Genomic DNA, 144,179 nt, shown 5'->3' on the forward strand with positions numbered 1-144,179 from the left:
AAGAAAGTAATAGTAGTTTCACCCCATCATGGAATTTTTGCAAAAAGGAATACTTAGGTGACAATAGATCGAATCCAAGCACACCACAAATCATAATCTCTAAAGCTCAACAAGAAGTACCATTCAGGGATAAGAATCAAGAGAGGCCACTAGATATGCGCTACAAATCAATGAGAGGGATCTCACTAGGGACACTCCACTCGTTTGTAGAACACTCTCCAAGCAATTAAATGAGTGCTTCTATCCACCCAGTGCCCGCCCCAACTCTCACACTCATGTGTTTGAAGGGTGATCAATAACACTAAATTGCTCCACTTCACCAAGTTAGTCCATAGGCTTGTATCATCTCTCCACATCAGGTAGCTATACATGCAAACAAATCTTATGACTCATTAAAGGTTGTAATGGGGCTTAGGGTAGTAGGTGTGGCAAATATTTGGGAATATGGTGCTCAAGAAAGTGAAGTATTACTACAACTTTTCATAAAACACCCTACGCAGTATATTGGATTGCAACACAACTATAACCAATTTCTCTTTCATTTCATCTCCTTTCTCCTTTCATATAATCCAAGTAAGGACTTCCAACTTAACGTTTTTCACAATGAGATTTTTTTCTTAAATTTTTTTTACTTTTCCTTGGAAGCCTTACTTGTCTCATTTTTTAAAGTTTTATACTTTAACTTCTAGCTAATGAGGATAGAGGAGAATTAACAATTTGGACTCGAAAATAATAATGCGGGGCACTTTTCTTTTGTTCATGTACATGATTTTTTTTCTCTCTTTTTCTTCAAATTTTCATTCACACCAACAACAAATTTCATCTATCAAGCGTTAACCAACCAAGAATTCCTAAATACTTCACTGCCAATGGTAAAGGCATGTATTTTTGGAAAATGAGGAGCTCATGGTGTGGTTGTCAAAAGCAATAGGCTCAGCTCAGAGTGGTTAACTAGGGGAAATGAATGCAGGGAAGGCTATTTGGTCTTGTGATGTGATTTCCAACGAGAGTCATATTCATTTTTGTTTAGACATTATATAGCTAATGCATCAATGGAGAGAAAGCAGAAGTTCTAGCATCCCTCATGAAGTGGCCATACACACAAGGGAACACAATGTTAATGCACAGAAGCTTACAATTAAGCCTAAACATGCTTGTAGGACATATGGAATGCCACAATTTTGATCCTTATCATAGATCTAAGTACAAATATGCCATGCCCTGGTGATCAATCATTGTTTCGTGCCCATCAACAATGCAAAGTCAAAACACCATTATGATAATATGGGGCACAGGGAAATAACTATCCAACTTGACTTTGATTTTCAGTAAACTTCACACACCACACACACAACGAAAATAAAAACAAAAAACAGAAAAAGAAAAAGAAAAAGAAAAAGAAAAAGAAAAAGAAAGAAAAGACCCACACAAAAGAAAACTTATGCTAATATGAACTACGAAAGCCTTAAACTACCTAAAGAGTGAGAGAAGATATCCTCCCCCAAGCTGAACTTAGCAATGTCCGCATTGCAGCAAGGAGAAGGAAAGGAACACGGGCCTCAGTCGGCCATAGAGTCAGTAGCACCATCAGCAGTCTCATCCATATCCTGAGTACTAGTGCCTGCGCCACTCCCCCCAGCACCACCATATGTGGGGTTTCCAAGTGTACCAACTAGGGTGGGGACCAGCATGAGCTATCGTACCAAGCTTGCAATAGTCATCATACATAGGAAACATAGCTAGACGCTGGTTAGTGTAGATGGTGTCCACACGGCGCTTAATAGCTTGAGTGTTAGCAGCCATATTTAGTTTCATACGCTGTAAAATACTCATCATACCCTTAAAATCAGCAGTAGGGGGATGTGAAGAAGAGGAGGGGATGGAAGGAGCGGGCTCATGCCTACGATAGATTGGAGGAGGCTTATGGACTAGACCAGTTTCAGGGGGGTGCGCCTCATCTCTAATGGGGAGAAGGTAGGTAGGTGGTGCAGCATTCTCGGAGTAGTTATATCCTATGGGTAATTTGACTAAGCAAGGATTAGGGAGGAGTATACATTGTCGATTTACAATCATCCACCTATAGTGCCTACCACTAGGGACAAAGTACCCGGCCGAAAGAAGTGATAAAGGTCAAGGTAAATGGCCCCTGGAACAACATTGTTTCGATTCTCAGCATAACCAAAGTGACAAGCGATGTGGGTGACAAACCCCCCAATAATAATAGGCACAAAGGAGCGAACATTGCCGTCCTCCTCAAAAGTGGGGTAAGTCGTGTAGATTTTATGCAAATGATGCATAAAAGCATAGGTAAGTGCCGAGAGCGCTTAGCTCCTCAGTTCGGGTGGTGTTGGGTTCCCACTTCCCAAAAATCGTGCCTCCAAAAAATTTAAGAAGAAGCGAATACTTGGATTATGAACGGACTCAATTTGCAAGTGTTGGCAATTGGGGGGGTCTAACGCCAGTTAAACCTTGCTAAAGGAGGCCCAACAACATGATGGCAGGTTTATTTTTATCCCCCCCTAACAGTCATGCCAAAAATTGGGCAAATTGTCGAATGGTCAATTTTCGATCCATATTAGCAATCCTAAAGTACATGACGTGATCATATGTGGAATGCTTACGGATGTCTAGGGAACTTAGAAATTCAAGGGTGATATCAGCATAAGTTCCATGGTACAATGTAAAAAATGACTCTATACCAACCCCAACAAACAAGGTTCGGGTGATTTTATAGAGACCAAGAGCATGCAGAGGTCCCGATTAACAAAGCGAGTGGGGGAAATCAGACGGTGTTTTAGTTTTTGAAAGCATACCTTTTGGTCTTCGTCCTTAAAAATGATATGGGGGTATGTAGGATCAACCTCAATTGCGGGAGTGTTAGTCCCACGTGCACCACGTCGGGCCGCCATTGAAAAAGAGGATAAACCTGCAAAATAGAGAGCAATGATGGACAAAGTGAGAACTTCACAAAAACATGAGTAAAATCATCGTATAGGACACCATGAAGTGTAGGAATACAATTTGCAAGGTTAAACTAACAAGAATTATCACAAAATTCAAACCTTGACTCAATAAACCCAAGAAGGAAAAGGAAGAAGTGAGAGAGTGAGGGGGAAAAAAAATATAATTGGGATGGGGAAATTGTGAAGGATGAGTGGAAGATTAAGAATATTGGAGAAAATTGAGAGTGTGGATGGTGAGGATGGATGAAGTTGGGGTTAGGGTTAGGAGAGAGAGAGAGAGAGAGAAAGAGAGAGAGAGAGAGAGAGAGAGTGAGAGGAAGAAGATGAAAGAGTTGTGAGAGTTGGAAAAGGATGAAAAGAAAAGAAAGGAATTTGTGGGTTATATCGAAAAATCGTGTTCGCTGCGTCCCGCACGCCCGGACGAATTTGCCCGACCTGTCCCGGCGGAAATTTCTTCAGACTCTATTTTCGTTTTTGTGAACTCCCAGTTGGATTGCTTGCTGGCTACCCGGGCGGAAATTCTTCACCTGTTTCATTTTTTTGCGAGGGCCATTAAAATTTCACTCATGGGCCCGACAAAGCGGTTTACGCCCGACTTACCCGGGCGGTTCCCAGTAAGTGTGGTTCTTCGATTCGTCGGAGTGTGACCCCTTTACACACATGCCTGCAACAATGTTCCAATACATGAAAAATTCTCACTCCAAAAAGAGTATAAAAAAAATTGAAAATCAAAACTACACTAAAAGGAAGATTCGGGTTGCCTCCTGAACAACGCTAGTTTATAAAGGTATCGCACGACCGTTTACCTCGTTCATTCGTCAAGTAATGATGGTGTGGAGAGGTATAGAACCTCGACTAGACCCATAGGAGCTCCTTCGTGGTAAACTTCAGGCGTTGACCGTTAACTTTGAACACTTCACCTTTCTCATTCATAATCTCTATAGAGCCAAATTTGTTCACTCTAGTAACCGTGAAGGGGCCGGACCATCTAGGCTTAAACTTACTAGGAAAAAGTTTGAGCCTAGAATTGTATAATAAAACCTTGTCGCCCACATTGAACTCCCTTAGTAGGTTCTTTTTCCCATGCCATTTTTTCGTTTTCTCCTTATATACTCGCGCGCTATCATAAGCCAACCATCGAAATTCATCAAGCTCATTGAGTTGTAGAAGTCGTTTCTCCCTTGCAAGCTTTTGATCCATATTAAGCTCTTTGATGGCCCAGAAAGCCTTATATTCTAATTCAACGGGTAGGTGACATGCTTTTCCATACACAAGTTTATAGGGTGAAGTACCAATCGGTGTTTTGAATGCAGTTCTGTAAGCCTAAAAAACTGTGTCATCCAGCTTCGTACTCCAATCCTTCGTAAACCTTGCAACCACCTTCTCAAGAATGGAGTTAACTTCGTGATTGGAAACCTCTACTTGCCCACTTATTTGAGGATGCTAATCTAGTACGATGGTAAACTCCATATTTTTTCAAAAGAGTATCCAAATATCGTTCATGAAAATGGGAGCCTCCATCACTGATTACAGCTCGTGGGACCCCAAACCTTGGGAATATGATTTTTTTGAATAAAGCTATGACTACCTTAGAGTCATTGGTAGGGGATGCCACGACTTCTAGCCACTTAGAGACATAATCGAATGCAACCAAGATGTAACAATTCCCATTGGAAGAGGGGAACGGTCCCATGAAGTCAATACCCTAAACATCAAAATTTTAAACTTCAAGAATACCTGTTTGGGGCATCTCATGCCGTCTCAAAATGTTGTCGGTCCTCTGGCAAGCGTCACATGATATGATAAAAGATTGAGCATCCTTGAACATTATGGGCCAAAAGAAACTCGGCTCATGGAGCTTGGCTACAGTTCATGAAGGACCATGATGACCTCCATAAGGCGAGTTGTGACAGTGGTTCAGGATTCCAGTGACCTCCCACTCGAGAACACATTTGCGAAAAAGACCATATATATGAACATTCACGAAACAAGAAGGGATCATCCCAAAAGTAGAATTTAACATAGTGGAGGAACCTTTTCTTCTGTTGGTAGGACAAATCAGGAGGTAGGATACCGCCTACCAAGTAATTGGCATAGTCTGCAAACTAGAGGTGACTGCATACAAATGATCATCAGGAAAAGAATCATCTATTGGAGTGGAGTTATTAGCATCTTCATGCCGAATCCTGGACAAATGGTCTGCAACTACGTTCTCTGCTCCTTTCTTATCACGAATTTCAATGTCGAACTCTTGGAGTAAGAGAATCCAGCGAATGAGCCTAGGCTTGGCTTCCTTCTTAGAGAGAAGGTACTTCAGAGCTACATGATCAGTATATATAATGACTTTAGAGCCAATCAGATAAGATCTGAATTTCTCTAAAGCATAAACAATAGCCAAAAGTTCCTTTTCTGCGGTAGCATAGTTAACTTGTGCCTCATCCAATGTCTTGCTGGCATAATAGATAGCATGTAAGACCTTATCCTGGCGTTAACCAAGTACGACCCCAACTGCATAATCACTTGTATCACACATTATCTCTAGTGGAATTTCCCAATCAGGACAACGGATAATAGGTGCAGTTATCAAAGCTTTCTTGATCCTGTCAAATGACTCAAGACACTCATCAGTAAAATCAAATGGAGCATCTTTAAGAAGGAGCTCTGTTAGTGGTTTAGCAATTTTTGAAAATTTCTTAATGAATCGGCGATAAAACCCCGGCCAAGGAAAATGCGGACTCCTTTAACATTATTAGGTGGGGGTAATTGCTCAATCACTTGGACTTTAGCACGATCCACTTGGATGCCTTTATCAGAAACAATATGGCCTAAAACAACGCCTTCAGTCACATAAAATGACATTTTTCCCAGTTTTAAGACCAAATTACATTCTTCACATCTTTTCATGTATTTAGTGAGATTAACTAAGCATGCATCAAACACAGAGCCATACACACTAAAATCATCCATAAAGACTTCCATAATAGACTCTATGAACTCAGAAAAGATACTCATCATGCAACGTTGAAAGGTAGTAGGGGCATTACACAAGCCAAAGGGCATTTACGGTATGTAAAAGTGCCATAAGGACAGGTAAAGGTTGTCTTTTCTTGATCATCAGGATGAATGGGAATGGAAAAAATCGGAATACCCATTCAAGTAACAGAAATATTTGTCGCACGCCAACCGTTTAAGCATTTGGTCAATAAAAGGTAGAGGAAAGTGGTCCTTTTTAGTGGCCATATTGAGTCGCCTATAGGCTATACACATACGCCATCCAGTCACGGTTTGAGTGGGAATTAACTCATTCTTTTCATTTTTCACCACAGTCATACCACCCTTTTTCGGTACTACTTGTACACGACTTACCCACTTAGAATCAGCAATAGGATAGATAATACCTGCATCGAGTAGTTTCATCACTTCTTTCTTAACCACTTCTTGCATGTTTGGATTCAGTCTCCTTTGTGGTTGAATGCAAGGCTTATGATCATCCTCGAGGTGTATCCTGTGCATACAAAAATCGGGGCTTATACCCTTCAAGTCATCAATACTGTACCCAATGGCCTTCTTATGAGTTTTCAAAACAGTCAAAAGTTGGGAGATTTGGTCGTTAACAAGTGCAGCACTGACTATTACAGGATTTAACTCATGTTCATCTAAACACACATACTTCAAATGAGAAGGGAGAGGTTTAAGTTCGGATTTCTTTACCTCGGTTTTGCACACAGATTGAACTAACCTCTTTAACTTGTGGCATTCGCTAAGGTCAACCTCTTCACTTGCTAGAGGCTTCTCAATAGTAGCAATCTCATTACTCCAAATACTGCCTTCACCTGAGAAAAAATCAAGAGAAAGTACCACCTCCAAGGGATCTCCAGAGAGAGCTTGAGGCATGTTATCATGGCAAATTACATCAACCACATCAATACTATAACATTTTTCCTCTAGCATAGGACTTTTCAAAGCGGTGCTCAAATTAAAAGTGACTTCATCATCTCCTACCGATAGTGTAAGTTTACAATTTTTCACATCAATTAATGCACCTGTGGTTTGGAGGAAGGGCCTACCCAATATAATCGGAATTTGTGTGTCTTCCTCCATGTCAAGCACAACAAAATCAACGAGAATAAAAAAATTTCCTACCCTAACAGGCACATCTTCTAGAATACCGAGGGGTATTTAACAGATCTGTCAGCCATTTGCAGAGTAATGTTAGTGACTTTTAAACTTCCCATGTTTAATTTCGATGAAACAAATAATGGCATAACACTCACACTAGCACCTAAATCACACAATGCTTTATCAATGAATAGTCTACCAATGTAACAGGGAATAAAGAAACTACCAAGATCTTTTAATTTTGGTGGAGACTTATTTTGTAAAAAGGCACTGCATTCCTCAGTAAATGCAACTGTCTCCACCTCATTAAAAGCCCTTTTCCTAGTCAAGATATCTTTCATGGATTTTGCATAAGCAGACACTTGAGTAATTAGTTCTGTAAAAGGAACGTTACCTAAGATTCTTGACGACTTCCAAAAATTACCAAATTGTTGGTCTAGCTTACTCTTGAGTTGACGATTTGGAAAAGGAAGTTTGATATGAGGAACCCAATAGCATGCTGTTTGGTCTCTTTTGTTTCTCTATGTTCAATCACTTGCTTAGAGTTCTCCTTGTCAGTTTCTGGTTCATCTTGGACCCGTTTCCCATCGTTTTTCACACTCACAGTATCATCAGCAGGCATGAATGGTCCATTATAATAAGAACCACTACGGAGGGTGATGGCGTTTGCCGAATCTGTTGGCTGGATAGATTGTGCTGGTAGAGCACCTTGCTGTAGAGTAGAGTTCGAAGTAGCCAACTATGCTAACTGGTTCACCAACATCTTGTTGTGAGCTAGAATGGACTCAATATTTGCCTTGTCATTTTGTCTGTCTTTTTGACACCGCAACATCATTTCCTCATCTCAACCATCATGGGATCGGTAGGAGGTGCTGGTGAAGATGGATTAAAAGGTGGTCTATAGAAACCAGGGGGTTGCGGAGAAGGTTGTTGGTAATATCTCTTGTTCAATGATTGTGCATGTGGTTGTGGTGCAGGAGGATTTAGAACATTAGTGCTCTTGTATGACAAATTAGGATGATTTCTTAATCCTGGATTGTATATGTTGGAGTATGGGTTGGTCGGGTGATATGACTAGAAGGCATTAACTTGTTCGAGCGAACTCCGACACTCTTGTGACCAATGTCCAACTATACCACAATTTCACAGAAGATCTCAGATGTAGTACATAAAGCAGCAACAGTCGCGGGAGAGGTGAGTTGCATATTGTTGAGCTTATTATTAAAAGCATTAATCTGTGCAGCCAATAGGGATATAGAATCAATCTCATGCTTGCCGCCCTTGTTAGCTAGTCCTCGAGGGTTGCCATATTGAGAGTTATGAATAGTCATTTCCTTGATTAAGTCATGTGCAGCATCAATTTCTAACTTCATGAATCTCCCGTTTGCTGTAGAGTCAAGAATAACCCTCGAGTTGTTCCCCAAACCATTATAAAATCCCTGAACTAGGAACCATTTTTGTAGACCATGATAGAGACATTCTCTCTAGAGGTCCTTGAATCTTTCCCAAGCCTCGTGTAAAGATTCGTCGTTACCTTGGGTGAAATTTGTGATCTGACTATGCAACGTAGCGCTCTTTTCTGGAGGGTAGTACTTCTTGTAGAAAGCTAAAGCCAAGGTATTCCAATCTGTGATCCCAAGAGCGGTGCAGATAATCCCGTTGTACAACATCTTTTCCTTATCCCAAAGTGAAAATGGAAAAAGAATCTCCCGAATTTGATCTTGTGTTACTCCCTACTGCTTAGTAGTAGAACAATATTGACAGAAATCCTGATAATATAGATTAGGGTCTTCATTAGGTCCACCACCAAATTGTTTCCTTTCGATCATATTCAGCAATGTAGGTTTGATCTCAAAATTGACAGCTTCGATTTCGGGGATTTGATTGATTTGGGGAAGCTCAGCCAAGGAAGGCTGGGAAAAGTCAGTAAGTCTCCGAGCCATTTCTGATTCTCTAGGAATAGTAGGAATAGAACGTCTAGAATCAGAGTCAGAATCAGAATCGGAATCCAATGGTCTATCTCCCCCTGAATTATCTTGCAATTGTCTGAAGAAGTTCTTCTGTCTATGGAAGGATCTTTCAATTTCAGGATTAAATGGAAAACCACCCGAACTTAAACTCCTGCGCATGGACGAACTAAAGAACAAACAATTAAGAGGTTGTGTCCCAAAATAAGTGTTCTCTGAAACAAGAATATATAATCTAGACTCTAAAACAATTAAAGAAAATGGAACAAAACCATAGTCCCCGACAACGGCGCCAAATTTTGACAAGCTAAAGTCGTATCGCCAAATCAAAAGTAATCCTAAAGTCCTCTAACAAATAGTATTCAGGGAAGTAGGGTCGAATCCACATGAAAAAACAGTTTTATGTTCCTAATTGTCTTTCAAATCTAGATTATAGGGAACAAGGGTTGTTGGTTATTACGCTAAACTAGACAATAACTAAATCAAGAATATCAATAATAAAAAGCCTACGGTATGGGTTCACCAATGAACAATAATTCCAGGATGAAACACAACAATCAATAATTAATAATGCAGTTAAGCAGGTTAGTTTTTTCACGCGAATCGAAATCAACCATAGAATGATATTAACAAGCTCTCGCAATTTATCAATACCAAAACTAGCTACCTATTGAACCTAGCGTTAATATCAAGTTTATACCTCTCGGCGCATAACCTAATATTGAAATATTATAACAATCAAATCTGGCGAAATTAGACTGAATAGAGATAATACATTCAATAGGAATCAACAAACATCATCAAGTATCAATACTTTATAAACATCCCTTCATAATTGATCATGGATCCCTTGAACCCTAGAAATAGACTACTCAATCTTATTTGAAACAAACATACTCATGAAATAAGTAAAAATGATGAATAAATAATCACGAACTAAACAAGAATAATAAGTGAAGAGAAAGAATACCAATTGTAGAAACAATCTTGTGGAACCCACACTTCTATTGGAAGTTCAATGATTAAAAATGAGAAAAAGTAATACTAGGGTTCTTAGATAAATAAAAAGTGCTTAGAAACTAAAAGTCAAAACTCTAATAATAAAACGTAGTCTTTTTAATTCTAAAAGGATAATTATTTATATCTCCATCAAAAACTAGCGCAACACGCGTTCAAAAATGTCTTAAATGATATCGCCCAACTAACCCGGGCTGATTCCGCCCCGACCGGGCGGTCATTAGGTATTCAATTACTTCGTCGCGCCCGACCGGGTGGATTCCAGCTTCTTCATTTCACGTGTTCTCGTCTCGCCCGACCAATCCTGATGGTTTTCTACCGATCGGGCCCGCAAGAAAAATTTTGTGGCATTTTTCAAGTCTCAGAATTTGGCTAAGTCAAGTCGCCCGACTAACCTGGGCGGATGTTGCCCGGTCGGGCCGTCATCAGCTTTTGACGCCCAAAACCCGATCTTCAAAATATCACAACTTCTACGTTATTTGTCAAAATTAAGCAAATGACCACTCCTTGGAAAGCTCTTGAACCATAGAATCCAACTCATGCAAAGTGATCGTGTTCTGAAAAATACATCATCTCTTGTAGTGGTATAAAAGAATAGGAAATGCACCAAAACATGCTAATTCCTACCATAATCAATCTGAGAGTACAAACACACTAAAAGGAGCACATTAGTACTAACAATGGCTCCGAAGAGCGCAATTAAAACCAATAATTCATGAGGAACGGGGGTAAAAACTCTATATAAAATAGACATATTAACAAGCAGCTTTCAAAGATCAATCTCGCCTCATCTAATCCTTTACAAGTAAATTCTTTTTCTTATGATATTTATGGTGGTACTAACCATGATACTTCTTATTGGGGCGGCGATAAACTCTAGAGGAAATGGTTATCAAGGGAATCAAGGGTATATGAGCAATCAACAAGGGAGTTGGAAACAACCTCAACAAAACTACACCCAAGGCTTCAACCAACCTCAACAAGGATGGAATCAACCTCAACAAGGGTACAACCAAGCTCAAAACCAAGGGTATGCGCAAGGGTATAACCAAAATTATAACCAAGGTGGTTCATCCTCACAAGGGTCCAACATTTACCAAGCTCCGCATCGAAGAGCCAATACCCAAAAACCTCCCTCTGATCCTCCATTTCCCAAACAAAATCCTGAACCCATTCCATCTCCCGATCCAACCTCTCTCCAAATTCTCCAACAACTCCAATGAATGAACCAAATTCTTCAAAATAATGAGCAAAGGAGACTAGAAGATGAGCTCATCACCTTGCCATACCAAGTAACTGCTCTAGTGCAATGTTCCATGTCCAAGAAGCAAAGAGACTCTGGAAGTTTCACCTTGTCGGTGATGATAGGTGACTTGGAGCCTAAAGTAGTGTTTGCCGATTTAGGAGCAAGTGTGAGTTTGATGCCTCTATCCGTGGCTAAGCACCTAAATCTTCCTCTTCATCCTACATGGAAGACTATTCAATTGGTGGATCGAACTGTGAGAGTGCCACATGGTGAGTTGGAGGATGTACCAATACAAATTAGGCATGTTTTGTGCCATGCGATTTTGTAGTAATGGATATGGAGGAAGATCCGTGGACTCCTCTCATTCTTGGGAGGGAAGCTCTTAAGACATTGGGTGTCGTGATAAACTGCAAAAATGATACAATCACGGTCGAGGTAGCCAACCAGAGGGTTGTGTTCGAGTTCTCAAAGACTTTTAAGAAACCCATGATAGAGAAAGTTTGTCGGGTCAATCTAGTAGAGGGTGAGATGGAAGATTTTGAGAAAGTGGTCCACACCGGGGACAAGTTATACGCTTCTATTCACGATGCCTCGAGCTTGTACATAGAAGAGGTGAATGAATTCTCCATGCTTCCTGATAGCACTACCGTTGAGGAGGTAAATGGAGAAACATTTAAGTTTCCTATGACATCCACTGATAAAGAGGAGAGATCTAAGCTTCCTCCCAAGGTAGAGTTCAAACCCCTTACCTCCTCCCCTACTTTCTCTTTGCTTGTCAACTCTGAGGACGGAGTTTGTATTAAGTTTAGGGGAGTTAGCATGTGTTCTCTCTATCTCAAAATTTTCTTTCTCCTTTTTGTAATTACGGTCATATTAATACATCTGTATTAATTAGGTTCATATTAGTGTATTTACATGTTACGTTTTTTTTTAAAAAAAAAAAAAAACTAACAAAAATATTTTTTTTCTGCATTTAGGATACCTTGGTTGCATGCATGATTTGTAGTTAAAAGTGTTCCTAACTTGATTGGAAGATATTAAACTTAACGGTTTTGGAAGCCTTGTTGTGACTTTGAGTGATCCTTGAAAATGATAACTTTTGGTAGAGTCTTTTTGAAATTAGGCAAGTTGGTTGATTGGATTGACTTGCCCCTTGTGCGATGAATCCTGAAGGAGGGCCAAGAACCTCGTCAGACTCATTTGCAACCCTCACCATTGATCACCTAAATTGTGACTTGCATTTTCGCTACCCAAAATTGCATAAGACCGAGCCTATAGAAGAATGATTTAGGACATTTCTTTTTGCTAGAAATAGGAGCTGAAAAGCCAAAAAGCTTTTATACTAGCATAATTATCCGTTTCTCAGCCCATCTGAGCCTTTCTATCCTATTTTTGCTTAACCCTCATAATAAGTCATGGCCAAACTTTTCCCAAAGTGAAGTACATGTCTAGTTTGTGTTGAGTTGAGTTGTTTTGATATTGAGTCTTAGGTTGAAAGTAAGTTAATGTGCGTGTATGATTGCAAAATTTGAAGAAAATTGCGAAAAAAAAAGAAAGGCAAAAGGTATGAAAGAAAGAAAGCTCTTATTGTTTCATTTGAATTTATATTATATTAAAAAGAAAAGAAAGAGTGAGAAAATTGTGAGAAAAATACAAAATATAATCAAAAAGTGAAAATCAATGTTCAAAAAGTGAAAATCAAAGCGAGAATCAAAGTTATGTGTGACGTTTCCATTTGAGTTAGTGTTAGGAATAGCTTGGGGGAGTTTTTACCCGTAGTTTGTACTCCGCTTTACCCTTTTTGCACCACAATCCTAAATTGTCATCCACACCTTTAACCTATCCCCGTTACAACCTTAATAAAGTCCCTTTTGACTTCTAGATTGAACTTGGTCGATTTAGTAGTGGCGGGTGAGATTTTGTGCAAGTCATGATGAGGGTCATTAAAATGTGTTAGATGTGAGCTATTATGGTTGAGCATCCCTAGGGAGGAGTCAAACTCGGGACTTGGAAGTGGAGAGGAGTGAGAAATCACTCTTAGAAAGCCTATATTTCAAGGAGACTCGGTTGATCGATGGATTGGATCTCTTAAATCACTCTTATGCTTCCTAGTCATCTTCCCTCTTGTGTTTGGTTGGTCGCCTAAATCTTGTTATGAACTCATTTAGCTTGCATGTCATGTTTGTAGCTTTGCACATAGAGCATTTAGGCCAGTGTATTGCATGGTTTTTCTTTTTCATCTTTTTCTCCTCTTCTCTTTCTTCTTTCTCATTCTTGATTTACTTGAGGACAAGTAAAATGCTAAGCTTGGGGGATTTTGATAAGTGCGTTTTTAACGCACTTTACGGACTCCTTTTAGCTCTTTTTGATCCTCTTTCTCCCCTTTCTTCCCTCTTTCTTCTCCATTTCTCCTTCTATTTCATGCTTTTGATCATTCTTGATCATAGTGATATTTACTAGATTTTCAGTCATTTTTGACTGAATTTCTGATACATTTGCTTTCACCATGTTTTATATTCTTAATATAGGCGGAAATAACTAAGATGGATGTGAGTTATAGAGTTGGCAAAATGACGACGGGTTTTGATTTTGGGGTAGGAGGGTTTGGTGTGCCCGCACCTGATTTTTGGTGTGCTCGCACCATTCGAATCCGCAAAAAGAAAATTTTCGAGGCATTTAAAAGACGAGAGTAATGTTTTAAGAAAAACTTATGCTTTATTATTCTAGTTCATAGAGAGTTATTCTAGGATTCTAGGATTTATACTAGAGAGAAAAACACTTTAGTTTTTGCTAGATTTGACATTCATTGATCATAGTTTGTGATTCCTACAACATTAAAGGTACTTTTCATTCAATTAATTTGAAGTTTCGGTTTTTATTTCATCTTTTGGTGGTTGTTCTTGCTCTTCATTGTTATTAGTTCTCCATTCTTATAGTCTCTTAATTGTTATTTCTATTAGTTTAATTATCTCTTAATCATATTTAGCCCTAGATTAGTCATAGATTTCATGTTATATTGCTTAGAATCCATGATTAATGAGTAGTTTCTTATCTAGGGTTAGGGTGAAAGTATGGATTAGGGTTTAAAATGTTTTGTTAATGTGATTGTGACGTTCTAAAGAAGTTTATGCATTGATCTTAGTGTTTTGAGACCTTAGGATTGATATTGATCATATTTATGCTTTGGTATTTTCGATTCAAATGTTCTGGAATTGAACTTTGAACTTTTTTATCATCCCCAAGAATCAACTTAATTTCTAGGCCAAGATATTGGGTAGAAATTAAGGGGATCCTTCATTAGGGGTTTTACGAATTCATCGAATCTCTTAATCAATTGACCAAAGACCATTCGAGAGAGGATTTAGTTGATTGATTAAGTGATTATTCTTGAGGACCAATCGAGAGAGGACTCGAGTATTTTAGAGGTAAACTAAACCTTGCACAATCGTCTCTATTGCTTCACAATTGCATTAACAATCATTGTCCATTCTTATTCATACTAGTAACCTTAACTCTAATGTCTTCCTATGTGATATTTAAACTCGTGTTATTTTCTAGTTCTTGTTATTAGCTAGTCATAGTTGTTATCAAATCTTTTCAAACCCCAAATACCCTTCTGTTATTTCACTAGGAACACTACAAGAGGGGGGGTGAATTGTAGTGTGGAACTTATTGCCCAAATAATGCGGAATTTAAAACATAAGCAATAAGGAACTGAAAGTACAAGAGAGATTTTTACGTGGAAACTTCTTGTCTCAATACAAGAAGAAAAACCACGACCTGCTCAGGATTTAAACTCTTCACTATAATAGGAAATCTCCTATGATTGAACCTATTACATACACAAGTTCCACTCGGAACTCCAACTCTCTCACAAACTCCACTCTATACTCTAGACTTAACTTTAAGTTTTTCAAGAGTTCCAACAACTCTTTACAAAAGGTTTACTCAAACCCTTCACCCCTAGATAAACTTCACCCTAAGTCTATGCATACACAAAAAGAACTTACTCAAGTTCCTAACTCGAACTTGATACAAGAATTCACTCAAACCCTTTGCCAAGTTCCCATTACAAGAGTTCACTCAAACCCTTTAACCCCGAACTCAAATACAAATGCTTGATAATTTGGTTTATAACTCTAGTATATGGAAATTGAATAACTGTAAAGGAACATGGCACTCGTAGGAACTTGAAACTCAAAGGAACTTACTCAAACAAGGAATAGAAAATATCATTCTTTTGTAACGTTATTCCTTAAGCCAAACTTATGGAATGACATAAGTCTAACTCTATGGAAAGACACTAGTCAAACACTATGGAATGACACTAGACAGACAATTTAAAACTTAATTGAACTTGTATATTTATAGCAGTCTTTTAGAATGAACGTGGGATTAATCATGTGTTAGTGGTTAAACCATTATCCATGAGTTCCTTACACGGAGGAACACGTTACTCAATCATCCCATGATCTCCATGATCACTGTTAAACGTGGGAGAGAATTAAGTTACTGCTCCTTAATTTTAGCAACCACTTTAAGCATTAATTTGAAAATCTAATTTAGTTAAAAACATTTTAATTATTAAATCTGAAATCAAATCATTTTAATAAAAATATTATCTTTAAATTTCTTCCGTAAAAATCGAATAATATTTTTATTATCTTTTGAAAAATAAAATCTTTTCCTTAAAAAGATTTTCCATAAAATCAGATTTTTCCTTAAATAAAACGGTTACCTATAATCTAGGCATAATTTACTCAACTGCCATTAATGTACCGTTGTAATGTCTCAACCTAAGTCTAGTTCCTTTAATAGTTAGTTCCTTTAACTTAGATTAATAGACTACCACGTCTGTTCCTTTAGAGAGGAACAGACAGACAATTTCTTTAACAACACTCATCATACGTATTATAAATCTAGGCCTTTTATTTTCCAAAAACTGAAAGGATAAAATTAAATTAATTAAAATCAAATTCCTAAAGAAATCGATTTTATTAAACCTAAAACTTATCTTTTATTTTAAAACTAAAACTTATCTTTTATTTTAAAACTAAAACTTATCTTTTATTTTAAAACTAAAACTTATCTTAAAACAACTAATGCACATTATTTATAAATATTTAACCACGTAGAGATTTATTAAGAAATAAACTCTAAATAAATTCTTATAGATTAAGATAATAATATGCCTCAGATCTATTGACTCTTAAATACTTTTGACTCTAAGTTCCACGAGTTCCTTTGACCTTACGAGTTCCTTTAGACCTTGTTCCATTACCTTTCATGTTTCCATATACTTACATGAATCCTAGAAAATAAACTCTCTGCCTTCATGCTCCATGCTGCTCCAACTCAAGAACCGCATGTTAATAGCTCCACCTTTGGAACTTCAGTGTGCTAGTTCCTTTAAGAAACTTCGCACTCATAGTTCCTGCTCAGGAACTTCTTGTTTCAACTCTGAAACGTTATATTGCTGCTCCCACTCAGGAACTGCTCCAGAACTTCATATTCAATGTTCCTCATAGGATGTACCTAGGAACCGCTCTATTTGTGTTCCTTATAGGAACTCTTTTAGGAACTTCACTTGTGGGAAGACCTTCATGATGTGATATATTCAACCTTTGATGACTTGTTTCATGTTAATGTAATATACACATCTCAAACACACATGTTAGTTAGATAATCATCATTTGTTTACAATCATCAAAACACTACATGACTCAACACCTTCAGTTAGGTAGTCTAGACTTGATAGACTTGAATTGATCCCATTTTTCCTGTGGATCGACCCTCGACTTGCCCTTACTATTTTCTTAGTAATTGATTGTTAGGTTTTATAAATATTATTTGAAAATTAATTTTTGGTGCCTTAACGACACACTAAAAACCTCTTATCAGTCATGCACAACTTTTTCAGACACATGGCTGCTCTATGCCACACTGAGCCATGCTCCTGGCACACAACTCTGCGTGAAGCGCAATTTCTTTCTTATCTTTTTTAAAACCTGTACCACGTGTACAATTTCTACTAGGAATGTCGTGTCATCCACGTGACATGTTAGCGTGCGCCTGGCACAACCAGTGCGTGAGGCGCAATGTTGCTTTCCGTATAAATAGGTCTGATTTCCGTATATATTTCAAAACAGATTTTACACACAACTCTTGACTTTTATATTACGAATACCTTACGAACATCTCGACGAACTACAAAAAGCTCCCTACAAAATCTCATACCTTTCAAACACAAACGGATTCAAATCTACATACATATACATTAGGCCTTACGGTTGCTTGTACCGAAGGTTGTCAATCTTGTAGACCCAAGCCACGGTATAATCCTAAAGGTCCTTAAATAAATTAATTATTTTTATATTAAAGTTACTAACTATTTATATCCTGATGTAGATCTTTAATATAAAATCGTTTTATTGTATATTCTAAGCTTTTTTTTTAAAAAAATTCATAGATTACTATATGGTTGCCTGATTGTTCTATACATATTATATGATTGTTCTATATATTATTTTTATCACCCACATGTTATTTATTGCTAATCAAAGACCTAAAGAACTGTTATAATATTAATCAGATTAATTTGGACAACCTGCTAGGTTCCATGTAAATTGATTACATAATAACATATCACTAAAAAATAGTCTTTTTATGTCTCCTGAACATACCTAGACTAATTATTTTTAGGGTGCACAAAATATTATTTGGTTATTCTTTTGCATAAAAATTGATATGAATCAATGTTTAGTAGAGGTCAGCAATGAGCAACATAGTTCCTGACTATGTTTGCACCCTCACCCCATTTCTTTAGTTCATTTTGACCATCTATGGCGTCTAGATGGGGAAATCTACATTGGATAAGTCCCTAATTTGTCTCTACGGTTACCCATATCGAATTAAGCTTATGAGTCTTCCTTTAAAGACTTATTGGCGACTTCAAAAATATTTTAATAAAAATCCTTTACATTGGGGTAGTCAAATCTAATACGCGCTCATCCCGCGCAGGTGAAATAAAAAACGCGCCTTCAGTTAGGTTTATGGCTTTTTACCTGATTAGTTTAATTGGTTTGATGGATTAAAAGATTTTAAATTAGGAATAGCAAATTGGGCGTATGCCCCCTTGCTTGACTATTGCATATGGCTCTTTCTTTTTTTCTTTGTTTTTTGTATTACATTTTTTTTGCGATTGCTTTTACTATTTATACTTTGAATTTATTTTTCACTTTTTATATTATTGCTTGGCATTTATTTTTATGTAACGAGGCTTGCACACAAGTTTTAGTTGTTTAGGGTGTTGGAAGGTTTGAAGGCTATTTTGTTGAGTTTTGATTTGAAGAGTTATTTATTAGTATGAGAATCATTGAGGTGATGGATTAAGGGGTTTTTGGTTGAATGAAGTTGGCTTTGGATGCAATATCTTTTTTAAATGATGGAAGGAAGAGGAAAATAATTCCTCGTCAAAAGTATGTCTATTCTTTTTCATATTCTTTTGTTTTTTTTTATTTAATGAAAGCTCATTAGAGACAATTTATTTTAGTTTCATCATTAAATTAGAAGCATAGATAATGGTGATAGGCTAATGAAAAGAAAAAATGCAATTATATTCATGAAACTAAAAAGGCTATTATAAATGAAACTCCTAGAGTGACATTGTTCGATGGGAAAGGATAAAAATGACTATGAGATGGACTCCTTGACTAGACCTAGAAAAATGAAAATAGATAATTGATCCTTTTGAATCGTTACAACATTGCCAAGGGGTTATTAGTGATACCAACTCTTCTTGTACGAGGTATTACAAGTTTGCCGTCATCGACACGTTTTTTGTAGTCGTTCTTTAGGATCCAACGTTCATATGTCAGATGTTTATTGCCTTGATGACATTTGCAATGTAGGTGCCACCTTTTGGACCTTTTTCTTCAGGTGTCCGGAGTAGGCGCCAATATAGAAGTGATCGCCTCTTTATCATGAAGGTAGTCAAAAGCAATATTATGCTCTAAGTGAAGTCGGAGATTGTGATTGTGCATTGGACGAGCCTTCGAGTGGGCTCACCTTTTTGCTTCCCCGTTAGGCGTACCTAGTTTGTAACCTCACGACCGCTCGTGAACATAAATCAAATGGACCTCACTTATATGGTTCTAAAAATGATTTGGATATTGAGAAATGATTTTGAGATGATGATTTGGAAATGACATGGGCTCTGAAATAATATGAGCTTGACCATGATGGAGAATAGGCCTAACTATATGCATATTGTAGACACAAAATCATGTCTCCCAATTGAGTACCCATGATGAAACATACAGTTGTCCTAATTTGTCCGGTCTAAAGGAAGAGCAATCAAACAAGCAAGCCCAAAAGCATTTCGAAAATATAAAGTCTATTCACGCCCAATTTTAAGGGTTCAGTCAATTATTCCTGATAATTAATTGAATGTTTTAATGTTCTAATATTAATTAATTTTAAAGGATATTTAGAAAATCATATTTTTATTCCTAAACACAACTCATTTCGGCATTTCAAAGGATATATATCTTATCAGAGGATAAAAAAAAGAATCTTAAAATAATCAATAACCGGCCAGAAAAAAACATCAAAATGGTGTGAGGAACTTGAGCGGCTTATAACAATGGCCTCCCAAACAATTTTTTTTTTGGCGACAAGAACAAGCAAAGACAACTAATTGACTATCTTACCTACTCGAGCTGCTATAGCTAGGTCATGGGTTGGACCTATTTCCTGTCTACTTACCTTACGAATTTTGCAAAAACTGAACTTTCTACAAATAGTTTTGATGTTATGAACTAACGTGGAGATTTCAAAGGGCTGATGGTGGTTGGCGATTGCTTGGACAAGTTTTGAACTGTCTGTTAGGATTTGAATACTTCTGATCCCTTTGTTGTACGCTTCGTTAAGCCCTCGATACATCGCGTATGCTTCAGTTTGCATGGGGTTCAGGGCCAAAATCGCTGCATTGCCTTCAAAAGCTTTTATACTATTTATTGAGGTTGACCAACCTATTCCTGCTCTTGGATAGTGCTTCTTGCTTTTCTTCCATGCTCCGTCAACTGAGATGATGCAGTCCTCGCGTCGATTATTATTCGCTGCAAACTCTACCTCCAGATGGAACTTGGTTTCGTTATGAGTTAACTGTAACTGCTTCTCTCTGGTCTTTGCAGCTTTATTCAATTCCTTGAGGAGGGCATCCTTGTGTATCAGGATGGAGACCAGGTTCTCATTCAGATTCCTGAAAACAACGTTATTTCTGTGTAACCAAATAGCCCATACAATGGCTATGAAGTCCTTTGCTCTCTCAGACTTTACACTATCTTCTTTCCAAAATAACTTTAGAAAGGTTTTGATCCATTCCTCTATGGGTGTTGGGGGTACCGAGTATGCTTTAATTCCCAAGTTAGAGCACGGCCACACACGTGCTGAAATGGCGCAATCTCGAAAAAGGTGACTCTCAGTTTCCTTGTACTTCTGGCAGAGATAAAAAATTTCCTAGAATGGAATATTTCTTTTAAGCATATTGGAGTTCGTAGCAATGTCTTTGTTGAGTAGTCTCCAGACAAATAATTTCCATTTGGAGTTGATGTCCATTGACCAAAGCTTATGCCAAAACTTCCTGTTATCCTGTGACGTGTCCAAATTTCCTTTTAGTGTTAAGTAGAAAGAATAAACATCCTTGACTCTGAAATTTCCAGACTTAGTTTCACTCCAATAATATTGATCTTGAAGATCATCCTTCGGAAGGTGGGTTGCTAAGATTCTGACCGCTGTATCGAATGCAAAAAGACTCCAAATAAGAGGGGGATTCCAGGCTTTATGATTTGGTAACATTAAGTCCTTGACTTTATGAACACCTATAACTCCTGGATTGATGCCCTCTTTAAACTGTACAGGATCTCCTCTGAGCCATTTGTCAGTTAGAATATCCGTTTGTGAGCCATCCCCAATTCTCTTTGTGAAGCCTTCGCGACAATCTTGAATTGATCTATAAAGCCCGCGAAATCCCCATAAGACTCTACTTAATTGAGATCTATGTAAAGCAATGTTTACTGGGGAGTCTTTGTACTTAGCGCACATTATTTGTGAAATCAAAGACTGAGTGGAGTTGTGGATCCTTACAGCGTGTTTTGCGAGAAGAGCTTTATTAAAAAGATGGATGTTCCTAATTCCGAGCCCTCCTCCCCCTTTGGGGAGCTCAAGTGTTTTCATGCTTTTCCAATAAATAGGCTTGGTTTCCTAGGCGCCAGCCCATAAAAATCTAGCAAAGATCGAGTTTATCTTCTCTGCTGTTTTTTTAGGGATAAGGAAGATACTAAGTATGTTGAGGCTCAGCATTGCTAGTATACTATTAATGAGGATGACGCGCCCTGCATGAGATAGAGCTAGATGATGCCAACTTCAGACTCTTTTCTCGACTTTCTCAATCAAAGGTTTAAACTTTCTAGTACTTCTACCGTCGATTTCAATATTACACCCCAAGTAGGTCCCCAATTTGTCAGCTAAGGGAGTATCTAAGATACTTCTCATGAAACGCTTGAATCGTGGGGGAGTGTTGGGACTGAACATTATATGAGATTTATTGTAGTTGATCACTTCACCTAAAACACGACTGAAGCAAGATAAAATTTTCCTCACCTCTTCACAAGCGCCTGGCGTAGCCTTGAGGAATATCAAAGAGTCATCTGCAAAGAACAGGTGTGACACTGCCGGACATGATCTAGCTAAACTAATTCCTTGGAACCGACCTTCATTTACACCATGTGTTAGCATTCTAGACAGGATATCCATTACTAAAATGAATAGATAAGAGGAGAGAGGATCTCCCTGTCTAAGCCCGCAGGTAGGTTTGAAGCACTTTGTAGGCTCACCATTGACTAGGATAGAATATGAGACAGTAGTGATGCATTGCATGATCCACTACCGGCATATGGCAGGAATTCCCATAGTATTAAGCAACCATTCAAGAAAGTCCCAGTCAATATTATCGTAAGCTTTGAACATGTCTATTTTGAGCGCTGCAAGATACTGATTACCTTTTTTTCGATGCTTTATTATGTTAATTAACAAGTTCATGAGCAATAAGACAACTGTCCGATAGTAGTCTGCCTGGAACAAAAGCATTCTGATAGGGGGAGACTAGGGTCTTTAAAGCCGGCTTGAGCCTGTTTGTGATTACCTTCGAAATTACTTTATAAATCACGTTGCACAAGCTGATTGGCCTGTATAGACTAGCTTCCTCTGGTCGTTCAGTTTTAGGAATCAGGCAGATATTATTACAGTTCCATTCCTAAAGAATAAACCCTGTGGAGAAGAAGTGAGAAACAGCTTTCCAAATATCTTCGCCTACTATTGACCAGTACTTCTGGTACAATAAGGCATGAATTCCATCCAGGCCGGGAGCTTTAAGACTCCCCATTTGAAATACAGTTTGCTTGACTTCGTCTTTGGAGATTGGATTTATTAACTCCAATTGTTGCTCATGTGTTATTTGAAAAACTAAATGTTGAAGTGTGGAAAGTTCTCCCCAGTAGTCGTTGTCATGATGAGCCTTTTGGTATATGTTAGTAAAGTGATTTAGTAACTCCTTTTGAATATCCTCCTTGTTTGAGAGCCATCCCCCTGTTGGACTCTTGAGCATAAGAATCTCATTACGGTGCCTCTGTCGCTTTGCTTTTTTAAAGAACCATTTTGTATTTGAGTCCTCCCATGCTCTCCATTTACTTTTAGCTCGTTGCTGCCAGTATTTTAGTTGAACATCTAATTTAGCTAGATTTACGCGTTTAACTTCTTCATATATGATTCCCGCATTGTGTTGAGGGAGATTGGCTTGAATTTCACCACAACGATCTAAAAAATCCTCCCAGCGAATATTGTGCAACTCTTTGTAGTTTTTGCACCATTGGAAGAGCTTGTATCTTATCTGGGGACTTTTCAGAGCGACCTTGAACATCGGGGAACCACTGATAGGTAGGTGCCAGTGCTATGATATAATGGTTGTGATTTCCTTAAAATCAAGGCACCAAGCTTCCATTTTGATAGGTGTTTTTTTCTTATTGGTAATTGGTGAAGTGATCAGTAAAATTGGACTATGATCCGATACTAGAATAGGTAGATTTAGGAGTGATGCATCTGGGTATTTGTGGAACTAGTTTTTAGTGGCATACGCTCAATCTAATCTCTCATATATTCGATCTGTTTTCGTATGGTTATTGCACCATGTGTATCTCTGTCCATGAAAATTGACTTCCGATAGCCGCATTTGACTTCTTCATATTGAAAAATCTTCTTTTCCTGGTATGTGATCCCAAACAATTTCGAAATGAATTTTCGATTCACCAATGGCTGAGAACCATCGATTCACAGCACCATTATCTTCAATCTTGCCACACTCCCTTCGCAAATTCACCAAAAAAAACACAAAATATCAAAATCGAAAAGATCAAACCACAATCACCAGCAGTAGCACCGAGTAGGGGAGTGAGGTGGGAGTTGAAAATTATAGGGTTTTCATATTGAAGAAGAGGAGAGGGATAAAAAAAACGAGTTGAAGAAGATGGAGATGACTCTTCTTCTGGTGGTCGGGGCAGCCATGGAAGGGGAGCGACGTGGGAGTAGTCAGGAGAGAGAGAGGGGGGGAGGGGACTGCCGGGGGGGGGGGGTGGGGCTGCGGGGGTTGTGGGGTAGAGTGGATGGGGTGGGGGCTGGATTGGAGCGCCTGGGGGGCTAGTGGGGCATGGGTGGTGGTTTAGGGGTTAGGATTAGGGTTAAGGTTTAGGGATTAGTGGATGGTTAGTGCTAGGGTTAGGAGTTAATAATGGCAAAATTATAAATAACGCAAACAACAAGTTAACGTCTATTAGAAAAAGGGCATTTGGTGAACATTTTCGAAAACTCAGGGGTATATGGTGAATATCTGAAACATTGAGGATATTTGGTTTTAAATCACGGAATACATGAGGATCCGATGCAAACCCTTCCCAACCGGGTAAACATATGTGAAGTGAAGGCTCGAATCACATGCCACTAGAACATCGGTTTAATGTCACCCTTTATATCTTAATAGCAAGGACAATGATCAATAAGAACTGTCCTCTAAATATGCGTCCCATCAAGAGCTCCAATACCACCTACATTAGTTTTCAGAATAAAAAACCTAGCTTAATAAATAAATAAGATTTCGAATTTTTCACCATAAATTTGTCAAATTTCTTTTTGCACCATATACCCTTGCAAGTTTCGAAATTCACCATAAGTGATAAAATAAAAAAGTCGTGGTCCGCTCATGCTAAGGTGACATATTTATAATAATATTTAACTTTTTTTTTCCATTTTGATCTTTATTACACTTATTTTGACGATTTCAAATAAGAAAAATAATGCACTTGTTGAGAAAATGAGGTAGTATATTTTAGCTCGGTTTTAAACTAGTGAAACTAGCACCCTTTAAAATCGGGTTAATCAATCCCATTTCGACTTGTGTGGACCTGGTTCATAGTAAAATTACTATGCATCAGGCTCAGGCACGTGAATTGGGACACACACTTCTATAATATACAAAAACCCACTATATCACAATTAGATACACTAATAAGAGAGAAATACATTATATCACAAACAAATACACTATAACACAAAAAACACTATATCTCTTGCAAAAAAAAAAAAACTATAGCATACATAAACACACTATACTACATACAGATACACTATATGAAAATTGAAAATATTATCCTAATCAACTAAAACAGGTTCGATTGTACAATCAACTACACAGAAACACACTATATCACAAACAGATACACTATGTAAGAAAGAAATACATTAGGTCATAAACAAACACACTATAGCACAAAACAAACACTATCACAAATAAACATACTATAACATAAATAAACACAATATACCACACACAAACACACTATATTGAAACTGACAATATAATCCTAATCTTCTATAACAAATTCAATTGTACAATTAACTATATCACGAAAATTGAAAAACAGAGTAACCACTTGAAGAGAGAGAAAATGAATCAACTCTGAGAGATAAATAGAAAGATAAAGAAATCCGAGAAAAAAGAAAGACAAAATAGTAGAAGTTGCAATTATTACAATCTAAATAATTATATTAGATACACACTAATTGGTGTGTACCACATTCCTAGGAGTTTTTTTTAAATCAACCCTAATTAACAAGATATTGGTTATTTCCCTTGTGAGAAATTACAAAAATCCAAATGCACAAGGACCGTAAACAACAATAGAAAAACAAAACCGTTTGTTTTTTTGTTCCAAAAAGCGTGGTTTCTGAATTCTGATCTGTTTCGCGCTTTATAACCAGCCACTCCCACCTCACCTGACACTCGACACTCTCTCCTCTCGCCACCTAGAAATCACAAAACCGTAAGCTTACGCCATTTCTCTCTCTCCCTCTCTCTCTCTCATACATTTTTGCAGTAAAATCCAGAGAAGAAATGGCGACTTTCAAAGTTTCTCGCATTGCGACCAAGCCTTACGATGGCCAGAAACCAGGAACATCTGGTCTTCGGAAGAAGGTCTCGTCGTTTGCTTTATGCTTTCCCAATTCATCTCTTTTGTGATTTTGATTTCATAGATTTTGGTCAAATCAATGTCGTTCAGTTCTTCATTTACTTTGTTTCATTGGATCTTATATTAGTTGCTTCCGATCAATATCGGATCTGTTTACTTGTAAATCATGTCATACATTTTGCATTTTGAATTCATCTATTCTTTTACTTTTTCGTGTTTCTTCGATGCAGATGATTACATACCACTCTAATAGTTACATGTCTAGAATAACCAATCTGATTTTTCTGACATTATCATATGGTGACATTTGAAGTCTCTGATTGTGTAAATTGCTAGTGACTTAAAATATTTGATTTGGTTTGCGTTATCTTAAATTATGTTAATCTTCATCGAGATCCGTAATGGTGCGATCCACACTTTTCGTGATAGTTAATGTTTTGTTATATGTATACAATGCTCACTATGCTGGCTTTCCTTATCTTAAACTATACTTAAGTTATTTTTGGTAAGAGGTCTTTGTGCGGATAGTTTCAGAACTTTTTTTTTTTCTTATAAAGTATTGATTTTTTATTTATTATGGAGTTCTTTTTTAGTATCAAGTAAATATTTGGTTTCTTTGTAGAATTATTTAAGTTTTCATTGTGAAGTCGAACATGGTAGTCACTTCTCACATATATGATCAAGGGTTTTATGGAAGGACACTCTTTGTTATCAAAGGGACAAGGCCATGTACACCTGGCCCACCTACTTCGCTTAGAGAAGGAACCCTTGCTTATCCTATTTTGAGGCATTGAGGTATTATTGATGTTTGAATAATCAATTAGAGCTTTGAACACCATTTTCATGTTTACTTTAGGCTCGTACTGTTACTGAGTTGGCTGGTGTCTTCCGCAGGATATTCTTCTTATTATTGGTGCTTCACTTGTAATTATGATGCATAACTTCTTACATATCATAGGATTGCCATGATGAAATCTTCATGCGTAAATATTTTGGATTTTTGGTTACTTGATTCATGCATATAGAATCCATATGAGATGAAAATGTCTGGATTAAAGTATACTATAAGTAGTTATTTGTAATTACTGATTTTCTGTCAGAATTTGAGCTCACTCTTTCTTACTGGTTTTCTTTCGGTCCCTTTATCCAGGTCAAAGTGTTTGCACAACCTCATTACTTACAAAATTTTGTCCAAGCTTCATTTAATGCCCTCACAGCAGATAGAATAAAAGGTTGGTTTAGTTATTTTCTTTCAGATGTTGCTTATAACTCGCATGATTTTGCAATTTTTCTTATTTAAACTTAGTTTTCACATGATGATAAACACTTCACATTGCTTACAAACTACCTTAGTGTTTCTCTATCAGTTTGGTGACTCTTTTGTTTGTCAATGACTCGATATCCATGTAGGTAGAGTCACAGTTTTGCCTGCTAAATGTTTAGAGTACTTTCCATTTTGCCAGTTGATTGGTCAATGTATGTGCCTGCAGGTAAAACACTTGTTGTTTCAGGCGATGGACGTTATTACTCTGAAGATGCTATCCAGGTTTGCTTGCCGATCATATTGGCAAACTGACATATATTTATTTTATAATGGTCTAATGCCTTACATATTGCCTCCCCATGTTGCATCTAATATGGAACGCATAAAGTATATGATAAATATATATTACATCATACATGTGCCAATTATCTTCGTATATTTATGTTAGATTCCAAGCTAGATCTTACCTATCTTTGTTGTTTCCTTTCTTCTAACTCATTACCTTCATCCGCGGCACATGTTTGAGGGGGATGGGTGAGGTGGCTTAGAGGTCTTGTGTCGCAAAGACTGTTTTGGAAGGATTAGTAGCTTACTACTTTCACAAGCTATGTTGCATTGAAATGGGGAGATTTAGTGATACAGGGACATAAAATGACAAACCCAAATATGTAGAAAGGGGAACGACAAGGAAAATGCAAAAATCAGTTAATATTTTTCTGGAATTTTATATATATTTATAATTAAAGAATTAAAACGTTATTTTGTGTCTTATATAATTAATATTTCAAAAGTAATATTTAATAAGATTCATTCTATATTACTAATCAACGAAAAGATTAGTAAAATTTAAAACACTTGTTTTTTTTTTCTCTTCCAAAAAACATGAAGACAGGAAAAAGGGAATTAAAGTTTGTCTCCATGGGGCTTGATGTGGGAATGGCAATGAAGCGAGAAGCCTTGATTTCAAAATCTGAAAATAGGTTGGATTATCAAGGATTGGAAAATGATTCCGTTGGCAATTTGGTGCTTCACTTGGAAGGAAAGAAACTGACAGACTTTTGTGGGCTTAGCTTCCTCTCATGAAGGTTTCAAGTTCCCATTTTATGAGTGTTATATGTATAGCTGGAGTAAAGTTTTGCTGACAGAGCGCTACTTGAGTCTCGTTGATTTTGTAGACAAAATGCTCCACTATTGCATGAGGGCATGAGCTTTTGTCATCAACCCTTTTTTTGTAAATGAGCCACCACTATGGCTTATCTCTAATCTAGTTCTATATTACTTCAAAACAAAATGGACAATGTAGAGATCACATATGTCAGAGAGGGTCAACGAGAAGAAACAGGAGAGAGAAGTGGCCATGTGGCATGTGGTTAAGTGAAAGATAAACAGGGGTGAGCAACATTTGGTGATAGACATATTTCTTATCTTCGTCGAGTTTTTGGACTCTATGGGGTTGTTTTGAGTTGACAATAAAGAAACTTAGAAACCTTAAAGACAGTAGCAATATCTCATTTTCCATGCTTTTCTCCTCCTCTAGTATGGCCGGCACACATTCAGACTTATAAGGCAAGCTGCTTGCCTGTGTTTAAAGTTCCTAAATCCACCCAATTAGTGAAGGGGGCATGTCTAAATCCGATATCCCGTCTACAAAATTTCCCATGAACCAGTCCATTTGTCCCCAATCATTCTTCCCACCTTTCAAGGAATCTTCGGGGATGTTTCTCAGACGTAGCCATCCTGTATCCATCCTCGATATGGGAAGTGATACTTCGGAGAATTACCTGAGAGCCTTGAACATCATTGATTTTGCATGTACCTTGTCCTAAATTCTGCAAATTAAATGAATAAAAGAAAAAAAAGCTGCTCCAACTAGTTTTGTCAATAGGAGTTCTCCATTTTGTTTTGTCAAATGATTGCAATTAACTTATCTTTTCCAAAGTACAGTGGTGGGAGGAAATTAGAGTTTAATGGGGGTGTTCAATGGTGGTTATCATCTTTAAGGGGAAGATGATGTTGGCTGTGTTTCTTGTCAAGGGTTGTGGTGAGATCTGTTAGGGACATATATGTACATGTGGATTTATGTAGGCTGAGCAACAATGTGGTTGGGGGGGGGGGGAGAGATAAGAGATCGGGAGGTGAAGAGTGAGAGAGTTGGATGGTCGACATTTTTGTGCGTATGCACATTTTGCCTATCCAACATATAGATATCATTGTTTAATTTGTTACAAGAGCTAGCAAGTCAATTCCTTTGATTGTAAAGAGTTAAGACCATTGAACTTGAAGTCAAAGATCATTAGTTTCAATCTCGTTAACACCTTTTCATAAGATAGTGTGGAAAAGGATATTATCATGCTATCATGGGAATGATGTTGTTCATGTCAAGTTTGTCACTGCCAAGTGGACATTACCACGCAGCGACTAACTATGGAAGGCAACACCTGTATATGTACTATATTTTGATTGTTTTGACTGCTAATTACTTGATGTTTAGGTTTGGAAAGGCTTAATTGTAGTAACTATAGTATCATCGTAATGTCTTGCACTCCATGACAGAGATATCAACTGGGTTCGCATAGGAGTTATCTGCCATGTCAAGTGTTATAACCATTGTTCAACTCTTCAAAGCAGAGGGTTTGTGCCTTTGTGGTAGACAAGTTTTCTATGTGACAATGACTATTGCCCTTTTCCTCCCACTACTTTCACAGACATAAGGAACCACCTTCGGTCAGAGGATAGCCATGTAATCTGTTAGCTGCACTAGTACACTGTAGGCGAAATTCGATTTTATTGCGAGAACAACTTTCAATTATTTTTGCAGCAATGACAAAGTGGCTTTGGCCCAATATATTTTTAAGTGTTGATAAGAATGCGAATATGCCTGAAAAGTGAGGATTTTACTTATTATACTTCCTCAACTTTTTTGTTAATTGATAAAATTCTTCTTTTGTAAGTTTCACGATAATTACCTTAATTTCATTATAGGGAACATTTGCTACCCATGTGTGAACTTTCTCTCTCTTCCTTTCCTATAATCATGTGGTTATAACTTATATGGTCCCATTTTCCAACACTCTTTCCTCTTCCTTGATTTGTGTGGCAAACACATCTGTAATAAGAAAGGGAAGAAGTATACCTCTATAGTTTATTCACCAAGATTACATGGAATTAGCAGTGGTGTAAGGTTTTATTCTACACTTTGATCTTTTCTCAGTTTTTTGAAGTCATTGAATCCAAAGGATGTTTCAAGTATAGATGGATTTCTTTCCTTATGTTTATATAAACATATCACTAGGAATTGAAAATAGTTCTAGCAAACACTTTAATAAGAAGTGTATTCGTATGGGCTTTTGGTGTTTATAATAATGGAAAAATTGATACGATCATAACAAACTATAGCTGGTTTACTTTGAAAGTCTTAAACACTTTATAGATTTAGAACGATCCCACTTTGGGTATCTTCCCAAAACAGTCATCCACCTAGATTGACCTGGTAAATCGGGATAATCCCTAACTCTTTTGTTGGTGGTTAAGTTAGCTAGGCTGAGTCAATAGAGTGTGAGAGGAAGGAATATTTATATAAAAAAGGATTTTATACCAACTAACCTTGTATTTTAGGTACTTTTCTCAAATAACCATAATCCCTAACTTGTAAAACATTATTAAACGTAACGAATTTGAGAATGATGTTACTAACTTAAAAGTCCTATGTAAATACCCCTAGAACCCACATTTTCGTATGAAAATTTCATTTTTGTGACCTATGTTACTCGGTCACGGCAAAATCACCACTGTACCCGTGTCGATACGACACGTATCCGGGTACAAAATCGTACCAGATCCTTCAATTTGCCCTCGGATACGTTTAACCTAGTCTGCCTGACTGCCTCATGCATCACCGAAAAGTAGTTGCCTGAGAAAGTTATGGAGATGGGTGTTAGATGGCTTGTGAGAGGACTAAAGAGTCGGGGTAAGGGGAGAGAAAATGAAGGATAGGTTTAGTCAGGAGAGAGAAAACTAAAAGTTGGGCTTTTTTTCACTTCACGGCCTTTCTATTTTCTCTCTCTCAAGGACTGCCAGGCGCCAGCCCTAGCTTTTGTTTCCTTTTTTCCGTTTCTTTATTCTTTATTGCTCTCTTTATCGTTGTCTGAGCTTATTTAATTTGAATTGGAGCAAAACCCGCAAGCTTTCCCCAACCTTATTTAATATTCTTTTCAATTTGAGTTTATTTTAAATCACACTTTTTCATCTATTCCCTAGACAAGCTTTAATTCCTATTTTTTTTTGGAAAAACATTAGTTTAGAAAAAATTGTAAGATAAAATTTTTCGTAGGATTTTTTGCCGTACCCATGTCCAAAGTTAGGACGGTGTCCCCGCATCCAGAAATTTTGAAAATGACGTACCGAACACTCGGATCCGTACCTGTATTGGATACTCGTACCCGTGTTCATGTAACAGGTGGAGAAAAACATAGAAAATGTTGAAGAAGTGAAAACTCTCATATTTGATGAAATCTTCAAAAGGAAATATGAGCAACAATGGGTATTTATATAAGACTTTAACTTAGTTAAATCTTCCACAAAAATTGTTAATTTCAGTGATGAGTTACTAGTTGGAGGTTACCTAAGGTAGGGTGCAAACGTGCGCAAATTAGATGGTAGACACGAGTCTACCATCTAAATGGTGCGCACCATTCTATACGGCGTCGTTTCACATTATAATACAATAAACAAAACAACATCCTCAATGAACAAAAATGAAGATGAAAGTAGAACAAAAGAACAACACACGAGACTTAATGAACATCTGAATCAGCAATGAACAACAAGAAGAAAAGACGAATATAAGAGGAAATATCTGATGAACAACCCTCAGCCTAATGAACATACAAATAAAACACAATGAACAAAGAAATTTTGCAATAAACAAACTAAGAAACATAAAGATAAAGGTCAACAAAGGAGAATCGTCGAGATCGATGTTCACTGGAAAATAGTTGATGTACATTAGTTTCACATGTTTATTGGAGAACAGTTGATGTACATTAGTTTCACGCGTTTTATGTTTTTTGGGCAACGTTTTGTCCCGTGTCTACCATTCTAATGGTAGACACTAGTCTTTCCAATTGGCAAACGTGGGGGTCATTTGACAAAAAACTTTGAATAGGGTAATGCAATACAAAATCCATAAAAATAAATAATTAAAGGGCCAATAAATCGTGTCATACTCAACGTATCACTTTTAACCCAATGTAGCCAGTCAGTCTTGGTTGACAACCATTTAGGGAAGATATACAGTTGGAAGTTAAGTTGGAAGTTAATCGGAAGGACCTTGTAAAGTAGAGAGAATATAGTTGGGACTGGTAGTATCAGTCTCTTCTATAATAAATTTCTTACAACAAAAAGGATATGGTTCTAGTTTACATTAGGAAGTGTGAGTAGTGTCACACATAAAGTGAAAACTCCAATCCAATCTTTCATTAAGGGGTAAGTCTAAACTAAATATAATGGCCCAAAACTCAAGAATAATATTCTCAAGGCTCTTTCATAGAAAATGATGATTTTCACAAGTGATTCCCTATTATTAACAGTTTAGAAGTCTTGCAAAGCTAAGGAAGCTGACTGAGTATAGTAATATCCTAAAAATATAACTAGTACTTGGTCACCGCAAGTATTTATTAGGCACGAAGATTACATGAAATTTGATAGTATTTTGTAAAATACTCCTAGAATAATCTCTTTCCTGATAGAAATATTTCTATTAGACTCCCAATACGCCAGAAGATGAAAATGTTCCTTAAAACAATCTTCATATGAGCAAGTGCTGTAAATCAAACTTAATAAAAAGGGGACACAGCAAGATTAGCACCAAAAGAGGGAAGATAGATGTTGTATTGCTAACTCAGAGAAAGATTAACAATTACAACCCTCACTTTCGAGAGGTGAGGTCTCTCCAAAAGGGGTAAATCACTCTACTTATTTCCTGCCTTCTAATTACATCCTCTGTGCTATATATAGAGTAATAATAACAGAAATATTCCCCACTACCTTCCTGCTGACACCCCTAACAGAAAATAGCTAGGTGGCAACAATGTGTGAATTTCCTCTCTTGCCCCTTCTTACGTAAGTAATGAGTGGTCTACTGGATTGATTCTCAGCATTACTCGCCCCCCAAAGAGCCACCTTGTCCTCAAGGTGGAAGGAAGGGAATCTAGCATTGAGTAGAGTTAGATCTTCCCAGGTAGCTTCATATGCAGGTAAGTCTTTCCATTTAATGAGCACTTCAGTTAGGAGAGGTGAATGTGCAGGAGTGGATCTGACGTCCAACAAGGCTTCAGGTTCAGCCTCCAGGGTGAGTTCGGCTGTGAGTTGGGGAGGAATAGTGGGGGAAGAAGGTGAGGGTCCAATGGATGGCTTAAGTTGAGATACATGAAACACGGGATGAATTTTGGCCTCTGGTGGAAGGGCTAATTTGTAAGCTACGCGGCCAATTTTTTGGAGGATAGGGAAGGGGCCATAGTAGCGTGGGGACAGCTTTTCATTGAAGGTTTTGGCAAGGGATTTTTGGCGGTAGGGCTGGAGTTTCAAGTAAACATGGTCGCCCACTTCCAGGGACAGTTCACGCCTCTTGCCATCTTCATAAAGCTTCATCCTGATTTGGGAGTGCAGAAGGTGAGCTTTCAGGTCATCTAGAATGGCATCTCGCTCCAATAGTTGCTCCTCCAAAGAAGAGACAGCAGTTTGCCCAGATTGAAATTTAATGAGTGGCGGGGGATCACGACCATACAAGGCTTTGAAGGGAGTGCACTGAGTGGATGTATGATAGCTGGTGTTATATCAAAACTCTGCCCAATGTAACCATTTCGCCCAAGTTTTTGGCTTGTTATGAGAAAAACACCGGAGATAAGACTCCAAGCTTTTGTTAACGACTTCCGTTTGCCCATCTGATTGCGGATGGTAAGCGGTACTGTGATGTAAAGCTGTGCCCTGGAGACGGAAAATTTCTTTCCAAAAGAGGCTGAGAAAGACTTTGTCCCTGTCCGATACGATAGAGGAGGGGGTACCATGAAGCCGAATTATTTCTTTTGCGAAAAGGGCAGCCACCATAGGAGCAGTATAAGGATGTTTGAGACCAATGAAGTGAGCAAATTTAGTGAGTCTATCCACTACGACCAGAATGCAATCATACCCGTGAGACTTGGGCAATCCTTCAACAAAATCCAGACTAATATCTTCCCATACCTGTGAGGGAATGGGGAGAGGTTGGAGAAGGCCTGCTGGGCTGAGAGAAGAAGTTTTACTTTGCTGACAAATGTGACAAGCTTGTACATACTTACTGATGTCTCGTCGCATACCGGGCCAGAACCATTGGCTGGACATGCGTTGGTAAGTCTTAAGCTCACCCGAATGTCCTCCCGGGGGGAATCATGGAACTCATAGAGTAACGATCCGACCAAGGGTGATGACTTAGGTAACACAACCCTTCCTTTATACAATAAGTGCCCCTGCTCCACAGTATATCCCTTAGGATGCGATTCCCCCTGTTGTATGGCTTGAGTGAGGTGAGAGATGAAGGGATCCGCCGCCATCTGAGCATGGATCTTAGGCCATGGAATGTGGCAGGTAGTAACCAAAGCCCCCATTTCAGCAGAGAGGGATTGGCGAGAGAGAGCGTCGGCCACCGTGTTAGTGTTACCCGCCCTATAAATGATATCAAACGTAAACCCCATGAGCTTACTAACCCACCGTTGATACTCCGGTCCTATTTCACGTTGCTCCATCAAAAACTTCAAGCTTTGCTGGTCGGTTTTAATTAAAATTTCCGGCCAAGTAAATAGTGTTTCCATTTGAGAACAGCGAGCACTATAGCCATGAGCTCCTTTTCATAGATGGACTTCAATTTAGCACGAGGGCTAAGAGTTTGGCTAAAGTAGGCAATCGGGTGGCCCTCTTGAGTTAGCACCGCACCCAAGCCAAAACTAGAAGCGTCGGTTTCAAATGTGAACATCTGAGAAAAATCTGGAAGTGTGAGAGTGGGCACTGTTGTCATGGCATTTTTCAGGGCTACAAAGGCCATATCAGCTTCCTCATTCCATGAGAAGCTATCCTTTTTCAGCTGCTGTGTTAAAGGGGCTGCAATCTTAGCATACCCGGCCACAAATTTACGGTAATATCCCGTAAGGCCCAAGAACCCTCGGAGGGACTTAAGGTTAGCAGGTACAGGCCATTGGGTCATGGCCCTGATCTTTTCCTGGTCAACAGAGACCCCTGCAGCAGTGATTATGTGACCCAAATATGCAATCTCATGTTTCCCAAAATCACACTTTTGAGGATTAGCAAAGAGTTGGTATTTGTGGAGTTGGTTTAATGCAAGGGTGAGGTGTTTTATGTGGTGCTCGGGTGAAGGACTATAGATGAGTATATCATCAAAGAATACAAGGATAAATTTTCGTAGAAAAGGTTTGAAGACATCGTTCATGAGGGATTGAAAGGTGGCCGGAGCATTGGTGAGGCCGAAAGGCATCACCAGAAATTCCTAATGACCTTGGTGGGTATGGAAGGCTGTTTTATGTTCATCCCCCTCCTTCATTCGGATTTGATGATATTCGGATTTCAAGTCCAATTTGGTGAAAATAGTGGCTCCTTTGAGTTCATCCAACAATTCATCAATGACAGGTATCGGGTATTTATCCAGAATAGTGGCTTTGTTGAGGGCACGATAATCAACACAGAAACGCCATGAGCCATCTTTCTTTTTCACTAGGAGGACCGGGCTAGAGAAAGGGCTAGAGGAGGGGCGTATAATTCCAGCTTGCAGCATATCCTCAATGAGACGCTCGATCTCATCTTTTTGAATCTGTGGATATCTATATGGACGAACACTAATGGGGTCCGTACCACTTTTGAGGAGAATGGAGTGTTCGTGACTACGCACTGGGGGCAGGCCAGGGGGGAGGGTAAAAACAGATTTGTTAGCTTGTATGATGGGTAAGAGGAAGGAAGGAGCATTGAGTAAAAGGTCTGTTTCGGGTTTTGGGCTGTGTGTAGGAGCGGTTGCTGCTCAATCAGATTAAGTTCCACAAGGAACCCACCACCTTCCTTAATCAAAGTTCTCATCATGGACTTGAGAGAAACTAAGGTTCGACCCAAAGAAGGATCACCCCTGAGAGTGACACATTGATCACCAATTTGGAATTTAAGAACCTGAGTCTTCCAATTCGCTGTCATTGTGCCCAATTTTTCCAACCATTGTATGCCCAGTATAATATCAGAATTGCCCAAATTGAGAGGAAGGTAATTTTCAAAAATATTCATACCTTGCAATTGAAGGGGAACAAACCTGCATTCTCCTTGCCCCTGCACGGCCTCTCCCGTGCCCAACGTTACTCCGAAATTCTGGGTTGGACTTATGGGAAGGGACAGCTTCTTTACCGTAGCAAGTGAGATGAAATTATGTGTTGCACCTGGGTCCACCATTACCACCACATCTTGCCCATTAATCTGCCCCTTCATTTTAAGAGTTTTAGGTGCATCAATCCCCAACACCGAATTGAGAGAAATCTCACTTTGTATGCTCGGTGGAGCTCCTTCTTCCATCACAGAGAGCTCCTGGGCTTCCTCTCCGTCCAAATCTTGAGTGAGGACACTCAATTCGCGTCTCTTACAACGGTGCCCGACATTCCATTTTTCATCACAGCGAAAACAGAGTCCTTTGGCTCGTTTTTCTTGGTATTCTTGCTCGCTCAGCCGGCGAAGTTCGCCCACTGGCTGAGCCACCGAAATTGGGCTATTTCGCGGTGTTAGGGAGGATGAGGTGGAAGATCTGGTTGGGTATGACATAGTGGGGTTGGAGTGCTGCGTGTTGTGGGAAATTTGATGCGTGGTATTTTTCTGGTGGTAGGTAGGTGATGGGATAAAAGAGGACAGGCTTTTTGTGGGGTTTGGGTTGTAAGTGGATTGTGGTGAGTATTGGGTTCGGTTTGGGCCAATCCATCCTTTTTTAGGTTGAGCCCATTTGGATTTCTCCTCAGCCCTTAAGGCTATCTCCATAGCACTTTCCAAGGTTCTAGGGTTTTGTAATCTGACCTCAGCCCTCAAGCTTGGGTCCAGCCCATTAAGGAATTGGCCCTTGGCCACTTCTTCTGGAATATCCCTGAGAGGAGCCATAAGCTGAATAAACTTACGTCGATATTCTCTCACATCCGTCTCCATAAGCTGAATAAACTTACGTCGATATTCTCTCACATCCGTCTCTTGGTGGTTGCTCAGCCATTGTTCGTGCAAACTTCCATTTCCCGTCGGCCTAAAACGCTTCAATATTAGCCCCTTTAATTCCTCCCACCGAAAAATCGGCCGCCGACCATCCTCCCACTGGAACCAAAGCAGAGCATCACCCTCCAATGCGACCACCGCCGCTTCCACCTTCTCATTATCCTCCAAACGGTAAAATTTAAAGTACCTCTCCGCTCTCAAGATCCAACCATCTGGATTTTCCCCATCAAACAGAGGTAGGTCCAGTTTCTTATACCTCCAATTTCCGCGTGGGTTCGCACCTGAGTTTTCTGGTTGACCACCCAGAAACGGTTCTTCTTCATGAGTTCGCCTGAACGTCATGCTCGGAGTTTCAGATGAATCTCTCTGTCTCGGGTTTCGCAACGCAGCCAGCATTTCCTCCTTGAATTTTCGCTGCTCTTCCCTGAACTGGGTCGCGAAATTCTCCTGTTCCTCCCTTGATTGCGTAATTCGCTCGTCCAACCTTTGGGTCAATTCTTCTGAGTTGTTGGTGAACTGAGTCAGCAAGGTTTGCTGGGAATTCATCATCACATCCATGGAAGTTTTCAGGCCAACCATTTCTTCCTCCAAATGCTCCAGTCTCTGTTGGTGGGTAGGTGCCATCTGGGCTGCAACTTACCTTGCTCTGATACCAAGTTTGCTGTAAATCAAACTTAATAAAAAGGGGACACAGCAAGATTAGCACCAAAAGAGGGAAGATAGATGTTGTATTGCTAACTCAGAGAAAGATTAACAATTACAACCCTCACTTTCAAGAGGTGAGGTCTCTCCAAAAGGGGTAAATCACTCTACTTATTTCCTGCCTTCTAATTACATCCTCTGTGCTATATATAGAGTAATAATAACAGAAATATTCCCCACTACCTTCCTGCTGACACCCCTAACAGAAAATAGCTAGGTGGCAACAATGTGTGAATTTCCTCTCTTGCCCCTTCTTACGTAAGTAATGAGTGGTCTACTGGATTGATTCTCAGCAGCAAGCTTCAAAATAATCCTAAAATTTGGTCAAATGATGCATCAAGTCTTCTAGCAAAAATAAAGTTCGACATATCTGATTAGGATTGATTACTTAGGCATCATTAGGGCTTTGTTCCTAACTCTGTTGCCCTGGGATTTAAGTTTGTTCAACCCAAACCTGCTGTAGCTATTAGATAGTTCGTAGCCTGCCTTCTAAACAGTTCTAGAAGCAATGTATGAACAACTCACCTATGACTGTTTTTTCAGTTTTTCCCCATGCTTTTGCTTGTATATCAACACTCTCATCTTTGGTATATGTTGCTTGGAGTAGTTTTACATGGTTAATTATACGTGTAATCGAACTAATTTCCTGATGGACTTGTTCATGTGGAGCTTAGATGTTATGATTTGTATGCCCATCATCTGATTATCTTCATGAATGGCTTTGATTATCATTTCTGAAAACTTGTGTTCTTCTTCTGAAATGTCTTTGTTTGATGTTGCCTCACTCCTGGGAAAAAACACAGATCATTATTAAGATGTCAGCTGCAAATGGAGTCAAACGTGTTTGGGTGGGTCAAAATGGATTGCTTTCCACCCCTGCTGTGTCAGCTGTCATACGTGAAAGAGTTGGGAACGCTGTAAGTTTGACATATTCGACAGTTGTATGCCCTCCTTGTAACAGTTCCTGTTAGGTTAATATTTTTGGGACTTCTGATGATAGGGATCTAAGGCTTCTGGGGCGTTCATATTGACTGCTAGTCATAATCCTGGTGGGCCTAATGAGGTTTGTCTTGTCCTACAGTGGTAGCATAGTTCATCAAAGGTGAATTTATGCCTCAGGACTCAGGATTTCTGTAGTAATTATTGTTTATTTGTTACTCTACCTAATTTCAGGACTTTGGAATAAAGTATAACATGGAAAATGGAGGGCCAGCCCCCGAGGGAGTTACTGACAAGATTTATGAGAATACAACTACCATAAAGGAGTACCTGATTGCTGAAGATTTGCCTAATGTATTGTTACCAACTATGAGAATTACAGCTTGTAGTCTAATATCTTTATATTTTAGCATATGTCAAATTATTCCTATTCTTTTCAGGTTGATATCTCTAAAATAGGCACAACCAGCTTCTCTGGGCCTGACGGAGAATTTGATGTTGAAGTCTTTGATGCAACTGAGACCTATGTAACATTGATGAAGTAAGTTCTAGAAATGGCTTACACAATCCTTGTGCTTTCTATGCCTAATGTTGTGTCTGCTCATGTTATCATTTGTTTTTGTAATCGATATAATTGCAGATCAGGAATCCTGGATCCCATAATATTTGATTTTCTTTAAATATAGTTGCATGTTAAGCTTCTTGCTTCAGTTGATCAGTATTGTGCATGCTTTTGGTGGGATGCCCCCTCTAGGAATTAGGGGAGCTAAAACTAAGACGGTGCTCTAAGTGCTGTCTGAGAACAGTTACATGCGCTGCCTTTCATCTGCCAAATATATCTGTAGGTGAGGGTCTTAAACCTGGCTGCAGTGCATGATTGGTAAATTAGTGAAGATAAGACGGGATTTTAACGAATTCAGGGTACTGGTAGGAATTTAGAACTGTCAACTATGTATGACTTTTGGCATTATATGGTCCCAAGACAAATTGATTTATGCTTATCTTAGAGTTAGGGTATGATTTGGAATATACGTGGATATCAGAGCTGCAATTTCAGAAAAGGATGCCTATTTGCTCATCTCTATATGATGGGGAATTAGAGGATAGGATTTTACCTTCCATTCTTCTGATTATGGTCACCCATCTGTGAGGTTGACGAGTACCCCATTCCCCTGCTCCCCATTTTTTTTTTTTTTTGCATTCTACTCTCTCCGTCCCAAAATATAGTTCCCATTTCTATTTTGGGTGTCCCAAAATATAGTTCCCATTTTCATATTTAGTTCTACATTTTTCCGTAATTTGTCTAGAAAAATCGTGTCCCATTATTTATTTGCTTCTTGAATTTTGTTTTTTTCCTTTGTTTATTCAACCAAAATGTTACAATTAATGTTCTTTCACCAATTATTCTCATTCTCTCTCCTAAAATCATCTTTTCCCATACAACATTTATCTAGATAAACAAAAAATCTTTATTATCCCTTTTAGATTCTACTTGCATAAATTACTGTGCAATGGGAACTATATTTTGGGATGGAGGGAGTACTTTATATATTTGTGTGTATTATGTACACAACTAATCTTGACCTAACATGCGTAATGCTTGGGGTAATAGGAATCTCAGTTCTCAGAAGTTAGGAGTGCCCTCATCTTTCCAAATCATTGGTCCAACATACTATTTTAAGAATTGCAGCATGTCTATGAACATATATGTTTTCATCATTTCAAAAGAAAGAGATTTATATGGTTTGATTTTCTATTTCTTCCTTGTGAATATGATTTTCCTGCAGAAATAGTCTCTGTAATGTTGTGGGATTGGTTAGCAGTAGGGATGGTACTTTATGAAATCTGGCCTCCCTACAGATACATGTATTAGAGGGAAATAGAATCTTACCGCCTTTTAAAGTTAATTCTCTTGCTTCTAAAGGAGATCACTATACAAGAGATGACTGCAGTTATGAGAAAATGGGGATCATGTCAATGTAGATATCTGGAGGTGAAGAATGGACCAGACCGATGAGGTAGTGGTCTGGTTCATTAATGGAGCAGACTGAAACTTGTTAAAATGTAAAACAATTTTCAACCAGACAAAACTACTCTGGAGAAGCTGAAGTGGCTGGTCCAACTGGGGAGCTTGTGCATCTTAATCCTAAAGCATTCGAAGTACAAGTTAACGATTGTCATAATTGCCTAACATGTACCCAGTGACCACCCTAGTCCAAGCTACCATGGTCCATGGTTCTTGTACTGCTGTTGGATAGTGGACAAGTATTTATGTTTCATATTGTGCTATGCTAGTCATGTGTTTTTGTTCAAGAGGGGTCTTCTGGCCTTTTTTGTGCTGTAAATGTATGCTTCCAGAGCTTAAATCCTTGCATTATTGCTCTGAATTAATTAATAGTTAGGCTTCATAAACATAGATTTCAATCTTAGTTGCATGGCCCCTTCTGCTATCAAGAGCTTTCTGTACTCATTAGTATGTGTGGATGAACCATATACTTAATTATTTGGGAAAGTTGTATGTTGAATAATAATGTGTAGCCTTTGTGTTGCATGAACAGGTCAATTTTTGATTTTCAGGCTATTAGAAAGCTGCTTTCATGTCCGAAATTCACATTCTGGTAATAGTACTCGAATGATGTTTAAGCATTATTCTTTAAGCTTCTGCATTAGCTATGCTAATATTTTTTGCTGGGATCCCTCAATCCCCTCCAAAATATCTAGTTATGATGCCCTTCATGGAGTTGCTGGTGTTTATGCTAAACGTATTTTTGTGGAAGAGCTTGGTGCTGAAGAAAGTTCTCTGTTGAATTGTACTCCAAAGGTGAGATGGTGGTTGTGATTTTTGTTTTTATTGAATTATCGTGTCTTGATCAAAGTAAATCCTTTTGCTTACTCTCTTGCTAATTCATAGGAAGATTTTGGTGGAGGGCATCCTGATCCTAATTTGACTTATGCAAAGGAGTTAGTTCAACGCATGGGATTGGGTAAACCAGACACAGAAGGTGAACCACCTGAATTTGGTGCTGCTGCTGACGGTGATGCTGATCGTAATATGATCCTGGGTAAAAGGTAGATGCTACTTCTATGATTGAGGATTTGTCTTGCAAAGAACTTTTAATCTAACTTACTCTATTTCTAGGTTTTTTGTCACCCCATCAGATTCTGTTGCTATCATTGCTGCGAATGCCGTAGAAGCAATTCCATATTTCTCTGGTGGTCTGAAAGGGGTTGCTAGGTATGATTAAGGGTATCTGGCTCTATTTTTGTTTGTGTGTGTGGGTGGGTGTGCGTGCATGTGTGTGTGTGTGTGTACGCTTGCGTGCATTTTTATACATTTTCTTTTGGCACCTTGCTCCAGCTAATTTGGACTCTGTTAATTTGGCCTGTATATATCGCAAATTTGTAGATGGTCTCGTGACCACCAAGAGCATTTTGCTCTCGGTCGAAAACACACAATATACTGAACAAAACGCATGCCATGTTGTAAGAGGGATTTTGTAAAAAAATAAAACATATCCGTTGCCGGCATTTGCGGAGTCCAATACGTTAACAAAGTTTTCTTATCATGGAGGGATTTTCAACTACGAAAACTAATATCCACTATTATATTTCAACATAGCATTATTAACATAGTTTGAAGTTTTGATGGTGAGAATAATTAGTCGTGGAGATATATTTTTGGATAGAAAATAATATGAAAAATAAAGTATGTTCTTCAACATTAAATTATATGTTCTTTTTACGCAGATTGCATGTTCTTTGAACTTAGAGTATAAAGAGTAGACAAGTTTTTAATTTTGGACTATATTTTCCTTTTCCCAAATTTGAATTTAGAGGGATGTTTTTTTTTTAATTTAAACTAGATGTTCATTTACAATATGTTCGTTTCATTACGACCTATGTTCTTTTATAATTGGAGATTTACATGTTGAACCGTGTGTTCTTTATCTTGAGAAGTTGTTGAAAAAAGGTCCATGTTCTTTATATGAATAGTATGTTCTTTCGGGTGCACAATGAGCAATGTGCACTAGTGTATATATCTCATGCTATCATAGTACTCATTATGCTTAAATTCAGTAATATTCATCCACTATATTGGTGATGCATATAATACAGTAACAGTGAATTTTATCATGCTTAAACTTACTAAATGCGTTCTCTCCCCCCCCCCCCCCAAAAAAAAAAAAAAAAGCTCTTCTCTGGCCGATGACATACTAAGCCATGTTATGGAGCTATTGTCTCTGTCGTTTTGACTGTAGTATAACCTCCCTTGCTATGCTTTTGAAATTCTGTCTGTTGAAGTACCTGCATTGGCATTGACTTTCCAGGAGCATGCCTACTTCCGCTGCTTTGGACGTCGTTGCAAAAGCTTTGAATTTGAAGTTCTTTGAGGTAACTATTGCTTCATATTCATAGCTTCTTTAAGTCATTGCTTGAGATTTTTTTTCCCTAGTCGTTCTTTTCCCACTATATAATTCATCTTTGCCTTCAGAAGGAATGTAAACATAATATATTTAACAACAGGTGCCCACTGGCTGGAAATTTTTTGGGAATCTAATGGATGCTGGACAATGTTCAGTATGCGGTGAAGAGAGTTTTGGAACTGGTATGCCTTTATCTTCTGCGTCTGTTGCTCTTTTGTGATGTTGAATGAATTTTTCAGGAATTAGAATAACCACTCTGAGCTTGTTGAACAGGTTCTGATCATGTACGTGAGAAGGATGGAATTTGGGCTGTTTTGGCCTGGCTATCTATTCTAGCTCAGAAGAACAAGGATAACCTCAATGGAGAAAAGCTTGTTAGTGTTGAAGACATTGTTCGTCAGCATTGGGCTACATATGGTCGGCACTATTATACAAGATTTGATTATGAGGTACTCTCTTTATTTCAAATTTTTTCGTCACTGAACTAAATTTTGTAATCCCATTTTATCTTATCACTTAAGTTCGCAATGCGTTATCGATTTAGGATAGCAATGCAATATTATTGTCGATTTTTAACGCCAATACAATACTAACTTGTTCTATATAACTTGTGCATGACCTTAAACAACAATTATATGGATTGGGGGGAGTAAGTTGAAATCATCTTTTGAGCATAGCATAGGAATTTGTTTATATTTTGATCATGGTGTCAAAACAAGGCCGCATCGTATCGTATCGCCCGTTTCGTAAAGGTTTTCAAATCTACCAAACCGATAATAACCGCATTGTAAAGGTGTAAAAAAAACTGCGTCTTAGGCGGGTTCTAGGGATATCTCATGGTCTAAGCCGATATTTGGCAGTACAACGACCGCATCATTCCCGTTCCTGTATCACCGTGATCGTTACCGCGACCGTGACCGAAACTGCATTTCGAACTATGATTTTGATACAATTGAGTTAACTAATACAGCGAGTATTTTCTTCAAGAATGTTGATGCAGGTGGTGCAAAAGAACTTATGGCTCATTTGGTCAATCTGCAATCTGATCTCTCCGAAGTTAACAAGTAAGCCAGTGTTTGCTATATTTCAGCTCATGTTATTGTCAGTATACTTGAGTGATGAACAATTTGATAAATGAATCAAAACTTTCATTGAGAAAGCTTTTATTATCTTAGTATTCTCTCCTATCTGATTGGACTACTTGTTATGGTATGGAGTCTATATTGGAAAGGTATCAATTTTCCTTCCCAATCCTTTTGAAACTCTATCCTACCTCGACCCGGAAGATTCTTAATCCATTCCAGTATTCCACCCTAGACACAAACCATAGCTAGACATAAGAGGAAGATGAGGGTTATATGTTCCGATTAAAGAATCTGCTTAGCTTTCCTAGATCTTCACTCGACTAAGGTTCACTAAGGGTTCTCACTCTAATACTATGGCTTCATTTACCAAAAATTCGAATTAGGAAGGTTTTAGATGATTTAATTTAACTTCACTCACTAAACAATTCACCTAAGCTTAATCTAAACTTCATTCGTTTAAATCAAGGATCTTGTGTTTAGGTTGACTCCCTAAAAACAATAATAATTCTGAATACGTCCAAAATCAATGAAGAATAATTGAATTCAACTTCGTTAACAAAAATCTCTGAAAATTATTATTAATGATAGTCAAACTACATATATATAGCACTAAAAAGAAACCTAATTGTACTAGAACTAGGAAAGATGAAAATCAGCAAACTAATCCTAATCCTACACGTCTAAGATAGATAAACAATTAATTTAAACATATACTAGAATCCTAATGTGCTTAAAGTAAGAAAAACCTATTCCAAGTAGAATAGTAAAAACTTAAAAGTAAAAGACTCCTTATACTACTACAATTCTAATCCAATTAGGAATCCTAATCCACCTAGGATTTGGACTTCTAATTCAACTAGAATTATGAACAAACTTTATACTCCTAACAGAATTAGGAGTTCCAATCTTACTAGAATTAGGATTTCAAGAGTCCTATTCCTAGTAGAATTAAAAACTAGGATTACTTTAAAACCTTCATTTCTAAGAGAGACTAAGCTATTTAAATCCACATCAATCCTTCCCTCTTAGAATTAAACTTGTCCTCAAGTTTCTTCAAAGTAGTCCAAGATATCATCCAAATCAAGCGTACAACAATATAAACCATTAGGATGTGGCGTCGTTCATCACCATCTTCTGTTTCACGAAGTCTTAATCTTTCAAATTGCAATCTATTCCTAGAAAGAACAACATGTAGCACCTTTGGAAAACCACGATCAAGAGCCAAAGTAAAAGAAACATAAACTAAAGGCTCATATTTATGCAAATCAACGCTAAATCTTTATCCATAGAACAAGAAAAAGTTTCAATCTTTTCGTCATCTTGAACAACGAAAACCAAATCTGAAATTTTTTCCTCTATAGTGCAAGAAATATCTTCAAGATAACTATTAAGCTTTTCATCCAAATATTGGTTCGAGACATACATCAAATCCCACTTTGGTTGTAGACGTATGGACAATTCCTCACAAATTTCATCAGTTGCTAACTCATCATAAGAATAGAAACGACAATTCATAGTTGGTTTAATATGATGCAGAAACTGTTCAGTAAGAGTTTGAGATCTAAAACCAAAGCAAACACCTCGAAATTTCATGAAATTTTGTCACAACATATCCCTAGGTGGCTTAAACACTTGACCAAAATTTCATCATAAAATAACTAACCAATTGATTGCAGTTGTTTTAATAACAGTATGTAATCTGCCAAGATAACATAAATATGCGTCGAATGTTTTCGATCTCTGTGACTTCGTTACTAATCGGATTGGGCTGAAATTTGGACTCAATATAGCCTGTATGTTAGCTTTCCAATGAGCCAAGCAAATCACGATTTGGAGACTGCACACGCCTTCACGCACCTTCGCACTAACCCCGTTTGATACCACTTGATATGATTCCTATTTTAAGGAATCTGCTTAGCTTTCCTAGATCTTCACTCGACCAAGGTTCACTAAGGGTTCTAACTCTAATACTATGACTTCACTCACCAAAGATTCGAATTAGGGTTGTTTTTGGATGATTTAATATAGCTTCACTCACTAAACAATTCAACTAAGCTCATTCTAAACTTCACTCGTTTAAATCAAGGATTGTGTATTTAGGTTCACTCCCTAAAACAATAATAATTCTGGAAAATACGTCCAAAATCTATGAAGAATAATTAAATTCAACTTCTTTAACAAAAATCTTTGAAAATTATTATTAATGATAGTCGAACTACACATATATAGAACTAGAAAGAAACCTAATTGTACTAGAACTAAGGAAGATAAAAATAAGCAAACGAATCTTAATCCTACATGCCTAAGATAAAGATAAACAATAAAGATAAACATATACGCGACACCTAATGTGCTTAAAGTAGGAGAAACCTATTCCAAGTAGAATAGTAAAAACTTACAAGCAAAAGACCCTTATACTACTATAATTCTACTCCAATTAGGAATCAATAATACAACTAGGATACTAGAATTATGAACAAACTTTATACTACTAACAGAATTGAGAGTTCTAATCATACTAGAAATAGGATTTCAAGAGTCCTATTCCTACTAGAATTAGGAAAACTATCAATACTCCTAACAGAATTAGGAGCACTTCACAACCCTCATTTCTAAGAGAGACTAAGCTATGGCAGCTCTGACTAATTTGGAGAGACATCACCGGCAATTCTGCAGCTCTAGAGTTTCTTTAGTAAAGAAACAAGGTTGTCAATTTTTGTTTTTGATCTCTATTTGTTTGATTGAGTGAAGGGGTGTTACTTTATTTTTGTTCTCTAATATTCGTCTAGGTAGGCTTTGTTATGGTTGGTCATTGCAAAATGTTGGGTTAGATATCAACAAAAATAATCATCTATAGAATCCATTTTAATGATGTACTAAATAGTAGGAATAAGATATATAATCCATTCTAGTTTTGAATAAAACACGTGTAGGTTAATATCATTATCTCTATTATATAAGGGAAGGGGAAGCACTGGTGTCCTCTTTTGAAATGCCTATTTTACCCCCCTTTCCTTTCTAAATTACAAAAGGAATGTTAAAATCAAAATCGGAACTCAAAAAAAACTACCAAAAATTAATTTATAACACTCACTCACAAATCACTTAAAAGAAGAAACTTTACAATCACCCATACAATTGAGAAAATTACGTTGTAAAAATCACGCAAATTACTCAAATAATTAGGAAACTTTATTAAAACTTAAAATTAACATACAAACTAAAACTAATAACCTAGAACGTCAATACATATAGAAACATTTACAAAAATTTACTTACGAATCACTATTCTCAAGAACCATTCACAATTACATACTCACAAAAGTTACCTATAAACACAAATCTGAGAAAAACATAAGATTTTGACGGTGATATCACACATTCATCCATCGGCAATTTGCGAACTTCCAAAAAGATACATAATTCTTTTAACCTTCAAAATTATTTCACATTAGTTGAAATAAACAATAACAACTTAGTCGACTGTTATGTAGTTAAAAAAATGGAGATGATAACAATGAGTTCAAAAGGGCTTTTATACAATCAGACTTAAATTTAATTCATTTTCAATAAAATAAATTTAGTTTTTTCTTTTAAAAAATGCCAATATTAAAATTTTTGCAAAAAAAAATCCATGTTCAGAAATAATTTTGAAAACAAAACAATATCAAACTTTTTACGAACAACTTTTGCAAAAATCCATTTTCAGAAAAAAAAATACATTAATTTGCGAAAAGTAACATTTTTGTTTTCCAAAAAAAATTCCAATATCAAATTGTGTATGAATAATTTAAAATTTCATTTCAAATATAATTGAAGCTCAAAGTGTTAAAATTTAGAAAAGGACAAAATTTAAAATGATGAAAATTTTAAATATCAATGTGTGAAAACAAAATTTAGAAGTTAGACAAGGAAAAAAAAACTGAATTTAGTTTATACTTTTCGGTTAAAATTTTGGGATCATGGATCAAATTTTACCCTTGCTAATGCCTAAAAAGGGTAAAATTTGTGTTTTAAAAATATGAGGCACGCATTCCGTGCAAAAAATTCTAGTAATGTTATAGGTCATCATCGGTACTATATCATATTCTGTTTTACATTCCAATGCAACTTTAATTACATTTTACTTACTTTCTAATACGCTTTCACATTGGTCAAGCATGTGCTATGCGTTCAAATTGCTCAATGACCTATGTTTTTGACCGGTTTGGACTGTTCGTGATTTACAACTTTGAAAATTAATCATTGTAATAATTTATATTTAATTTAAATATTTTTAGTACATACTTCCAAGTTCTATAATGAACACACTCTATTAACACATTTTATAAGAAATCCATGCGAGCGAGGAGAGAGATATAGGTAGATAAAAAGTAGGACCCATGATATAGGAGAGAGATAGAGAGAAGATATTATCAAATAGGAAATTTTAGAATTAATATGAAACTTCGAAATAAGGGAAACGTTGCAATCAAAAAAGAACTTAAGTATTATATAATATAAACACATTATAAAATTCAATATTGTAGGAAAGATATTAAAATTTAACATTTTAAATAAAAATGTATACATACAGTTTTCTTACATAAATACTGGCTAAAAAAACTTCCATTTTTATTAAGTTATTACTTGCTACCTATGGGGTGGCACACGAATTAAAGAATGAGGAAAATTGATGAAAATGGGAGCAAATGCCCATGTGATCATAACGGTGAAAAAGAGAAACGCGAACAGCTTACACAAGTTGGAAATATTTAAGGTAAAAGTCTCAAAGAGAATTCTAGTAAATGATAAATATTGGAGGAGTTACCATGGCAAGGTAGAAGCCAATAATCCTTTAATGCTTAAAGTGGCATCAAATTATTACGGAGTGAAAACAATACGTAGGTTTTAGACCTTATTTAAGAAAATCTCTGTTTTTCTTTACTTGGAGTAGTGGTTAAGCAAGGATATACATATGCTGTATAACATACGATACTAAGTATCCTACTCTTGTACTATTTTGAGATTTGAGATATTTAGTTATAACACTCTGTGTGCAGCCGGAATAGTTTCAGAACTTTTCTCATTATGATCAGGAACATTTGCATAATCAGATTCTGTCAAAAATAGTACTCTGGAAAGGCATGTCTAGGATGAGGAATGAGTCGGTATGCAGTTCAGGCTACAGAATTCTAGATAAAACTAGTGGGAGACTTCCATGTACACACACTCACTCAAAAGGAGGGTGTGTCTTTTGAACTCCCTCACTGAGCTGCAGTTACCACAAGAGGAATGAGAGAGAAAGCTAAGTGAGATGTATGTTGATAAACCCAAATGGGTGGGTATAACTTTTCAGCTTTCGACTATTTCGAGAGGCTGATTCTCTTCTGAGTACAAAAGACTTGGCTAGTTTTCTGGATGCCTTACTTACTCTACTACCTTGCTATTTATAGAACTATTACAATCAAAAGATCTTTTTCTCTCACAGCAGCATTTTACATTTTCTCTCACTAAACTAATTAACCATGACTCACCAAATTTAACAGAAATATTCCAGCACAGCAGAAAACAAAATGATTCTCTTCTTCTGCTGTAGGTGAAGCGTAAGGGAGGCCTTTGTGGATGTATGGGGGTTAGGAGTTAGGCCAAGGGTTTCTTTCATCCTGATGTTTACAGTTTTATGTAGTTCAATCAGATATAGTTAATACGTTAACAAGGGTTTGGGGGGGGGGGGTTGGGTTTGTTAAGATATAGGGCAATGTGTTTCTTCAAATATGATTGCTTTTCTTAGTTTATATAGTTCATTTAACAGGTAGGAAACGTAACTATAAGAAACTTTGTATATTGATTGTAATCTTGTATCATGTATTTCTAGTCCACTGTATTCTTTATTCTAATTTGATTAACTCTATGGACACAAAAAGAATCTCAACCTAAGTGATAAAGATGTCTTAGTTGTGTTTTGTGCATCAGATATTATTTTTCAGGAGTATATTCATAGTATTGATTTTTAATTTATGCCACAGTATCTTATCATGGATATTTTTATTGCAAACCACCCCTAAGTGGAGTGTTCATTCTCTTAACCACCAGTAATTATTAATTGTCTACTGACAACCGCCCCTTCATATTTTCCTTGCGAAGTCTTTAATGATTTCTTTGAAAAAACATCAATCAACAACATTATAACTAAAACGTTAATTAATTCCCTCTTAGTGAACTTCTAAAACATCCATTAAAAAATCTCCGGAATAAGGGCTTGCCTTTTTGTTAACCCAGAAACTATCTAAAACCTTAGGATTAGAGGTTGATGTAGTTGATTACTCAAACCAACAAAGTTTAGAACAAATCTATTAAAGGGTGGTTTTCATAATACAAAAATTGAAAAAAGAAGAAGTGAGATTTAAGAAGCGAATGAAGAGAGCACCAGCTACAAAAATAAAATCAAATCTCCGTTCTTGAGTCGAGAGATGAGTTGGGTAGGTTAGAGTTAACCCTTGAACTAACATAGAAGCTTTGGCTCTCCTTAGTTAAAGGTTCATCATCCTAAACCACTACTTGAGGCTTAAGATCAAGATGCTGAACATCATAAAGACCTCAACAGGCAGGTATCCCTACTACAGATCTCATACTACTTTCCCTAAATTGAAAATCCATAACCCCAATTGCTGCAGTAATCCTATGTTATTAAGGTAGATTAGATGACACTTTCAGTACTTGTTTGCTGAAAATCAAAGAAAGAAGGTCCATTTTCCCATGTAGTTCGTCGGTCAAACCAACAATTATCTTCTTAATATAAAAAAGATACTTTTCTAATTAGGCTTCTACTTTTTTTGTGCGCACGTTGTGCACCCAAATGCCATGTGCACCTTCTAGTCTGCTGTTACAAGATAACAAATTTTCACAATGAAACAGTTGACACAAGATAAGTTTGGGTTCATGGGACAAGCGACTTATTGCGCTATCTCCCCACTGCTATCTATTAAAACAGAAAGAGGACTAGAAATACATGATACAATCAAAATACAAAGTTTTTTATAGTAATGTTTCCTATGTATTAAATGAACTATGTTAATCTGCTTTTGTAAGAACGACCTTTATCTAGACTCTCTGGATGCTAAAACTGATCTTGTCATCAAATTTCTCAATCTCGGACTCTTACTGAACTTGCTTATGAAAACACTCTAACCAACCTTGGCTCGGATACCACTTGTTAGAGTTGTGAGCGCGTAACAGAAGCAAATTAAAGAGGTAGAGATTGAGAAAAATAAATGGAGTAAGTAACATATGGTAAGAAAAGTAGTTAAAGTGAACACACAATATTTAACGTGGGAAAACCCACGGACAACGAGTGTCCGAAGATCCACTATATAAAATAGAAGAGTACAAAAACCTCAATTAAGAGAGTGAGTAATACAATAAAACTCTCACTATAGTAGGAAACTTACAAAAGAGTATGCAAAAGATAATAGTGGCTTAATAATACAAGGTGGGTTACATGGAAGGAGGGTTAGTATGGTAGGAAAGCTTGAACACGGCTTCTTATGTGCTTGTGTGTATTCAAGCATGCTTGCATAGTGTGCCCAACTCCTCTACTTATAGGAGTATATATGGCAGTGCATGTCTTGCCAAGAGGACTTCTTGAAGTCGGTTACAATTAGGTGGGCAACTTGAGGTAGCTTATATCAATTTCCAGAAATTTCTTCAATGCTCCACAATTGATGATGACATGTAATGATCAAGATGCTTCTTAAATTATCATGATGCCATCATTTAGTATGTAAATTCTAGAGCACTGATCTTAGCAATTGGAGATGAGCCATAAAAGTTGGACCACAAACCCAACAGTATCATATTAGTTAATGCATGATTGTCAAGAGGCTGAGTCTGCCACGTTGATAGATATTGATGTTCAAGGTCTATATTATGTTGTATCTGAAGTCTGAAGCTTTTATATCTCATTTTCTGATCAGGATTGTGAAGGGTGTACATTCAGATGTGTCCAATGTGAGAAATGCTGACGAATTTGAATACACTGATCCTGTTGATGGTTCAGTGTCAAAGCATCAGGGTATTCGCTATCTGTTTGAAGATGGCTCACGATTGGTAAAGAGTTTCTGTTATAGTATAATATATAAGAGTTTTTCATGAAATCGAGCAGGTTCTATTTATCCGCCTTCCTTTTGTTTAGTATTTGACCATTTATCAATGCAGGTGTTCCGCCTGTCTGGAACTGGTTCTGAAGGAGCTACAATTCGTTTGTACATTGAACAATATGAAAACGACTCCTCAAAAACTGGCAGAGATTCTCAGGAAGCACTTAAACCTCTTGTGAGATTGCTCAATTCTTGATGGAAATTCTGGTCACTATTTTCTTCCTTTGTTTAATAAGTCTAAGCTCAAATTTGCACTGTGTTCCAGGTGGATGTTGCTCTCAAGCTTTCGAAGTTGCAAGAATTTACTGGGAGGTCTGAGCCAACTGTTATCACATAACTGAAAGTATATCAGACGGACGACACATCCTTGGCAACTTGAGTTTTAAGGTTTTATCTGTTATGTGGTGTCTTCAGTAGACACAATGTTAATTTCGAACTACTATATTTTCCTATGGAATTCAGCTTTATATTGTCGGGGATTTTTTTTTCGAGGAGGCTTATTGCTGAACATCAATGAGTTCCAGAGTTGGCAACAGGCAACTCCAATAGATACGAATCTTCTCGTGCTTGACCTGAGCACTTGAAGGAGTACTCAAAATGAATGTTAGTATGTTACTGCTTTTTAGAAATAAATATTACGTCTATTTCTTGTCCTGGTTCGAGAGAGTAAAAGCTATTGGTTTATTCATTTCTTGATAGTCTGAGTTAGACTGGAGAGTGGAGACACCTAAACAAACTCAGATATTTTAACTATTACATACTGCATCTGTCCATGTCAATTCACGGAATGTGGAGTATGTTAGTCAATACTAAAATAAACCGAGACTTTATGTATTAGCAAATAAAAAAGCATATACATATTTTATAAAGTATTTTCAAATGTCTTATTTTAAGACCATGAAGGTTGATAATATTAATGTTATGATAATGATTTTGAAAATTTCCAACTATTGTTGAAGAAAATCAAAGATGGGTTGACCTAGTGGTTCACATTGAGGTGGTGTGAACGATAGGTCACCTGTTTGAATCTCTCTTCTACTTTTTTTGTACTTTGTATTATGTTCATGGCTCATATGGATAAAAAAAAAAACATCACGGTATTTGTGAATATTGTCCTACAAATGATGTTTCCATCTTTTGCTTTTTTGCTACAAGTTTTAGCTCCCAAAGCCTTTTGTTGGTGAATTAACCTGGTTGATTTTCACTAAATTCTTCCTGTCATTTTATTTAATCAATCAATGTGAACTTCGGTCATCTCTTTTATAGTAAGAGCATGTTTGGTTTAGGAATTTTTGGCTCTTGGTAATGGAATGGAAACAACAATTCCATTTCTGTGTGTTTGGCTGACTCCCAATTTTTTTTTTTTTTTTTCATTTCTTGAGGGAATTTGAGTCCTTTAAAATGTTACCCTCCTCCCCTCAACAATAATACAATCTGTTACATGGGGAAATAACACAAGACCACCCACCTCCCATTATCAAAGAAACGGAATCAGATATGCATTGGGGATGAGTTTTGTATTTTGGTGAACCAAACACTTTTTTCAAAGAAATGGAATCAGATAAATAACATGTCATTCCTCCATCTGATCTGATACCTTTCCGTTTCTGTTTGTTAGCATGAACCGAACATGGGCTAAAGGACATGTAATATGAAAGTGAATATATTTACAAGGTGACCATTCCAGTGAATGCCCATATAAGTTTTTGTTAATACCCATTAAGCATATTTTGCGATGGTGGCCTTCTTGATTGTTGTTTTAGGTCTCTTAATTAACCTCTAAGGTGCATTGCTAAAACTTTAAGAGAATATTGCTCCATTTGATAGCCAATAGTAAATGGCTGGGGTAATGACAATGAATTGAGATGTAATATACATCTATCGATTTATATATTTTTAAAAAATCCTTCAGGCCACGTGTTGTTCAGTTTGAGCTTTCCTGCCCATGTGGCATGCTTCATTGTTGAGAATCATTCGAAACTCAATTAGATGGTCCACGTGGCAATGAAATCAAAGAATAATCCCTTCCTTTATATAATTGATTTGAGATGAACTAAATTAGGAAATCAGTAAGATTCAGAATCAAATTGAATGCCAATTAGTAGTATACATTGACGCCAATCACGGGTTGTAATTGATACGTAATAGATATAATTAAGGAAATAATTATTTAGGTTCCCAAATTGCATGTTTAATTAAATACGTAATCACGTAAAATCAAATTGCACGTTAAATAGATAAAAATACTGCCAATTAGTAATATACATGGACGTCAATCACGGGTTGTAATTGATACATAATCGAAATAATTAAGGAAACAATTATTTAGGTTACCAAATAAACCAGCCACGCTAATATTAATGAAACAATTTTTCCTTATTGTGAGTAAATTACATAAATAAATAAAGACCTTCATTATACATGGCCATACTTAGTATAAATACGATTGGTAATTTGGCCTTTGTCACACCATGGCACACTATAAAACAACGTATTGAGAGTGAAAAAATTTAGAAGAGAGTAAAAATGACGTCTTTAGGATGGGCATGTCACACCATAAAACAGTTTTTTTGTATCTTATTCATGCATATTTACGAAATTAGCTTCAAAAAAAGAAAAAAAAATAACACAAATCTAACAACTATATATGTGATACGTCCATAATTGAAGATTTATGTCATCAAGTCCCCTGTGAAGCACAATCCGCCTCAATTGAAGATTCAGCTCTTAAATTAGAAGCAAAAATGTGTGAAGAAGGGTGGCACCTTGTTCCGTTTTAACCCTGTTCCGTTTGGTCGTCTCTCATGTTATAAAGTGTCAACTGAATTCACGCAAGATATATGTTTGGATTCGCCTATATGGGATACTATTGAAGACGTTTGTTCATCAAAAGTTGGGTTTAGGACCTACTTGGATTGTGATAATATGATGTTTTACTACCTACACACTTTACCTCCAAGGCTTCATAAAGTGTGCCATGAGTGTTTCAATGAATTGAATTTGGTCGACGAAAATCTTCTTCGTTTTAGAAATAAAATTTTGTTGTGTTATGTTGCAAATAATGATTAGGAAATTTGTGCTAGGTTGTCGTTCAAGTTGTCTACAAGCACTTTTATATTAATGCACTATTGTATTTTTCTTATTTGCAATACAAAATAAATGCAATGACAATTACAATATTTAATTGCCAAACTTAATATAACAAAAATGCAAATGTACAACACTCACGGTTGAAGAAAGTCAATGTTATATCTATTTATTGGTATTCAATTTTTACTCCTCTGATTTGACCAAACCTATATCATTAAATATGAACTACCAACTAATGCATGAAAGACATTAAATTATGTTTTTATGCCTATAAAATGCATTCCTTGCAATCCGGTTTTTTGCACTACCAAACCAAAAAAAAAAAAAACATTCACAAAATTGCAAGCTCAAATTTTTAAAGTCAAGTAAACCTCTATTTTCTGAAAAACCGAAATACTCCACTCGATGGATCCTAAAATTGCTAAACATGTCTACGATGTTAATGAGGCGATGATGGAATTATTTGAAGCATAGTTTGCCATTGATGAGCAGATTGCAAATTCTCTACAAGCACTAGAGAAATTAGAAGAGGAAGATAAGGAAACCATGGGTTATGTTGATATAATCATCTCCTTTCGTAATAAGATTGAACTTGCTACAACAGAAGCTAAGGGAACAGTTGAGTATTTGGATTCTCTAATAAATCAGTAATATAATTAGAGGTGTTGGTTTCAATGACAATCCAAAAATGAGATGATGTAATGAAGAATGAATTACTTTCTTTTTCTCATGTATTGTCTTTAATTTTCATATTAAATATGTATCATCTATCTCTCTTTAATTTTTCATGGTCATGAAATTAGTTTAATAAAGCAAAAGTAATATATAATATAGTTTAGTTTAGTTTTCTTATTTCGAATCTTTAAAAAAAAACGTGACTAATTTTTTAATTTACCAAGGCCTATTTTCTTATTTCGGATCTATCAAACAAAACGTGACTAATTTGAGAATCAACGCGTTTGATACTCTTATGTGTGTTAAAGATTTTGATTTCATTTAACTTATTACACATTGATTCATTACCAAACACATACATTAACACACAAATCTAAAATGTAAAATAAATAGTGATTTACAAACAAAATATTCCAGTGAATTTTAATTGATTGACTACGAAATAAATGATTTCAGCAGAATCATACTTTTATTTGTGTTATTCTTTGTCTTATATATATTGAACATGGAATTGGTTCCTATTGTGATAGTTTTTTTTTGTCTCAAGTTGTCACAAATTTTTGTGAAATGCATCCTCATACCAATAGGGTGCGAAAAGAGGAATACACATTGCTAAATTCTTTGTGGGGCAAGTTGATGTTGACAATAAGGAGAAAGATATATGTATAATATTTCCCTCTTAAATAAATGTAAAATCTTACATTTTTTTCATTTGTTGCAATAATATTTTTATCATTTTCCACGTTTTTCAGTATAAATTTAACTATTATAAAACATATGAAATAGACACATGTTTGACTGTGGAATTCTTAAATGTCTACATGTTAGCTGTTGTTGGAGTACTCATCTATATGGGACGTGTTCAAGCAAAAATAGATCGACAATGCAACAAACAATATATCATACTAATTAACAAGAGGTAGTTCTATATTGTTGCGATTTATATTGTATATGTAATCGTAGTTGTTTTTTTTTTGCCGTAAACAACATATTGATTTGTTAATTCTACGGATATCAGTTACACTGCTATGAAACTATGCGTAGTCAACAATTGTTTTGACCATGTAGAACAATTTAGTTGTGATATTATACAAGAACCGATGGTTGTTTTAGCAAGAGGAGTGGTTTTGAAAAATGACGATGGTAAGCATATAAATTCTATGATTTAGGTAACATAGGTTTACAATTTGTTTCTTTAATAATTATAGATACTGTTTGTTTTTTTACTATATTTCATAGACATTTATTTGCAAGCCCTTGAAAGCACACAAATCATGATCAATCCTAGGACAAAGCTTGCAAGCAAGCTAAAGCAATGGTAAGCTATTATGTATACTTATGCGTTTTGGGGTTTTTTCAATCATGTGCAAAATTATAACTTCAATTAAATACATGTTTTATTTGTATAAATTAGGTTTCGTACTGATCAATTTGTTCGACAAAAAACGATATGGATAAATAGGACTCCTCTTCCACTCAATTACTATGCATCTTAAATTCAATGCATTTGTCGATTTCTGATTTTCACAACTACAACGAAGTATGGTGGATCTCATATTTACTTTACAATTATTTGTATTTTTACGTTTTGATTTATATAAATATAATAAAATGATATTCACTATTTCATAGTAGGAATGCAAGTGTAGGGTTGTTGGGAGAATAGAAAAGATTTATGTAAATACTTCGGATTGCCTATTAATACATATCAAAATTAAGGATATAAGTGGGTCAGTATGTGTTGGACTATCTTGCAAGCAAATTTGTTTTATATTACAAATGTCCACTCTTATCTACCAAAAAAACATAAAGAGGTATGTATGTAAAAGCATAAACTTCTACACTACAACCAATTTGTAATCTAAGTTTCGCATTATAATTTAACGGTTTTTTTAGGTTAATTTCACGGACAACGTATGGAACAAACTTATCGCCCATATTGAAGATGCATATGTGTTCGTAGTTGAAGCAACATTGCTAGGTTTGAAATCAAAAATTGCTAGGTTTGAAATCAAAAATTCATGAAGTTGTAGATGTTACACACGTTTACTGGGCCGAAGAGTGTGCCTATCAATTCACTTGCAAGTTTCCTACGTATGACAAATGAATGGATCACAAAACATAATTATTATGCATTTAAAGTTTTTGGCTTTTTTCTTTCTTATTTACAAACTGTTTCAATTAAATCGTAAGTTTACTACTTTTTGTAATGCATTGTAAATTATACAATTCCACCACTTCATTGTTTCATAAATCTTAATATAATGAAAATTAAATAGTCTAATTTATATAATATACTAACGTGTATATATAAAAATAGGTAAATAGTAGAATTACTTTATTGTTTTCTTATTTCGGATCTATCAAAAAATACATGACTAATATTTTATTGTTCTCTTTGGTACATTATTCTGATTCATATATGATAATCTTTGCGTTTGATACTCTTATGTGTGTTAAAGATTTTGATTTCATTAACCTTATGAGACATTGATTCATTACCAAACACTTACATTAATACACAAATCTATTGTGTAAATAAATAGTGATTTGCAAATAAAATATTCCAATCATTAGTCATGTTTTTTTCAAAAAACTATTAAGTGGCATCTGTAGTATAATGAATTTAGTAAAAATTACTATAATAATAAATGTATTAATTGGGATATATATGTTAAATTGACAGTTACAAAATTTTATAAGATATGCCATTAAATCGTTACTTTTCATTTTTATAAATTTTCTTGCCAAAAGGCGCATCCTTTCATTTTTCCCAATCATGCGGCCTTTTTCATACATATTATATATAGCCTACATATACATGTATATATTTTACAATTTACTCAATCCCTTTCTTATAATTACGCCACATAGTTATAATTCACATACTCTCAAGCATGACATTCCCAAACGCAAAAAAGTCTAACATTGTTCACGCCCTTCCTACTGAGATAATTATTGAAATTCTTTCACGCGTTGGTACTGCAAATGCACCTGATTTATTTGCATGCAAATTGACGTAAGTTTTATAATTCTTACTTATATAAGTGTTTCATACATTATGTATCATTTCGACGCATGTATAAATTTTGTTGTCATCTTATGAATTTTTTTTTTCAGTTGCAAGGCTATTAATAATATGTCATATGATGAGAAGATTTATGATAAAGTGTCTTTTGAACAATTGTACATGCGTTCTTGGCGAATTGATGAAAATAAAACAATTTTTTTTTGATTTGTGCTTTCAATACAAGAACCCCGGAGCACTTTTGCGCTATGGCATGGTAAAGTTGGTAAATTTTTATTTAATGAAATGTTATGCCATGTATATTTATTTATTTACATTATCAACATAATTAACTAATTTTTCATAGGTACAATATTTTACCTATGTGCTGTTAGATGAAAGGATGAAAAACATCGAATTGGCACATTCTAAGGGCAATGTCTTGGCCACTTATTTATTGGGACTTCTGCTTATATGCAATGTGAATGAAGATCGTAAAAAGAAAGGTGTAACCTTATTACTAAGTGTTTTTCACCATCATGCAATAGATGAAATGGTTGAATTAAGACAAACTGTACGAGATATGATGGTTTCCCTTTGGTTAAATAATAAAATTCTTACTGAATTAGATGAAATGGTAAAGTGTGATAAAGGACACCTTCATGCGTATGACAACATTGTCGACAAATGGGATTACTTCGCATCGGGTGCCAATGATCTCAATAGTTTATGTGATGCATACCTATGTAATCGCGAAGCAACATTTTTTCTATCATTGCTCAACTAGATTTTTTTAGATATGAAATAGTTATGTTAGTTTTTGCTTTATTTAAGTATTTTAGTTTTATTTCAGTTGTATTAAGGTTGTTTTTATAATAAGACTTTTATTTTCAATAAGATATGTTATTATTATTATATATCTTCCATACTAAATGACGCATATTTAGTGTTGTGAAACTTATGTTCACTTTGACCACATATCAAAGTATACCACTTAGATTTAATTAAACACTTATAATATATACTTTGCCGCAAATTATGTTTATTAAGAATTTAACATTTTAACTGTGACACTGTTTTACTAAATGCAATTATGATGTATGTATCTTTAAGATTTCCATCTTGAACACGTGAGATTATATTATTTATAGGCATAATCTTTATGTTATTCTTAATTAAGAATCAAAATATCTTTCTCGCTATACATGGTGAGTGATAGTATTAAAACATTTGTAAAAGCCTTTTGCTGTTGAGAGAAATTGTGTCATTTTAATAAATTATATATAGGTTATATGGTTGATCTTTATTATTTTTGTTGATTATAAATGACTAATTTCTAGAGATCATTTCATTAAATGGTGGATTTAAATTTACTATGGTGCAAATAGTACCCATAATGATTACACGAACAACATATAGTAACGTATGTAAATGGTGGATTTAAATATAAGTTTTTGTAGTTACTTGAGTCAAAGTTATTATTTACAAGCCTAAATCACATTAATTTATATAGTTATCCTTTAACTTCCCATCTGTAAGACATGAGATTACATTACAAACAGGTGTACTCTTTATAGTTAGCTTACTTAAGATTCAAAATACATACTTACATATACATGGTAATCTATTAGTATATTGAGTATTCAAAATATATTTCTCAGTGCTAAATTAGTAGTAGATTTGGAGTGAATATGTAATTATTGTAAGTAAGGTAATCAAATAATATAATCACGCCAATTTAGGTAAGATACATTGTGCATTATAATATATTTTTTTATATCTATAAAAAATATGACGATTTTGGGGCTATGAAATTATATGGGATATATTTATATCACTAAGGAAATATATTCAACTAGCTTATTATACATGAGAATGTATTATGGCTAACTTAAGGCGTATAATATTTAACATATGAAAATATATTAATTCTCAGCATTCATAGAGAAGGAATCATAATACCATTTTTCGTAATAATTATATTTCAGGAATATAGAGGTTATTCGAAGTTAAAATAGGCTAGATATATTATTCATTGCTATAGTTTTTGATCTTATTTTGAGTGATTTAAGGATTTAAATTAGGAAAAATTGACATTAGAGGTCTGAACTTTGGGTGATAATTTTTAAAAGGTCTGAACTTTTGATTAACCTGTGTAGGTCCCAACTTTAGGGGGTCTTAACTTTTAGCGGGCCTCGACGACTTAAAATTGAAGATTTTTTTTAAAATTTCACCTAGTTTCTAGATCCCTCCCTCAATTAACCCTTCTGATGTGACGCAAGTTTTACAAGTGATGGCCTATTAAACCAGCCTTAAGTCAATAAGGCCCGCTAAAAGTTAAGACCCCCTAAAGTTGGGACTTACATAGGTTAATCAATAGTTGAGACCTTTTAAAAATTATCACCCAAAGTTCAGACCTCTATTGTCAGTTTTTCCTTTAAATTAAGGTAACAAACTATTGTCAGCAATCTTATATCCGGTGATATATTATATTAAGATTGTCATTGAATATGAAATATTCAGATTTTAGGTAAGTAATTCCTACAATCACGGTATGGATTGGGACGTAATTTCGACCAAATCATTTCCTTAAACAGCGGCATCTTAAAAGATAGTTCTAATCTTAATTCGTCTTTTACTTCACTTTATATAGATACACACTCAGCTCATAGCCTTGATCTTAATTCATCTTTTACTTCACTTTATTCCATCTTTCAATATAATATATTGGCTCTACAAATGGCATTCCGAAATGATGCACCTGTTAAAAAATATTTAATGTTTATGATTTGGTTAAGGGAACAAAGTATATCACTATTAAAGTCCGGATAATTTGGGTTTATGAAAAGCCAAACTTTATGAACAATCTCGAAGCTGATAGCATTGAAATGATTTTGATGGATGTACATGTATGTGATGTGTAATTATATATATATATATATATATATATATATATATATATATATATATATATATATATATATATATATATATATATATATATATATATATATATATATATATATATATATGTATTCCTTTATTATACTAATAGTTAATTATATTATATACATATTCATTTATAATACTAATTGTTAATTATATTATATAGGGTACAAAAATACATGCCAGCATTCAAAGGAACCTAATTGTTGCTTTTTGGCCAAATATTGAGGAAAAAGGATTTAGACAAATTTCAAACTTTTTGCTACGTGATAATGGTGGATACGAGCTAACTATGAAACATAAGTTCACCATATCAATGAATTATGGATCGTCTATAGTGGATTGCAATCCTTCGGATATCCCACTATATGATTTTGAATTTGTTCCATTTGATGATATTTTGGCCAAAAAAGGTTCTGATGTTTATCTCGTAGTTATGTTTAATTTGTTCTATTACCATTTTCTTTATTTCTATTACTTTTAGTTCATTTTGAAATGTACACCTTAAGTTGTAACTTTTTTAATCTACATATAGATATAATTGGCCAATTGACTACATATGGTGAAGTAACCAAGACCGCTAAATCGAAATGCATGACTATTGAACTGGTGGATACAAAGTATGTATATATATATGTTTAGTTTGGGATATAAATTTTTTTACCATATTTTATATTTTATTGTAGCTTTAATATAACAAATAAGCTGTTTTGTATTCTTATTTTGAAATAGGAACGACAACTTAACATGTGTTTTATGGGGCAGATATGCTGATGAGATGATAAATTATATAAATGCTGAGGGAGCTAATGGTGCAATTATAGTCATTATACAGTTTGCAAAACGAATCATGTATAAAGGTAATTCGTACTAAAACTTAATCCACACTTATCTTGCACATAATGCAATTGTATATTTTATAATTTTTTTAGAGTAGATTACAAAAAAACTATTTATCATTACGTTATTAATATATATTTGTCTATTTGTTATTTTATAATAGGTGGTGTTCTTGTTCAAAATTCTCGCTATGCTTCAAGATTGTTCATTATCAGAGAATTACCTGAAATTACTGCTTTTAAAGATAGGTAAGTTATATTATTTTAAAATATATAGATGATGTATCAGATATATTATATCATAAAGTTTAACCATGATATGTTTTTCTAAATCAATTGCCCTAATTAACACTCATACATACGACAAAATAAACTTTATATACAACAATCAATGAACTTATCATGCAACTATTTAATAGAATATCATGTAATTATAAGTTATCTACCCCAGTAACATAATTTGACATTCTATAACTACATATAAATTTTGTATAAAATAACATATTGATTAACACGTCAATAGAATGATACTTAACCATGTAAGTGAGCTATGACTATGAATTTATTATATTCCACTAATCGTATCAAATACAAATAAATAATTACTATATTTAAAAGTAACAACAACAAATTACATCTCTTTAAAATATTAATTACATTTAGCACTAAAGTATAATAGGCGGAATAAAATAGTTACACATAGTCATAGTAACCAACATGCGACGTGGTGTTATTTTATTTTGTAAATCAATTAAATATACGTTATTGATCATATATTATTTGGCATGTATTGATACCATTAATTTAAATGTAATTTATTTAAACGTTATATAGTTAAAGAAATCATACCTGCATTTTATTATCTCTCCCCAAATATAATACTTTCGGACTCAATGTCATTGCATTATATCCTACACATATATATACATTATAATATTAGTGATTAACTGTTTTCAAGTAAGAACATATAAAAGATATGTACAGTAGTGTATAAATAGAAAAAGGGTATCTTACTCATGCATTACTTATGTACAACACTCATACAAATAGTATGAACATACAAACATAACATCATTTGTTTAACACTATGCTACATGATTATCAACAGCATGTGTTGCAAAACTGAACAAATATCTGGCCAACTAACTCAACTGACGAATGAGAGTGCTGACTTTTTGAAAGAAGAATATGTAAAAGATATTTTTGACAGTGTGGAGATGAAAAGGTGAGAACATTATCATTTCACCTTATCATTTCATGCAACAATAAATGAGTTTCACAAGACGCTTTCTAATTATCCTTAGTACACTATTTCATTTCTCAGGCTTGTGTATGCGTATGCCTAGCCACAATAGAGGACATAGATGTTGGATATAGTGGTATTATGACAGATGCAACAGGTGTATGAGTGGAGTGGTTACGGAAGAGGATGTCATCCGATGTAGAAAGGAAAATATTGTCTTACTTAGTACAACACCAAGGTAGTTATATTTTGTGTATTTGGTTCTTTTAGTTACCTAATCTACCATTACAAAAGAAAAAGATACACTAATATCTAATGTTAAATGTCAATAAATGAAACATTTTAATAGTATAATAGCTAATTGTCAAAAATTAACATAGGTTCAAGATAAAATTGATTGTTGCTGATAAATCTGGAGATGCTTCTTTTATGATATTTGATAAAGAAGTGTCAAAATTGGTTGGTACAACAGCAAAAGAAATGGTTGCCTCTCAAAATCAGGTTCGTTATCAAACACTATTTAATTATGTATCGTAATATGCTTTATATAGATGTGCACCTATAAATACTAACATCAAAGTACATGTAGATAGAAAACAATGAGTTTCCTGAAGAATTCAAAGGTCTATTGGGGAAAAGATTTTTGTTTCAGGTGAGTGTGCCATATATTAATGGCATTGATTAACATTATTCATACATTGTGAATTCTACATCCGATGAACCTGAATTTATTAACAAGTGGATCGAACTATACGTGAAGTTGGAGGTATTTCAATTGATCATACGATTTTATAGTTTCTTTCAGTATCTACCATTATGTGCACATTTGGTAATTACTTATTTAGACTTATGTTAAACAGAATTCTATTGTTGTGGAAAAGGAGAGTGAGGCAGAAAGTGTGTAAGATTGTGAAGGGGACAGGGTAATAATTGTGTTTAAAAACTAATGTCGTCTACCCATATATATATATATATATTTTGTATTTCTAACAACCATTATTTTTTCAACAAATTCAATAGGATGTCTTTCATTCTGAGGCAAACTCTTCTCTCTCCCATGTCACACCGCAAAAGAGAGCAGCATTACTTGATGAACATTCACCCTTTGGGATGCAGCTTTCAACCAACAAGAAACTCAAGTTTGTTGTGACTGAAGAAGAAGAATGACACAGATGGAGTCCGGATATATTTTCGTACAATTAGGATCTATAAATAACGTCTATCTGTAGACTATTAGATGAACTTCTTATTTAAGTGTATTTTAAACTTCTAAACAAGTTCCATGACTTTATTAAGGATTTCGTTCTTCTCCTATCCACTCATTTCAAAACTTTTGTGGTCAACACATGATTGTTTAAGCAAATTTTAATATATCATTGATTGCCATATGGGTTAACCTCACTGTATAATGTTTAAGCAAATTTTAAACATTACATATCATTTGTTAACCTCACTGTTATAAATTATAAATCACCAATATATATATATATATATATATATATATATATATAATATATATATATATATATATATATATAGTACTTATGCTTCACGCCATTTAGTACTACATGTTATGCATGTTATGTATATTATTATAAGTCCAATTTAAATAAAACAATTTATTGGAAAAAAAAATAGTCGCCACAACTATTTATAAATCATTTATATGTTATAAAAAATCTTTAATAGTTATGGTGATATAAATTATATGTGACAAAATAAATTAATTTTAATGTTTTCTATTTTAAACAACTTATTACACATTTTCAACAATGAACATTTAGTTAAGTTAATATTAGAAAATATATTTGAAAAAACGAAAACAGTGAATAGTAGAAAACGACTTCTATATAGACGTTATTATTCCTAAATAGATTACTATACACGTTTAGGAAATTTGTCCAATGCACATCAAATTTAAGAAAAAGCCGTAACTATAGTAATAGTGTGATACATAAGATACGATATCTCTAGGAGTTATTACTATATGATCATTACTATTTCTTTTTCCAAATTTGAGAGATATTGACAAGTATAATACTAGGAAATTATTCTTTGGTTTATTCGGAAATAAGTTGAAACATTCCTATTATATGATATTTGTAATTATCTTGCTCACTTGATATTTTACAGTAATTTAGATCACATGTCGTTAGAATATGGTATCTATATATATGATAAGATATAAAACTACTAAGGAAACTTTAGCCTATTACACTCTATATAATATCTCCACTCTACACGTCTATAACAATTTATATGTTCTTCACACCTTCAGACAAATTAATCCTACACTATTCTTACCCTTCAAATCAAATCATATTTTATGTGTTAATATATTATAATTGTAGAAATGAGTTCCTCTAATAATAAAAGTGTGAAGAAACTTTCAGATTATGGAAAAGAAAACGATATTGGTGGCAATACTTCAGTTTTTTGTAACAATTCAAAATCAGCTTCATGATGCAAAAGTTGCTATGCAAAAGAGGAAGTCAATTTTGAATGATAAGCAAACTAAAAGCCAAAGATTGAATCTTTCAACTGAAAGAACTCCTTTACTTGACATTTCTAATGGTAAGTTGATTTAGAAACTCAATTATTTTTTTCAATATTTTGTTACTTACTTTAGTCATATTTGATAATTACCATTAATAAAGTCATATTATAGTAAACATATTAATTCCAGGTAACATTAGAGATAATGATGGACATACCAAGACAAAGTCCAATACAAATGGTGAGGACAAAGTCAGTAGGGGAAGGAAGAAGGGAAGCTTGAAAGAAAATAAAAGGAAAACCCAACACTTGAGTGTACCCACTCAATTATCTCCTTAAAGTGATATTTCTAATGGTATGTATAATTGGTTAGTATATTTGTATAGTTGTCATTTTAGGATTACATTGTATTGCTTACATATGTTAGCATATATTTTGCGAATACATTGTATTAAAACTATTTATACTTATTATTATGTATGCAACAAAGTATTCAGTTTGCATGTTTCATATGTTGTTTGCTAGTATGTTATATATTTGTAATGTATTTTTTTCCGAATTTTAAATTGCTTAGGCATGATAGTAATATACTGCATTAGGTATTTAAAATAATGCAAACATAAATTATTCAATCATATTACTATTTCCCATATATATATATATATATATATATATATAATATTATATATATATATATATATATATATATATATATATATATATAATAACATTTTCTATTCCACTTAACAATAGATAAAAACAATGATGGAAGAATATATACAAGGTTATTCAATACGATTTAGTAGGCAATCAGTGATTTAACTATTGAAATAACTTGATCAATAATTAGGCACATGTTTTACCCTCAATAATTCAGGATTACGACAAACCATAATATAAGCTACTTATTTCATTTTGAGTATTCATAATTCTGGAACTTTTATAGAATAATATAATGATGCTCCGAATGATAGTTTGGGATGTGTGTTACAACAGAATGGGAAGGTAATTGCTTATGCGTCGCGTCAGTTAAAACTTTATGAGGCTAATTACCTTACCCATGATCTAGAGTTAGTTGCCATTGTGTTTGCATTGAAAATTTGGAGACATTACCTCTATGGGACAACTTGTAAGATATTCACCGAAGAGCTTGAAGTACATTTTCACCCAAAAAAGACCTGAAATATGAGGCAGAGGAGATGGTTGGAGTTGATTAAGGATTATGACCTAGACATCCAGTATCATGAGGGGAAACAAAATGTAGTTGTTGATGCCTTGAGTAGAAAGTCGAGTCATAGCATGAGTGCCTTGATAGTCCCTGAGGAGTTGTGTCGAGATATGCTGAGCCTAGAAATTTTAAATCCTGGGGAAAGTTAGGCAAGACTGAGCACTTTATCTTTCGGGTTATCAGTTTTCGACGAGATCAAAGAGAGTCGAGCTGAGGATGAGCACCTAGATAAGATTAAGAAGAAAATGAAGCAAGGTAAGGAAGCCGACTTTAAGATCCGTGATGATGGAAGTTTAAGGTTTAAGGGAAGGTGGTGTGTACCACAAACATGTAATGACCTTAAGCGACGTCTTATGGATGAAGGGCATAAAACTCCACATTCCGTGCATCGTGGGGGTGACAAATTGTAAAAAGACCTTAAGGGTATCTATTGGTGGCCAAATATGAAGCGTCACTAGTGGAAAAACATCAAGTGCTCCGGTTAAACACCGTACAAGTGCTCCGTATTTGACGCGTAGCAGACGCCATACAAGCACTTGAGCATTTATCAAGTGCTCTGGTTGAAAATCGGAGCACTTATATTCACAAGTGTTCCAGTTGTATTAAAAACCAGAGCACTTGTGAATATTATATGCTCAAAAATAATTTAAGTGCTCCTGTTGATAAGGAAAAACTGGAGCACTTGTGAATCAAGTGCTCCGATTTTTTCTTATCAACCGGAGCACTTGGCTAATTTTTTAGTGCCAGCATGCAAGCTAGCAGCAGCCAGTAGCTGAATATAGTAATAAAATTCACTAACTACTAGGCAAGTATAAAGGGTGAGTTAATTACAATTCCTCATTGCCCAAGGTCGTCATTACATAGAAGGTCTCTAATCAACAAGTCCTGCACTACACGAAATTATTGGGGCTTTGACACTTTAATTCAACTGTCACTAACAGAAGGAACATAATATCTCGTGGCAAGCATGCCAAATCAGAGTGGAGAAAGACAAGAAAGAGATTCATACTAGTTGAAAAGTTTTATAAACACATCATCGCCCACTGCATAACATATATTCACTTCGCTTGCCACGGTTATACAGTGAGGTTTTGGGAGAAATCACCAATGTCACAAGATCAATATGGTAATCACGAAAAGCACCATGGGAACCAGTTGGAACTCTGAACGCCTGATTAGAAGAAAGACAGTAGAAAGAAATAGTAAGTAGCAAGACTAGTGAAAAACAAAATATAAAAGACAAATTAACAAAACTAAAAAACATAGGTAAACACGCAAACATATGCATATCTAGAAACACAATTCAACAGGAGGGGGAGAAGCAAAATGAAGATAATGTAGTGGAAAAGGAGTCACCTGAGAATACAATAAACTTGCAAGGGTAGCATTGCCTTCAACATAATATAGCCACTAGCAAGATTTACAGATGCATCATTGATGAAACAAGCAGATACCAGCGGTTATGGCAAAAAAAAAAAAAAAAAAACATTGCACAAGTATACACAATATCATTCCAGATGTACACATTAAACATTTAACTGCTTGTAGCACAATAAAAGGTAAATGATGGTTTCTTATGGACATCTACTTACTACCTAAAAGTCTCGTATTTTCCTCGAGCTCCATAGGTCAGGATTTAGTCCCTATTCCAATTGTGAATTCCAAGTATTAATGCGGATAGCAATTTAAGATGCTTCAAGCACACAATGACTCTTTAAGATTGTCAAAGGCCTCCGGTTCAAGTCTTTCCATCAAATTTAAAGTAGAACAATAATCCTATAGAACAATCATAAACCAAGAATTTGACTGATACATGAAATTATACAATTTATATAAGACATGGACAAGGAGAAGAATAATACTTTGTAGCAGATTGAAGGGCCTCAAAGATGGATATACGTCACAAATTAGCTGCAAGGAAGAACTCATAATTAGATGCTAGTAATACCAATCAATAACAAACAATACCATTAAAAAAGATAGCTAGCCAACTTTACCATAAGAAAAAAGGAACTCAAGATAGACCACTGCTCTGGATAAAATTACATTATGTACTACCAACCCTGGCAAATAGGTATGTCAAGTGAATTGTGTCAGGGAAACAAGACAATAAACAACGAGATGAAAATCTGTAGATATCCTTGGACCTGCTTTTTTCTTAACTCGGTTGAGCCATTGATGTAATCACAAAACCTTCCACTGGTGAATTTAGTCTTGACAATCATTGTGATTATTCGAAAATTGGTTTACAATTGCACAATCACTTGACTTAAGAATAACATTTGGACGGAAAAAGAGAAGTGAATTCTTTTACTGACCTCTCACTTAACCATAATGATGTAACTATAATTAGCTTTCACCCATCTTCGCATCACTTTTACAATCAAGTGACAAAAACTTTGAAATTCGACAAGAAAGAATCATAAAGTGACTTACTGATAAAATCTTTTAATCATAGTAAAATTGACAGAAGTTTCCAAAATCATTTGCAATAAACCTTCTCGTAAGGTATTATTTTCTGCAGTAGAACAAACTTGACCTCATAGCAAACAGTAAAATGAGAATTCAACTTCAAAATGTAAGCAAGGTACGGACAGAGAGCAAAAACTCCAACCCCGTAAATGTGAGAGTTCACATCAAAATCTTGGAAACATTTTAAAGATTCTAATATGATCAACTGGTGTTCATCATGAAGACAATGCCTTCTGCAGTGCTTCACTGACTTCCTTTGGTGGCTTCTCAGCATGGACGTTCGTCACAACACTTTTACTGGCATAATAATTGATAACCTGTAATGAAGCGCCATCAAATTCAGTCAGGCAAAAACCATAGCCTTTGAAACAGGTAACCAAATTGTGGCTCCGTTTTCTTTCGTTGTTTATATTTGGAATCTCTTTGTGAGAAGAAATAAGTCAAAGTAAGAACTTTCAGAAAAGGAGGGAATACTACACAAGGAAAAGTATTAAAAACAAAAAATCATAGTTCAGCATAAGCTAAATCTGTCTGAAATGGTGAAAATGATAAGAAACAAGATACATAACTTGTTTATACAACAGATTGATTTTGACCCAAAAATATTATCACTTCACTCTGTTACTATGATACGCTATCTTGAAAGAATTTCACATTCCTTTAGTAGAATTTACAATATAAATAGTGACCTTAGTCGGAAATATGGAACAGAAAAGAGAACCACAGATGCAGCATCACGATTCTCACCAATCAGGACATGCTAGATTACATACACAACAATATGAGCTAGAGTGAGGTGAGGATATTGACATCCCACTAACAACTCCCAAGGCATCCTATTAAACATGGAACCAGGCCTAGGTGATAATAAGGTCAACATACCCTTATGGATCACAAACTAACCAAATAAACGATTCCCTTCTGTTCCGGTATGGGACAAGTTTTTAGGGTGCGAACCGGGATGCTTTTAGTCAATCAAGCCGGTTCCAGTTCCTGCAAGAAAGAACACGTAAACTAGCCTTGGGGGTTGATCCGAGGAACGCCCCTCTGTTATTTCACTATTTTGATAATGACATATAATTAATGTTTACATTTTATTAGTTTAATTCGGTTTTTAGGTTCCTTGTTAGAAGTAACTTGTTTTTGTCTTAGTTCTAGTTCTCTAGTTTGTTTTTGTGTTATTTATTTTATTTGTCTAGTTTTAATACGGATAAATGTTCTTAAGGTTCACAAATAAAATGGTAAATATTTTATGAAGGTTTGATTAAGAATTTAATCAAGTTTAAAATTATTTATTATTTACTTGTGTTATCCGATTTTTATTATGGTGATAACTAATGAAATATATGAAGATTCCATAATATCTTGTTTAGTGAAATGTATGCGCAGCATTGATGTTTTCCTAGAAATATGGAGCCGCCAAACATTAACCTAAGCAGCAGCGCCAACAAAGTGAACGTTGAGGTAGTTCCTAGAATTTAGGAACCACAACAACCTAACTATATGTAAGGCGTGTGATAAGGAGAAGTGGCTGAGATCATGGAGAAGATCGTGGAAGCCCAACAAACTCAACTGCCAACGGATAGATTACAACGGACAAAATGGAGAAGTGGCTAAGAGGACGTGTGTTCATGGAGAAGAACATGGAGAAGTTCGTGGAGAAGAAATCAAGTAAATAGGTCTCTACAAATAGATGTTTGTAATGATCTTTTAGAATAACTTTCAGAATTTTTATGTAATATTCTTAGTGAAAGTTTGCTCGGTTTTTCTTCTTCTTAGACATTGATGTATTATAGATTGGGTTGAGAGAATCAAAATCTGTAATCATTCTTGAGAGAAAGAGAGAAAGAGAAAGAGAAGGAGAAAGAGAAAAGACTTCGAGTGAAGTCAAGGGAGAAGTCAACTGTTCAGGGGGAACAAGCTGACTGGGAACAAGTTCCTAGAGGAACAGAGTTGGTCCAATAGGTTGTATAAAAGAGAGTCTTTTGGCCTAAAAGTGATTAAAGAGAATTGAGTCAAAATCCCTAGTGGTCAAGGTTTTTTTCTTCCTATTGGGCCTAAGAAGTTTTCCTTGTAAAAATCTTGTGTTCCTAGTTCTTTCTTTATTCGTGCAATTAGTTCCTTCTTACTTATTCATTCTTTTATTTCTGCAAAAAGTTTGAAAATCTCTCCAACTATAATTCACCCCCCTCTTGTAGTTGCTTAAGTGTTAGTCCAAAACTAACAATTGGTATTAGAGCCTAGTTCCTCCAAAATCAGTTAACAAAGAGGAGCTAGTTCCTGGAAACGATGAACACATCAGGAGAAAGATTGGAAGAAGGTTACTCAACTCAGCGTCCACCCATGTTTAATGGCAAGTATTACCCATACTGGAACAACCGTATGAAAATCTTCATCAAGGCCGAAAACTATCAAGTTTGGAGAGTAATAGAGATTGGTGACTTGAAGTCACAGAGAAAAATGAAAAAGGTGAAGACGTCCATAAACCTCTCTTCAAATTTGATAAAGACGACTTCGACAAAATGGAGATGAACAACTTGGCGAAGAAAATTCTTCACTGTGGTCTTGGTCCCCATGAACACAATCGAATCATGGGATGCAAGTCAGCCAAGCAAATGTGGGAACTTCTTCAAGTTACTCATGAAGGAACAAGCGAAGTCAAGCGATCATCATGGAGAAGTGGCTGACATCATGGAGAAGATCGTGGAAGCCCAACAAACTCAACTGCCAACGGATAGATTACAACGGACAAAATGGAGAAGTGGCTAAGAGGACGTGTGTTCATGGAGAAGAACATGGAGAAGTTCGTGGAGAAGAAATCAAGTAAATAGGTCTCTACAAATAGATGTTTGTAATGATCTTTTAGAATAACTTTAAGAATTTTTATGTAATATTCTTAGTGAAAGTTTGCTCGGTTTTTCTTCTTCTTAGACATTGATGTATTATGGATTGGGTTGAGAGAATCAAAATCTGTAATCATTCTTGAGAGAAAGAGAGAAAGAGAAAGAGAAGAGAGAAAGAGAAAAGACTTCGAGTGAAGTCAAGGGAGAAGTCAACTGTTCAGGGGGAACAAGCTGACTGGGAACAAGTTCCTAGAGGAACAGAGTTGGTCCAAGTTTAGGTTGTACAAAAGAGTCTTTTGGCCTAAAAGTGATTAAAGAGAATTGAGTCAAAATCCCTAGTGGTCAAGGTTTTTTTCTTCCTATTGGGCCTAGGAAGTTTTCCTTGTAAAAATCTTGTGTTCCTAGTTCTTTCTTTATTCGTGCAATTAATTAGTTCCTTCTTACTTATTCATTCTTTTATTTCCGCAAAAAGTTTGAAAATCTCTCCAACTAAATTCACCCCCCTCTTGTAGTTGCTTAAGTGTTAGTCCAAAACTAACAATTGGTATTAGAGCCTAGTTCCTCCAAAATCAGTTAACAAAGAGGAGCTAGTTCCTGGAAACGATGAACACATCAGGAGAAAGATTGGAAGAAGGTTACTCAACTCAGCGGCCACCCATGTTTAATGGCAAGTATTACCCATACTGGAACAACCGTATGAAAATCTTCATCAAGGCCGAAAACTATCAAGTTTGGAGAGTAATAGAGATTGGTGACTTTGAAGTCACAGAGAAAAATGAAAAAGTGAAGACGTCCATAAACCTCTCTTCAAATTTGATAAAGACGACTTCGACAAAATGGAGATGAACAACTTGGCGAAGAAAATTCTTCACTGTGGTCTTGGTCCCCATGAACACAATCGAATCATGGGATGCAAGTCAGCCAAGCAAATGTGGGAACTTCTTCAAGTTACTCATGAAGGAACAAGCGAAGTCAAGCGATCATCATGGAGAAGTGGCTGACATCATGGAGAAGATCGTGGAAGCCCAACAAACTCAACTGCCAACGGATAGATTACAACGGACAAAATGGAGAAGTGGCTAAGAGGACGTGTGTTCATGGAGAAGAACATGGAGAAGTTCGTGGAGAAGAAATCAAGTAAATAGGTCTCTACAAATAGATGTTTGTAATACTTTTAGAATAACTTTAAGAATTTTTATGTAATATTCTTAGTGAAAGTTTGCTCGGTTTTTCTTCTTCTTAGACATTGATGTATTATGATTGGGTTGAGAGAATCAAAATCTGTAATCATTCTTGAGAGAAAGAGAGAAAGAGAAAGTAAAGAGAGAAAAAGAAAAGACTTCGAGTGAAGTCAAGGGAGAAGTCAACTGTTCAGGGGGAACAGGCTGACTGGGAACAAGTTCCTAGAGGAACAGAGTTGGTCCAAGTTTAGGTTGTACAAAAGAGTCTTTTGGCCTAAAAGTGATTAAAGAGAATTGAGTCAAAATCCCTAGTGGTCAAGGTTTTTCTTCCTATTGGGCCTAGGAAGTTTTCCTTGTAAAAATCTTGTGTTCCTAGTTCTTTCTTTATTCGTGCAATTAGTTCCTTCTTACTTATTCATTCTTTTATTTCCGCAAAAAGTTTGAAAATCTCTCCAACTACAATTCACCCCCCTCTTGTAGTTGCTTAAGTGTTAGTCCAAAACTAACAATTGGTATTAGAGCCTAGTTCCTCCAAAATCAGTTAACAAAGAGGAGCTAGTTCCTGGAAACGATGAACACATCAGGAGAAAGATTGGAAGAAGGTTACTCAACTCAGCGTCCACCCATGTTTAATGGCAAGTATTACCCATACTGGAACAACCGTATGAAAATCTTCATCAAGGCCGAAAACTATCAAGTTTGGAGAGTAATAGAGATTGGTGACTTTGAAGTCACAGAGAAAAATGAAAAAGGTGAAGACGTCCATAAACCTCTCTTCAAATTTGATAAAGACGACTTCGACAAAATGGAGATGAACAACTTGGCGAAGAAAATTCTTCACTGTGGTCTTGGTCCCCATGAACACAATCGAATCATGGGATGCAAGTCAGCCAAGCAAATGTGGGAACTTCTTCAAGTTACTCATGAAGGAACAAGCGAAGTCAAGCGATCATCATGGAGAAGTGGCTGACATCATGGAGAAGATCGTGGAAGCCCAACAAACTCAACTGCCAACGGATAGATTCAACGGACAAAATGGAGAAGTGGCTAAGAGGACGTGTGTTCATGGAGAAGAACATGGAGAAGTTCGTGAGAGAAATCAAGTAAATAGGTCTCTACAAATAGATGTTTGTAATGATCTTTTAGAATAACTTTAAGAATTTTTATGTAATATTCTTAGTGAAAGTTTGCTCGGTTTTTCTTCTTCTTAGACATTGATGTATTATGGATTGGGTTGAGAGAATCCAAAATCTGTAATAATTCTTGAGAGAAAGAGAGAAAGAGAAAGAGAAGAGAGAAAAAGAAAAGACTTCGAGTGAAGTCAAGGGAGAAGTCAACTGTTTAGGGGGAACAGGCTGACTGGGAACAAGTTCCTAGAGGAACAGAGTTGGTCCAAGTTTAGGTTGTACAAAAGAGTCTTTTGGCCTAAAAGTGATTAAAGAGAATTGAGTCAAATTCCCTAGTGGTCAAGGTTTTTTTCTTCCTATTGGGCCTAGGAAGTTTTCCTTGTAAAAATCTTTTGTTCCTAGTTCTTTCTTTATTCGTGCAATTAGTTCCTTCTTACTTATTCATTATTTTATTTTCGCAAAAAGTTTGAAAATCTCTCTAACTACAATTCACCCCCCCTCTTGTAGTTGCTTAAGTGTTCGTCTAAAACTAACACCCTCCGATGCCTATGTATGTTATGGGAAATCGGTAGGTCTCAAGTATAGATTCTTGGGATTCGTGAACGTACCTTCTGACTCAGATCAACGGGGTATTTATAGGGAACCCGAATAGGCCCGTATACAGGTTGGGCCCTGTATTTACGGGGAATATTCCATGTATATTCCTTTAGGATATACTCTTATCTTGTATGTAAAATCTATCTTTAGGCCCGTAGGCGCTGGAGAATAAAACTGGATCAGGCCCAAGCCCTTAGCAAAGGGCTTGACAGAGTCAGTAGCTCAGTAATAAGCTTATGTGATCAGCAATGATTATTGGTCTAGTTAGACCGGTTTGGAACTTAGTCATCCCCCATACAAGTAGCCCGAAGCCGGTACGTCTAGCGTAGGCGTATCCTGCTTAGTAGGTTTTAAACCGACATGGGTGAAGCTGACTTGAGCTGAAGTGGGAATATGAAACATTTGGCTAAGAATTTGAAGCGTCGCCTCGATACGTGCATCCGTTGTCAGAGCTAATTAAGAGCAGTTGCTTCACAGCTGGGTGCCATTTAATAACACGTGGCATGATCAGGACGGGAAGACGAAGAGTCACTTAATCCCAACCGTGATTTCTTCTATAAATACGCCTTGAGCGACCTGCGTTCTTCATTTCTCACATTCTTGCATTTGCTCTCATATCTATAACAGACTTTCTCTCCCTAAACTGCTCTTCTGCATTCTTGACGTTGGTGCTCGATCTCTCTTTCCAGCCTCACGCTATTTGGTGATACCGGTTCACTTCCTTATTTCATCCTTACTTCCAGGTATTTTTGCGAAATTTTTCCACATCTTTCATACCGTCTTATTTATAATGTCTTCCATTTTCGATTCTCAAAATATCTTCAGGAGTCCTTCCGTCATGACCAAAAGTGACATTAATTCTGATAATAACTCCGTTAGCTCTGTAGAAGTTACTAATTCACCGGCAATTAACTCTGCCCTGGAACTTAGGACCAAAAGCCAAAATGATCTGACTTTAGTACTTCTGGTAGGCGAGACAATGAACCGGCAATACGAGCCTCTCCCTTGGGGATGGTAGTAAGGCAGGCAGAGACCCTAGGAGTGAACATTTATGGACAGTACGGGACTATGTTAGGCTTAGCTGAACGCTCCTCTAAACTGTTTCCTCCCGGCACTTCATCTGCTCCCAAGCCGACCTTTGAGATCGGGGAGGCTTCGAGTAGACCTGGACCTAAAGAAATACCGGTGTCTCCCGTGCATTCGGACCAGGTAGAGAGCGTCGTTCGGTCCATGTCGGAGTCTGATGAGGAGTCAACCACCCTAGAAGCTGGGGAGGATTCCGATCGGGAGGACCCTGAAGAGATCATCCCAAAGGAGTCCGACGAAGAGGGCCTGGCTGACCTTTATATGCCACCCCGTGAGCCCGGCAGTGCACGTTGCTCCGTTGTGCAGATTGATGGGGATCGGGCCAACATCTTCCGCAGGAACAAGTTTCTCACAAAAGGTCCCCAGTACTTTGCCTTCCCGGAGGAGTATAAGTTAGTGCTTCCAGCAGAAGGGAGCTGCATAACCGATTGTCCTGCCGGTCATGTAGCTAGCTATGCCCATATGTTAGATTTCGGACTACGATTCCCCTTGGATCCATTTTTCGTCAAGGTTTTCCGGGCCTGGAACATTTGCCTAGTCCAGCTGACCCCTCTTGGGTGGCAAAATTTAATGGCTTATGCCTGGGTGGTACGATACAAAGGCTTTCCGGAGACCTTGAACCTCTTCCGCAAATTGCACTGGATCAAGGAGGATGGTTCTGCTAAGGGAAAAGGGACCGGGAAAAAGAGAAGATCCCGGGTTGATGAAGCGGACGGCCGGGGGGGCTGGATGTCCCTGTACACAAAGGCCGGCAAGCTGATAGTGTATCCCAAGCCTACCTCCCTCAAACATTGGAGGGAGAGGTTCTTCTAGGTACGAGTTCCTGACAGCTTTCCCTTGCGCCGGCAATGGACGAAGCCGCGTTCTCGGATGGAACACATCTTTGATCAAGGCTTGACGCGCCGGGAGAGGAAGGCCTTCGACTTCTTTGCCTCTTCTTCTATACCGGCTTCGAGGGGCAAGAAACAGATATCAGTGCCCAAACACTGGCTGCCCCACGCCTCTTATGTTTTTAGTAACCCTGCCCTGTCAGCCTTAGGTTTTTGCCGTACCGACCCTTACGGTGGGTTCCTATACGCTTGTATTTGCTGTTTGTTTTCTTTTGCTTGAAATGAATTTTGCTAACTGCGATATCCTACTTTGTTGTTGTTTTCAGGCCGGGACTTTTTGGTTCGCGAGGGACTTCACGTCGATCATAAATACAGACCAATAAGTAACATGCCTCCCAAGCCCGCCCGCCGTTTCACTCGCATCCCGGCACCAACTGGTGGTCGAGGAGGCCGAGGAGCCGGCAGGGGTTCCAGTCACTAGTGAAAAAAACATTAAGTGCTCCGGTTAAAAACCGTACAAGTGCTCTGTATTTGACCCGTAGCATACGCCATACGAGCACTTGAGCATTTATCAAGTGCTCCGGTTTTCAACCGAAGCACTTAAATTCACAAGTGCTCCGGTTGTATTAAAAACCTGAGCACTTGTGAATTTTATGTGCTCAAAATAAGTCAAGTGCTCCGGTTGATAAGGGAAAACCGGAGCACTTGGTTCACAAGTGCTCCGGTTTTCTCTTATCAACCGGAGCACTTGAGCCATTTTAAAAAAAGAAAAACTAAAACCTGCTACCCTTGCTGATCGGCAGCATGGGTAACAAGTCTTAAAAAACCAGAAGTACAATAGTCTCTTTTAGTCTATTCAAACATCAAAATATAAAGTTAAAGTTCAAATACAACATGTCAAACACACTAAGGCACAGTGCAACAAAATAAATATCAGAGGAGCATTTCATGTGGAAGTCATGTTTCCTATATCTAGCTCCCAAAATCCTGCAGCCAATAGTGTAGCCATCTTCTTAAGGAGAACCAACAATTGATCACCTGTGAAGTAAATATAATTAAGGGGTAGGAAACCGCAACGTAAAGGTAAACAAAGGTCATAGTCTAAGTAATTTTATTTAACGCCAGCATCACGTTCATTCTTCATAAATCAGATCCTGTAAATCGCCTAATGACTTGACAACACTTGGACACTCTTACCCATGTCTACGTAACATATGGTAAAAATTAAAAGGGGAAAGTAGACTTTATTTCACTTTACTTGCTTGGACACATAAAATAAAATAATCATGGCATTCATTAAGAATTTCACTATAGTTGATAATTTATTATTAGACCTAGAATTGTGCACTCTGTGAAGTTAAGTAATCATACTAATAAAAAATGATCAATAACTACACAAACAAGGAGGACCTAGTGTTAGAATCCAACCTTTCTTTACTTGTCTTTTCCTCATCATATGTTAGTGTGTTACCATAGAAAGTGTGCTAAGAAAATTCCTGGACACAGTAAGGAAGATGCTTACCCATTTTAGCAGCAGAAGAGCATATCTCTTCTTTTGTAACAGCCGACAATGAAATTGATATACTGGGCAGTTTCAATTCTTCGCTAAGCTTGTCCTCTTTGCATTCCTAAGAACAGTTAATGCCTTTTTCAGGGTATAGACCCATTTCAGATTCACCAGAGAGCATCAATGAATCAGCTTGAGCAATAATTCTCAAAATTCTTGTATTTTTAGCAATTTTTGTTGGCAATATACTTCCAAGTTCCAATACTGTTATTTTTAACAAACATTATCTTGCTTGAAGCTGCGTTACATTACAAAGTGTGCTGAACTTTCATTCTTGAAAACTAAGCAGCATAGCACTTGAAGCTTCAAAATTGCCATGAGCTATTGAAATTGTACCTAACTGCTTGTATGAGCAAGTGAACTTAATTTAGAAAAAACTGGAGACTGCTCTTAGTATCACATTTGTATTTCGGTGCAGACCAAATAGTCTCTATTCTGTCAAGCAGTTCAATACACTTGTCTCTAATTGTATGTACGACGAATTTTTACAATATGATTTTCCATCTTGATTCTATTGAGGCTGTCGAGCACACCCAGATCTTGACCAGCATAACATTTGAGACTGGAGGAAAAAAAACATATTATCGTATAGTCATATAATATACCTTATATATAGGGTTGAATTGGGTTCCTGTACAATCCTTATATGGCAACAGTTTGTGGTGTTAAATTTTGACAACTATGCAATCCGTTTTGCCTAAAGTGTAATCATTTTTTCCCTAGAGTCCAATCTTCCAAAAGGATTACATTTTCAGAAAAAGATTACCATTTAGTATCTAAAAAAGCGGTTACATCTTCACTAAATTGGATAACCGTGTAATATAGAGATAGTAGTATTTATAGATGTAAGAGAAGATAAATTGTCCTCGAGACGGAATTATATGAAAGTACCTCTTCAAAGACGGAAAACTTACTTCCTTTTAAGACTATCTCAGCCTGAACAATAGCAACATTGATTGTTGCAGAAGATAAACATCCCACTTTATGAGGCTTAGATACTGCATGTCGAAAAAATCCCACAGCACACCCAATATCATTAGAGTAATATCATAATTGGAAATGCAGATTGTTGTTCTTAGGATTATTTAAGCAAATATGATTCCTGGGCCATAGATATCTACTTTTAAATTTCGACATAGGGCAAGCTGGGGGTGTACATGTTCAAGGCAGTTTTGTTAAAATTGCAGGCTTAGTTATACATCAAAGACAAGAATCTAGAACATCCAACGAGAATAGAAACCCAAACAAATTAAAGGCAACTAAAACATGTTTCTGACCACTATCTATTCATAAATATACATCAAAAAGTTAATTGAAAGAGGAATGACGCATGCCAAAATGAAAACTCGTGAAGAGCATATAGAAATTTAGACGATACAATATACATAATGAAATCCACAATATATACACATGCTTGGGAAAATTATCCTATAGTCCATCATAAGCCTTCTACCAAAATCTTTTATTAGAAGCATGAGCATCACATGAAGAAAGCCTGAAATCAAATTTCAAAGAGCGATTGCCCAACCCACTCCCCACCCCCTATGTTGCCCCGCCTGCACTGCCACCCACCCCCACTGTTGTTCCCGTGCTAACCGAAGGTTTCAATCACCAAGCAAATAAACAACTAATCCAACACTGAGTTGTATACAATGATAATGGTATGCTCATATCTAGATGTACATAACCTGAGCTCCATTAATCAGAATCTATTAATGATGATGACTACAACCCACACAACTCAATGAGAAAGGGAAGAAAGAAATAAAGAAAAAGGGCAGAATAAAATTTCACGTAATTAGCAGAGCACGATCAAGGAAAGATATATGGAAATTGCATAGACTTTCAATCAGAATTAAATTGAATCTATCTTACTCCATTAACTGCTTTCAGGTTTAGTATATAGCATAACAATGAAACTAGCACGACAATCCTTACAATACAAAGAGCCACTTTAATATTCTACAATTGTCTCCATGTACACATGAACAATATTGATCAATCAGACATGCTACAAACTGAACCAACAACACAAAGAAACCTAGTGGGTTTTCTAATCAATCGACTTCCATGATAACCAATTTCCAAATCTTCACGCAATCTGTGCGGAATAGGAATAACAGGCAATATTAGAGGTGTATACTTGACTGAACAACAATATAACACACCACACCAGGCACTATTATTACTAGCAAGAAGTTTATAGATTAAACAAAACATAAACCAAATGTCATTCTTCATGTGTCTATTCTAACCAATCCAAATTTTAAACTAGTTAAGTAAACAATATTTTTCAAAAAAACGAAATTCGATACACACAGAACATTAATACAAGAATCATAATCATTTAAAACATACATTCGCTTAGCATTTGGACCATATTTTGCAAATACAACCTAAGTTGAACTAAAATCTTGAAAACCCCTGAGGATTTAGTTCAGCAATGCAATTTGAACTGGAAAATTGAGATGGACCGACCCAAACCACTAAAAGTAGCATAAACTTACGCCTAACCAGAGAAAGACCCAACCTAACTTGAGTAAAAATCTAGAAATTCCACTAAAAGTTCATACAGAATTACATAATAATACTTGAAACCCAAAAATGTTTGATTGACTGACCTGAACTGAGCCTAGTCGACTCATTTGACACATCTAGGCTCTTGCATCCCTTCTACATCAGAAAAAAGTAGTTGTTATTGCAGATGCTTATGATCTTGAGTTGCAGACTTGCAGTAGAAGCTTGCGGTTTGAAAAACTGCACACAAAAATAAGAATGGTTTAGTGACACCGTGACTGCTGTGGTTGTTCCTCCCCACATTGACAACAATGAGGTTGTAAAGAGGACATGGAGGAGATATACAACCAATCAGACATACATCCAATCGAATCACACCGAATCAAATTATAATCAAATTGAACCACACAAATAACCTACAAAACCACTATCCAAATAAGTCACTGAAAAAACATATGATCAAGACAAAACCAATCTATATTAAAATGTGAAACAGGCGTCATTACATCATAAGTTCATCACCAACAAAACTGTATAATCCATATAAAAATTACCGCTAAAATTCATGGAAATTAACAGCAAATTCATAATATTATCAAAAACCAATCCAGACTTGAAAAAATGACGAAATCGATGAAAAGATAGAAATTCAATGGAGTGAAAAATACCTTCGGAACGTTCCTCGAAGAATTCGAAAACTTTAGCAGATGCGATAGCGAAAAGAGAGAGAAAGCTAGGGTTTCACCCCCGATTCTCCATTGTTAACTCTATTAGAAAGTATTCATAATTTTTACGAGTGATGGAGGAGAGAGAAGGAAACAAAAACTAAATTAAAGAGGGAAGAGATTGCAGATTCACCTACCACCGTGAGAGAAGGAGACTCATTAGGGTTTTGAGTTGGGTCTTGAGAATGGTGAGGACGGGGTGTGAATGACAGATAAGAGAGTGACGAGGGAATTGGATAGTAAATACGGGTGCAAGACTTGGAGTGAGGGAGTTTTAATTTAGGGCCCAATAGAACACTCAAGTGCTCCGATTTTTGGCCCAGTCGTAGCACTTGAGATCTTTTTATTTTTCAAAAATGATACGAAGAGCATGTGATCCGTTTTCAAGCTCAACCCAAGCACTTGATAAGTAGCACAAGCATTTTTTTCCACTAGTGAGTCCTGAAGAGGACAACAAGGACTCCATGCCCCTGGTGCAACGGAGGTCCAGCCTGGTTCCTCAAAAGAGGAAATCTGAGCCGGCAAAGGAGCAGCCGGCTGCTAAAAAGGCGGCCACAAAAGTCGCCCCCGTCACCTCCGCTCTCATTTCTGACTGGGTCGCCATGGTCGGCAGCTCTTCTTTGCGGCCCAAAATCTACAAGCAGCTCACCCTACCGGAAATGGTACCGGGGTGGGAGCCGTTTGCTAAGCCCAGGTATGTTGGTTACCTGGAACGATCCTGGCTCGAGTTGCCGGAGGTGCTGAAGAAGCGCTGATCCCGCTCTCCAGTGAAGGACGGCGAAAAGTTTGAGCCTAAGCTCAATGTTGTGGACGACGAGTCCCTGTTGCTCGATCGTCCACTGGAGGGTGGGAACCTGGGCTATCGTATCTTGAAAGCTATGCAGCTCAAGTATGACATGCCGGTGGGCGAAGTCTACGCGCTTGCCGCGACGCATGCGCATAATCTTTCCCTGGTAAGCTTTTGTGTTTTCCAATATTTGTCAAGTAAGTGTGTTGCCTGTCTTTTCCAATATTAATCACCGGTTCTGTGCTCCATGTTGTCAGCTCAGTCTGGTAAGGAACTTTGCGATCTTTACCGTTACTTCCAGAACTCGTACTTTTAGGAGGTCCGGGATCACGGAGAGTTGAAGGGCAAGATGGCCATCAAGGAGCAGGAGCTGCTGGCGGCCCAGACTGAGATGAATGCCGCCCTGGCTGCGAAGAAGAAGGCGGATGAAGCTCTTACCAAAGCCATCCAGGATCATTCCCTTGTTTTATCCAACAAGGATAACGAGATCCGTCTTCTCCGGGATCAGATTGCTGAGGCTAAAACCCTGGAACGCGAGGCCATGAAAGAGTATCAAAAGTCCATGGACTTCGTGTCTCGCCTCCTCAACTGGTATAATGGCGGTTGGTCAGCCGCCATGAGATGTGTCCGCCACAACTTCCCGGAATTTGATTAGTCCCAAATCGAAGCGGCTCATCTACGCGATGACTTTGAAAATCCAGTTGAGGGCGAGATTCTGGATACTGGCGCTACTGAGGCCGACATCGCTAATGCTGATCCCCGAGCCGAGTTCGCAGAGGACTGTCAACACTGTTGCTACTACCGAAGGGCAAGCAGTTGTCAACTCTTCTGCCGGTGGTGATAAGCCGGAGGAGCCGGTTGTAGTCATTGATGGTTCTGAGGAAGAAGAGCGTGTTAAGTAGAATTTCAACCTTCTTCCTTATCCTCCTATAAACCCGGTCGTCTGTGGTCGGTAGTCTTCTTCTACAGTCTTGCCGCCTGTGGCTGGCTGCGTAGTTTGTTTAGGGCTGTAATGCACTTTTTTGCTATTAATATCAATATAATCATTTTTGCCAAACTCCAATGTCGTCTTTTTAGTATATTTTCAGCGCTTTATTTGCATTAGCCATGCGAATTTATCTTTACGAGTGTAAAGGTCATGGACCGATTTATCATTATTGACTAATTCAGCAGATCCGCTAAGGTCATTGACTGACTAGTCAATAATGTTGAATCGTATTTATCCGGCAGCCTCACAAAGGTTACTGACCGATTTCGCCCTTTACTCAATTCAGCAGATCCACTAAGGTCATTGACTGAATAGTTAATAGTGCTAATTGATTTTACCCGGCAGATCCACGAAGGTCATTGACCGGTTTGGCATTTTGATTAATTCAGCAGATCCTCTAAGGTCATTGACTGATTAATCGATAATGCTTGTTTAGTTTATCCGGCAGATCCACGAAGGTCATTGACCGGCAGGTATAGATAAGTGAAGAATTGTACGCAGAAGATGCTCATTTTATTAAGATAAAACGGCTCTTCCCGGCTGTGCTGGATTTATGGCCTACTGTTATGGTTGAGATTTTGCAGGATGATGTTGACATAATGACATGATGACACGACGACTATGACGTAAAGACGCGACGAAAAGACACGAGGATATAGACAATCGAAGTACAGGTAACGGATTATCTGAAAATGGAAAGAGTTCAGCAAGGCATTAAATTACCCGTAAGATATGTTGACAGAGAGTAGATTATTCAGAGGAGGGAACAAGATTGCAACGTTGGAGTATAATTAGGAAGATCTCTAATAATCAATCTACCATTACCATTGTAATAGATTTAGAATGTATTCTTGTATTCGTTGGAAAAAAGCCAAAGGAAGAAAAGGCATACAAAAAGAAAAACAAGCATGATTAGATAGGACTATGGAACATTCTTTGTACTAGGCGAAGAGAAAAACATACTATGTAACAGTTGTCACTAGCTCATAACGACAATTAACCATAGTAGATTGGTGGATCTCCATCCACCCGCGGTTTTTACCCATCTTCATTGGGGTTTTCCGCGTCACCATCTTTGTGTGTTCGTCCCCTTTGATCCCCATTGCATTCATTCATTGCATTGTCTTACACATAATCTGGTTGAATCGTCCCAAACTTTAATTTTGTCGTAAGAGACAAATTTTAGCATAAACACCTACAATGGTAAAAATAAGAATGCTAGGAAAGATTTAAATCCTACTGGCTGTTTATGCTTAAATTTATCACTTACGGCGAAATTAAAGATTGGGACGACTTAACCAGATTATGTTTAAGACAATGCAACAAACGAATGCAATGGCGAACAAAGGGGGTGAACACACAAAAATGGTGACGCGAAAAACCCCAATGAAGATGGGTAAAAACCGCTGGTGGATGGAGATCCACCAATCTACTATGGTTCACTGTTTCTCTTAGTGAGTGACTGACGTTACAAAAGTATTTTTCTCTCAAGTATTCTTCCGATAATGTTGCGTAAAAAATGAGTAATGATCCTCTACTCTCTTTTGTATGCCTTTTTTCTTTCCTTGGCTTTTCCTCAACGAATGCATAATAAATTCACTAATTGTTACATTAATTTCGGTCCTTCAATCATGGGAGATCTTCCTCATTCACGCTCCAACGTCATGATCCCTGCTCCTCAACGGCTGAATTTATGCCTCATTACACTCCTTCCTTATTTACCTAAACCGTTACCACTTAATGCTCTACTCCAATCTGGCGTTCTTCGCTGCGTCTTTAAGTCATAGTTACTTCGTCATCATGTCAGATGGCATAATGTCATCGAGTCATCACGTCATTGCGTCAAAATCATCCTGTCAAAAAATTCAGCCATAACAGTTTGCCCCCAATTGTTGAATCGGGGTAACACAAAATCAATGAGACAATTGTTAAGAGAAATAAATATATCAAATGAAATTCCTTCTAAGTTATCAAGAAATCAAAAATCACAAGAATAATCTCGCTTCTGTCAATTATAGAAAAAAAATCCCCAAGGAGACACAAGGAAGGAAGATTCGTTTAGGTGGTTATATTTGGCAGCCCAATGGTCTCAAAACATAAAAGGTAGTTTTCTTTTAAAAAAGACGTTCTAATTCTAACCGTTGGCACAATGTCATGATTGCTCTTGATGGCATAAATATCTGGGGCAGTTAAGGATTCTAACTTTTATTTCAACTCCTCCAAATCTTTCTCTCTCTTTAAGTAAGGTAGTTTTCATAATTCTCCTTATTCTCTTCGCCGGAAAACCGATCAGTGATTTCAGGTAATTCTCACACTTCTCCGCTCATCAATTGCTTTAATTCGTAGTTCTTTTCTTCCTTGCACTTATGGCTCCTAGCAGACGCAGCATTAGAGCATTCGTAAAAAAAAACCAAAAAAAATCGAGAGGGAAAGAGAAAGTCGTAGAACAAAGGGTAGAGAATGAAGATCAACTGTCAACGATGTCAGAAGAGGGCTTAGGGAATTTGCCCGAAAGAACTTTCATTAGGAATGCCGAATCTGACGAACCACCAGAGTCATGTCCCTCCAAATGGGTGGTGCTCTACGAGTACCCTTTCAAAATAGGTCTAAGACTTCCCTTCACCCCCTTAGCAAGGGACCTGATGCAAATTTACCAGATCAGTCCTGGGCAAAGTATGCCCCAGGTCTGGCGGATTCTGAGTGTCATCGACAGGGTGACGGCGTCGTGGGAAGAAGCCTTCACCCTCTACGACCTACTGTTACACTATGAAATTAGGGTCAAAGCAAAAAATAGAATAGCCCTGCATGCAAAGGCTAGGTTAGAACCTCTGGTCGGGGGAATCTAGTCGAATGACAGAGGCTGGAAAAACAGGTTTGTGTTTGTGAAGAGGTCGTCTCTAGGGGAAGCCGGGACGTCTTTGGTTAGCGGCTGGAATACCGAAGGTATGTTTATTTTCAGTCTTTTTAAGTTCATGTCATGTCGTTAATTAACACTACTCTTACATCGTTTCTACTGCAGGTCTTAACCCTAAACTACTGTCACATCGTGACGAGCCTCAGGGTCTTTGTGACAAATTTTTGAAAGTTCCAAAAGAAGATAGGCAGTTCAGAAGAATTCTTTTTGCTTCTCAAGACAGTTGTTCATCTATGGCATCCGGTTAGTCTATCTACCCTCTCTGATTTTTTTTTTGGGTAGGACGTTACCAAGAAGGGTTCCACACTAATGACTCAAACACTACTGGACAGGTTCATCTCAATCGCGTCCTAGGGGGAGTCTGGACGGGCAAGCGTTAGCTGAGATGCTGCGCAAACGTAAGAGGGAGTCCTCTACTGACGTTGCGTCCCTATCTTCAGCGTCGACAAAGAAGGACAAGGCGGTCGTCGTCCACTTGGAAGATGAACATGACTTCGCGTCCAAGACGCGCAAAACTGACTTCCTGGCCCCTCCAGACAAGAGCGGGCCTTCCTATACTGTGACTGTCCCTAACGACTTCATGTCGTTGGAGAGGTCCATATGGCCTAAGGCTGACAGGTTCCTTTTTCCCAGCGCAATGGAAAGGATCAAGGACCATACTCTTCCCCGCATGGTGTCAGATGGGCTAGAACTCCTATTCCAGGTATAGACACTCGCTTTATTTTTTTCTTTGAGACACTATGCTACTATGACAATGACTTATTTCTTTTAAATGACACACATCCTCTTTTTCCTACGTAGTCTTCTCAACATCTCCTAATGGCTAAGAGGGAGATCTCGTCTCTGCTGAAGGGTCATCTGACCATGAAGCAGAGAATGGAGAAGGCGGAGTCAAACGTGAAGGCCAAAGGCGCTGAAGTGGAGTCTTGCAAGAAGGCTATGGAGGATATGGGAAAAACCTTAAAGGAGAATGGAGAGGAGCTGGAAGAAATTAGGCAGAAGGCGACTAAGCTGGAAGAATCTTCGCGTCAGGAAATAGCGACGCTCCACGCTAGCGTTGACGCACAGAAGAATGTGCTCGATATGCTGGAGGCTGAAGTGACGACCAGAGTCAGGGCTAAGCTAATGTACCAGTTCCTAATGAAAAAGACGGCGTCGTGGACACCACAGAAGGACATTGACCTATTCCTCAAGTACATGGGGACCATGAAGGATCTGATGGACAAGGAAGACCTGGCTGCGATGGTGGACTCTTCACCAAAAGTTGATGAGAACGCCCCGTCCTGTGCTGGGTTCATAGCGTCAGATGTGTCGCCTGACCCTGAAATTGAGAAGGAAGCTCCAACCACAGCCTTGCCAGCTGCTGCGTCAGAGAAGAAGGAAGCGGAGGAGGCCCCTGACGTTTAACTTTTAATCTCTTTATATTACGCCCCTTTCACTTGAAATTTTAATCAAACTTTGTTCTGGGTCACTCGAGGGATTGACTCTACGTGTTGTACTTTTGGATCACCTCTGGGGGTGACCATAACTTTTATCGTTTGAACCTTTGGGTCACCTATGGGGGTGACCATTACTTTGATGCTTTTGAATTTTAACAAAGTTAATCTTATGTTCTTACTTTATGTCTTGTGCATGTGTCTCAGTCGTTATTCTGACGTTTCTAGAGGATGGTCAGGCGCTTAGTAAGCCATCTTTGGTCGTTCAGACGTAACGTTTGGACTTAGTGAAAGCCATCTTTGGTCGTTCAAACGTAACGTTTGGATTAAATGACTTTAGAATACACATAGGAAATACATAGATACTTACGTGTGTTTGTCAGAGAGATAGATGAAATGTCGTAAGCAGTTATAGCTTTAAAATGACTATGCCCCTGTTGTAGCGTCAGTTGGAGTAATAGTGGACCAAAAGACTTTATATGGTAGTAAAATGCAAGTCTGCCTGTTGTCTTCTAAAAAATCGTCGGGACGTTAACGAGATGAACAGGAACAACTTCCCTGAAATTCAACAATACCTAGTGAGAGAACACTATGATCGCTAGCGGCTAGCGACACAGATACAATAACATTAGCGTCCATTTTTTTTTTACACAACGAAGGGAAAACAAAACTTATTACTTAGCTTAAAAGAAGTATCGTTTGAGGTGTGTGGCATTCCAGCTACGTGGCACGGAGCTTCTGTCACGTCGGACCAATTGGTAGGCTCCGTTGCCTACCACCTTACTAATTTGGTATGGTCCTTCCCACTTCTGTCCTTGCTTACCAGCGTTAGCCTCTTGTGTGTTCTGAAACACTTTTCTTAGGACCCAATCACCTTTGACGAAGGACTTGGCTTGGACGTTTTTATTGAAACTCCTTGCGACTATTTGCTGTTGGGCCGCCATGCGTACCAATGCTGCGTCGCGCGACTCTTCAATGGTATCTAGGTCGTTCACAAGTTCATCGCAGTTCTGTCGCTCCGTCGCTAGACTACATCTCGCAGTCGAGACGCTCACTTCTGAAGGCAGGACAACCTCGCAACCATATACTAGTGAGAACGATGTTTGTCCAGTCGCAGTGCGCGGTGTCGTGCAATTAGCGCATAAGATGGAAGGCAACGCCTCTGCCCATTTACCCTTCTTGGTTGTGAGTCATTTCTTCAAAGAGTCAATGATCGTCTTATTACTGGACTCAGCCTGTCCATTGGCTTGCGGATATCTTGGTGTTAACGTTAACAACGTTATGCTCCATTCGTCGCAGAAACGTCTTGTCTCGTTGCTAATGAATTGCGACCCATTATCGCATAGTATCTCGGACGGAACACCAAACCTGCAAATAATGTTAGTACATATAAAAGAAATCACTTCCTTGTCGGGTACCTGTTGAAAAGAACCTGCTTCAATCCACTTAGAAAAGTAGTCAGTTAGTGCTAACATATAGACCTTCTGGCCTGGGGCTAGAGGTAATTTGCCAACTATGTCCATGCCCCATTATATGAAAGGCCAAGGTGTTAGAGTAGGATGCAAAACTTCACAAGGTTTATGCGTCATACCTGCATATCGTTGACAACTATCGCACTTGGCGACATACCTTATCGCGTCTTTCTTTATTGTTGGCCAATAGTATCCCATGCGCAACACTCTGTTGGATAACCTGCGTCCTCCTGAATGATTTCCACAAGTGCCTTCACTATGTCCTTCAGGACTTGCCCCCACTGATCCTTTTCCAAACAACGCAGGTAGGGGCCTGCGGCAGATTTTTTGAACAGTACTCCTTGAATGAGTATGTATCGCGACGCTTTAAACCGGATTCTGCGTGCCTCTGCCTTATCTGTTGGAAGTACGTCGTTAGCAAGAAAATCATAGAGCGGTTTTGTCCAACTGACACTTACCTCCTCGGCGTCAGGGTCGCTCGCAGCTGCGAGGTTACCGATGTTATTAACAACTTCGTGGTTGTCTTGAAGCCGTTCGGCCGTCATCGCGACAGCATCCCCAGCATTCCTAGCGACAGCGGGATTCGCCAGATGAACTATAGGGACGGAAGTAAACGAAATATCCCTTAAAGATGATCCGAGATTGGCCAATGCATCTGCCTGCGTATTCTGGTCCGTTGGTATCTGCAAACTGTCAAATGAATTAAACACTTTACTTTTACGCTTAGCTATTTCTAAGTACATGGCCATTTTAGAGTCTTTTGCCGCGAATTTGCCCTTGACTTGGCCGCGAATTATGCTAAATTCCTGCTATGAGCGCCTCATATTCGGCTTCGTTATTCGTCGCTCTAAATTCACAGCAAATGGCTCGTACTATCTTGCCCCCTTGTGGCGACTTTAGCACAATGCCCAGACCTACACCATGAAAATTGGAAGATCCATCAACAAATAATATCCAAGAATCGTCGTTTACTTGATTAATCTTTTCGACTTCGTCGTCTGCAATACTTTTCTAGCTCTAGGCTAAAGTCTGCCACAAAATCTGCCAAAGCTTGTGACTTGATAGTTGTTCTTGGATGAAACTGGATGTCGTACGCACTGAGTGCTATTGCTCACTTGCTCACACGTCCTGTCAATTTGGGGTGTCGCAAGATACACTTGATAGGATAGTTAGTCATAACGATAACAGTATGTGCTTCAAAATAGTGTCTAAGCTTTTTAACAGCTACGACTATGGTTAAAATGAGCTTCTCTAATGAAGAATACCTGGTCTCCGCGTCTAGCAGAGACTTACTGACATAGTAGATTGGTAGCTGCTGGCTTTCTGCTTCCCGCGTTAGGACGGCACTGACGGACACGTTGATTACCGCGAGATAAATCTGCAACGTCTCCCCGATGCTTGGCTTCGACAGCAATGTCGGCGACGGTAAGTAGCTTTTAAGTTTCTGCAGCGCGTCTTCGTGTTGCTGCGACCAGTCGAAGCCTTTATTCTTTCTTAGGACGTCATACAATAGATGGCATTTTTCAGACGATCGGGATATGAAACGATTCAGCGCGGCTACACGACCGGTCAACTTTTGCACCTCCTTGACGCTTCGTGGAGATTGAATGTTAATGATAGCTTTTATTTGATCCGGGCTGGCTTCACTTCCTCGTTCCGTAACGACGTACCCTAAGAACTTTCATGCAGACACTCCAAATGTGCACTTAGTGGGATTTAATTTCATGCTATACCTTCGCATGACATCGAAAGCCTCCGACAAATGCTGGATGTGATCGCCTGCTCGCTTGGATTTGATGAGCATATCATCCATATATACTTCCATGGTGTCGCCCAGTTGGTCTTTAAACATTTGGTTGACCAATCGCTGATAGGTGGCACCTGCATTTTTCAAACCAAAAGACATAACCTTATATCAATATATACCTTTATCAGTGACAAACGCGGTCTTTTTCTGATCGTCCGGATGCATCAATATTTTGTTGTACCCGGAATATGCGTCCATGAACGTTAAAAGCTCGTGACCTGCCATCGCGTCGACCATTGCATCTATATGAGGGAGAGGGAATGGATCCATGGGACACGCTTTATTCAAATCTGTGAAGTCGATGCAGACTCTTCACTTCCCGTTCTTCTTGCTGACCACCACGACATTGGCTAACCAATCTGGATACTTTACCTCACGGATCTTTCCAGTGTCGATCACCTTTTGAACCTCGTCATTGATGACTTGATTCCTTTCTGGTGCTAATTTGCGTCTTTTCTGCTTTACGGGCTTGTGACCGGGTTCGACGTTGAGCTTATGCGTGATGACGTTAAGACTGATTCCTGTCATATCCTCATGGGACCAAGCAAAACAATCTTGGTTAGCTTTCAAAAAATCGACTAACTGACCTCGTATTTCTTGCGACAACGTCGCTCCGATTCGGACGACACGATCGGGGATGGATGGATCGAGCATCACCTCATCCACGTCCTGCTCGCTGGGCGCGTCGGGCGCTGACCCATCCTTTAATTGCTAGATGGACGCTTTTAGGGGTTTGAGCGACGAACTATAGCATTCTCTTGCAGATTTCTGCTCGCCCTTTATTTCCTGGACGCCCCACTTGGTTGGAAACTTCAGCGACTGATAATAAGTTGAGGGGACGGCCTTCATCTTTGTATCCATGGAGTGCCGAGAATGATGTTATAAGCGGACGGGCAATCCACAACGTTGAATCTGGTGGGCAGGTTGACGCCTTTGGCTAAGGTTGGCAATGTGTCCTCTCCGACAGTATGTTGGGCCTCTCCACTGAATCCTACCAAAACAGTAGATTTTTTAGTAATATCTTTATTGCATAGACCCATACCTTCGAGGGCGCTTTTGAATATAATGTTGGCTGAGCTGCCCCCATCGACTAACACCCGCTTCAACAAGCAATTACTGATAGTCAGTGATATGACTAGACCATCGTGATGCTCTACGTCGCAGACGTCGTCGTCATCAAAGGTTATTGCCATTGCTTCAAGCTTGCGTTCCTCCGCTGACCTGCAAGATTTAAAAACGGCGGACGAGGGAGTGCCCTCTCTTGCTAGACTTTTGGCTGCGGAATACATTAGTCCACATACATCAGACCCACCATAAATAACATTGATTACCTTTATGTGCGTCGCTCAAGAGGTATTCCTACCGAAGGACGCTTTACCTTTGTCGCTCAAGAGGTCTTTAAGGTGCCCCTTATTAAGCATGAACGCGACCTCTTGTCGCAACGCAATGCATTCTCCCGTCTTATGGCCATGGTCATGATGGAACTGACACCACCTTGTTTGATCTTTTTGTGCTTCCGGTCGGTTGCTCTTCTTTGGCCAACGGACGGGTGCTTCGATTTTGGACAAGGCATTTACGACGCCTCTAACATCGATGGAAAATCCCTAAGAGTCTAGATCTGGGAAGGTTGGCAATCTCAACCACGTCAGCAACATTGTTTTACCTGATTTGAGAGACCATATGGGTGGCTTCGCCAATTATTCTTCTTGGGGACGAAAGCCTTCGGGTTAGCAGGGGTCTCTGGTGCACGTCGGGTTGATATGGTGTTAAGGATGGCATCATCCTCCTCCAGTCTCATATGCACTAGTGCTCGCGACTTGACTTCCTCTAACGTTTGGCACGGATACTTCGTCAGACGGTTGTATAGCTTTGATCGCAAGATTAATCCTTTCCTGAAACATTCAATAGCAGTCTTAGTATCAAGATCTTTAATGCTAATCATTTCTTTATTAAAGCGATTATAATAATCGCGAACAGATTCTTTAGGCCCCTAAACGACGCCATATAGGTCGCTCGTCTGCTTTTCCAGGCTACGACTTCCTTCGAACTTCTCATAGAACTTATTGGCTACGGTGGAAAAATTGCCAATGCTCCCTAGCCTGAGGGATCCGAGCCATTTGAGAGCGGGACCGGTGAGCGTGGCTCTAAAAGACTTGCACATGCAGGCCTCTACTAAATGTCAAGGAATTGACGCTTGCCACATCAGCTGCTTGTATTGGGCGACATGCTCGCCTGGATCGGTTGAACCATCATAATTAGCAGCGAGGGTAGGCAGATTGAGCTTTTTGGGATGCACAACCCTCGCGATCCTTTCGACGAATGATGACTCTGCATAATCATCTGGATGCTCCACGATGCTTGGCGTCAAAGCCCCGGGGAGCTGGGACATGAGCTTCATTAAGCGCTTATTCTGCTTTTCGATCTGGACCATGCGCTTTGCCATAAGATTCGCTTCTCCTTCGCCGTGGTCGTTCTCTTCATTGTTTAAGGGCTCTTCATCCTCGGGCTCTTCGTCATTTTCAAGATGCTCACTATCTGACTCAGAAAGGGATGTCGTTCAGATTAGCGCTGTCGTTCAGATTAGCGCTGTCGGACCTTCGAAGCTTTGGACGACGCTAATTCTTCCTGCAATTTCTGGATTCTCTCCTGCGACGTCGTGAAGTCGGTAGCTAGCCGCTCGTTGGCTTGCTTCATTTCGAGCATTTCTGCCCTCATCTGTTCATATTGTCTTTGCATTTCCTCGAGGTTAGGTGTCACGGTGGGCGCCAAATTGTTTATGCTAAAATTTATCACTTACGACGAAATTAAAGTTTGGGACGACTTAGCCAGATTATGTTTAAGACAATGCAACAAACGAATGCAATGGGGATCAAAGGGGGTGAACACACAAAAATGGTGACGCAGAAAACCCCAATGAAGATGGGTAAAAACTGTGGGTGGATGGAGATCCACCAATCTACTATGGTTCACTGTTTCTCTTAGTGAGTGACTGACGTTACAAAAGTATTTTTCTCTCAAGTATTCTTCCGATAATGTTGCGTAAAAAATGACTAATGATCCTCTACTCTCTTTTGTATGCCTTTTTTCTTTCCTTGGCTTTTCCTTAACGAATACATAATAAATTCACTAATTATTACATTAATTTCGGTCCTTCAATCATGGGAGAGCTTCCTCATTCGCGCTCCAACGTCATGATCCCTGCTCCTCAACGGCTGAATTTTTGCCTCATTACACTCCTTCCTTATTTAGCTAAATTGTTACCACTTAATGCTCTACTCCAATCTCGCATTCTTCGCTGCGTCTTTAAGTCATAGTTACTTCGTCATCATGTCATATGGCATCATGTCATTGAGTCATCACGTCATTGCGTCAATGTCATCCTGTCAAAAAATTCAGCCATAACATTGGCAACAATGCCTGTTCTATTGACTAAACATAGCATCTTTTGAGGACACTAGCGTTCCAGCTATTTTTTCAGCAGCTTACCCGACATGTCCTCTAACCGGTAAGATCCGGGCACGATTTCTTCTTTGACAAAATATGGACCTTTCCAATTAGTTGTGAGCTTACCGTCCACGTGCGCTTTCCCGGTTGCTGCTGTGCGTCTGAAGACGAAGTCCCCTTTGGAGATCAACTGGCTTCGTACTCACTTGTTGTAGGCGTTGCTTATCCGGTCCTTGTATGCTGCAGACATTAGTTCTGCTGCCAGCCTGACTTCTGGTAGAATATCTAGGTCTTCTTTGTGTAGTTGCCCATTCAGCTCTGGTTCGTAGTTTAAGATTCGCCAATTAGGCAGTCCCACTTCTACCGGCATCACTGCCTCTACTCCAAAGGCTAGCCTGAACGGAGTTTCGCCGGTGGCTTCCTTTTCAGTGGTCCTATTGGACCATAGCACGGCTGGAACCATGTCAGCCCATGCTCCCTTTAGCTCGTCCAGCCTATTTTTTAATGCATTGAGGATCTGCTTGTTGGCGGCTTCTGCTTGTCTGTTGCTCTGGGAATGGCAAACCGACGAATAAGCGAACTTGATGCTGAATGGCCGCAAGAAGTCTCGTATGGGGCCGCAATCAAACTGGACGCCATGATCCATCACTATTCCCATAGGAATTCCGAACATGGTGATGATGTTTTGCCAGATGAATTTTTTCACCTGGTTGGACGTTATCTTCGCGGTTGGTTCCGTCTCAATCCATTTCGTGAAGTAGTCAATACCCACAATTAGGAACTTCCTTCCTCCAGATGCCGGTGTGAAAGGTCCTATTATATCCATCCCCCACTAAGCGAAAGGGATTGGGTTTTGGATCGGCTGCAAGTCATTTGCCGGCTGGTTGATCACTGGCGCAAACCGCTGGCACTTATCAGACTTTTTGACGTACGCCTAGGCGTCTGCCAGCATACTTGGCCAGTAGAGGCCTGCTCTTAATGCTTTTAGTGCTAGTGCCTTTCCACCAATATGATTCCCACAGATTCCTTCATGAATCTCCTCTATTATCTTCGTGGCCTCATAGGCCGTTATGCACCTTAATAGTGCCTTGAAATATGCAGTACCAAGATGAGTCCCTCTTTAGCTTTTGGGCCGCTATCTTTTCCTTCGGGAGGGTACCTGCCAGCTTATAGGCCACAATGTCGTCATACCATTCCGGGCTCTGGCCTATGACATTGACGTCTAGTGTTGGAGTGTTTATGCTTCGTTCCCCCAGAATCTCCACCATGACGCTTCACTTCTTGTCACTGACGCTCGAGTTTGCTAGCTTTAATAGAGCGTTAGCCGCCATGTTTTCTGTTCTTGGTACTAATTTGACCTCAAAGCTCTGCAATCCAGCCGTCATGCTCTTCACCTGATGATATATAACTTGAATTCAGTCGCTAAGTTGCGTGAACTAAGTTAGAATTATGTAAATTTATCAACTTGGAATACTCACAAGTTATTTAAATTTGTCGACTTTATATTAAGTTGGAACACTCACAACTTGATACTAAAGGTTGTTTATGGTTTTATGAGAACACTCAATCACAAAACATAAACTAGAAGCCGAGTATTGAAGCTCTTATTATTATTCCTACTCCTAGTAGATAACATGAATAATCCCCATGCTTATCTCGTAACATTTTCGAGCCTTCTAGAATCCACGCAAGTTAAGCAACATTGTCCTTGTTCCAACCCCAGTCCATGGATTCTAAATAACTTTAAGCCACGCATTTCTTCTTCATGCTAACATAATATCAGCTCTTTCTCTTCGAAGTTTGTATTTGCTTCCTGATCATCCCCCCTTTCTTCAAAAGGAATTGACCTCAATTCTTGTATTTGCGTGTCATCCAAGTAAGGACTCAAATCCCCCACATTGAAAGTGCTAGCCACGCCATATTTAGTACCAATGTCAAGTTTATATGCGTTGTCTCCTATTTTCTCCACAACTCTAAAAGGTCCATCAGCCCTTGTCATTAGTTTAAGTTTACGTTGATTTGGAAATCGTTCTTTGTGCAGGTGAACCCAAACCAAATCACCCTTCTCGAATAAGCGTGGTTTCCTTCCCTTGTTGGCGTGTTGTTTATACATGTTATTCACCTTCTCAATGCGTTCTTTTATTTGTTTATGCAGCTTCACCATCGTCTCAGCGTGCTTTTTTGCATCATCATGAATATACTCGGTTTTGGGTAAAGCAATCAAGTCAATAGGGACATATGGATTAACACCATATACGACCGCAAAGGGAGAAGTCTGAATTGCATATGTTGGGGTCCTGTTATAAGCAAATTCGGCATGACATAGCTTGACATCCCAATCTTTACCTGTCTTACTTACTAGCTCTCGAAGTAAAGACCCAATTGTCCTATTTGTTACCTCTGTTTGGCCGTCAGTCTGGGGGTGATGTGACGTACTAAACAAGAGTTTGGTGCCCACCAATTTCCATAACCCTTTCCAAAAATAGCTGAGAAATTTACTATCACGATCCGAAACAATAGTCTTAGGTACTCCATGCAAACGAACAATATCTCGGAAATATAGATTCGCTACCCCTATTGCATCCTCGGTTTTGTGACAGGCTACAAAGTGGGCCATTTTTGAAAATCGATAAACTACAACCATGATTGATTCTTTACCCCTTTGTGTTCTAGGCAAAGCCACAATGAAGTCCATGCTAACGTCTTCCCAAGGTCGTTCCGGAACTGGAAGTGGTGTATAAAGACCCTTGTGAAAAATACTCTTAGCTCGCTGACACGTTCCACATCGTGCTAATACGGCTCGCACATCTCCATGCATTTTGGGCTAGTAGAAATGTTCATGCAACAACTCAATAGTTTTATTAATGCCAAAATGCCCTGCTAATCCTCCCCCATGTGCTTCACGAATGAGTAGCTCTCGTATGTTGCATTTAGGAACACATAATTTATTGCCCTTAAATAAAAACCCATCGACCAGATTGAATTGATTGGCTATCTCATGCTTGCATTCATTGTAAAACGTGCTGAAGTCCGAGTCCCCTTCATAGTATTCTTTGAGAATTTAGAAACCCAGCACCTTCGAATTCACCATGGCTGCCTTGTATTTGGCGACGAAGTTAAATGATTGTAGAAACTCGACCCATTTTGCGTGTCGGGCATTTAGCTTTTGTTGACTATTGATGTGTCACAAGGAATCATGATCTGAATGTAGAACGAAAGCCTGAGGTTTGAGATAATGGCTCCAATGGTCTAGTGCACGAACCATGGCATAAAATTCTTTGTCGTACATCGAATAGTTCAACTTGCCACCATTTAATTTCTCACTGAAATATGATATTGGCTTACCTCCTCGCGTTAAAACTGCGCCAATCCCCGTTCCACTCGCGTCACATTCTACCTCAAAAGGCTTTGTGAAGTCAGGTAATGCTAAGATGGGAGTATTGCACATCTTCTCCTTCATCAACTCGAAAACCCCTTGTGCTTGTTGCGTCCACCTAAACTTCCCCTGCTTGGTGCACTCCGTAATAGGGCTCATAATGGTGCTACAATTTTTTATGAAACGCCTATAAAACGATGCCAGCCCATGAAAGGAACGTACTTGTGTAACCGTGGTTGGTACGGGCCATGAAGCGATTGCTTCTACCTTCTTTGGATCCACCTTGATACCCTCATGCGTAAGATTGTAACCTAGGAATCCGATTTCACGCTGCATAAAGTCACACTTCTCTAATTTGGCGTAAATTTTATGCCTTTGTAGTGCCTCAAACACCTGCCGAATGTGGTTCATGTGCTGGTCCTCGTCCCGACTGTATACCAGAATATTGTCCAAGTAAACTACCACAAACTTACCAATGAAAGGACGAAATACTTCGTTCATCAACCGCATGAATGTGCTGGGAGCGTTTGTTAACCCAAACGGCATCACCAACCACTCGTACAAGCCATGCTTTGTTTTGAATGCGGTCTTCCATTCATCCCCTTCTCTTATGCAAATCTGATGGTACCCGCTTCGGAGGTCAATTTTCGAGAATAGCTTGGAACCACTTAACTCGTCTAACAAGTCATCCAATCGTGGAATAGGAAATCTGTACTTGATAGTGATATTATTGATCGCCCTGCTATCGATACACATGCGCCATGTCCCGTCCTTCTTCGGTACTAATAGTGTAGGTACTGCGCACGGGCTCATACTTTCCTGAACGTACCCTCTTGCCATTAATTCATCAATCTGTCTCTGCATCTCCTTTGTTTCTTCAGGATTGCATCTGTATGGAGGCTTGTTGGGTATTGGTGCTCCCGGTATCAAATCAATTTGATATTCAATCCCCCTGACTGGTGGTAATCCCTGAGGTAAATCGTCGGGAAAAACATCCTCAAACTCATGCAATGATTCCCTTAACTTACGGTTCTTAATGCAATCAAATGGTTTTATCTCCTTAGCCACGAGAACATATGCTATTTGATGATGGTGGAATTCCTTCTCAAATTGCTTCCTATTGACATACATTACTTGTTTGCTTTCCTTTGGGGTACTCTTTTTCGTGACCTTAATGTCGCTGGGATTTAGTGGAAGTAAAATCCTCGTCTTCCCATCGTGTGTGATTTTGTAAGTGTTAGACTCTCCATCGTGAATGGTCTTCCTGTCAAATTGGCACGGTCGGCCAAGTAATATATCACAAGCGTCCATAGGCACAATGTCACATAAAACTTCGTCTTGGTATTTACCAATTGTAAAGTTGACCAATGTTTGCTTCCTCACCGATACTTCGTTGTCCTCATCCAGCCACTTAAGTTTGTAGGGCTTTGGGTGTCTTGTAGTTGACAATTGCAGTTTGTTAACTAGGCCACCAGCTACTACGTTGGCGCAACTCCCCCCATCAACTATCAGCTTGAAGGTGGATTTATTTACCTTGCACCGAGTGTGGAAGATAGTTTCGCGTTGCGTCTCATCCACAGACTTTGAATGCAACACCCTTTGTAGGACCAAGTTATTTTGTTCACCCTCTTCCTCATCGTCACTACTTTCAGGCCTACATTCTTGGTCACTATCTGTGTCATTCTTGCCATCGTTTTTAAGATTTTTGATCTCGCGCACATCCCTTAATGTTAAGACCCGAGACGTTGGGCACTCTCGTTTGTAGTGTCCATACCCTTTGCATTTAAAACACTATACTTTGGGTGTGCCATCCTCCAAAGTGGCTTCCTGCTTTCCCTTATCCTTCTCCATATTGGGAGGTGTCTTGCCATCGTTTTTGCTCGTGCCCGGGGTCACCGGTGGCGGCGTTTGCCTTGCTGGCGTAGAGAACGCCTTCGAATAGGCCTTGTTTGGCGCCCTTTTGGCTTGCGATTCAACCATCATGGCAAGCTTGCATAGTTCATGAAAGGAGAGAATGGGTTGCAGTTCTACTTTGTCCCAAATGTCGCAATTTAATCCCCCTAGGAATCGAGCTATAGTTTGCTCTTCCCTCTCCTCAATGTTGCATAAGATTGACATCCTCTCGAATTCTTCAACATATTGCGCAATGGTCTTTGTGCCCTGCTTCAATGTCGCGAGTTGCACGTATAGAGACTATTGATAATTATTAGGGATGAACCTTTGCCGTAATACCTTCTTTATTTTTTCCCAAGTTTCGATTTTTTTCTTGCCTCCCTTGTTGCGTTGCTTCTTTAAATTGGCATGCCATAGGGCTGCGTACTTGGTTAGTTTTGCCATTGCGATCTTGAACTGCTTTTCGGTACTGGTTCCCTTATACTCGAAGAACCTCTCTAATGCCGACTCCCATTCAAGATAGACTTTGGGGTTTCCTTGGCCATCGTACTCAGTTACTTCGAATCGAAGCCCCCGATCATCATCTGCTTTGTCATTCTTGTTGCTCTTGGATTCGTTGTTGATGACCTTGAGTGTCAATTGCGTAACCATCTCTTGTAATGCTGCTGTCTGTTGTATTAAGGCCTCAATCATTGGATCACGTTGAATGAGTTGATTATTTGCTTTTTCTCCCATGGTTGTCGTGTGAACCTAGAGCTCTGATACCACTTGATATATAACTTGAATTCAGTCGCTAAGCTGCGTGAACTAAGTTAGAATTATGTAAATTTATCAACTTGGAATACTCACAAGTTATTTAAATTTATCGACTTTAGATTAAGTTGGAACACTCACAACTTGATACTAAAGGTTGTTTATGGTTCTATGAGAACACTCAATCACAAAACATAAACTAGAAGCCGAGTATTGAAGCTACAATCAACACTCAAGAATTCGTGTAACTTACGAAAATAAGTAATGAACTTTAATCTTAATCTAAGTATTATTGATATGAACTTGTCCCTTATATAGGGTACAACTTATCCTAATTCAACTAGAATTAACAACTTTTATCTACTAGAAAACATAATCCTATCCTACTTTAGTTTAGAACATAAAATATAAACTTATCCTACTCTTATTATTATTCCTACTCCTAGTAGATAACATGAATAATCCCCATGCTTATCTCGTAACATTTTCGAGCCTTCCAGAATCCACGCAAGTTATGCAACATTGTCCTTGTTCCAACCCGAGTCCATGGATTCTAAACAACTTTAAGCCACGCATTTCTTCTTCATGCTGACATAATATCAGCTCTTTGTCTTCGAAGCTTGTATTTGCTTCCTGATCACCTGACTAAGATACTTGTGCATAACCAGCTCTCGGGCTTCATAGGTCCCCTCAATTTGGCTTGATACCAACTGCGAGTCTGTGGTCATGAGGATCTTCTTTGCGCCAGCCGCAATGCTCAGACTTAGTCCGGCCCGGGCTGCTTCATAATCTGCCTCGTTATTAGACGCCTTAAAGCCAAACCGTATGGTGTATTCAAAGATCTCCCCTTCTGGGGACGTCATGACCACTCCTGCCCCAGTTCCACTATGGGCCGCTGAACCGTTGACCTCTATTTTCCAGATACTGGTGGATTCTGATGGCTCAGTGTAAGTAGTTTCGACAATGAAGTTGGTCAATGCTTAGGCTTTGATGGTTGTACGAGGCCGGTATTCGATGTCAAACTCAGATAAGTCTATTGCCCATTTGAGGAGTCTGCCGGTTGTATCGAGCTTGTGTAGAGCTTTCTCCAGAGGTTGATTAGTGAGTACTTGGACGGTATGGGAGTCGAAATATGGCCGTCATTTTCTTGCCGCAATCAAGACGGCATATGCCATCTTCTCTAATAGCTCATATCTTTGCTATGCTCCGATTAGTACGTGACTCACGAAGTATATGGGGCTCTGCTGCCCTTTCTTGTTCACCAACAACACCGCTGCCACCGTCTTTTCAGATACCGACACGTAAAGTTGTAATTTATCTCCCAGATCTGGCCGAGTTATTGTCGGTAGCTTTTTAAAGTGCGCTTTCACTTCCTCGAAATCCTGCTTCTGCTCATCCCCCCACTCGAACTTCTTGTTTCCTCTAAGGATTTTGAAGAACAGTAGGGCCTTCTCAGCTGACTTGGATACAAACCTGGTGAGGGCTGCCATTCTTCCTGTCATTTTTTTGAATGTCTCGGATGCTCTTCGGCTCCGGGAGGTCACTGATGGCCTTTACTTTGTCTGGATTGGCGTCAATGCCTCTCTCACTTACCATGAACCCCAGGAACTTGCCTAATCGCACCCCAAACACGCATTTCTTGGGGTTCAGCTTCATCTGATACTGCCGTAGTGTGGCGAAGGTCTCCTCCAAGTCAACGATGTGCGCTTCCTCTGTCAGGCTTTTCACTATGCTATCGTCGACGTATTGCTCGACATTCCCGCCTTTTTGGTGCTCGAAAATCTTGTCCACTAATTTCTGGTACGTAGCACTTGCATTTTTTAGCCCAAAAGGCATGGCTTTGTACGCATAGACCTGGACATCCGTGATGAAAGCCGCTTTGTTTCTGTCGGTCTCTAGCAGGCGGATCTGATGGTACCCAGAGAAAGCATCCATGAAGCTTAGTAAGGCATGGCCGCTGGTAGAGTCCACCAGCTGGTCTATTCTGGGCAATGGGTACCAATCCTTGGACAGGCTTTGTTGAGGTCGGTGAAATCAACACACATCCGCTAGGACCTGTTTGCTTTTTTTACCATGACTACATTGGCAAGCCATTCAGGATAGTCACAGGGATCAATGAAGTCTGCTGCCAGCAACTTATCCACCTCCACTTTGATGGCTGCATTTTTCTCACTGGAAAAAAATTTCGCTTCTTTTGTTTTACCGGCCTGACATCTTCATTCACATTCAGTCGGCGCACCATGAATTCCGGGTCGATGCCCGGCATCTCGTCTGCGGAGAAAGCAAAGATGTCGGCATGACCCCTTACCAAGGAAATCAGGTTCACTTTCACCTCTTCAGCCAGATCGGCCCCAATCTTCACAGTTCTTTCAGGCCTTTCCTGCTCTAGGCTTACCTCCTCTGTCTCTCCTTCTCGGCTAGGTCTCGGCGGATCTGTCGGCCTTCCCTCGAAATTCTCCATTGACAGATCTTTTTTGGCCTTGTTTTCCAGTCTTCGTTTCTTCCGCTCCGAAGCTAGTGTATCAGCAGGACGTTTATGGTTAGAATGCCTGAGAGCGGTCAAATAGCATGCCCTTGTCGACTCCTGGTTCTCCAAGAGTTTCTCGGGCTTGCGCGTCATGAATCAAAGGTCGTCCTATGATGGCGTTGTACGCCGCCGGTACATCAACCACGAGGAATTCTACTAGCAGGTCTCTTGAGTGAGATCCCTCCCCCAGTTTTACAGCCAGCTTGATGGTTCCTTCTGGGACGACAGAGGCCCCTGTGAAACCGATAACCGGGAATGAGACCGGCTTCAGACATGCAGTGTCAAAGTGCATTTTCTCGAACGTCTCCTTATACAGTATATTGGCGGAACTTCCTCCATCTACCAGCACGCGATAAACTATTGCGGTTGACATCTGCATAGATACTACCAGGGGATCATCATGGGGATAGACAATACCCCTAGCGTCTTCCAATGTAAAAACCATAGATTGCATGGCTGGGGTGTTGGCCACTTCCCTGCATTGTGGTAGTTCACTTGGTGCCTGACTTCCTTCAAGCTAGCTTTAGCACCGTGTATGCTTCCACCTCTTATCGGTCCACCCGTGATAACATGGATTTCAGTAATCCTATCTTTGACTGGCCTTCTGTTGCCGTTTTCATCTTCTCTAGATGGAGATTTTCGGTCGACCCTTGCTTGGTACTGGGTGAAGTACCCTCTTCTAATGAGGTCTTTAATCCCGTCCTTGAGGTCTTTGCAGTCTTCAGTTATGTGACCATAATCCCTGTGAAATTCGCACCACTTCGATTTATCCCGGCCTTTATAGTACATCTTCCTAGGCCTACGCCACTTGTCATCATCTTTGTGCAACTCGTATATTTGGGCACGGGATGTCGTGAGAGGAGTGTAGTTGTGGTACTTGTCAGGTCGGCCTTTATGGCCCTTTTTCACAGAGTTACTTTCCTCTCTTCTATTGGAGGTGTACGGCTTCTTGTCCTTCCGGTACTTATCATCTTTACAGTCTTTTTCCTTCTCTTTCTCCTCGGCTGCAGGCCTCTTAGCATTTGAAGCTTTGTCAAACTCTTCCCCCCGGATGAAGTCGTTTGCCTTGCCCAACACCTTTGTGAGGCTTGTTAGCTTCTTCTGGCCTAGATAACTTCTAAAGGGAGTTCCTTCCTTTAGTCCCGTCATGAGAGCTAAGATAGAAACCACCTGCCGGAGAGTAGGAATGGTGACGGCTTCTGCGTTAAAACGCCCGAAATAGTCCCTCATACTTTCTGTCTCTCCTTGCTTGACCGACATCAGCTCGTCGGTGGTTTTCTCCCTTTGTTTGTTGCTAACAAAGTGTGTAACAAACATTGATGTAAGCTGGTGGAAGTCGAAGACTGTTGCCCGTGGTATGCTTTTGAACCATGTCTGTCCCAGTCCGGTCAGTGTAGAGGGGAACACCTTGCACCATACTGAGTCAGTGTCGGTGTATAGCAGCATGTGCCCCTCATAGACCAATATATGATCCTCCGGGTCAGTCCTACCGTCATACTTACATGTCGGCATCTTGATTTTCTCCATAGGCTCTTGGAGAATAGCAGTGGAGAATGGCGAATTCGGCAAAGATACCGGTGCTCTTCGCCGGTACTCACTCCCCTTCCTTAGATGAGAGGATTGCTGATGGACCTCTGTGTCCTGTGCTTCCTCCTCCTCTTCTTCTTCTTCTTCCATATGCTCCGTGGGGGTCTTGGAGTTGGCAACCTGATCCTGATCATGCCGGCCTCGATCCCCCTGGCGGCCCGTCCCCAATGAACTAAGTTTTCTCACTGGACTGTGGGCTCTGCTAAGAGGTCGCTTAGCCGGCGGATCAGTCGGTGGGGTGTAGCTTGCCATGGCTTGGAAGACCTCCACAGCACTTCAAAGTTGTTCTGGGGTAAACATGTGCTGCAGGGTATGAAAGATGTTTTCTTGGGGAGTCTCAGGGGTTTTTCTACCTTTGTCAGTGGGCGGGCGGCCTTGTCTTGTGGCCGGCAGTGGAGTTGAGAATCCTGGGGGAGTTTCTCAATGGGAACATTGTTTTCATCAGTTTCCGGCATCCCAAACTACTGATTAGGATCCATGGGGGTTCTGTTTGCAAGAAATGGCTTAGACTACAAGGTATTGTTCGCCCCTCCTTCTAGCGCTAATTGTTCCGGTATGGGACAAGTGTTTAGGGTGCGAACCGGGATGCCTTTAGTCAATCAAGCCGGTTCCAGTTCCTGCAAGAAAGAACACGTAAACTAGCCTCGGGGGTTGATCCAAGGAACGCCCCTCTGATGCCTAAGTCAGTTATGGGAAAACCGGTAGGTCTCAAGTATAGATTCTTGGGATCCGTGAACGTACCTTCTGACTCATATCAACGGGGTATTTATAGGGAACCCGGATAGGCCCGTATACAGGTTGGGCCCTGTATTTACGGGGAATATTCCATGTATATCCCTTTAGTATATACTCTTATCTTGTATATAAAATCTATCTTTAGGCCCGTAGGCGCTGGAGAATGAAACTGGATCAGGCCCAAGCCCTTAGCAAAGGGCCCGGAAATACATGCCGGCTAAGCATCATAAATGAACGGGCATGACAGAGTCAGTAGCTCAGTAATAAGCTTATGTGATCAGCAATGATTATCGGTTTAGTTAGACCGGTTTGGAGCTTAGTTAGCCCCCATACACCTTCCCTGATCACATACAAAATCAGCTAGCTTCTTCATGTACTTTTTCATTAAATGATTTAATAATACTTGAAGCTTAAGACTTAATATAGAGATATGCCCAAGGGTAAAAGCAATACTTTTTGGTGATAAAAGATACTTCCACTTTTTACTTTTACTTGCAATATGGGGAGAGGCACATGAACCAGGGAGAGGGGAGAGATAGAGAGAAACACAAATGGGACTCATGTGATGAATTGAGAGGGGAGAGATAGAGAGAAACACAAATGGGACTCATGTGATGAATTGAGAGATAGAAATAATTCAATGCCAAAAGTAGTAGTGATGCAAGTATTAATATTGCCATAAAAAGGCAACTGTTGCATATAAAAGTGCAAAGATTGGATGTAAGTAATATACTACTAAAATCAAAATGAGTGAAATTTCAATAGAAGTAGCACAAATTTAATAAAAGTCACAACACCCACTAGAAAAAATAAAACAAAAAATCCCAATAAAAAGAAACTATTTATTAGATAAAAGCTAATATACTAGTACTAACAAGTAACAACTAACCAAAGACCATAAAGATGATGCACACAGGGAGCTTATCCCTGATATAGAGAAACGAAATTTAAGCTACCATGTACATGGGGGCTATGGGTTGTTGCATCACAACTTCTCTATTACACCATTAGTACCATACAGAAATAAAAGCTAATAAAGGATACATAAAAAACTACTTTCTAAGGGGTTTTGTATAGCTTTCGGACTGGATAGCTAGTTAATGACTTGATGATGCATAAAAAAAATGCAATTAAGGATACATACAAAGGCCACCAGAAGGAACTTATACTTAATTTGTTAATGTGGGACCAATGGTGTCTCCCAAATAGGAAGAAAAAGAAGGCTCATATACTTAATTTGTCAATGTGGGACAATGGTGTCTCCCATATAGGAAGAAAAGAAGGCTCATATGCTTAATTTGTCAATGTGGGACAATGGTGTCTTCACTCTTCCATATAGGAAGAAGAAAAGCTAACTCCCATGCATTGTCCAAATTTAACGGGATATTTATACTATCACCAATACAGTTCTATAATACTTGCTTCTTTATTTTTTTAATTGCAACTTTTTCCTTATTCTGAAGTTTCACATTAATTGCAACGTTTCTTTTTTTGGTAATATTTTCTCTCTATCTCTCTCCTATCACATATGTTCCACTTTTTATCTCTCTCTCTCTCTCTCTCACACATCTTCACATGGCTTTCTTAATTAATGTGCCAATGGGTGATATTGCAATAATAATAGAAAGGAGAAAGTAGTCGAGAGATAAAAAGTTGTTATCTATGAGATTTATTTATGGACTCAAGCCTCATACCGCACAAAAGAGTTGTAGGGAGGAGAGATAGGGTGAGGGGCTGGTGATTAGATAGGTTTCTCCTCTCCTTCTTTTGATAGGCTCCTACTTAGTTCTCCTATCATTGAGAAAGCAATACGCACAAACTTCCTCTGCTTTACTAATGATATAAAGTTGCATATAAATATATTATGTTTCATCCTTTGTTTTGAACAATTTAATTCAACAATTTAACAGAGAAAATGTCATCCCATTATCAAAGAGCAAAGCAGAAAACCCTAATTCCTCCTTCAGTTACATACTTCAATCAAGTAAAATTAATCACAAATCATAAGAAAATTAGAACTAGAGAAAGTTTAAGAGAGCACACTAATCTTGATTCATAGTTGCAATTGTTGGAGGAAATTTATTTGAAATTTAACCACAAAATTGTTGGAGGAACGACTTGGATTAATTAGATCGATGAAGAGGCGGATTCACGTGCAATGCGACAGGATAATCTTTAAAAGTGTGAACGGAACAAAAATTCGTGATTTATTTGAAAATTTTATCCTATAATTATGAATTCAAAGTAAAGAAAAAAAAAGGACAGAAAGATAAAGCAACGAATTAACTTACTGTATTTTGGGAGATTGCAGTCAAGGAGTGTCGCCGACAACGAAGTAACCACGAAGGCCGGAGGTGAGACCCCAAGAAGCAGATTTGATGTTTGGGAGGAGAGAGCGCGGAAGAAGCAGATTTGAAAGAATGGTGGTTTAATTTTGTGACCACCAGAAGCAGAAACCGACGAGGGTAGAAGCCTTGGCAGTTACGAACAATAATTATGGTTAACGAGAACATCCAAAGATTCTCCTGCAACTTGCCACCGCAAATCAGCTTGCTTGATTTATAAGAACTCGCTTACTGAAGTCGAATTTCTCCCGAAAATTCAATCTAATTGAAACCTAGGGTTTAATGAAAAAGCCAATGGAAGATAAATTCGAATGAATTATATTCTGCGCCATTCAAATTCAAAGTGTTTGCATGCCATTATTTGATCGAAGAAGAAGCGAGAGATTGTAAAATCTCCTCGAGAAGAAGAAGTGCATAGAAGAATTCTGCGATTATTTTGTTCGTTGGATGATAGACCACAGCGGAAAAATACGACAATTGCAAATCTAGTTGAAGCAGCATGAACAGTGAGGAGAGAGTAAAAGGAAAACAGAAGGTACGAAGAAGTTCGACGGACGAGGGAGGAGGGAGGAGGGTTCCAAACTTCCAATTGACGGAAAATAAAAGTGAAGCGCAGTACTTACACCTATATTCGAAAATAATTATTTGGAGGAAAACTTGTGCAAGTGCTCGGGTTGATTAACCGGAGCACTTATTCACAAGTGCTCCGGTTGACTAGTCAAGTGGAGCACTTGACATCAAGTGCTCCGGTGGGCTATTCAGCCGGAGCACTTGTGAATTTTTTATATTAAAATTTTCACAAGTGCTTGGGTTGATTATTCAACCAAAGCACTTGACAAGTAGCACAAGGAGTTTTTTCCACTAGTGCGTGAGGTAGGAATATGTGTCTAAGTGCCTAACTTGTCAGAAAGTGAAGATAGATCATAAGAGACCCATGGGGAAGGTTCAATCCTTAGAGGTTCCTGGATGGAAGTAGGATTCCATTTCTATGGATTTTGTGAATGCATTGCCTAGGGCAAGGAGTGGTAATTATACTATTTGGGTTATTGTGCATAGATTGATGAAATCCTATAACGCCCCGAAAATTTACACAACCGTAATCGTCAGCGGAAGCATAACTTAAGTTTGTGGGTTATGGCCCACTAATAAAATAATATTCTAAAATAACCTCTTAATCATACAAATGATCATCCTTACGTAATAGATACTACCCATAAATACAGAGTATTCTAGATAACCCAAATATAAACAAAGTCGCTTCAACTCAACCTTCCTGGAGCATCCTTGACATAACTGATCCTGAGCTATCTTTATAATACCTGAATGATTTCATAAAATAGAGAAAAGAGAAAACACAGAAAATAACCTAAAATGAGTTGAAAACTCAGTAATTTCACTCCAGCCCATAAAACGGTTTTTAGTTCGTAAACATTTTCATACACAAACATATATCACATCATATTGGTAATTGTTCGGAAATACTATCAGAAAAAATCATTGTTGAATAGTCTGCTGACAAGGAACATTTGCGTGACCATAGTTCATTGGCAAGTACAAGCTTTGGACATAGCATTAACTTTATCATATGACCCTTTTGGTCCGTGTTCATTCGTATATCGTAACATAATTCCTCCACCTGTAACTTGCCCATTTGCCAGTTCAGATCATAATGCCAAGCCAGCAGAACCATCCACTTTTTCAAACTTGCATATGTTCATATTTTTGAATAACACCCATAAATGATGATAACTAGGTTTCATAAATCATAACATCATTGCTCATAGTATACATATCCATCATTGAATAATATTATATTTCATCATGCCACATTAACATTGTAAAACATAATCAGATCACATAATCATATCACATAATCATCATCGCATACTCGTATTCATACGCAAGAGCACATATAACATATACGGGCATACACATATTTGCTGGACATGAAAGGTTACCTCGAACGTTATTCCTTTTCTTACTCCTTAATTATCGTCATAACTAGCCTCCAAGAATCGTCATACATGTATCCCCCTCAAAATTATAACAGCATGATCCATAATCAGAAATCATCCACTAAACAACCAAATTATTCTTTCTTAACCCATCTTCAATTTTATAACTCCATAATGTCCTAATAACCTATGATTTAATTACTCAGAAGAAACTACGCAAGAGATTAATAAGTCGATTCATTTAAATCTCTTTGATTTGTAATATTTAAAAAATTTTGTTTTAGAAATGCCATCAACATTGCTTAATGAAAATTATTTAACATAAGCCATTTATAACCATTTCCTATACTAAAAAGAAAAGATTTAGTATAGCATAACTTAATCATAGGATTAAAATAATCCAATTAAAAGAGTTAAACTAAGTATCTTAATTAAATTAATTAAATCAATTTAGTCTTTCATTAGCCCAACAAGTCAAAGAATATCATGAATTAGGTAGTTTAATTAGGCAAATCAGTTTTAGTTTAACTTCATTAGCTCATTGATTAACTATGTGGCTCAACTAACACTACAAAAATCAGAATCAAGCCCAAATGTCATACATGCAACACTTAGATTAAGTTGGTTTGACTAATGTAACCAGATTTTAGGCCCAACTTAGATTAATTAGCTAAAGGTAGTAATTGGGCTTGTCTCATAATACTTTAAATTTGATTTATAGAGGGAAGATTAAAAGGAAGAAAGGTGTAGTACCTTTGCTCACTTGGAGCAGGGACGAACAACACCGGAAAGGAGCTCCCGCGAACTCCGGCAAGCGAAAGCATGGGAGGTCGGCGGCAAAAACCGCCCAGCTTCGGCGTCGACCTTCGAAACTCTGGCAGAAAGCAGCAGCAGCACGCGAAGAGGAGCGATCGAAGGGAAGAGGAGAGAGAGAGCTGCGACAACGTCGCTGGTGGAGAAATAGCTCAGCAGAACAACAACATGGGAGGGGGTCGCGTCGCGGTGGAGCTGCAGTGGTGTAGCGCATCTGGGCGGCGCTCCGGTTGTGCGACGCACCAAGCAGGTGGTGCACCGGTGTTGGTGGGTTGGTGCCGTGAAGAAAGAGAAGTGAGAGAAAGAAGAAATTTTCTGGTTTTTGTGTTGTTGAACTTGTGATTTCCGAGGCTTAGTGCATGCATTCTTATAGCTGAGTTTTATCAGACAAGAAAGGAGGTGGAAAGATGATGAGTGGTGTTTCATTTAAGGGGAGGTTAGAATAGGGGACAAAGAGGTGGGTGGTGGATGTTGACCGTGGGTTTGGGAAAAGCTGAACAACAGCTCCCTTTATTCCTTTTTCTTTCTCATTTTCTTTGGATGTCAAAAAGTCAACTTTGCTATTTTTAAGTGTATTAACTTTGACTTTTATCTAAACATTAAAGAGATAAACTACATTGTAAATAAAATCATTTATCATAATTTGAATCGCTTTTCCTAATAACTAAAGTAAATATTTATTTTAGAAAATAATCTTAACCATAATCATTTTAGAGAAAATTAGAACGTAATTACGCTAATAAACATAATTAGTAATTAAATAAACGACATTAAAGTTCGGGGTATTACAAATTCGCCGTATTTATACCTATTAAGGAGACATGGAAAAACAAACAACTTGCAAAGACATACATTAAGCATGTGGTGAGATTCCATGGGGTTCTAAGGGATATCATTTCTAATCGTGATTCTAGGTTTCTATCAAAATTTTTAAAAAAGGTCCAATTAAATATTGGGACAACATACGTTAAAGATGAGTACATCCTTTCACGCTAGGAATGATGGTCAGACTGAGAGGACTAACGAAACCATGGAGGATATGTTGAGAGCGTGTGCTATTGATTTCCAAGGTAGTTAAGAGGACCAATTAGGCCTGATTGATTTTTCTTAGAACAATAACTATCATGCGAGCATTAAGATGGAACCTTTTAAGGCACTATATCGACGAAACTGTAGAAGTCCATATGAAACTTTGGAGTGAATTGGGAAAATAGCGTATAGGTTGGCATTGACAATGGAGTTTGAGAATATGCATGATGTGGTCCATATCTCCCAACTCAAGCGATATATATGTGATGAGCATCGTGTCCTAGAGCTTGAACAGATTCAGATTGATAGTAGCCTCACATATGAGGAAAGGTCTGTTAAGATTCTTGACAGGAAAGTGTGTAGTACACGCAATAAGGACATCCATATCGTGAAAGTACTTTGGTATAACAACGAGTCTGAGGGCGCAACGTGGGAAGCCGAGGATGAAATGAAGAAGAAATATCCAGACTTGTTCCTTAAGGTGAGTTACGATGTCGTAACTCGTTTTCTTTAAGGGGGACATAATGCGATAAAATTTTGCGCTTTTTGCCTATTTTTATGAGATTTTCATGCATTTTAATGCTTATTTTTGCAATTTGCACATATTAGTGCAAAATAAATAGATACTCCAGATAATAAAACATGTTCTTGAGTAACACAAGTGTTTTAAGTTGGTAAGTGTGCACATGAGTGGCACAAGTATTTCTCAAATGAAAGTGACTTTCACTACAAAAAAAATTGGCTATAGAGGCACATCATTTGGCCGACTTGCCTCTAAAACCCCCTTTTACCATCACATAAACATGGTTGTCTCTAATTATATGGTTTTTAGTGTCAAGTATATTCTGGTGCCTCTAAAGATACATTTCAGCATCAGATGAATGTTGGTTGCCTCTAAAACCATGTTTTTAGCATCACATGAATATTGGTTGTCTCTAAATTCATATTTTTAGCATCACATAAATTTAATTGTCTCTAAAGCCATTTATTTTAGCATCAATTGTAGTTAGTTGTCTCTAAAGCATGTATTTAGCGTCACATGACTTTAGTTGTCTCTAAAGCCATTTTTTCAGCATCAACTATAGTTAGTTGTCTCTAAAGCCATATATTTAGCGTCACATGAACTTAGTTGTCTCTAAAGCCATGTATTTAACATCACATGAATTAGTTGTCTCGATAGCCATTTTTTTCAGCATCACATAGATTATTGTTGCATCTAAAGATATTTTTAGTGTCACTTGAATTGTATAAGGGAAGGGGGGACACCATTCCCATGTTAAAACAATTAACTATCACTTAGAGGAAAAAAACTCTCATAAAAATGGCAATCCCGCCATAACATAACCATTAATTCTATAAAAACAAGGTGATCTAACTTTAACATAACCATTAATTCCATAAACAAGTAATAGAAAGAACTAAACGAATGAAATAAATACAACAAATTTGTGCATCTTTTCTACCAACTTTCAGCTAAAACCATTTGTAATCCTTGCATCTTACTCTTGCCCATTTCAAGACTAGTAAATCTTCATCAGGAATGTACTTGCCCCAGAACCAATGATTCTTCCACATAATGCTCATTTCTTCAATGGGAACGCCCTTAGTCTCGGGAAGAAAGAGGTAGATGAAGATCGACATAACCACGACAAAGAAGGCGAAGAAGAGGAAGAGCCCGAATTTGAGGTGGCAGAGCATAGCGAGGAAAATTTGGGCTATTACAAAGGTGAAGAACATGTTGACGGCCACAGTTATACTTTAAGCTGCAGACCTTATCTCTAATGAAAAGATTTCAGAAGGTACTAGCCATCCCAATGGACCCCATGACCAAGCAAAGGCAGCTACATAGATGCATATGAATAGCACCACCACTATGGCGTACCATTGTGGGAGGTTTTCTGCCGTTCCGCTTACTCCAAATTTCACTCCAATGAAGATGGCTACAACAACCTGTAAAAAAACATGCACAAGGGATTGATTAAACCAACGATTTTGTCAAATTATATCGTATGTTGTTGTCTTGCCTAGACCCCAAATCGAGTTTTCCGACTAGAGGATTGAAATTGAAACTTTATCTTATAACAACTGCTAAAGGAACATATATCTTGAAAACAAAATATATCATAGAACATAAAATATCAGAGGGATATATTCATTACCAAAACTGCTTTGTCAATCTTTCATCGACTCGCAACATTGTACAGATAACTACAAAATACATCAGTCGCTATATTAAGTTTACGATCTTCAATTATCATCAACATACAATCATACATAGGGTGTAGACTGTACTTTCACAACACCTAACATAAGAAAAAAAGCATATATATTTATTAGTTTAATATGGAAAAAAAAAACTACACTCTAAAATCTATAATTCCAAAAAGATAAACACTCATTAACAAAATGAAATTAAAAGGTAGCTAGGAAAGTGCACATACTAAAGAAATCATATGAAATCACAGCGAGAGAGAAAGAGAAGCGAATAGTACTTTTGTTGTTAGATAATTTTAATATCATAACTAATTAAGAAAATACAGTGAAAGAGATATCAAGAATACAGAAAACTAGCAGTTATATTACCCCTGCTTTGTTCAAATTTGAGCATGTGACTGGGCAGGAAAAAATGGCATTGACAGGACATGTTTCTTTAAGCAAATGGGATTTGGAATACTACATGGTCAAGAAACAACAAGAATATCCTAGTACTTGGAGGGAGGCCATGGGGCAAGAATACCTCTGATTCAGTTGTAAAATCTTTTTGCAATGCAGTGGGGGACTGTGGCAGGGCAGTGGGAGGGGGTGGGGAGTGCATGGAGGGGGAGGCAATGGGAGGGAGTGTAAGTGGGTGAGTGAGGGTGTGTGAGGGATGGGGAGGCAGTCAGTGCAGGCAGTGGGAGGGAGTGCAGGGAGTGCAGTTGGGTGAGTGAGGGTGTTTGAGGGAGAAGGAGGCAGTGAGTGCAGGGAGTGGCAGTGGGCAGTGGGAAGGAGTGCTTCTCAATTGGGAGTATAGCTTGGTTTCACTGCTTTCAACTACATAAGTTTTTGTTTCAGTATACTCCTCGATATGCTCTCTGCCCAATCCATTCGAACTACCTTCAGCTGCCTCCATAGATTTTCTATTTGTGTAATATGTCCACCTTGTAAAAAGCTCTTAACTGTCATTCCTGTCCAAGGTTGAACAATTTAAGCACAACACAACTAGAGAAATAACATCTAGATTGACAGAAGTAACTATTAAGCAACTTCGCACTTCATCACAGACAAAATGGAAAACTGATTGGGAGGATAGATGATGGAACAGATGATTGGTATCTTAAGTCAAGGCTACCACCTATGTCAGAATGTCTTTTGAAAGTCATGCAGCCTCTGCATCAACATATCAGGAAAGACCATTTGAAACTTAGAACACCATTCTCCCAACTTAGTATCTCTTATCCTGAAAGAGAAATATAGTACCAGAACACTCAGCACTCGATTAAAGTCAGCCATCTCTCCATTTTCATAATGTCATATCTATCAGAAATGAGAATGAAACAAAGACAACTATGACTGAAAGGTTGCACAGGTCCGACAACGTGGTTGGGAATAATCAGAAAATTTCATGCATCAACAAAGGCCTCCAGTGTATCTCACTTATGCAAGAAGCCATGGAAAGAGCATATAGGCAGTGCTGAGACAATGTATCTCACTTGCTTTATGAATATGCACCAGAGGCAAGAAGTAAGCAGGTTAGTTTAGTTTTGGTGCTACTGAGTTTCATGAAAAAGCTTTGAGCGCATAAGCTACACTTCCAGTTACACGGAACGAACTGAGTTGTAAAGGCCTCAAAAGTAAATATGACTGATGGAGTTATATTAATTAGTTCTTGGAACATTCATATCTAGTTTAGATATTAACAGCATTCAGCTTCAATAACAATGTCTAAAGACAGACTTTTTACTTGAGAATGAATTCTGTAAGCTTCATTAAGGTGTACAACAGTCAACAACCTAACGCATTCACACTCAAACAAAACACCAGATTTGAAGCCATCTGCAGCTAACAACCTCTCCTATTGAAATAAAAACATCTGGTTTTCTAAACTGCAGCTAAGTAGAGAATAACGATCAATGTGATTAATATTTCTATCTTTTGATGAAAGAATTATTATTTGCTACACAGGAAACAATCATTTCCTAAACTGCAGCTAAGTAGAATAATCTTTTCATGAACGAACTGAGTTGTAAAGGCATCAAACAAAAAAAACAACATTACAATTTAGGCACCAAAAGTACCAAATAGTTCATTTAATAACTACTCAATATGTACTACATATTGGAGCTTTGAGTATGATAAAATCGAAGCAAAACGAAAACCTATAAATCGAATAAATTTGTACAACAAACAAACAGAAATTCAAACGAAAAGCCTAAAAAATCGAGAATTCAAACCAATAAAATCCCCATAAAATAAACAACAAACAAATCGAACGAAATTACAAAATTAAAAAACTTACAGGAGGAACGACGTTTCGTCGCTGCTTGGAGATGAGAGAGAAAAAAGGAGGTGAGTTGAGATAGAGATTGAGAGAGACGAGGAACAGAGAGGAGAGAGAGGGGAACCGGATGAGCTGAGAGTGGATGATGAGGGAAAAAACGGAGTTCTAGAAAGTTAGTGAAAATAAAGCGCTTAAACTCTTTTCACCAAAAAAAACAACGCTTAAACTCCCGCTTGTTTTCACCAAAAAAAAAAAAAAAAAACTCCCGCTTGTTTTTTTTTTAAAATTTATTTAAATGACGGTCAAATATTATTAAAGGCCTCTAATAATTTCAGCTCTTATTAGATCTTATCAGATTAGATCAGGCAAAGAGAACGTATCCATAGTTTTTGACCCAGATATGTTTGATATATTGTTTCTAAGAAACTTTATGCAATCATTACTAAAGATATATATTTAGATAACTCATTCAAAATTTATGTAATCATCATTACCCGTAGCCATAGGGTTCGATAGGGTATGGGTGGGGTCTAAGGTCCTTAATGAGTATAGTGTAATTTTGTTTTCCGAAATATAATAAACCTTCAATATACATCACAAAATATCATTTCTATATAGATTTTTTGCAAAACTACGATCGAAAAGTGAGTTAGATTGAGAATTGAGAAAGTAGAGCGGCAAAATTTGTTTCTACGAAAGTATGTAGAAGATTAGAAGTTTAGAGTTTTTCATATATTAGTTTATATTAGAACTAAAAATGATATATTTTGAAATTAAATGGTAAATGTTACAATTGAAGGTGTATCTTTTCGAAATAAAGTTGTTAATATTTACGACAAAATCATTAATGAAAAACAAATTCCTCTTTGAACATCATATGTACACCTTTTAATTTCCTTTTCATAGTTTTCACGATTTTCACATGATCTTCTTCCTATATATTCAAAATTTTTAAAAAATACATATATAATTTTTTAACTGAGTATGTGGGTAAGGTTTTGGTAGGGTCTGGGTATGAGAGGAGTGGACCCTTACCCTTACTCTACCCGATAGCTATTTGACCCATGCCCTACCCATAGTCATAACTCATATATAATTCTTTGTTCTCTCAATTACTTGTCTTTTAATTCATGTTTTGCTTTTATTTTCTTCAATTCATGTTAGATTTAGTTTCAATTTCATGCTCTAGCTTTCAATTTCCATTAATTGCTAGTTTAATCGTTCTTTTGCTTGTTCATCTCAATTTCTAGGTTAATCCTAGGATATTCTCTTTTGAATATGAATTTTAGCCATGAGTGAGTAGCTTCCTTTGCTAGAGGAAGTAAAAGAAGTCAAAGTATTGCAATGATTGCATGCTGAGTACTTGATAAGAGTTAATTGATTGATTGTGACATTTGATTTCCAATATTCATAAGGATAGGAGTAATCAACCTAAAATTAGGTCTAAATTGGATTATGACTACTAGGTTTAGCAAGGGATTGTGAATCTAGAAGTCCATACTTGATTGATTTGAATTGAAACCTCTAAATCTACGACACTCATAGCGGGATACACCTCATTACCTCACATTTTCACTCGCTTTCTCTCACCTCACATACATATCAAAATACTCACCCTCACACCGACACTATTCTCTCTTTCAATCTCTTTCTCTCACCTCACCTTCACTCCTCCCTTCGTTGCCCTTCATCTCTCTCACTTCACCGTCTCCTTCATTGCGATTTCAATAAGTTCTTTTTCTCCAATTTGGTGCATCTCAACTTTTTTTTATCTTCGAATTTTCTGGATTAAGTTCGAAATTTGGGAAATTATGTGGGTTTGGGGCTTTGAATTTTGAGGGGTTTTGGGGTAAAATTCTGCTTCGAGTTAGCTCGAATTTTGGCGTTGACTACTTCGAATTTTCTGGATTATATTCAATTTACATTATGTTATACAGGATGTGGGTTCATATTTGAGTTTTATTTGGATAATCTGATCTGTTTACGATTCGCTATTGACAGTGGCGATCATCTGCAACTAACAATTGGGTTGGTGTAAATTTTCTTATATGATATAAATTTTCCTGATCTAATATGAATTCTTCTTATTATACTTCGTTGGTTTTAAAGTTATAATTAGTCGAATTCGATGTGATTCGATTTGATTTTTTCTTATCTAAACTGAATATTATTACTCTCTCCGTTCCATACTTTTTAGTGCATTTGAGTTATTTACACTATTCACATGCAGAGATAATCTTCTATATATTGATCAACATATAAAAGTAAATATAGTCATGTGGGGTCTTGTTTGAATTGTCTTAATGAATATAATATTAATATCCAATTGCAATAATTTTTACAAATATGTAATCACAGATATTTATGGCATAAAATGTGCGTTGAGAAGCGTATGAACAATGAAATGCACAAAAAATTATGGAATAGAGGGAGCATATAATTTCAAATTTTCTAATCTTAGCTAGTTTGATCAATTTTAATCTAATCATTTTCAAAATAAGCATTATAGTGCTTATATACGTTGAAAAGAATGCACCCTTAGGTTGCGTTTGTTCAACTTAATAATAACAACTTGTACATTTTCAAAATAAGCATATAATTTCAAATTTTCTAATCTTAGCTAGTTTGATCAATTTTAATCTAATCATTTTCAAAATAAGCATTATAGTGCTTATATACGTTGAAAAGAATGCACCCTTAGGTCGCGTTTGTTCAACTTAATAATAACAACTTGTACATTTTTCTTTTATAACAATAATAATATTATTATTACATAATAATAATGATGATAATAATAAGTAATAATAATAATTATTATTATTAGTAATAATAATAATAATAATAATAATAATAAGGAAGAGTCCCAAATAAATTCAAATTTAGATTATTGCTGTACAACTGAAATTTCAAAAACACTTTTGAAAAAAAAAAAGGAAATTTCAAAAACACTTCATTTGAGAATTGAAAGAAAAACCCTAGTCCCTCATTTCATTTCCCCCCAATTCCCAGCCCAGCCGACTTCTCAGTTGTCCCTCATTTCATTTCCCCCCAAACCCGTATCCATAGTTTTATCAGTCCGGTCTCTCGCCGGAGAGCACTTCGCAGCCCCTGTTCCCCTCTCTCTCTCTCATGTTATAGTATAGTTTCTCCTGTTCGTCGATGTTTGTCAGGTTGTTGCCATTCGCTGCTTCGCCGGCGAACGCCTCCGCCTCCACGCCGAAGCTCCACTGATGTGCACTGAAGTTTCGAAAATCTCCCTCGACCCCTCTGTTTCTCGGTTCTTCTCTGTCTTCGCTGCTCCTAGTAGAGCAGAGGTAAATTTCCTCTTTGTTCTTAATTCAAAGCCTTTTCTTTGTAATTCAAGCCCTATAAAAAGCTTCTCCGTCTTCGCTACTCCTATTGATAATTTTGCTTGTTTATTGTTCGTCATTGTCTATTAAGAATCTTGTGCCTTCCTATGATTCTTATTAAAACCCTACCATTTGCAGGTACCCTAACTTGAAAAGTGTCCGGGAATTGATCTACAAAAGGGGTTATGGGAAGGTCGACAAGCAGAGGATTGCTTTGACTGACAACTCCATTATTGAGAATGTAATTTTTTTGGACTTCTGCCTCTTATTATTTTTGTCAATGTTAATTATATCTTGCATGTTATCTTACTTTTGCTGATTGTGGACAAAGAGATCACAAAATATATAGTCAAGAGTCTAGACTAATGGTTGTGTGCTCTCATCTCAAGTATCTCTATATTGCGAAGTCTGACTGCTGGTGTTTGAAGTTAGGTTTGTGATGGTATTTACTGATGGGAATATGTGAGATCTCTTAAGATCTTAGTTTTCCAGACATGAATTGGAGTTGCACTAATGCCTTCCACTTGATTATGATTAATTTTGGTCTTAGTGTGTTGGGTTAATAACTTTTTGTTTGGATAGCAGTCATGTTCCCATGGAGGGAAGAATATAGGGGGAGTGAATGGGAAGGAAAGAAAAACAAGGAAATTAAGAAGAATGTGTTTGCGTTCCATATATACCCTTTCCCCTTACAAAGCCCAACTTAGTATATGTTCTTACCTTACTTTATTTTTTCTAAATATTATACTGCAGTTTTTTCTTATTTAAAGAGCTGAATTGCTCAATAAATAAACTACTATTGCAGCAGATATTGAACTGATCAGTTGGGTGATATTGAACTGAAACTGAATGGCTATTGCACTAGTAATGCACTGCTATTGGGCAGATGTGTATTGAATACTCATTGACCTGACAGTGAATTGGTGTTTAACTGGTATATGAATTGATGTTTAGCTTCTAATGATTTGCTATTGAATTGATATTAAACTGATAATGAATTGACATTGAAGTGAGTGGTTATTCATGTGATTATGAATTGGTTTATCTTTCATGTACTTAATCTCGTGTTATTGTAGCGGTTGCTATGCTTTTTAGTTGTTTTCGGTGCAAGTTCTCGTGCCATTGCGTGCTACTACTACAGGCTAAGCCAATTTTTGTACAAGTTATTACAGCTTTGTTAAACTAATATTTGTTATTAAACCAATATTTACTATATGCATGTGTTGCAGGTGATTGCGGAATCCAACTATTCAAACAATTGAAGAATAATATGAGGAAGAAAATAGCATGACACTAACAAAGAATGAGGCAATTGAAAAATGGAATGACACTATTCAAACTATTAGATATCTTTTTTTTTTCTCTCTTGTAGTTTCCAATTTCTTTTTAGTGTAACAATTGTGAACAACCAACGAGACATGTTAGTTGATTAAGGTGTTTATATAAATGACAATTATTTTTTATCTATATAGTAACTTTTTATTGATTCATTAAATTGTTTTGTTTGTTTACTTTTAGTATTAATATAGCATATATATGTATTAATTTATAAATCTTAAACTGTAAAATGTGTAGTTGCCCCTAATAGTTTTAATAAAAATGTCAAAAGTTGCACCTAAAAACATCCTTTAGCGACTAACTTAAGGTTGCATTAGAGGCAACATATAATTAGAGATGGATTTATGGTGCCTCTAAATATAAGTGGTCTTATCAGCAATATAACTTGTGTGCCCCAAAAAGGTGGCATTAGGGGCAATCTATAATTATCGACATACTTATGAGTGCCTCTAAACGTAAGAGGCTTTAGCAGCACTGTAACTTGTGTGCCTCAAAAGGAGGCATTAGGGGCAACCTATTATTAGCGACAAGCTTATGGTTGCCTCTAAACGTAAATGCTTTTATTAACACCATAACTTGTGTGCCCCAAAAGGTGGCATTAGGGGCAACCTATTATTATCGAAGACATATGGTTGTCTCTAAACATAAGAGTCTTTAGCAGCACCATAACTTGTCTGCCTCTAAAACGTGGCATTAGGGGCAACCTATAATTAGCGACGGACTAATTAGAGGCAACCAAAAAATTGTTTCTAAACACCATTAGAGGCTACAAATATATATTTAGATGCAATTTTGGATTGCCTCTATATGTATTTTTTTTTGTAGTGTTTAAATCATTTGAAAATGTGTGAGTTTTTGTCTCAAGTTTCGGGACGAGACTTCTTTTAAGAGGGATAGATTGTAATCTCCCGTAAATTTATGGATTATATATATTATTATATATAATTTATATTTAAATATAGTTTAGTTTAAAAGAATTTATTGATTTAAAAAGGTTGACTATTTTGAAAGTGAAAGGAATTATTTTAAGGATTTAAGGAAGTTAAATATTTTGGTAAGGTATGCTTTGAAAAATATTTGAAATACTATTTGGATTTGAAAAAAAAAGTTTAAATGGGCTTGAGGAACCCAAATTCTAAGTTGACTAAGAAAAGGATTTCTAGTGATGTTAGGAGTTTTAATATCACACCTATTCATCATTAAACTCTATTGAAAGCCAATTGCCTTTTCCTAAGCCCAAAAGGAAAACATAGATATAAATACCTTGAACCCAAATGTTACCCACATAAAAACTTTCTCTCTCCTCCTCCACATAACCGGCGGTCCCCTCTCCTCTTTCACGTTATTTTCATTCTTCTTCTCTCTTTCTTCTTTTTCAAGAAACAATTTTTTCACCAAGAAACACCATAACTCCACAATCACCACCACCATCACCGAGTTGCTGCTGCTGCCGCCGCTACCAGAGAGTTGTCGGCGCCTCTCCTTCTTGGTTTTCTTTGTTATGTTGGTTTAATTCTTTTCTTCCTCCTCAAGTTTTGATCAAAGATTATGTTATTATGTTTTGTTTTAGTGATAATTATTATTAGAAGCTTTAATTGACTGTTTTATTGATGATTCTATGACTATATAAATTATGTATTGAAAGAATAAAATTCATATTTGACTATTATATTTAGATTAGGTTTTTCATTATCAAAGCATAAATTTTTAGGGTATTAAAGATTGGAAAATTATAGTATCATGTTATAAACTATGAAATTGATTTAACTTATTAATATAAACATATTTAAGTATGTTTAAAGGGAGTTTTAATAATTTATAAGTTGTTGGAATTTTAGAAAGGTTGTTATTAATGGAGCTTTATGGATTTTAATGACTAGTATAGGAGTACTATGCTAGGTAAAATAAGTAATTGAGGTTTTAATGATAAAAACAACTTTTAAATATTTTTAAATGGGATTTAAAGTATTTTAAAGTTGATGGAATTTATGTGGAGTATTGATTTTGAATTTTATTGGTTGTTTTAGGCGGAGATACTCTATAGGCGATGTTTAAAGTGTTAATGGTGGCCTACCAATTTGTCTACACAAGGTACGTACATATCTATGTGTTGTTGATGTAGTATCATGATTTTAGTTGAGATGGCCAACAGTGCGGGACAATCCAGCCCATCCAACCCAGCCCACCTCGTGGGCCGGGCTCCCAAAAAGCCCGGCACAGCTCAGCTCGAACCGTGAAATTGGTGGGTGGGCCGTGGGCCAAGTTTCTTGAGCCCAGCCCACTAAAGCCCGCTACTAAAACCGCCTAGCCCGGACCACGAAACCGGTCCAGCCCAACCCATGAACCAGCCCAGCCCAGTCCAAGTTACTATTGAACCAAATTGTGTATATTTTAATCAAATTGTATATATTTTAATCAAATTGCATATATTATAGTTTAGTCAAATTTTAAAATAATGAAATTATTCATTAATTTTCATTATTGTATATATTTTTATTCATTTTAAAGATTTTATGTAACAATAATGAATAATTTTAATGATTAAATAATTTTGAAAAAAAAATATCTCATGTCCGCCCGCCAGCCCGGTCCAGCCCACTATGCCCACGAACCGCCAGAACCGCTTCTCGAACCGTGAAAACCGGTAACAGACCGGTGTGGGCCAAGAGTTTTCAGCTCGCGGACCAGCCCACCCAACCCATGAATTTCACAGTCCGGTTGGGCTGTGAAATCTCAGTCCAGCCCGCTTTGGCCCACGGTCCGGCCCGCCCAGCCCGCACCAGTGGCCATCACTAGATTTTAGGAAGAAAAAGTTATGTAATATCATGTATAGGAACTTTGCGAGTTCATATATGATTTCTATTATGATCGAATTTTACATGTTTTATGCTTGTGTGAGAACATGTAAATATGAGATTTAATTATGAGATATAATCATGTTTGTATGGAATATTGATACAAGCATGTTGGTTGGGAACTTTATTTATTAATTCATATGGGAGAATTAATATATTTTTTGAGTTGAATCATGTGTTCCCTTACATTATTATTTTCACTACTTTATGATGATTGTGGGTCTTATTCGGTAAGTTGATAAATTATGTCTTTAAAATGTAAGTTGGCTATTGGCTAGGTTCAACAAATAAGAAGGATTGAATTAAAAAGGAACTAATGTTGGGTTGTAAGTTGTGTAATCACTTATTTAATCCTAAGACAAAAAGGAATTATGTTGTGAATGTTTAATTTCATGTATCTATTGCTTGTGTGTCATAGCAAGTGATAATTTGTAAATCATGTAAAGTGAAGTTTGAATAGTAATAAACTTTAGACTGATGCACATATGAAGTTGGACAATCAGGAGTTGAGGTACATGGTGAGCGAGCCATGACTTTTTCTGGGTATTATATTGATCATAATTCCTATTTTTATTCAAAGGTCCCTCGATATCGCAGGTCAGTATGAAATACGGAGTCATGCTCGTATTTCGTCTTCCTAGGTGATTTCTGGTTTTTAGTTAGACAACTCGGTCCAATAATTATTCCACTAAAGTAATAAAAAGAAGTTTAAAGTTTAATTTAGTAAAAGTTATCTGCAGATTGTTATATTATTAGTATCATGTTAGGAATGTTTATATATTATTATGTAGCACTCAGCTTTGCTGATTACGTGTTGTGTTTGTATGTGTTGATCATGGCTTTGCCTTATTGAACCTATGATGACCCATTCTTGGTGAGCAAATTCTTTAGTGCATTGACATCTGCAGGTGTGCAGGTGTTGCATCATGGGAATTTGGGAATGGAAAGCTGTTTGACAGATTGATTTACTTATTGTTTTATAGTAAATACATTTATATTTAAGTTTGGTTTGAAGTAAGGTTTGTTTGGTTTTTTAGTTATTTCCTTATTTATTATATTTCAATTTTAGAGTTTGGTTATATGTTTTCCGCTGCAAAATTTGAATAAGCCGATACGTTATCACACGGGCGATCATGCGTTGATGATTCTCTAAGTTTTATATTGAAAAGGTATTTTGGAACGAGAGAATTGTCAGGGTGTTACACATCTGAACTCAATCAATGGTTCATTAACCATCTATGGATTATGGACGGAGAAATATACATTGGATAAGTCCCTAAGATGTCCCTGCAATTCCTAAATATCCAATGAGGTTTATAAGTTTTCCCCTAAAGGACGTTGAAACTCGTATTGCTACTGGTTCTACTCCTATTGTTGAGAGAAGTGTGTTGTATGGATGTTCTGTAGAAGATGGTTATTTTAATTTACCTACTTAATTTGCGATTCTTGATTTATTAGAATTTCAAGGTTGGATGCCTTTTTTGAGGATGTTAAGAATGCTTATGTGGATGCTGTTAGGGAATTTTATGTGAAGCTGGAGCAATTATATACCTGGTATCTCTTTGGGATCTACTATTTTTGGGAGCAAAATCTCCATATCTGCCTCTTCTGTGGCTTCTTTGCTTAGTGTTCCAAAACATGGGTTTGATAAGTATGTTAGGGATGGTTGGCCTACTACTAGTTATTTCCTATTCCAAGAAGGTAACTTACCAATCTGCTAATTTATGTGATCCCATTATGTTGGTTCTACTCCATTTGCACCAAAGTTTTAATTCCTAAGGCTCAGGGTAGGGGAACAATGCGTATAATGGAGATGGTCTTCATTTACTTACTAATGCAAAAGATCAAGATCTATTTCCTTACCATAATAATTGATCATCTCAAGAATTGTTTTTCCTATTAGGGCATAATTGGTTGAATGTTTCCCAGATATGATGAGGTTCAAGGAGTTAAAAATACCAGTTGAGAAAAAAAAGGAGAAGAAGAGAATGATAAGGGGAACCAACACAAATGTTGCTGTGATTGAGGGTATGTCCAAATCCTATACGTGTAAGGTCACTAAGCATGAGAAGAACTTGGACGAGATTGAGTTGCAGGTTCTTTTCCTCCAAAGAAAATAAAGGCTCAACTTTCTGCTAGTAAAGGTTCTACTGTTCTGCTGATCCTCGTCTTCCTGCTGATCCTATGGCTAGGGATCAAGATGATGATGATGAGCAAGATGAAGAAGGTGATGGATCCTCACATTCCTCATCCAACCAAGAAGATGATTATGATGCCTCTAATTGAGAGGAAAAAGGATAGGAATAAGATGATAATGAAGAGTGATTGTTATTTCCAGATGTTTCCCCCACCGCATTCGGATAAACTGCTTTCGCTTTACTGTTTTCCCCTCCATATTACAAAACATTCTCTTATGTAATTTGTATTCTCGTTTAGCTTTGCGTGTTTGTATTTGGATAAATTGTGTTTGGTTAAGGATTGTAAGTTGTGTGACTAACTTGATTTCTTGCTGCATGATAACTTGAATGGTAGTTGACGTTACTATTTTTTGATTAAGTGATAACTTATGTGTAATGGATCTATCTTGAGTACTTTTTAATGATGCAAAAAGGGGGTAAATTTGAAGTGAAAGCGCCTAAGTCAAGAATAGAGTTATAATATATTCTTCAAGTTAATTAAGAAAAAAGAGTCTTAGGAAACAGTTGAAATAGTTCACTATTTTACCCAGTGATTCTTGTGTCAAGCAAGCTCCCTTAATGAGTTATTTGAGCTTTGGTTGAAGTTACATGTATTTACTAACTTGTTGGTTACATGAAACTACAAAGAGTTTGTCATCATCAAAAAGTGGAATTTGTTAAGTCTCCTAGGTTTTGAATGATGACAAATAGTTGCAGAGAACAATTGTTAATACATGTGGTTCTAGGCTGTTTGGAAACAACTTAATATCTAACTGTTCCTTACTATATAATGAAATAGTCAAAAGAATATTTGCTATACTATGATGTGTTCTTGTGTAGCAAACAGGTTTTCCAAGACTTCAAGTTAAGAGGCCCTCTCAAAGATGTTCGAGGAAAAGGCAAAGTTCTCCATTGTTGATTCAACGGAAGCTTCAAGGATTGAACTACATGAAGATAGTTTAGGATCTTTTCTTTGATTCAACTTAGGTCTTCATGTAGTACTTATGTATGATATTTCTGGTGGAATTGTTTGTGTTATTCTTACTATGGGAACAACAGGGTTCTAAATATGTGGAACCAGTTGATTACATATTCAGAATACTACTTGTTTCGGGTAAAAACTTGTATTAGGTGGGAATGATCGAGATTAGGGTTGATGAAGGCCCGCTTGCTCGGAGACCTGCACAAAGCGAAGGTTAGACTACCCCGGGGGTGGATCGGATCGCCCCCCGACGATCAAGTCAGTATGTATATTAATTAATGGTTGCCAAGTGTGCTGTCTAGGATTGTGTACCTTAATAAATGGGGATCTGCCCTGCATTTATAGGCGTTGAAAAGTGTGAGGAAATTCCCTGCCATGTAGGCACGGAATTCAAGGTTACATGAGGTGGATAAGCCCCAGGCAACTCGAGGAGGTTTATGGTTCTCGCTCGAGGTTGCTCTAGGGGCCAATGAGCCCCAGGCAACTCGAGGGACCTTAAGGACCTCGCTCAAGGTTACATGAGGTTGATAAGCCCCAGCAACTCGAGGAGGTTTATGGTTCTCGCACGAGGTTGCTCCAGGGGCCAATGAGCCCCAGGCAACTCGAGGAGGTTTATGGTTCTCGCTTGAGGTTGCTCCAGGGGCCAATGAGCCCCAGGCAGCTCGAGGGACCCTAAGGACCTCGCTCATGGTTACTCGAGAATATTAGCCCCAAGCAACTCGAGGAGGTTTATGGTTCTCGCTCGAGGTTGCTCCAGGGGCCAATGAGCTCCAGGCAGCTCGAGGGACCTTCAGAGACTTCGTTCGAAGCTATCGACCGGGTTTGTATAACTTGAAGGAGTTCTGAGTCTTCGCTCGTGATTGTGGGGCTGATGAGCCTCGGACAACACTGAGGAAGTAGCCTCGCTCGAGATTACCCAGGCGTCCCTGGTTCACTCGAGGGGTATGACGCCGTGGCGCTTGACGGGCGTCAATCTCGAAGATGAAGCCGTTCGAGATATCCTCACTCGATGAGGGTGAGTGCCTAAGGTAGGGCTTTGGCCTCCGTCTGGGCGCGACTGCCAGGAGTTAAGAGCTCCGCGGATTTTGTACCCGGACGTGCTTACGTTGGATCGAGCTAGGTCCCTACCCAAGCTTCAGGGGAGCTAGGTGGTGTTGGTCCAGGATGCTTAGCATTCTCTTGGGCTTTTGGGGAGGCCCATTGACGTGGCGTCTTGAGGTGTTCTGGAGTCTGTCGGAAGATAAACCGTCCTTTTCAGGCGGTCTATATAAGTGAAGACAGGTACTTTGATTTTTTGTCTCATTTGTGTTGCGCTGATCCTTTTGAGAATCTTGCCTTCTTTCCGATCTCGAGAGCCCTGAAGATCGATAGCCTTTCCTCGTGGTGCAGACGGATTTCGAGGGTGTGTCTTCAAACAAGGTACAATCTCTTTCTTTTTCTCTTTATTGTCCTTATGGACCGCTCTTCATGGAGTCCCCCATCGATGGACCTGGGGAGAGCTTCTTCCAGCTCGGGGACCCCTCCTCCCCTCCTAGAACCTTTGTTCGACGGGGTATTCATCGGGGGGGTCCCTATGGTGTCCGTGGCTTTCGAGTGCATGGACCCCGCTCAGGTCCCTGTCGCCCTATCATATTCGAGTGACGGGTTATCCGTGCCCTCTGGTGGGGAGGGGGAGCTAGATAATCCTCCCCACCTTGTTACAATTGCTCGATCCCGAGCCGTTAGGAGTTACTTAGATGATCTCCTCGATAACCAGGTTGTTCGGGTGATGGAAGAGAGTAACGAGAGTAATTCCCTCACCGCGAGCACCAGCGGCAGGAACGAGGAGGACAACCTGCCCAAGGGAATAGCCCGCTTCCACAATCGAGGGCCGTTTATGGACTTTTTGTCGGAAAACTTACGCTTTCTCGAAAGCTCATACTTCATCAAACACCCCTACGCTCTTTATATCCCGGAGCCTGTAGAGACGGTCTGCACTCCTCCCACAGGTTGTATAGCGGTGTACAAAGCCCATCTCGAGGTGGGGCTGAGGTTTCCCATAGATCCCTTTATAATCGAGGTTTTGGATTCTTATGGGCTGGCCTTGTGCCAACTGATGCCCAACAGTGTGGGCTCGATGGTTGGTTTCCTAGCTATCTGCAAGATGATGGGTACCCAGCCTTCCTTGGTATTATGGAGGAATATGATGAAATCGGTCGTCATGTCTTCCCGCTCGAATGGAGAGGGCTGGTGGAGCTTCCAGGTCCGCTTTCCCTACAAAGTTGTGGGTACTATGCCATCGAATCAGCAGCACTTTCGTACTGAGTTTTTGTACGTGTATCGAGCTGAGCCGTGGGATTTCCCAGTGGTTCATTTGGTTGATGGACCCAATTTGTGGATGAACAGGTCAGTGCCTCCCATGTCGAAGGAGGAGGCTCGGGCAGCCATTTATTGCCAGTGTCTTACCATCCTCGATAGAGGGGACAAGAAACAGGTGCCTCAGTACTGGAACCCTGCTATGGATGACTTAAGCAATGAGCACTTCTTGTCGGCAATGGGTTTAAGCCCGGCCTATCCTCCGGGTAGGGACTTTGTATGCTTAAGGCCCTCGACCTACCATTGTTTTTAATGTACTAATCGTTTTCTTTGCCTTTGGCAGTCATAGCTCGCCAAGAACTCGACGAGGAGATGCAGAAGCGCCTAACCGCCAACCAACGGGTTCAAGTGCAGCTTAAGATGAAGCTGTCGAAAGGCGAGATTAAAGTCCCTCGAGCCCCAAAGGTAACTTTTACTTAAGTTAAGATGCAGAAGCTATATCTTGTTTAGTATGCTTGCTTTGTCTCACTCTTCTTCTTTTTCAGGATCCTTCGAAGAGGTTGAAGGTCCGCCCTCCGACGAGGTCTGCCATTATCGCGCCTCGTGAGGAGGCCGAGAGAAGAGTTGTTGAGGTAGGGAGCGCCCCTCGAGCTGCAAGGGAGGCTTCGAGGTCCAAGGGTAAATCGGCTGCGACCACGGAGTCTGGAGACTCTTTGGCTCAAGGGGAAGTACCTCCCCTTGCTAAGAAGAGGAAGGTGGTGGAGGCCGAAGATGACCTTCGTGACTTCACTCAGAAGTCGACCCTTGAGAAGGCCGACCTCTTCAACTCGTTGGTCAAGAGGCTTGTTTCGAGGCCTGATCTGACGCTGATTCGAGGTATGTCGGAGGAGGAGGAAGTCGAGCAACTTCACTCGTCCTGGGTTGATGTAAGTTGGAATTTCTCCTGGGACTAGTCTTTTATTCTACTGGTCCTTACCCTTTCTTTTCTAACTTGGTGTATTCCTTTCAGCACTCGATTCGCATGACGGTGATGAGTCATCGATACACCGCCGGCCATCGCAAGCTTCGAGAGGGTCTGAAGGAGAAGTCGGGGCTGTGCGAGGAGCAAGCTAAGGAGATCGAGGCTTTAAATAAGACTCTCGAGGATGAGAGGGCCGCTTGGGCTGTTGAGAAAGCCACCCTTGAGAACAGGGTCAGGGACTTAACGAGCCAAGGGGACAGTGTTCAGCGTAAACGGGATGAGATAATCGAGAAATGGAAGAACTCGAGGTCTGGTCTCGAATTTGCGGCGAACATGGGCCTGGAAGCATCGGAGGTGGCCACTCGTGAGGCAGTCGAGAGGCTCGAAGCTGCCATTAGGAAGGTGTATCCCGAGCTAGCTGGTCTCCGGTCGAGGCGGAGTACAACATCTCCGTTGACGAGGCCTTTCACGAGGGCCAGGAGGCCAGCCCTGTGCTCGAAGTGAACGCTGCTGCTAATGCTGCTGAGGCTCTGGGTGAGAAGCCCCACCATGTTGGGGACCCTCAGGCTTCTGCGGAGCTCGAGGTACCGGAGGAAGTGGTCCCAGAGAGCTCGAATGCCAAAGCGGACTCGAACAAGAGTTCTTCTGATAGTGAGGAGGTCGAAGCGGTCTCCGAGACTTCCGAGAGTGGTTCTTCGAGCAGCTCTGACTAGATTTATGTTCACCTTTTGTCATTAGTTACGCCCTGCGAGGCACCTTAAGTTTATCTCTTTTGGTAGAAATGAATATTCATTTTTAGCTAAACCCTCGTGGTTTTTAGGATGTATTCAGCCTTTTGTGGAAATGAATGCTCATTTTTTGCTCATCTTTTGCTTGTCTTTTGTTTGTCTTTTGTTTGTGTTTTGTTTGTTTTTTGTTTGAGTTTTGTTTGTGTTTTGTTTGTTTTTTGTTTGAGTTTTGTTTGTGTTTTGTCACTCGATGCTTGAGTGCTCTCGTGGCTGAATGCCGGAGGTAGTCAGCTAGCGTAGGCATGTGGATCATGCGCATCCTTTTTGGGCTCTGCCACGTGGGAGCCCATTAAATGGAGATAATTAATGCTACTTTATGGGGACTTGCAACCAATACTGTCTATAAGTACGAACAATTAGTCCTAAGGGGTATCACAATTCCATTCTCATTTCTCTCTCCCTCTAAGATTTGATTCTCTCTTCCTTTCTAGCCTTCGCTTCAAGATGTCTTCACCATTGATAACGGCCGAGGCACTTCGGCCAGCCAAGCGTCGAAGCCTGGCGAAGGCTGGCCTTGGGTCCTCTTCCTCCTCGGGGGCCGCCACGGGATCTCCCGTGGTAAAAAAAGGAGGTGGATCCGTCCCTCGAGGGGGAAAAACAGTTACCCTTCATCTCGGCTCCTAAGGTGGAGCCAATAGAGAATAAGGTCGAGGAACCTGCCTCGATCAAGGCTGAGGATCCTCCTGCTCCATCTGCTTCAGTTCCCCCGGGCGCGGTCGTTGTCGCGGCGTCCTCGAAGAAGAAACCCTTCCTCGAGGAGTCCATGAGACTGCCCTTCTCGGCCCTTTCGAGGGCTGAGATGGTTGCCCACTTCGACAAGGCTTCGGAGCATCTGGTGACGGAACTGGACGAGAAGGCGTGCCTGTCGCCCGGCGGGTAAGAGGTCGAAGCCGTCAAGGCCACCTTAACCGAGGTATGATACTTTTTGCTAAACCCTCTTCTTCTAATTTCGACATTCTTTTGTTTTAACCTGACTCTTTTTTCGATCTTTTTCAGCTGTCAATTAGGGTGCTGTCCTTGGCTCGGAGGTCTACCCCTGGGCTGGCCCCTGGGACGGCCTCGGGGGAAATGTCCTGGGACGAGAGGCATACTCTTGTCAACCGGCTGCGCTTGTCTGAGATGCAGCTCTCCGAGGCTCGAGAATCGATGGCCAATTCTTTGAGGGCCTTCGAGGAGAAGAAGGCCGAGCTGGAGCAGGAGCGCGACATCGCCCTTAAGCAAAGGGACTCTGCTAGCAAGAGGCAGAGGGCCGCGGCCAAGGACTGCAAGAGGGCCGAGGAAAAGGTTGAGAGTGCCGGGAGGCCGTCGTCCTTGACTGGAAAGAGTCTGAGGAGGGAACGACCTTCCTCGAGGACGCCTCCCTGCAGGCTTCTGAGATTGGCCAGGCCGAGGCGCTTCGCAAGGTTCGGCTGGTTCTCGAGAAGCTTGCCCCTAGCCTTTCTTGGAGTGAGGTAGAGGAGGGTGTCAAGGCACTCTCTCAGGAAGAAGGGTCGGGTGAGGAAAAAACTCCTCACCCGGCTAATCTCGAGGGATGAGCCGTGGCCTGCTTCGAGCCTTCCTCTTTTTTCTCTTCCTTCTCCCTTGGCTTCTGTCTTTTTATGTCTCCTACTAGGGTTAACATTTGTACCCTTAGGCTTTCTTGTTTGATCTAGTTTTTCTTTTGGGCTTGCATTGTAATGCCTTCGATGGCTTGTACTTATGATTAATGGAATAATACTTCTGCTTTTCTTTATCGGTTTGTCCTTCGAGTTTTTACTTGCTTTTTCTAGAAACTTTCGACGCTTGTTCATAAATGATTTTCAGACTTTACTCGAGGTTGCTTTCCAGGGCCAATGAGCCCAAGGCAGCTCGAGAATATTAGAGCCCTCGATCGAGGTTGCTTCAGGGGCCAATGAGCCTAAGGCAACTCGAGAATATTAGAGACTTCGATCGAGGTTGCTTCAGGGGCCAATGAGCCCAAGGCAACTCGAGAATATTAGAGACTTCGATCGAGGTTGCTTCAGGGGCCAATGAGCCCAAGGCAACTCGAGAATATTAGAGACTTCGATCGAGGTTGCTTCAGGGGCCAATGAGCCCAAGGCAACTCGAGAATATTAGAGACTTCGATCGAGGTTGCTTCAGGGGCCAATGAGCCCGAGGCAACTCGAGAATATTAGGGACTTCGATCGAGGCTTCTTCAGGGGCCAATGAGCCCAAGGCAACTCGAGAACACTTGTTTTTGCTTTTAAAAAGGTCATCTTTATTGATGAAGCCTAATAATAGGCGATTTTACATTGGCATACTTCTAGTACCTTACAAAATAACTGGACACATGTTTCAGTGTCTTACAAGATGGTCAGCATGTGGTATGCCCCCACACTCGAGGGAGAAACCAATTTAAACATAGAATCTTCGGAGATTATCTGCGTTCCATGGTCGAGGTAGTGGTCGGCCCTCTTGATCTTCGAGCCGGTAGGTGCCAGGGCGCACTATCGAGGTCACACGGTATGGTCCCTCCCAGTTAGGTTGTAACTTTCCCAGACTAGGTTGTCGCCCCGTGGACTCGAATTTCCGGAGCACCCAGTCGTTGACTTGAAAAGGCCGCTTCTTGACGCGGCGGTTGAATAATCGGGTGAGCTTAAGTTTGTAGGAAATAGCCCGAAGGAGGGCTGTCCCTCGTGTTTCGGGGAGGAGGTCGAGGGAAAGCCTTTTCCGCTCGTTATTGCTTTCTTGGTCGTAGAATGTGATACGGGGGGAAGGGATGCCCAATTCGACAAGTAGAACAGCTTCGCTGCCGTAGACCAGGTTAAAGGGTGAGTGGCCGGTTGCTTCTCGAACGGTGGTTCTGCTGGACCATAGAATTCCTGGGAGGTCAACTATCCATGAACCTTTGGCCCCTTCGAGCATTGTTTTGAGCCCCTTTAGGACCACTTTGTTGGCCGCCTCGGCTTGCCCATTAGTCTGTGGTCAACTAACGGCAGAGAATCTGGTCTCAATCCCGAACCTAGAACAATAGTCGCGTGTAGGACCGCTATTGAATTGGCGGCCATTGTCTGTTATGAGTACTCGAGGGACTCCAAACCTTGTGATTAAGTGCTGCCAGATGAATTGCTGAACATGCTTGTCAGTAATCGAAGCCAGAGGTGCTGCTTCGACCCATTTAGTGAAATAATCCACTGCTACAAGTAGGAACCTTCGCTGGCCGGATGCGGGTGGAAATGGTCCTAGGAGGTCCATGCCCCACATGTCGAAGGGCAATGGGGCCTGGATAGTAGTGAGGGTACTTGCAGCTTGATGAGGCAAGTTAGTGTGCATCTGGCATTCTTTGCATTTTCTGACCATGGTCGAGGCGTCTTCCCTCATGGTAGGCCAGTAATACCATGCTCGCAATGCTTTCGCAGTGATGGTCCGTGCTCCTTGATGACTTCCACACGATCCTCTATGTGTCTCTCGAAGGATGTAGTCTCCTTCTCCGGGGGTGAGACAACGAAGAAGCGGGTGGGTGAACGATTTTTTGTACAACTGGCCCTCGTGATATACAAACCATCTTGCTCGTCGCCGTATACGCTCGGCCTCGAGTTCATTGTCAGGGAGGTTGCCATCTTGAATAAAAGCTATGATGTTGTCCATCCAAGTAGGGCTCCTATCGAGGGTATTCACTGCCTTGTTGATACTGGGTGCCCTCAGAATTTCCCACATTATAGGCCGAGGCGAGAGGTCTTCTCCTGAACTAGCTAGCCTTGACAAGGCGTCTGCTTGCTGGTTCTCCGATCGAGGGATATGAGTTATTGAGAAGTGAGATAAACTGGCGACCTCCTCTTTTACTTTCCGCAAATACATGCGCATGCTATCCTCCTTAGCCTCATATTCCCTAGTTACCTGCCCTACTATCAATTGAGAATCGGAGTGGGTTTTGAGTTCTCGAGCGTCGGCCGCTTTACATAATTGAATGCCCAAGAGTAGTGCTTCGTATTCGGCCTCATTGTTCGAAGCAGTGAAGTCGAACTTGACGGCGTACTCGGTCATGTTGGACTGGGGATCAAGGATCAAGAGTCTAGCCTCGCATCCCACCTTTGATGAAGACCCGTCCACAAAGAGACTCCAAGATCCTTCTTCGACAGTCTCTGGTCGAGGGGCACATTCTGCAATAAAGTCGGCAAGGGCCTGGGCTTTGATGGCGCGCCGGGGCTCGAACTCGATACCATAGTCAGATAATTGGGTGACCCAATCCGTAATTCTGCTGGACTGATTTTTCCCTTCCATTACCTTCCGCATGGGCTGGCTTGTAAGTATTCGGGTAGGGTGTGCCTGGAAGTAGGGCTTGAGTTTTCGGGTGGCTAGAACTAGAGCGAAGATCATTTTCTCAATTGGGGGATACTTCGATTCCGCGCCTCGAAAAGCGTGACTTACGAAGTACACCGGGTGCTGGGTTTTCTCTCGTTCGGCCACGAGGACCGCACTTAGGACCTGTTCTCTTCGGCATAAAATAGCTGAACTGAACTGAACTGAACTGAACTGAATTGAACTGAACTGAATTGAACTGAACTGAACTGAACTGAACTGAATTGAACTGATCTGAACTGAACTGAACTGAATTGAACTGAACTGAACTGAAATGAATAGTGATATGTGAGAGTAAAAGTATTGTCAAGAGCTGAACTGAACTGAACTGAACTGGTCTGAACTGGTCTGAGCTGAACTGAACTGATCTGAACTGAACTGAACTGATCTGAACTGAACTGAATTGAACTGAACTGAACTGAACTGAACTGAAAATAAGCTGGGGAGAACAGGCCCTTACAGCGTGGTCCGACACTGCGAGATAGACGAAAAGTGTTTCTCCTGGTAAAGGTGAAACTAGCTTGGGAAGGCTTGCGAGATGATTCTTGAGTTATTGGAATGCATCTTCTACTGCACTACCCCATTCGAACGTTGCTTGTATTAAAGCTTGAAAAAAGTGGAGGCTTTTGTCGGCTGACCTAGATAGAAAACGCCCCAAGGCCGCCATGCAACCGGTTAGGCGCTGGACTTCCTTGACTGTTCGAGGGCTTTTCATTTCGATGATGGCCCGAATATTATCGGAATTAGCCTCGATCCCTCGTTCGTCGACGAGGAAACCCAGGCATTTCCTCCCTTTCACGCCGAAGACACATTTCTTCGAATTTAATTTCATTTTATGGGCGCGGAGAGTTGAGAGTGTTTCCCTCAGGTCAGATACGTGATCCTCTTATTTCCTACTTTTCACGATCATATCGTCGACATATACTTCGACGTTATGACCGATTTGTTTCTCGAACATCTTGTTTACAAAGCGTTGATAGGTGGCCCCAACATTCTTGAGGCCGAAAGGCATGACTTTATAGCAATAGACCCCGAACTTGTAGTGAAGGCCGGGTGGACTTGATCCTCCTCAGCCATGGGAATCTGATGGTATCCTGCATTGGCATCCATGAAGCTAAATAATGCGTGACCGGCTGTCGAATCGACGAGCCTGTCGATCTTAGGGAGGGGGAAGTCGTCTTTTGGACAGGCCTTGTTCAGGTCTGTGAAATCGACACACATCCTCCAAGCTCCATTCTGCTTCCGGACTAAGACCACGTTGGCCAGCCATTCAGTATATTGGCATTCTCGAATGAATTTTGCGGCCAACAATTTCTGGACCTCCTCGGAGGCTGCTGCACTTCTCTCGGCTCCCTGGTGCCTGAGCTTCTGCTTGACTGGACGATGCCCCTCCTGGATATTGAGTCGATGTACCATGAGGATGGGGTCGATGCCAGGCATCTCATCGACGGAATAAGCAAAGACGTCCTGAAATTCCTTTATGACCTCTAGGATTCGGGCCCTAGTCTCTTCGGGGACCTGTTTCCCTATTCGAACTGTGCGACCCTGCTCCTTGTCTATGTGCACCTCTTCATCTCGATCTGCGGGCGAGGTCGCTCATACCGTTTTGGGTTATCAGCCACATAGAGCCCCATGACAGGGAGGGGTTCTTCTGGCTCGGGGCTTTTCCTCTTTCGAGTGGGTCATCCTGTCTTGCTTTTCAGGCTATTGACGTAGCACTCACGGGCAGACTTCTGACCGCCGAATAACTGAGCGACTTTCCCGTCGTCCCCTTCGAATTGCAAAAGCAATTGATACGTTGATATTGCTGCTTTGACTTTGTTGAGAGTGGGTCGTCCAATGATCACATTATAGGGGAGACTAGTGTCGACCACAAGGTAATCGACGATGACATTTCGTCCTGCCTTCTTTTCCCCCATCCGAGTCGGTAGCTTGACCGAGCCTAGCGGATGAACTGATTGACCTCCAAAACCCACCAGCGGCTGATCGATGGGACTAATATCTTTTTCCTCGTATTTCAGCTTCCTTAAACAATCCATAGTGATAATATCCGCGGAACTTCCGCTATCAATCAAAACACGGCCTACCCGAAGGTTGGCAATCTTCATCTCGACAACCAGCGGGTCGTCATGCGGGGTTTGTATTGGCCGGCGACTGTCTTTGAAGGTCATGGTCGGGCATGTGGCAGTAGAGTTTGCATCACTTCCGTGTTTTAAGGTGTAGAGGTGCTTCTTGCGAGAGCGACTGGTTAAGCCTCCTGAAGCAAATCCACCTGCAATGACATTGATGTATCCTGCCGTCTCGTCGCTTCGAGCTTGTTTTTCCGCCCGGGGTTCGACTTTTCTTTCCTTAGGATCCTTGAGATATCGATTCAGCTTTCCTTCGTCAGCTAATTTGTCCAAGGCTCTTTTGAGCTCTCGACACTCTCTCGTGGTGTGGCCATAATCGTGATGGAATTCACACCAGAGTTTCTTGTCTCGCTTATTGACAGATGTTCGAATTGGGTGAGGCTTCGGCATGGGGTACTTCCCTTTGATGTCTAGGTAGATTTCTCTTTGGTTCAGGTTGTATCGAGGGTCGTTCCAATGATTCTCCAACCGAGGCTTCTTGTCTTTCTCTTTTCGAGGGTATCTCTGGGATTGTCTGCCCGTGGGTGTATTCATGCTTTCTTTTCCCGGAGCTTGGCTCCTCATGAGTTTTACAGATATCGGAGGCTTGTATAAATTTCTGGGCCAGGTTCATGGCTTCTGAGAACGAGGAGGCTTCACTCTCGGCCAGTTTCAGCTTGAACCTACTCGAAGGTATAGCCCTGACATAAGAGCGGTGAAGGCCACGCTATCCTGTAGGTCAGATACCTTGAGGGACTCCGCGTTGAACCTCTTGATGTACTCTGCTAAGTCCTCCTCCCTCCGCTGTCTGATCGACATGAGATGAATGCTGGTTTTCTATGCCTCCTTCCCGCGATGAAGTTCTCTTGAACGCCGTTTCGAGGGCGGTGAAGCTCGATATACTCCCGTAAGGCAGCTCGGTGAACCAAGTTAAAGCCAAGCCTTTCAGGGTGGTGGGAAAGAACTTGCACCATGCGGCCTCACTGCTGGTCTGGATGCTCATTTGTGCTTTGAAGGCGGCTAGATGGTCGATGGGTCAGTTGTCCCGTCATAATGGTCAATCGGGGGAACCTTGACCTTTCGAGGGGTAAACGCTCTCATAATATTCTCGTTGAATGGCGTGGTGAATCCCAGGTTCCCCATCTGAAGGCTTGATCCATGACTGGACTCGGAGCTCGACGACCGTTGCCTATGGCCCCACCGGCGCCGAGGCTCTTTCTCTTGTCGAGGCTCATGTTCCTGAGGTTCCTTTCCGTGTTTCTCTTGCCCTCGAGGCTCTTTCTCTCGAGGTTCCCTCTCTTGAGGTTCCTTCTCCCGAGGTTCCCTCTCTCGAGGTTCCCTCTCTCGAGGTTCCCTCTACTCCCGGTTAGGGTGGGGGTTGGCGTCTTTTGCCTTGACTGACCCCTCTTTTCATTTAAGATACCCTGGCGTCGCGGTTGTCGATCCTCCTGTAACGTTCGTTGATGACATGTCGGGCATCCCCTTTCCCGGGGCGGCCTGAGCTGCCCGTCGAGACACCCGTGATGATCCCGGGGGATCGAGGGCAATAACCTGCGGTTATCTTGATTGTCCGCTTGATGACCTGTGATTGGTCGAGGTCCTGGAGGTGGAGTTCCTGTTCGAAGTTCCTTCTCTCCTACCTGGAAATTGAGCATCAGAGCTCGGAGGCCCCATTCGAAGTTGTCGCTAAGACGATCAGCTAGTTGCTGAAGGTCCTGCTGGGTGACCGGATGAGGACTGGTGTGCTCGGGGAGTTGAGGACCTCCTGGAGTTGGAGCAGTCCTATCTCGAGGCATCCTAAGATTCACAGCACTTGCCGCCTCTCGAGGGTTGATTTCCTCGAGGACATGCTGATTTCGAGCCGAGAGCATTGGAGCGAGACGGGGGTCCCCGGCTGTCTCGTCCGCCACTTCAGGAGATGGCGCTCTCGAGCGGTTAGAGGGAGCGGGAGCCCTCTGCCTCCTTTGGTTTCTCCGAGTGATGGCCATGACTTTTAGTTCGAGTCCCCACAGACGGCGCCAACCTGTTTCGTATTTAAAATTTTTATTAGGTGGGAATGATCGAGATTAGGGTTGATGAAGGCCCGCTTGCTCGGAGACCTGCACAAAGCGAAGGTTAGACTACCCCGGGGGTGGATCCGGGATCGCCCCTCCGACGATCAAGTCAGTATGTATATTAATTAATGGTTGCCAGGTGTGCTGTCTAGGATTGCGTACCTTAATAAATGGGGATCTGCCCTGCATTTATAGGCGTTGAAAAGTGTGAGGAAATTCCCTGCCATGTAGGCACGGAATTCAAGGCTAGTGGGCCCCACTGGGAGGCTTCCATGCTAGAGGGGCGGATTTAGGCGTGATTATTGAGGGCCCATGTTTGGGCCCAAACACTACTAAGTATGGTCACAGGTTCGGATACCAGTTACTTTACCGAGTGATTAAGCTGACTGTTTTCAAAAAATATATTTTTTAAAAATATTTTCTCAAATACTTTCCTAAGAAATGTTTGCCGGCCTTTAGAAGTTCAATATTTTCTTACCTTAAAGCGTGTTATGGCATGCTAAAAGGTTAGACCTAGGTCTATAAATACTATAGTATGATTCTCCTTCACCCTTGATCCTCTCCCAGATTTTGTTGAGTTTTCTCGAGAGCCTTCGCATAGAGAATAACTAAAACAATTTCCTAAAATAGAGTACGTATTTCATAAAGCTTCATATTACTCTTTGTTTACTTTGTAATAAAACGTAAGTTAAGAGAAACTGATTGTATTAAATCTCTAACGGAGGAGTTAGAGATTGGGTAGCGTTTCTGAGTTCATTCGCGAGTTCGAACACCTTGTAGGCACTAGAATTAATAATTCCATATAGTCTTTATAGATTAAATAAATATATAGTTCAAAGGAAATAACTTTTCAAATAATTGCCTAGCAATAAGTAGGAATTAGACCTCTAGTCCACTCTTCAATATCCGTTGTAAGTTAATGCACAATACTTAATTTTTGTAACAATATCACACAAAAAATCTAGTACTCATGAAATTCTCTTCAAGGTAGATTATTAGAGATAGGTTTGAATGAACTTGTACATCAACATGAATTTAACAATCATGAAATTCACCTCTAAATTGTTGAAAATAATTACTATGATTGACATATTCATGAAGAACAAAAAATAAATAGTATTGCAAAGCGTAGACAACAAGAGACTTATTTGTAAATATCTTCCAACTCAACTTGTTGAACTTGATTTAATCTCGTACCAATAAAGTCATGTCATGGTAAGGAAGCCACTACCTAAAAAGCGATTTCGCCAACATACCAATATATGCTTTCGATAAAAAAACTACCCCCTAACACCCTTGAATTCTACACCACGAACTCAAGGGTGGAAATTCTCAAGAACTACTCAAATTTCAGGTAAAAAGGTAGCTTTTGTTCTTTGGGTTAATAAAAAATGAAGTAGAGAGAAAAACAACCAAAACATTATTTATGCGAGGGTTAAGAAAATAAACCCAAAACATATCCGAAAACAAAAAGAAAATAGAGTTTCTCGAAAACCTCGAAAACTGGGAGTCAAGGAAATAAGCACGAGCCGTGGCATGCTCTCAACAATCCACCGAGAAACACGATGAGTACCATGAGTGCCGGTAGGCACTACGAGTTGTGGCGCACACCGAAAATCGCAGTAAAATCTCGGCAAGAATTGGCTCAGATTCGCACCTGGCGCTTGACGAGTGACTCTATGCGACACCGGTGCACTAGGAGCGTGGCTTCGCGTTTAGTGCACGACATGCACCGCCAGTACTGGCGGATCTTGATAGTTTTGCTATTGAGGGCGAATTAACTTCTTTGGACCTTTAGTTAATATCTATGTTACATGGAACCAAATACAAGTCTCGCATCTGGGCACGAATCCGAGTATCCGATACGGTGAATCTAAAAATTACAGATATAAAGACGTCATCCCTTAATAGACATGGGTGGTGGAGTATATAATATTTATTTTTAAATAATGTTCACTTTGCAATAAGACGGATTAAAAAAGCCAAAAGATTAAAACTTTAAATAATGTAAAATAAAACATGTGTTAAAAGATTTAGATATTGATAGAAATAGCAACTAATGATATAAAAAAATAACTTCCTCTAAAAAAAGAAAAGAAACTCAATAAAGAAAAAGAAAAAGCTTAGGAAAATAGCAATGATCTCTATTATATAAGCCAAGGGAGGAGGTGTGGCGTCCACTTTTGAAGTGACTAGAATACCCTCTAATAATTTAAATCAATGTTTTTCTAATGAGAAATAAATGAAACTTGCCATATGAGTAGGTCAAAAATAGAATATGTAATACCATTGATAACTTGACAAACTAGATTGACACAATCAATTTAGGAAATCAATTAGAATCTTCAACCAAAAAAAGGTTTGCAATATATCGTGATAACATAATATTTCATATTTACAAAGTTCAAATAATATAGTTTATTATTAACATTTATAATTGTTAAAGAACTATACTAAAGTCATAAAAAGAAATTATTAAATCATCTACTAAATTTTTCAGTGACAGTATTGAACAATTAAAAATTATTCACCTTTAATTTAAAAAGATAATAACATCTACAAAAGAACCTCAATAATTTACATCACTACCAAAATAATTTTAGATAAATAACATGTCCATTTGTATATACCTACCTAAGATTGTCACGCACGCATCGGGTGCATATGCAACTAGTGTGATTATAATAGAAGGACTGAAGGAAAAGCTACGCATCGGTTTGTCAGCATCACAAGTCCACCAAGATGTGATCCCCATTGGCCCCTATCATATTTTTCTTTTCAGATTACTTGCTATGTGGTATCCTATATTATTTTGGGCATTACTCTAATGGGCTAGATAAGTTAACAAACCTGTAATTTTTCGCCAAAATCATTCAGGGGCCAGACCCTCTCCTGCGCACCGCAACCCTCATTGCCATCCCTTTCTTGTTAATTCCAACCGTTGGGCTTTAATGGAGACACTTATCATGCTCTCCAAATTTCACCTGGGGCATATGTTGAGCAAGTTTACACATTAAATTTTATTTATTTCAAGTGTTGTTATGAGCAAGCGTTGTTAGCATGTTCTAATGTCTGGTATTATGTATTTAACGCTGTTATTGTAAAGTAGAAAAATATTTGCTGCAAATTGTACACAGCAACGTTATGTACATAATATAGCTTCACAATTACTTCCTTCGGTCTTTATTAGTTTACCATTATTCCTTTTCGGGATGTCCTTTATTAGTTTACCTCTTTCTTTTGTTTCTATTTTTGGATTGGGGCCATTAACTTTTCATCACACATACATTCAACTTTAATATAAAATAATAGTTTCTCTTTCTTTTTATGAGCCACAATATTATTTCTCCTAAAACTCTGTGCAAAAAAAAAGGGGTAAACTAGCTAATAAAGACCGGAAGGAGTATTATGTGTTTGCTGTAACTTTTTACT

The 144,179-nt window shown here is 38.7% G+C and overlaps 6 protein-coding genes and 2 long non-coding RNA genes across 12 annotated transcripts; 2 read left to right on the forward strand and 6 right to left on the reverse strand.

Moving 5' to 3' along the window:
• The first annotated feature begins 25,663 nt into the window (after nt 1–25,663).
• Nucleotides 25,664–53,363, forward strand: LOC104896820 (phosphoglucomutase, cytoplasmic). The gene is made up of 18 exons (XM_010683613.4): nt 25,664–25,893; nt 27,039–27,120; nt 27,379–27,434; nt 38,927–39,040; nt 39,124–39,186; nt 39,297–39,416; nt 39,503–39,603; nt 41,621–41,680; nt 41,784–41,883; nt 41,974–42,131; nt 42,202–42,297; nt 43,391–43,454; nt 43,587–43,668; nt 43,760–43,935; nt 44,474–44,550; nt 52,527–52,659; nt 52,768–52,884; nt 52,975–53,363. The coding sequence occupies exons 1-18, from the start codon at nt 25,813–25,815 to the stop codon at nt 53,044–53,046; spliced, it is 1,752 nt and encodes a 583-aa protein (XP_010681915.1). The 5' UTR covers nt 25,664–25,812; the 3' UTR covers nt 53,047–53,363.
• Nucleotides 53,364–62,743: 9,380 nt separating this feature from the next.
• LOC104896847 (uncharacterized) lies at nt 62,744–65,676 on the forward strand. The gene is made up of 8 exons (XM_048646896.1): nt 62,744–62,840; nt 62,963–63,047; nt 63,193–63,287; nt 63,431–63,515; nt 64,375–64,491; nt 64,890–65,010; nt 65,099–65,161; nt 65,530–65,676. Exons 1-8 carry the CDS (start codon nt 62,744–62,746, stop codon nt 65,674–65,676), a joined length of 810 nt encoding a protein of 269 aa, XP_048502853.1.
• A 2,202-nt stretch (nt 65,677–67,878) lies between these two features.
• On the reverse strand, nt 67,879–71,543 carry LOC104896821 (uncharacterized). 4 transcript variants are annotated; one of them, XR_008970049.1, is made up of 4 exons: nt 70,231–71,360; nt 70,096–70,144; nt 69,243–69,404; nt 67,879–68,457 (listed from the first exon to the last, which is right to left on the reverse strand). It is a non-coding gene; the product is annotated as an uncharacterized LOC104896821 (long non-coding RNA). The 4 variants fall into 4 exon arrangements; XR_007275755.2 differs by lacking the exon at nt 67,879–68,457 and adding an exon at nt 71,395–71,543 and having other exon boundaries at nt 68,959–69,404; nt 70,231–71,022; XR_002040118.3 differs by lacking the exon at nt 67,879–68,457 and adding an exon at nt 69,590–69,643 and having other exon boundaries at nt 68,959–69,404.
• Nucleotides 71,544–81,787: 10,244 nt separating this feature from the next.
• LOC125498963 (uncharacterized) lies at nt 81,788–90,429 on the reverse strand. Of its 2 annotated transcripts, XR_008969888.1 has the most exons (3): nt 89,674–90,429; nt 82,558–82,693; nt 81,788–82,037 (listed from the first exon to the last, which is right to left on the reverse strand). It is a non-coding gene; the product is annotated as an uncharacterized LOC125498963 (long non-coding RNA). The 2 variants fall into 2 exon arrangements; XR_007275608.2 differs by lacking the exon at nt 89,674–90,429 and having other exon boundaries at nt 82,558–83,048.
• Nucleotides 90,430–99,210: 8,781 nt separating this feature from the next.
• Nucleotides 99,211–102,030, reverse strand: LOC104896849 (uncharacterized). Its single transcript, XM_048646895.1, has 3 exons — nt 101,635–102,030; nt 101,200–101,562; nt 99,211–101,085 (listed from the first exon to the last, which is right to left on the reverse strand). The coding sequence occupies exons 1-3, from the start codon at nt 102,028–102,030 to the stop codon at nt 99,211–99,213; spliced, it is 2,634 nt and encodes an 877-aa protein (XP_048502852.1).
• Nucleotides 102,031–104,959: 2,929 nt separating this feature from the next.
• LOC104896850 (hypothetical protein) lies at nt 104,960–106,414 on the reverse strand. Its single transcript, XM_010683639.2, has one exon. The coding sequence runs from the start codon at nt 106,412–106,414 to the stop codon at nt 104,960–104,962; it is 1,455 nt and encodes a 484-aa protein (XP_010681941.2).
• A 28,797-nt stretch (nt 106,415–135,211) lies between these two features.
• Nucleotides 135,212–136,507, reverse strand: LOC130591830 (uncharacterized). The gene has a single exon (XM_057395765.1). It carries the CDS (start codon nt 136,505–136,507, stop codon nt 135,212–135,214), a length of 1,296 nt encoding a protein of 431 aa, XP_057251748.1.
• A 1,760-nt stretch (nt 136,508–138,267) lies between these two features.
• On the reverse strand, nt 138,268–139,278 carry LOC130591831 (uncharacterized). The gene has a single exon (XM_057395766.1). The coding sequence runs from the start codon at nt 139,276–139,278 to the stop codon at nt 138,268–138,270; it is 1,011 nt and encodes a 336-aa protein (XP_057251749.1).
• Between the last annotated feature and the right edge of the window lie 4,901 nt (nt 139,279–144,179).

Source organism: Beta vulgaris, chromosome 6, assembly GCF_026745355.1.
Source record: "Beta vulgaris subsp. vulgaris cultivar EL10 chromosome 6, EL10.2, whole genome shotgun sequence".
NCBI classification, from domain to species: domain Eukaryota; kingdom Viridiplantae; phylum Streptophyta; class Magnoliopsida; order Caryophyllales; family Amaranthaceae; genus Beta; species Beta vulgaris.

What these genes read in the sequence shown, in the direction of transcription:
- LOC104896820 (XM_010683613.4), top strand. Translation starts at nt 25,813, where the DNA reads ATGGCGACTTTCAAAGTTTCTCGCATTGCGACCAAGCCTTACGATGGC. An exon ending in CACAGCAGATAGAATAAAAG is followed by an intron (nt 27,121 to 27,378) that starts GTTGGTTTAGTT and finishes ATGTGCCTGCAG; the next exon opens with GTAAAACACTTGTTGTTTCA. An exon ending in ATACAAGATTTGATTATGAG is followed by an intron (nt 43,936 to 44,473) that starts GTACTCTCTTTA and finishes ATTTTCTTCAAG; the next exon opens with AATGTTGATGCAGGTGGTGC.
- LOC104896847 (XM_048646896.1), top strand. Translation starts at nt 62,744, where the DNA reads ATGAATTATGGATCGTCTATAGTGGATTGCAATCCTTCGGATATCCCA. An exon ending in TGGTTGCCTCTCAAAATCAG is followed by an intron (nt 65,011 to 65,098) that starts GTTCGTTATCAA and finishes AAGTACATGTAG; the next exon opens with ATAGAAAACAATGAGTTTCC. An exon ending in GGAAAAGATTTTTGTTTCAG is followed by an intron (nt 65,162 to 65,529) that starts GTGAGTGTGCCA and finishes CAAATTCAATAG; the next exon opens with GATGTCTTTCATTCTGAGGC.
- LOC104896849 (XM_048646895.1), bottom strand. Translation starts at nt 102,030, where the DNA reads ATGGGAGAAAAAGCAAATAATCAACTCATTCAACGTGATCCAATGATT. An exon ending in CTTGGGAAAAAATAAAGAAG is followed by an intron (nt 101,563 to 101,634) that starts GTATTACGGCAA and finishes ACATTGAAGCAG; the next exon opens with GGCACAAAGACCATTGCGCA. An exon ending in TGGAGGATGGCACACCCAAA is followed by an intron (nt 101,086 to 101,199) that starts GTATAGTGTTTT and finishes AACGATGGCAAG; the next exon opens with AATGACACAGATAGTGACCA.
- LOC104896850 (XM_010683639.2), bottom strand. Translation starts at nt 106,414, where the DNA reads ATGGCAAGCTACACCCCACCGACTGATCCGCCGGCTAAGCGACCTCTT.
- LOC130591830 (XM_057395765.1), bottom strand. Translation starts at nt 136,507, where the DNA reads ATGGAAGGGAAAAATCAGTCCAGCAGAATTACGGATTGGGTCACCCAA.
- LOC130591831 (XM_057395766.1), bottom strand. Translation starts at nt 139,278, where the DNA reads ATGAGGAGCCAAGCTCCGGGAAAAGAAAGCATGAATACACCCACGGGC.